Source organism: Polyodon spathula, chromosome 4 (genome assembly GCF_017654505.1).
Source record: "Polyodon spathula isolate WHYD16114869_AA chromosome 4, ASM1765450v1, whole genome shotgun sequence".
Taxonomy (NCBI): Eukaryota; Metazoa; Chordata; class Actinopteri; order Acipenseriformes; family Polyodontidae; genus Polyodon; species Polyodon spathula.
In genome coordinates, this window is record NC_054537.1 from 24,565,404 (window position 1) to 24,709,582 (window position 144,179).

Consider the following 144,179-nt stretch of genomic DNA (forward strand, 5'->3'; position numbering starts at 1 on the left):
TTCCACACAGACAGCTGTCTGCAAGCCCTGCCGTACCTGCACAGCTGAAAAGATGGTGTGCCTAGACATGCAGGCATTAATCTCTGCCCCCAATCAGGTCTGGATTATCACCTGGAAAGAAAGCATTTGTGGCGGCTGATATCGTGGAGGGGAGGAAGGAAGTGAAAACAGATTATCTGTCTGTCGCTTTGTTAAAAAGAAAGAAAAAAAAAGTCAAGATGTCTTTTTAAACCAGTAATGAACCAACAATGTTATTTCGCTCCAGTTCAGCCCCTCCTCCTGACTTATATACATGTCCAGTGTTTGGAGATTGATTCAGTTGCAAAGTTGGATTCCTGAGTTGTTTCAGTTTTCAGACTGTAAGGTATTTTCCCCTCCAACTGTCAGACAGTGAACAATGAGTGCTAATTAGGGGACTTAAAATAGAAAAAAGCTTAGTTCCAGAGAGTAGTTCACTGCTGGGATAAAGGAACAAGGCAAGGATGGTTCTCTCTCTTCATACATATTCAAGCATATCCTGAGAAAGAAGGTTGGCTGTGTGTCAGGGGAGCACTACAAAAGATTGGTGCTTGAAGAGAGGGCTGAATTTCAAGCCAGCCAAGATAGTTACAAAGTGGATTGAAGAGGCCCGGCCATGTTTGCCAAGATCTGAAACTTGTTTCAAAAGCAGTGTTTGCATTTTAGTCACTGCAGCAGCTGAAAGGTACATAGAAACTTTTTTTTTCTCTCTCTCTCCCTCAAATTGAATCTGACATTTGTTTCAGAAATGTGTAACAGAAGAAATGTAGTTAATTGGATTATTCACAGCTTTGTCAAACCGGTTTCTAAGTAGAATTTCCATGCAAAGTTAAACAAGGTTCCTCGCTCTTGTTTTGTCAACTAGAATCGAGTTGGACTGTCAGAGAATGTCATAAAATGGTTAATTTATATTCAGAAGCTGTAATATTGTTTGTCTGGCTCAGTAGTTTGAGAATAGCCCCTTTCTTTGAGGGATTAAAGGTTAATATACATTTTAGTGTAATATCTGCATATAGGCTATTATGCCTAGAGATTTTAGAGTTTAATTGTATTTTGAAAGAATATCTAACACAATCTGCAAACCAGAAAAGTACTATAAATAGATATTTTTGTTTGTCTTATACTAACCTATTTCCTTTATTTTAAAAAAAGTTACTGCCATAAATAAGTGTAACATAAAAGATGGCATATGATACATATGGATATGGATTTTCACAATGCTACTTTTTGAATGTACAGTTTAATATTCAATATCTAAACATATATATATATATATATATATATATATATATATATATATATATATATATATATATATATATATATATAAGCTGTTGGAGAGTTTTTTATTCTTTTGCAATAGTGTTCTCTATTGAACATTGAAAACTGTTCAGTTATACATGTAAAATACACATGTGCTATTGTTTTTTTTTTTTTAAATATGTAATTTATATAGATAAGCTACTGTAATGAATCCCTTATTTTCAGAGATGAACTGCTGAGAGCAAAAGCAACAGTTTGAAGATATTAAAGATTACAAATCATACATTTGATATGCTAGTGTAGTTTCTAATCACTGTATTTGTCATTCACAGTACTAGAAACTTGTGCTATTGAAATTATCACTGGAATTTGCACCTGTTAAGGAAGCTGCAGAGCACACATCTTGCAATCTCTGTAGCGCTTTGCAAACTTTTGATTCATGGAAAACCCTTACTGTTCTGTACATAGATGCTGTTGGAAACAATAAATTATAATGCAATCCAAGATCTTTAGGCGTGCTCATGATTTGGGGGACGGAGGTGGATTGACAAAACAATGAAAACCGTTTAGCAATTGATGATTTAATAGGTCTGATTTACTCAGTTTGTGATAAATTGTGCACACATAAATACTTCTGATCTTGTGTAGTTTCAGGGATTTAGGTGAACAAAGTACTGTAGCCTTTAAGCTATCATAACTTAAGTGTGGTGCAAAATTTTGTAGGCTGTTGAAAAAAAGAATTGGATCGTTCCCTTTTGTCATTTTATAGGATGTCTCTATGAATAAGGGACTGCAGCGAACCGGCGACTTTGCAATTCCTTTGTAAAACCGGTGACAGTTGCAATGGTTTTGTTACTGGTTTATGGAAAATACTGCAGGCATTTAATGCAAGACATTCAGCAGCTATATTCTGACAAGGAAAATAAACTGTATATTATTATTTTAGCAATATAACAGTTTAAACATTTTACTTTTTTTTTTTTTAAAAGCCCACATTTGTTACAGAGTAGGGTAGTGAAAGATTGATGAAAAAAAATGTTGAAAAGAGCGGGGGGTTTGGTCTTAAACAAATGATTGTGCTGATTCATGTGAAGAATGAATGTTAGAAGGATATTGTAACTGATAGATATATTTATTGGAATTAATTTACTCTTTAATGAAAAGTAATTAGACGGTAAGCTACAATGCTGGCTATTTTCTGCTAACAGTAAATGCTTTATTGAATCGACTTGATTGTAACCTTCCTTTGCTAAAAATGATCAACAGTACACAGTAAAAACAGATGTTCTATACATTTTTTTTTCTTCTCTTTTCCCCTCAAGGAACTGCTGCTGGGTGTTGTCAAATACATTAAATGTAATTCTGTTATTTAAAATCACCATCTTAAATAGCTATTGTTGTTTACATAATAAAATGACTACAAATGCATTTGTAATAAGGTAGGTATAACACATGATTAACATACCAGCACACCAAACTAAGTGCACTCCATCTTACTGATAAGCAGGTCATTGCATTTACTGCAAACGCACTAGTTGTTGACTTTGAAAACAGATTGATTTAAATGTTAGTTTTAAGATATCTTCTTTGAATCTATATTGTTCATGGGCTATATGGGTGCTTAGGAGTTGGGATAAAGGTATTACAATATGGAATCTGATATGGAAACCATACAAACTTAAACTTCCCAAAGTGGAATGCAAAAAGCTCTCCCCTGTAAGAAGAACCCCTCAAATGTATGTATAAAAAGAAAAATATGTAACAACAGAAGGGGGCCTGCCATTTTTAGATTAGCAGCTGCAGCAATTGAGCCAACCACTGGCAGGCCAAAGTGGGGTTGCATCCTATTATGGACGTGTCATAATGTCTTCTTTCAGCTGCTCTGTTAGTAAACTGCCAGGTGCAACGGAAGTGCTGTGAAAGGAGGGGGGTGTTTCTGGAGACTAAATAGGGCCTCCCCTCCCCCTCCCCATCATAATTTCTGTAAATATGAATTACTTCTTTCAGTGTTTTTGGGGTTTTTCTATTATTATTATTATTATTATTACTTGATCATACATCAGATGCATTTATCCAAAGCGACTTAGAGACTTGGGGTGAACTATGAATCACAACTGCTGCTGCAGAGTCACTTAAGGCAAATAATATGAACTATAATGTGTTAAACAGTATTATTTGATGCATTGTTGTGGTACAGTAGTTCACTTTTGAATAATAAACATTGCTGATAAGGCTTTTTTTTTTTTTTTTTTTTTTTTTTAATTAATCCTCTAAAAACACACAAAAAAACACTTGATGTTCATCATATAGTTTTGGTATAAATTAGGATTCTGGTATGTGATCCTGTTGGCTGTATTTTAATTCCAGGGATGCTGCCATAATCATGTTTGTCGCCTGTTGACATGTTTAAGTTAAGCTTTTTATCAAATTGAAATTCTGGGAATTAAAATAACAGGCAACCGTTTGACTATGTAGCCTAAATAGCCATTTCGGGAACACACGATGTCTGCCTGTCTGTAGTTTTTTGTTTGTTTGTTTTTAAACATAGTTTTCTTTTTCCAATAATGTGTGATTTTTAATGTAAGGATGTATAAGCAGGCAGCATAAGTGATACAGCAATCTTGCTCAGTTAACATGACTGCACGTTTAAAGTCGCTGAGGAAACCATGAGGATTTATATTATAGGTCAAATACATACAAGCTACCTGTCAAGCTGTAGCAACTACCATGGAGTCTGTAGAGTTTTACATACTTTTAATTACTTTTAGCTGCACTATATTAAATGTACATAATATTCCAGTACAAGTCATTATATGATCATGTTTTAAAAGTTATTTGCAGCTCATAAAACATAATAAGACTCTCCAGTATCCAATGAAGTAACATGTTTAACCTAATAATTAAAAAACATGTTTAACCCACATAATTGCTGCACTACTGTCACCTATTATAACATTAGCACTATAACTGCAGGCTGCAGGCTTTTACAAGCTGAGGTCTTATAATATTATTAGTAAACTTGAATTCAGCATTAAAGTATACAGTACAGAGGCAAGGGCAGTGTGTACACAGTGCCTTCACTTTCACTGGTATTGGATGTGCCTAGGCCACATTAGTATGCCTTTGCATTACCACAGCTTTTAAGGTACTTTACATTTGTAAAATAATCCTATGAATAAAGTAGGTTTTCAAATTGAAATAACTCTGAAAGTAATGCGTTTGTCCGTTTATAACATGTCCGTTTTCTAAATACATGTATTAAATGCCCTGCCACGTTTGAAAGGCAGGATCATGGAAATAAGGACATCATCTCTACTGTGCCTGGCAGCCATCAATTCCTTTGTTTTGTACAAGGAATGCACCAGGGAAAATATCAGTGGGAGAGATTTTATCTTGAAGCCAGCCACAACGCTTCGGCAGAAACATTATGATCAGAAAACTGCAAAGCCACATTTTTCCATATATATCTGAGCATCTTCGTCCAAAAAGACTGTGGAACCAGTAACTGATATATAACTTGCCCCGTGCCTGACGCTCGGGATACCCGATACAGTAACTGATTCCTTAGAGAGTAATACGAATACGTGATTAGGGTCTAAATGTCTTCCATCTTTTCTTCCACTGAACGGACCTGTTCGATCAACACCTGTATAGTGTATTCCCACCCCTTTTCCCCACCGTTTGCTCACCTGGGGAGGTCTTGACTCTGTCCCTGCTTCCACCCTGCTACTGGTCCCCTCCAAATGTTCCCTTCATATGCACCCCTCCCCCAACCCTGGAGGTCCCCAAACAATGGCCAATCTCGCTACAAAATCACAGGATAGGGCAACCTTATGGCTATGCGTGCAGCTTGATTAGGCAGTCTTAGCATTATTTTGGTGGTGGGGAATGTGCTGGTATGAATATGGATGAAGGTATAATCCTGCACCTCTGCACTATCCAGCACTCCATAGGCAGTCTGAGTCTCCCCTTGAGACACTAGGTGAGCTTAATGGCCCAATCTGCCTAAGGCCATCATTCAGCTGTCTCTGCTGCCATCTGCTTAAATGTAATTAAATATTTTTCTGGATCGCCCTCTGGAGTCAGCTTTAGGAGTTTAGGCTGTACTGCCATCATCCTGTGGATGGTGGCTTCAGGCTTAGCAGTTGCCGTGACTGACAGTTTCTTAGCTAACTGCTTGAACAACCCATTGTGCCTGGCACTGGGCCTCTTGCGCATCTTGGCAGCGCTCCTGCTCCTGTAAAAACTCAAGGAAATGTGAAGGATTCATCCATCCCTTTACCAAAGTTTCCAGTCCCACTTCTCACAACTGACACCAAATGTGAAGGGGTGGGTTGCGTGATGGAAACAATAACAACATAAGTCCAAAGTTTTAGTGTATTTGGGTTTTTTTTTGGATACTGCTGAATCACACACACGCACACTATTTACAATTAATTACAGTTTGTGCTCAGATCCAACAATTACTGCTCTGCATCGATTCAGTCCCCAGTCTGGTCAGGCTGTTTCCTTCAGGTCGCCAACTCGCTCACCAGTTATGCGGACCCAGAAAAGTATATGCTCTTGCCGTGGGTTCCCACTCTCCACCACTCCACCACTCATTCATTTGACTCTAGTGTTTAGTCCAAAGGAAAAACAACCATTACTGTGAAAGCTGATTTGTTGTTAGTCTCCGTGCTGCATTCATGCGGTATCTGCCCAGACCTCCGCCTCCAGCGGAGGATCACTCGCTACTCTACACAATCCCCTTATGTACCCAATGCCACGCCTTTATCAATCCATCACAGCCAACAACTGCTTGGTTATGCCTGTGACCTAACTTGGCTTTGATATCAGTGCAACCTGAAACACCTGTGTTTTCGCCCTCCCAAGATGTCCACTGCAACTGGGCCCTATGCTTAAGGCGTGCTCCATCTTGGTGAGAACATGTGAGCCACTCCCTCTAGTACCACCAACTGTCTGGAGGCCAGATTTCACTCATTTTATCCACCTTCACCCTGTCACATATGTTTTAAAAAATAAACAATCAAAAACCAACATCAATAACAGCAAAAACTATGTATAGTCCTGTCCAAACATTTGCTTGCACTGTGCGTTATATACACTAGTTACATTTCACAAGTAGTTTCATATGCTTGTTTATTCAAACAGGAATTATGTTAAATCTTTATCTGTTGTCAGCTATTATGTCTAACTCATCTTTGTAGTAAACCACTCTGATGTAACATTCACACTTCAGACCCTAAAAACATATGTTTTGATACTGGGTTAAGGAGGCTTTGTTTTCACTTTGTACCTCTTTCAGCTTATGCTTTGCACATTTAAATAGAGCTGTTATTTTCACTCCACTGCTAATTCCCATGTTTTTTTCTTCCTCCTCTATTTTTATTCACATAACCTGCCCCAGCTTATAAAGACATTCACAAGAATAGCCCTTGAAGAGGAAAAAAAAGAGAAAGGCTTAGATAATAAAATTAGCCACCCTCTGGGTTCCATGTTCTTATCTTGTGTCTTGTTCTAAAGCTTGGAGCAGCAGGGGAACACATAGACCTTGAAATTGCTCTAAAATGAAATGTTTCCACAGCATTCAAACACATTTGCATTAGGTTTGAGATTGAGCAAAGCTATTATAAACCCCCTCCTTTTGCTAAAGGGATTAAAAGGGAGATGAACTGCTTTCGTGTGGATGGAACGGCATTTTCTCTGCGGTATACTGCTGCCTCTGGGAAACTTCAGCTTGAATAAAAACTTCAATTGAATAAAAAGGAACAAAAGAAAGACGACAAATAAATACCCGTAGCATTGCACAGCTTCCATCTTAATATGTTCATTAAATAGATAACTAGGATAAGCCTGGCTGCAACCATTATGGCTGCAAGAAAACAAATTATAAATTGGGGAGGGTGGTTGGTGGTTTGGGTTTAGGTAATGCTGGTACTGGGTTAGTTGAAGGGGCACTTATATTGACATGAGGTGCTATGTGATGGGGTTACAAACAGAGTGAGTGAGATAATGGCCACATTGCCATTTTCCCTGCTACACTAAATCTCTATGGGTTGCATTTAGGCCAAAATAAATCACAGGGCAAAAGGTCATTGAGTCTGGAGCAGTCCAAGATGGAAAGGAGGACAGTTATTACAATGATGGGGAAATGCAAGCCACCAGTTTGAATGTGCATTAATGACGTGTAACATTTACTAGTTAAAATATTATTGCCATTCAGGACTGAGACGCTGTAGATGTGTATTGCAGTGGGACTTCACCTTAACGCAATACACATTTCAGTTTTAGCCATGAATACGGGTTGAGATTGTGATCACTGTTTTCAGTTCTGTTCTTTGGCATGACTGCCTAATTTTGAATCACTGGTAACAAGCAAATTGTACTGTATACTTACAGTAAGTGCCATTAAGCTTTCTAACCCATATGAAAAACAAATATTTATCAAATCTAACACAATTCAGTATTTATGATGTTTACTGATGCTTATATTGTAAGTCGTCTTAAGGTGATTCTTATAAATTTGAGTCCCCAGTCTGGTCAGGCTGTTTCCTTCAGGTCGCCAACTCGCTCACCAGTTATGCGGACCCAGAATTAGAATTTGTTTTGTTTCCCTTGCTAACTTCTTTTGGAGTAAAAAGCTTTGACAATGTTGGGTTTAATCTTTAGTGAAGGGACTGATGCAATTAAGATTAAACATGCTATTAGACAAATATTGTCCTGCTAATTGTTCAACTTTATGTAATAGAAATTGTTAAATAATGGAACACAACTTCCCTATGTTTGGCAAACATTTTTTGTGGGAACAAAAATAGTGCTGATAACAATTCAGTGTAAAGGCTTTGAGAATCTAACCTAAAGTGATCTAGTCTCAAGCTCTGTTACAGACTCTGTCCATTCCAACACCAGTGCTTTTTCATGGACAGGATTAAGAGCAGAGGCATACATAGGTCAAGAAGGCTGTGGTATAGAGGGTCATCTTGGCATAGTAAATTTTGCACAAGTTTTAACCAGGACTATCAGATATTCCCACATGTTGGCTGGCAGCATTGTTTAGTGACCTGCTTCATAGCAGGAGTATTGGTTTGGATTTTTAAATGCATACTAATATGATGATGGTATAGAAAGGCTGTTTTTGTGGTTACTTGATTTGCAGATCATCTTCCTTTGTAATTAAAACAGGTTGTATTTGTAAGTCTGGGAAGCTTCCACAATGGACAATGGAGTCCCCTTCTCAGATTATATTTCTTGTTGTGGTTACAAATTGAAATTTCTCAATGATTCATCTTTCCAAGATTAGAAAATATATGGGGAGGCACAATGTAGTCTGCTTAGCACAAAGTAAAGGTTGTGTAATACAGCGCCATATAATAATAGTTTTATATGACGTTTCAGGGAGGAAACAGAAAAAGAAAGAATTAGAATTACACAAAGAATTAGAATTAGAATCTTCTATGGCGGTGGATAGAAACAAATCTAGACGCACACCCAGATATAAAAATAAAAAAAATCAGTATAAACTAAAAATGTAAACAAGTTTTAATATATTGTACTTTGCTGTGTATATACATTTTTCAAATAAATACAAATATTAAAAATCAGTAGATGCTACCCTTCTCAAACTGGAAGGCGATGCATGTGAGACATGCATGGGTTCAAATAATAACACACATTAGGTACAGCATGTTTTCTTAAAAAAAAAAAAAAAAAAAAAAAAAAAAACAATTATACAGGAGCTTTATGAGCACCATTTACTTATGTTCCAAAGCCAGGTATATGCAGTATGGAAAATATGCTTTTGCTTTATACACACGTGAAGTGTTTTGGTTTTTGGGAGATGTTGTATAACTCTTACTTGGGCAAGAAATACTGTCACGATGAGTGTGGGTGGTGTTGGCAATAGAAGCAGAGACCCACAGGCCACAGTTTAGATGATTGATCTGAAGTCCTGTCTAGGCCAAGAGACTGGGAGTGTTTCATTTCTACTTGCTTATTATAAAGGTGTATAAAGTAAAGACTTTTTTTCTGCATTCTTTGTTCGTTTTTCACAGCTCACATTGTATTGAAATTAGCCATGTGCTTAGAAGGAGTATCTGTTATACAATGATGAGAGTAATTTTAAGTTGTACCTCCTGTATATATGTTAAAATTAATTAAAATACATGTTTGACTTTGTTGGGGTTGGGTGACTGCTAATTTCAGGGGCCAGACTGCAATATATGAAAGGATTGTTTCAATGTCTTTTTCCTTAATTTTTATTAGAAATAATATGGTGGTCTAGTTACATTCCATAAATAAGGGAGACTTCAAAGCTGGACCTGTTGAATTCTTGACTGATTAGAATACCATATTTGGGGGTAAGTCAGCCTACACAGGTGTGTTCCAAACACCTTCACAGACATTTCCTATTTGGAGTAGCTGTACTCTTGCAGACCTTAAGTTTTATCAGAAGACATAGTGAATACTCAAAAAAATGAGAGATTATGTTTCTATTGCAAAAGCACAGTATCAGCTGGTGTGTGCAGCTGCCAACCATCTGCTGCTGGGTGAGAATGAACATATCTTTCTTCTTTTCCATCAGGATTAGACGTGTTTTGAAAAACAAACTTGCTGGTCACTGTTAGCTACAGGTTGTGCCTTCAATATAATTCCTCCTCCCATCTTCTCCTTGGTCTAATCCTGTTTCTGATATACATCTTTTATTAGTATATAAACTGCCACAATCTTTCCATTCCAAAGCTATTGCAGGATGCTGGTCACTTTGTCATTGTACTAGAAAGACTTCTCCTTCCTTATAAGAAGCATACAGTACGTGTTGTACACTGCTCAATAATTATATAGATATTTGCTGTATGAGACTGCACATAGCAGGAAGTTGTGTGAGACTTTTTTGCATGCAACCTGTACAGCTGAGCAAACAAAACCTGTAATCTTAAAAGTAGGGCATAACATGCTGAATAATGATTGTAGTAATTATATAAAACACTTTTCTGCTGAACAAGGATTGAAATGTTGCCTTCAGGACTATGCAAGCAGAGCACCTTGATTCTGAAACCTTGTTCAATGTCATGGCCACTCAAAAGCAAAGAAAAAATGAGACTTGCAGAGTTACTTCCAGATCCACAAGGCCAGCACAGTCAGCTGTCTCTGTACAAAGAGGCAGAGAGGAAAAGAAACCTTCAGAATGCTAAACTGGTGCTACAGCATGGACAGTTAGGGGCCAGTATATATTACTGTGGCAGAAGAACGGCTCCACTGAACCCTGCTTTTCACTTCCTGAACCTTGGGAACACTTCATTCTCAACTGTGCTCTCAAACAATTTGAACTGAACTTGAAATACCATTGTTCTAACTTTCTTCTGAAAAAAATCCATATATGTACGAATTTTTAGAGGAGAGTGAAATATTATTGGAAGAATTATTTAAGATTCATGCATTGTTTTATCGCCTAAACACAATAAAGAGGTCCCACTATTTCCCTTTGTACAGCCAGCTCTTAAATTCTGTGCACTGCTCCAGCAGTCATAAAGTAAAACCTTTATTGCTGTTTTCAATTAAAGTACTGAGTTTCATTGTTTTTATTTTACATTGTTAAATGTATTTTTGTTTTGTTGACATCATATTGTGGGATCTTGTTTTGCACTTGAATTTGATTGTTTTTTTTATTTGGTTATAAGAAGTTCGTGTTTGTGGTTGATATTGCTTTCCCTTCACTTCAAATGGGCACATCATGTAGTGCCACTGATGACCAAGTGTTGTAACTGTAGTTCATTTGATTTGTTTGGAAGTGAACTTGGCACATATTTTACCATTGCTTTATCCTGTGTTATAGGAAGCATTGAAGTGGATACACGCACAGGATGTGGTGACATTCCCCAGCTATGAACCAGGGTGCATGAATAAAAATATTAAAACAATTGTGATTATGTTAAAAACTATATCTGCAATACCATCACACAGAATGATGGATACAGCAAAGGTAAATCAATATTTTGTTTGTTAGCTCAACAGGGTGGTCTATAACCCTTTCTAAATTAAATACATATCATCACTTTATGTGCACACATTTGTGGCCCTAACAGGAGTAAATAATTTAAAAGGGTTACTGTAGCAAATGCAAATGAACAATAATGTAATTTCTCCTTCCGAGCAGTCATAGTTCCTTCTTTATAGTTTTATAACTTTACAATGGGGTTGCTCTTCTTTTAAAATGTTCTCTTGGAGTGTTTTTAGAACAACCTTGATTAATTATATTTTGGTATAATCAGTTGTTAAGTTACAAAATAGTTAATATAATATATATTAAATTGTTATTTGGATTTTAAGATTAACCATGTGGATTTTTCATAAAGTGGTTATCGACTTTGCATTGAACATGTTGGTATGTAGACATTAAAAATCTCCTGTTTTGCATAGCCTAATGTTAGTTTGTTCAATTCTTAGTAATTCTTACAATTATTAACCGTTTTGAGTGGCTGCAATTATTTTTGGCATGCCCTTGGCTGTACTTGCTTCATATTCACTGACTTTTTATTTACGTCATTTTTGGACAGAGAATACAGAAAATAGAAGGCTCTTGTTTTCACTTGTGTGTCACTTATCATTGACCTCCCACTGGGTGATGCCTGCTCTGTTTTCACTTTGAGAATGCCCTCATTTGTGACTTAGGAACTTGAAGTTAAAAACTAAAAAGTCACATTCTTCACTGTTACTATTACACAGCAAGTACAATATACACACGGAGTCTGTGGTTCTCAACTTTTTCACTGTACCAAGCAGCATATGTGAGACCCCAAAATATATTATATACTGTATATACTGTACAGTAAAAGTACTCGAATGAATGTACATTGTTATAATGTTCACAATATACTATTAATTAGAAGCAGAATACAGTTTTAGACAAAATATTTGACTAGCAGTTTTGTTACTTGATCTTCAAGTTTACCATTAATAAAATACTGAGCAATTGTTATTGCTATCAAACTAAGCTGGCAATTAAAGACGCAGAATGCACAGAATAATGCAACAATCAATCAAATGATATACCATCAATGTCCAGGCTCTATTTGAACAAACTGCCGTTATTGTGTGCATTAGAAAATTGTTATGGTAGTCTACATTTTTAAACTGCATTGTGATTCATATTTTTTTGTATACATATGTATATATTTATTCTATATTTAAAATAATAACTTAAGCATTTCTAGCTTCAAAAGTCTTCATGACTCTGTGAAATATTTGTAAGCTTTTTATATAGCATTTATCATGCTATACTGCATTTGTTTTAAATTTGTAGTCATTTAAGTTTGTTTAAAATTCTATTTTAATAAACTACTTATATTTTTTAAGGATGGTTGCATTTCATACTCAGTGGAATACAGCTTCTGTGCTATACGTGTGTTCTGCATTCTATTTTTAATTATTTTATGGTAAAATAAATTTAAAAAGTTCAGTTTGTATCCATGTTAAATAGATACTGACCCTATTTCATGTAGAATACAAAACATTAGCTATTTTGTGTGCCATCAGCCTAGCGCAGTGGTCCTTAAAGTGGTGCCCTTGGGCAAATTCGTGTCTGCGAAGACAGGCTATCGTGCCCGTGGCAGCTGTTCTTAAATTATGGATTGTGAACACATTTCTGGCGGGTCGTAGCGTGGGAAAATAAAGAAAGCTTCAGACACATTTTCCAAAAAAGCACCACAGCAGTCTCTTGTACGTACTCTACATATTTTTATTTACCTGAAGGGCCTCTGCGACAATCAACCAGTTGAATATCTGCATTTTCTCTGTGGTAGCCCAATCATAAGTTAGCTGGGTGGGACATAAACTGTGTGTTTCAGGTGCAGGTACTGACAGTAAGTTTAATCAATAGGAGAGTCAAATATCTGCCAAGTTTTGCTTAGCTGTCCAATCATAAGCAAGCAGAGGTTCACTGGTTCAAATCCAGCTGTCCAACCTCTGCTGTTATTGAGAAAAATAATACACTGACGGTTACGAATCATAATTGTACTGGAGATGAGCGATCAAATCCCAGTAGTGTTGACAAATTTGCCAAATTGAAACAAACGAGACCTTGTTAGTCCATTCATGGTTATCTGTGTAAACATGTTATTTCAAAATATTTGCTTTGCAATTGTTATGTGACTAAAAATAAGCACAGCACGCACAATTACTACCTGACCTTGGCCTTATAGAGTGAGCCAAGAATAACCCCACTAAAATATACATATATATTTCGCGAGAAGGCAGTATGTAAGATAGAAGTCAGCGTGCCTGCAAACAGCCGAGTAAGATCAATTTATGCCAGTGCTAAAATTACTTTGAGGACCACTGGCCTAGCGCAATTGTCAAAGGGCTTTATGGTTACTTTGGCCAGCCATGTTGGAGGGGGGGGGGGGGGGTGACCTAACCTCAGTAAAATGTAACACTTAATTCGTGTTAAATTTGACTAAGGAACGTTTATATATGGGTTCTTCCGTCACACCAGGTAGTGGTTAGTCCAGCGCTTGTAAGCAAAAGGTCACTGGTTCAAATCCCACCTCTGCAACTGACGGTTATCAGCTCAAATCCCACCTCTGCCACTAAGCAAGTCACTTAACCTCCTTGTGCTCCATCCTGCAGATGAGATGTTAAACCAATGTCCTATTGTGAGACGTATGTTAATTAGTTTCAAGTGTCGGAAGCCTACCTGAGACCATTTCTCGAAAATACAACCAGGTGAAACTTGCATATATATTTTTCTATTTTGTATTATTATTATTATTATTATTATTACATTTCAGTGTTAAAAATGACTGTCACATATTTATCATTTGAATGACTGTTTTTTCAGGGGTTCTGATGTTATTAAATAAATCTCAGTTCTTACATGTCACAGCTGAATTAAGAGGTGTCAGCAGCTCTGCATTTTTAGCATTTAAGCTACCATTTACATAGAAATGCCTACAGTCAGCTTTGATCACAAAACAGTTATAGAACTGCACCAAACTGGATTTTGTGGATTCAACTTGTGACCACTTTGAAATGGTGTCATTTGTGATTTTTCTTCTGCCAGTCTGGTGGAGTGGGGGATGAGTGAGTCAGTGTTCCTGTAAAAACATTCATGAGCTGTAAAGCTGTGTTGTAAAGTCATGTTTTGCAATCTGGTGGCCCTTATCAGAGTTCCTGTCTTGACCTCTCTAAGCAGAGTGAAGGCATGTTCAATAAATAAACCCTCAAGGATGTTAAACCTCCTCCTTATTATAGTAATGACTTATTTGGATTGTTTAGATCACCACTAAAGGATGAATGGAGGATAATATTTTTTTTAAAAATTAAAAAAACATTTAGCTGTAATTGCAAGTGAACAAATTACCTGTTGGTATCCAGGGATATACATACTGTAGGTTTTAAAAGCATGTCTTTTAACATATGCTTTTTTCCCCCTGCCATGCCACTTACCATTGCTGATAGTCTGTCTGTTCAACTTGTTTATTTGTCTTGAACAGATTAATGAATGCTGTTTCAAAGAGTTATCAGCATCTACTTAAGCCGTTCCAGCCTAGTACACTGAAAGAGATACTGTGCAAGTGGGAAGTGTTGAGAGACTGTAAATGGGGCTCTTGTTGGTTTTTGTTTTCTTTTTCGCTTTGCTGATTTAACTGTGAATCTTGTTAGACCAAAAGAATACATGTCTTGACCTCCTTCAGCTCTTGGCATTATTGTAATGTAAGCTTCAGCATTTAGCATTATTGTAATGTAAGCTTCACATTTGTCCTGACAATCTGATGGAAATATTGTGTTTTGCAATACTAACAATATAAGCACAAAGTACTTTTGTAAATAGATATTTTAAGATTTTCTTTCTGTGGAGTGTCTAGCACTCTATAAACATTCAAATGGAGTTGGGTGTCTCATTATCCTTTAGTTCCTGGAAGTAATGTTTCATAATAATATATTACCAATGCTATATTGTAAACTGATCCAAATAAAAAAAATAAAAAAAAACTGCTCAACCCAGAAAAAAAAAAAAAAAGTTTAGTATAAATGTAATCCTCTATCGTATAGCTTGTATGTAATTGTGTGTCTTGGTGATTATCCTGATTGCATAGAGTACATTGTGGAGAAGGGCTTTCTACAATTACATATCATTGGTAAACAGCTGTGTGCATTCTGAAATACTCCCTTTGCAGATAAGTGAGGCTATGATTTAATATAGCACAGCCAATAATTCAGTACAACAGTGAATGTGTTCTATTACTCAGCCACATTGAAACAATGTGACCCATAAGCAGTACATAACCTACTTCACAAAAGCAAAGAGTGAGGGTGATGTTTTCACATCGGAGGAATGTGGGAAAGGCAGTTCTTAAGATTTATAGATTTATAATAGGGAGGTGGGAGCAGTTGTGCTCTTTCTGCCGTTGCAGATGTAACAGCTCAGTGCAATCTGCAGACCACTGCCGTGGCAACACATTTATTAGTTAATTTCAAACAGCTCTGTCACCTACTTTGGAGCAGTGTAACTTTTGACAGAGGATGGGGGGGATGGGAGAGTATTGCTCCCCGTGGAAGGGTTAAAGCAGAATTGAAGTGTTTCTGTTCTGCTTCTGTGTGTCTCAGAGAGGGTCCCGGGGGTCCTGTGGGATTACAGGGAGTTGTGAGAAGTAACATAACTGGTCAGCACGCATAATCCACTCCCTCCCCACTCTCCTCGGCACCTCCTCCCTTTCTTCTTTTTATAGCAGTTATTTCTCTCTCTCTCCAAATCTCAGGTTACCATGCTAAGAGTTCCCAAACCTATAGTATTTTTTTTGTCCTTGTCCCTGCCTCCTGCTTCTTAAGAGCTACCCAGCAGCCTCCCTGATTGGATTGGGTAGTTTGTCTTGACACACCACTGTGCTGAGTGCTTGAGGAGACGTGTTTCAACAGATGGTTGGGGTTAGTGTGTGTCATCACATTCGAGAAGGGATTAGAGAAGGAAGGTTGTCTTCAAGGAGCTGTGTGGTCCTCAAGTGTGAACCCTCACAAGACAGGGCAAAGGAGACAAGGGGGAATCCTGTTTAAACCAGAGGAACACTTTCGTTTCATGTAAGGTAAAAGAGAAAAAAAACTTTTTGGTGCTGTTTTTTATTTCAGTTCTTTGCAGCAGTCCTGAAAAACAGTTGCCAGCTTCTTATCATAGTTCTGTAGACTTGACAGATAACCATAGAGTTTGGTTTGATGCTTGTAAGAAAGTAATCTGATGCTTAATTCTATTTATTTATTTATTTAAATCAAAGTTTGCACTGGAGCAAAAAGTTAAAATAAATAAATCAATCAATCAGCCAGTACATTTTCACTGGTAGGACAAAAAATGTAAAGTTTGTATAAAATGTGAACAAGACAGATACATAGTGTTGTTATATCAGGTGTCAATAAGTGCAATTCAAAATGTGTTATTTTTCATTTCTGTAGTAATTTCTGTAAATGTCTTTAAAAGGACACAACATAAAACTGTTTCTAAAAACAGAAGCCAAAACAATGTGTTTGTTTGCAGCTGTCAGTGTGCTTGGGTGTAGCACTGCTTTGTAGAAAAACAGGTGTTAAAAGACATGCTTTTAAAACCTATAATACTTTTAAAAGCGTTTTTGCCATGTTACAAACTTGATCATAGAGAAACCATGAGCATTAAGTACACTTTACTTCAATAAGGCATTGTACTGTACATGTAATAATTATAAACCTACACTCTCCAGAATTAATCTATCAATAAAACTATTGCTTGTTACAGCTTTACTTGCGCTACAGGTATACATGATGTTTAATCACAGTGGTATATCCAGCTGATAATACAATCAGAGGAGAGACGCCGATCACATCCGCACAGTGTGAAAGGTAGTGTCGCAGTGAAAGTGCCGTTTTATCACCAGACAAATCACATCGCGTTCGGTGTGTGGAGACCTTAATTCTCAGTTTATGGCTTAAAAACCTTTCTGCAGCAAGCAAGTAAAATATACGGTATGTCCCCAAAACACTGCAGCTCAACTTCAAATGTTGCAAATTACCTTATGGAAAGGCCAATATTTACACTTCAATTTAAGTATTTAACTTCACTTAAAACTTCTTGGCAACAATTTAAAATATATGCTATGTATCATTTTAGATATCGCTGAAGGTAGTGAACAATGCATGAGCTGATTGCAAAAAATTGTGTGCCTGCGCCTAAAAGGAAGTGTACTCGGATTTACTGTTCTCTCCACTGATGAACGTTTAGCCATAAAAATGTGGTCCAAAAATTATTACACAACTATACAAAATAAGTCAGACAGGAAAAAAATATTAAAAACAGTCTGTACTGCAATTTTCAAAAAACTATTGTGTAAAACAAATGTATAAATTGTTTTCTAGTTGTACTGTTTAGAACTATACAAACTAATACTATTTCAAAGCTTTTTACTCCACTGTGTAAATTACTCATTTTTTTCAAAAGCTTAAACATTTTAAAACACCCTTTGAAGGTACAAAATTATATATAAACTAACAAACTTCAAAAGCTTGAACTGCTTAAATGACTGTTGTTTTTATTTCTATTTTTGTAACTGCAGCAATTTACTCTTTGGAGTAATAGGCTTTGAAAATCAGCTCCAATAAGTGTGCTATTATTTATTGAGCACTTTGCTGCAATTTCTATTGTGAAAGGTGCTACATTAAAAATAAAGATTATTATTATTATTATTATTATTATTATTATTATTATTATTATTATTTTATTTATTTATTCTTCACATTTATAATTCGTTCATGATTTCAAATTCAGATGTTTTAAACAACAGTTCGAAGCTTTAGTGAAAAGCGCTGAGAAGTATTTGTAGCGAAGTCAGTGTCAGTGATTCACATTCAAGTCCAATGAACTTCCATATTCCCTGATTCAAGAGCCAGACACTCAAAATGTGCTTAATAAGGAAACACTGACAAGCTTTTAGATTACTGTATATTAATTCACACTGCCAAAAAATGTTGGTTTATAATCATTGATTGGTACTTTTTATTGGTAATAATGTGTAGATTACAAATAATGGGAAAAGCAAATGATGTTTTAACTTTCACCAGATTGCATTGGTATTTTTGTTTTCTACTAACACAACATTTTCATGATATAGAGATAGTGGTATTTGGAAGCATATCAGAGTGTTCATTTGTTTAAATTCTTATTACTTTTACAGTTTCCTCTTTTTCAATTCTTTTAATAAAATAGTTGTTCCTTAGAAATATCAGCTGCTTGCATCTAGAAAAGACAGATGATTTGAAGTGTGCTCAGCAGTAAGTTTTGTGCTACATGGGTTGTGGCCTGCGGTGTCAAAAAAGATCGGGTCTTAGGAATAACTGAAAATCCTTACTTTTTAAACTTTTGCTTAACGGAAATAAAAACTTTGTTTGCACTTAATCAGCTCCCTAATGCAAGACCTGGCAATATTTTTATTGAGTCAAACTTCCAACATTACAAAGAATCGGATTGCTTTCTTTGCAATATATCCGGGTGCCCAATTATACTAAAAAGAAGCCCTTCTGACCTACATTTTTAATAGCAAGCTTATGCTGCGGTCTTAGCTGCAGAAGTCGTCTCTTAGAATGAACCTGGTGGGCCAGACAACATGAGCTTCAAATATATGTGCAGGTCTCAAATTACACTGGAACGACACATGTGTACTCTGGCTCATGTATTGTCAAGTGCATTTAGGAACAAAATATACACAGACATACAACACTATAAGTAAACAATAGCAACAACTGTAACTTTTTTTTTTTTTTTTTTTTCAGTTCTGCTGCCAACAAAAATATTATTACAGTAGCTATTTTGTAGTCATTAGTTTTCTACTTGAGACCAGTTTCACTGAGAGTCTGAGCCAACCGTGGCTCTTGTTAATAAAGAGGAAATATTATTCATGCGAGAGGAGCACAATGTGTTTTGGGTTGCCAGTGCAGTAATCCATCAAACGAGATTGGTAATCAGTACACATCAGTGCAGCTGGATGGAAATGCATTCTAGCACAGTGCCACCATCCAAGCTGCTCAAGAGGTTGTTGCAGGTACATCACTGGCTCAATCAGAGACAGTCATGTAGCACACAAGCTTACCTGTGAAACTGTCAGCACGTTTTTTTTTTTATTTCTTAATTGATACCTTAACATGTTCAGTTGTTATGAATATAATGAATTGTGGAAGCAGACTAACATTTGTATCTAACTCAGTAGTGTTTATTAAAGCATATTTTAGAGGATTATGAATGCGGATATGCAGTATGTGACAGTTAAAAATATTATTTGTGGATAAGTCCTTGTGAATGCAGAATAATGACACTTTCAAGTAAAGTGCTTCCTAAAACAGTTTAATTTTAAGTTTGAGAAGGATTCAAAGAAAGTTTTTAAACTGCCCAAACATACTGAATCCATAATTTCTGTTTTGTAAGACTTTTGATTTATTCAAATGTAGAGAAGTTTTAGAATCTTAAGAGAGCATTGATGAGCATTTTATGAGAAAACAATGACATTTACCATTCAGGATATCCAAACATATTCCTTTGAAATGTATAAATATAGGTTGATACCCTTTTTAAATTAAATAACTAACTGCATTGGGACAATGCTGTTACATGGATTAAAGCTTGTATCCTGTGGGAACGTTTAGCAGCTAATGGGGTAAGGAGGGATATGCACATTCTTAAAATTTCTATGTGTTTGTTTGTTTTGGCTGCTTTTGTTTTGTTGACCTCAAAGCCAGTTCAAAACCAGACAGGATAGGGTCCCACGATCTGATAAGAGAACAATTAACATTTGATTCTTGTGTTACATTCAAAAGACAGAGGTGTGTTTCTGTCAGTGAGAGTATATCTCTGGGAAGTCTCTTGGGAGTTTTACCTCCTCAAGAAAAGTGAGAGTTAAGTACCGGAAAAGAATTTGAGGAAAAAAAAGATTACTTTAAAACAAAATTTGAACATAATTACCAAATTGTTAATAATATCCTTACAACTTAAATGGGCAAAATGAACAATGTCTACTCTACTTTACAGTGACATTTTGCATTTACTGTTATAAATCTCAGTGGGACCTATTTTGAAACAAGATAATAGCAATTGCCAATAACAACAGTGCATTTCTTCACTGATATGACCCATAAGATGACCCATCAAGGATAGAATAGTCTGGCTTTTAGGGGTCAAAGGACACTGCTGATGTCACGATAGCTTATGAACACACCAGCCTGGTCATTGAGCTGTATCATAAAAGACATAATAACTTGACAATTAGAACAAAAAATAAATTTCAATAACAATCTAAGAATTGTTATGATGCCAAAGAATGAGAAAGGATGCAGAATTTATAACAGGTGCACAAAGAACAGCATTTCCTGTGCTTGCAGTTTTATTGTTTCTTTAATTTGAAAGGTAGTTTAACATACTGGCAACTATGTGGCACTTTATTATAATGCTTATCAGTTATTTTTTAGTGCTTAGTGATCTAGGAGTTTAAGGGATAATTGCAGCAATAAAAAGTAACATACTGTAAACAGTCTATATATTTTCATTAACCTTCCCTTAAGTCTTTTTTTTTAATTAAATTGTGAGTTTAAATAGGTTTACAATTCAGCTAAAGAGAAAGGTGATTGAAGAAGAAATATGGCCCCCAAATGTCTCCAGGAAATGTGAATAGATGTTCCCGTTAGTCAGTATTGTGCAGAGTGTCTCCTGTCTTGTTTCTGGTGAATGGAGGTCAGGGAACTGCCTGCCATCAGGCAGGGTCCCCCTCAGCTGTCCTGGAACCCGCAATGTCCTTGCCCTGTCAGCTCTGTTGTATTATAATCTACTCCCTGGAGGGAAGCAAACTGCTTTATATTTAATGAATAGCCTGCCTATATCACATACAGTTAAATTCCAGTGCGAGTGCATCTGAATGAAACTTGGATTAAAATGTTGAAACACTGGGGGTAGAAGCTTTCATCTGGGGCCAAAGTTGGCAAAAATGATGTCTTAGTTATTTTGGAGAACAACATCAAGCTTGTGGACACTTTGCTTTACTTTTTTGTATTAAACAAATAACACATTTTTTGTTGCTGTAGGTTTTTACATAAAAATGATGATTAGCAACCAGAAGACACTGTTCTGCTGCTCGCCGAAACCATGGCAGCTCCAAGAAGTAATTTCCAAATAGGATGTGTTCATTTTCCGTTTACTCACTGTGATATAATCACTGTAAACCTTAAAAAAAACATTATTTTTCAATTGATATTGTGTTTCAAACACTCATCAGTGGTCAGTTCCAAGGAATAATTATAAATTCTTCTAGGTTACATAAAGGTTGCATATTTTCATGTTTTTTCCCCAGCTTTCAGATGGTAGATTTATGAATGTCTGACTTATTGCATGCAGCGAAGAACACTTGTAATAGGATAAAAGAAAAAGCAGTTTATAATTTTATAATTATGCAACAATTACCCAGGTCATTGCATGTCTTAAATCTTTAAAAGTTTTTTTTTAATTTTTTTTCATAAATAGTGCCTCATTTGCTCTGAGACGTGAGGTTGAGATATACAGCTCAAGTAAAAAAATAAAATTAAAAGAACCCTGCCTGTAGATTTACTTTAGAGTTAAGTTTTGCACTAAAAGTCTTCTAATGCACCTTTAGGCTGAAAAGGTAGTTTCATGTATAACAAAGGTCAGATATTTTTTCAAAAGACAAGTCATAACAAGCTGCTTTCATTGAGAGGAGCACTGTACTTACTTAAGAAACCTTCAACCGTTACTTGACAAAGACAGTTAAAAGATTTACTGACCTGCTAGTTTTATCTTTTATGAAAACTTCAGAAAATGACGCCGCTCTTTAATGCATTTCCTTACAACCAGGCACAAGGTATTTAGCTTTATTACAGCAGCTTAGATTTACTCGTGTACCAGTTCTCTGCACACGGAAACCACATATTCACTAGTAATCTTCAAAAACAGCATGAGTACTTTACGCATAGCAAATTTACATATCAACTCCCACCTTACCCATTCATCTGCATGACATCAAGTGAAAAGCCTGGTTTACTCGAGTAAAATAAACTGAGCGAATGGCAACCCAAAAACGCATTTTACACAAGACAATTTTCTCGAACAAATGTCTCGAGCTAAAAATAAACACGCATGGAAACTATACCATTAACTGACATTCACAAGACAAGGTCACAACTAACCACCTAATTCTAGTATGACTGCTTTCTCCTAAGGAAAGACACAGCATTAAATACTGTTACATGCATTACACGTTTCTTCTCATGTATACATATTTGTTTAACCTGCATGAATACTGTCTTTGCTTACAAACACGATCGTCAAACTATTCTAATGTTTACTCATTATTATAATTGTTACTATTATTCTTTAGTCCCTAAACATTACCAGTGAAGACACTGTGCTCAACAACATGCACGATACATAACAAACCACTGCTCTATTGCCAGAAGAACAACATTAACACTAATAATCACAGTAATAGGCTTTGAAATATTACAGTGTGGGTCTCACCCTCACATGATGCATCAACGATCTTAGTATTTGTGGATGAGAATATTTGTGTGTGTGTGTAAAAGCAAGCAGCTAAGAAATTATCTGCATTTTAATGTAAAGACGCACACTTCTGTAGCTGTGTATATTGTTGTGGGAAAAATAAACAACGGTAGCTGATTATGTCAAGTCGCTGCATTATAGAGATCCACAATCCTTAGTTCGCTTAGTTACTAAATAATAAGAAGGGCAATTGTGACAAATTAAGCATAATTATGAATGCACTGCAGTATATTATGTGAAAGAAACAACATGAACGTTAACCTACTATATTTTTTAAAATGTAATATTTTTATAAGTAAAGTTGTATGGTGTAGAAATACCGTAAAAACTGCTGTATAAGTTCGTCGTCGTCCGTCTGCCCCCCCCCCCCCCCCCCCCCCCCGAGACAATTTCAGGAAAAAGCCCATAGATCACACCGGTGCATAAGTCGCTCCCCCCTTTTTAGGACCCCCTAAAAATACCTAGTAAATACACTTATACAAAGGTTTTTACAGTAATTACCATTCAATACCGACTTGGCTAACAAAGCACTCAGCTTTGAGAGTATGGGAGTGCCTACTGAGCTAGTAACCACATGGTCATGTGATATGAAAAGGCCGGCCCTAGTCTGCTTTGCATTCATACATATGTAAAGGCTGGATTGCAGGCTTCTTTTTTGGAGCGTTCACATGTGAGAAAAGGCGGCCCTGAGTCAGACTTAAATCACAAGTGTGAACGGGGTCTTATTTAACTTAAGTGACGGACACCCTCTGACCACTGTTCAGTAGAGTAAATACATGCAATGGTGTGGATAGGCAATAATGGTTTGGATTCTCAGGGATGGTTTGGAAGAGGGTGTTTTATGTCTCTGATCTGAAGAATATAAAATATATTAAACTATTTTAACTGGGATGTTTGGACTACTTGAGTGTCCTAATATAGCATGCAAAACCTCAACAACAGAGTTTCAACTTAAGCCTTTCAACATGTTATTTTGTTAAACAAAAAATCCGACTTGCATATTGTATACATTTGCCTACTCTGCCATACTTTTCAATAAGATTCACACAACAAACAATTAAAGAGGATCAAATGCTATTTTGCTTGCTTTTTTGTTTAATTTTGTTTACACTTGACTTGGGGGCCTAACTCAGAAAAGGTTGAGTTATTATGTAAAATAAACTAGATCACTGTTATCCAATAATCTAACCTGCTGAAAAATAATTATCGTACAACACTAGTCCCATACGTGATTATATTGGTTGGATTGTGGCTTCACAGGATCATTTAAAAGGAGATAGCTGAGCTTTCACAAGATACGGCATTCATTATTTGCAAGAAAAACATGAGATTAAAATATGTCTCCCATTTTACATTCCACCAGATCTAAAGGTAACTGCCTCCATATTTGTTTGTATTCCAATTTGTATTATACCCAGAAATACTTCTCATATTTGTGACGCATTAAAGCAAAGGAATACTACTACTGTTGTTCACTCATCAGGATCTCTGGTCTTCTTCCTGAGGAATGCATACTAAATAAATGTGAAAACACAACCAGTAGTTAGGTTTGCCAATAACCCTGTTTGTTTTGAATTGGCTGTGTAAGTACATGTTTTCATGTTCAGATACAGAAGTTAGTTTCCACACTTTTGCACAGAAACGTAAAAGAACAAATAACCAAATTGAAGAACCTTTAAAATATATGAAAAATCACTGACCAGCCGTTTATCTGAGTTCTGTTGTTAACAGTCTGCACAAGGAACGACTAACAATAGAAGTGGAAATCCTTTGAAGTAGAAATCTCTCTGAAGCAAGACCCCCCCACACCCCTCAGCCCCTCAGTTCTGTAATCGGGCATCAACACCTTAACCATACACTGAATTCACTTTTTGATTAATGAGTCTTCAAAGATGTGTGAGCTGTGTTGTTAAATCAACCATTCCTCCTTTTCAGGCAGATTTTTTTTTACCCTGTTCCCAGTGAGAAAAGTCACACCTCTTGTCACCTTTCTGAGTCATTCTAACTTCCTTTGGGAGCTCTTTCTAATTAGGGTTGCAGTGAGTCCAGGGTGTGTAAATCCACAACTTCAGCTATTGTAACGCATTAGTTCCACATGAGCAACCTAAATAATGTTAATGACTATGTGACTTTTTAGGTTGGAAAACAATTCTTTCTTACTGTTTTGTACATAAAACATTTTACTACTTTAAACACCAAGTTTCCACTAGGAGCCATGCATCTGGAGAGCATTGTTTTCTCAATCCACAGAAGTCAAATACCAGTCCTTACTAGGCCTCTTCACCCATAGTACATTTTTTTTCTAAACTGTATATGTTATTCTGGTTTCTTGCAAACCCTACTTCTGCAGTGCCTAAGCGTTAGTACATTACAAATAGTTTCTATGCGATCAGTTAAAATGATTATCCCTGTCATAGCGGTGCCTAAAATCTTAAACACTAGTATTTTCCTGCATCAAAAAAATAGATATATGCACTGTGTATATGTTTTTGTTATTACAGGAGTTGCCTTCAGAAGACCACATTTGTATAAATGTAAAAAATCTATAGAACCTGTAACACCTCGTTAAAGGAACATTATGTGAGATAAAGGTGAGTTTCATTTTGAGGATTGTTTTCCAGTAATCTTTGCATCCTGGAAAGAACAGGTTGTGAAGGAGATTCTTTGTGCATGTCACTGCAAGTATCCAGGGAAGGCTGCAGATTGATTAAATGTAGCAATGATTCAAACAATCCTGAATCATTTAAAATAACAGAATAAAATGAGGTAAAAGTTTTAGAACATGGGCAATTTCAATTTGTATCTTGAAACTCTTGCCATGCAATGCTAGACTACACACCAGACTGCAAAATGACACATTGAATGTTTTATTAATATTTACTCATGTTTCGAGTCGCAAGTCACAGTTTCGATTAACTAGTGCTAACTAAAGATTTTATGTCTGAAGCCCCTTTCTGTTACTCGCTTCTTTCGCTCTGTATGCCAGCAGTGATGATGTGGCCAGTTTAACACTCGCTGAACTGAGACGTTCTTGATTATTACAGCATTCACAGCAGGCTTGTCTGGCAGCAAGCTTCCAGAAGGTAGCTGGGCCAGGGTTTTAATTCATGACCTTTCACACTGCAGGCGCACACTCTAAACCTCTCAGCTACTGTAGAGCCCCAGCAGGGAATACTTGCTAGAATGTATAGAAGATCCCTCCTGAGTGAAAGCCTGCTTATGTGTTTTAATCATTTCCCTCTTAACATTCTAAAACTCCCTTCAGCTTTCCCATTGGACCACCTTGTGACATGAAGAAATATCTTTTGAAGTCTCCTGAGCGAGATAGATTTAATTATATATTTACATGCATTCATAATTAAGGACTGCGCTCTGCTAGGTTAGAGACTACAAAGGTTTCCTTTCTATGTATCTGGCTCCATTTTAATTTAATCAAATTTTAAGTTATTTGCACTAAAAAAGCATGGCCATTGCTCTGAAAATATAGAAAAGATGTGTAATCAACCAAGTTGTCTGGCATCTGCAGCAACCTGCTTATCTACTGTTTCATTTAACTTTGCTGTTATATATTTAAACAGACCTATACTTTTTGTCTAATGCAATTTGTTTAAGATGTACCAGATGGCCAACAAATGTGGTTTTATTGCACTTAATACACAACAAAGAACAACTCTATGGCTTTGATCATCATCACCAGGATGTAGCAGTTGTAGCCAATTTACGGAAAAGCCCTTTAGTAATAAGTTCTTTTGTGTGAGATAATTTAATAAGCTGCTAACTGTTTTTTAAAGGAGCAAGGATCTCTTGTCCTGTACTGACCATAGGCTCAGGCAATTTGTTAATGCAGTTCCAAGATTCTGAATTTCACAGCCAATATTTTACAGATGAAAGACTAGCTGAGATGGAATACTTGGCATGGTTGATTACTTCCAAAATATCTACTGCAAAGTGTTTCATGAGTCAGGAACAGTAGTCAAAATTTAGAAATATTATTGTCCACAAATAATTTTAAACATGTAAGGTCTTTTAATAAATATTTATAGCCACAGGTTCCAGACTTCTGAAATATTGGCTAAAGAGAAAAATATATGTGAGTTAATGTACTAAATGGCTGAGGGGCATAGATCATATTCTTGGGTAGTAATACAAACCAACCAGAATAGGCATGTAAATATAGCTCTGCTTCAAGGCTGAAGGTCTTGCTGGTAAATGACTGTTTTTTTCTTGGTCACTACTACAGTTAAGACTGGTTTCCTATAATGTTGAAAGCTTAATTTACTGGTCTTACATTTTTACTTGTTTGGAGTGTCAGGTGGTAGAACGCTTTTCAGCAAAACATGTGGGCTGTTGAACCTCTTACGACATGTTCCAGTTTACCATTGAGGCTGAGCTGTTTTACGTCAGTGTAAAATCCCAAGCGTGTTTTTTCTTTCAGATGTTACAAAGAAATTGTTATTTTACTTTGTCTACGAGTTAAATAAAACCCACATTTAGTTTAATTAAAAAGACTACTACAATATCTGAATTATGAAAAAATAGGTCAGGTGTTTTTATATCTTCTGAACACAGACAGAAAAAGCTGTTCCGATTAAAACAAGTCATCCAACTGTGTGAAGGAAGGTGCCGTTGTAGCATGAGAAAGTGCATCCCATGCAATTGTGCACACCTTCTTACAGTATATTAATACAGGTTGTCTATGAGAAAGTACACACCGGATTATTCTGTATCTGCTTCACGAAAACATACGCTGTCAATTTATGGAAAATTAAGTAAGCTCCTAATTCAAGGAGCATATGTCAGTTAAACCTCCTGGTTTGTAAATTTCAATTTGAAGAGCAATACTTAAATAACAAATCCTCCGAAATTAAGGGGGTTTATATGTTTATACCCCAAATATAGGTTTAATGTCACTTTGAATATGTCCTTACTTCCTTTTTACTAGTGAAATACTGTTTTTAAAGTTATATATGCTGTTAAGGTACCATTTTGCTTTTCTATAATACTTTTCTTTGACTAACTTTGTCTTGATTGGTACCGTGGAATTAATGCTTGATGAGTGATCTACACGAAATACTACTTCCAATGTTTCAGTGTTTAAACATTTCCATGGCTATAACTCAGGTTTACGGTTTCGCATTTTCTTTGTTTTGTGTGTGCTATGAAGATGGAAAATGTACTCCCGTCTCCGTTAAATTTAAAATTCAAGATTCTTAAACGTACTGAGAAAAATAGCCATGAGATAGTGCACCCCCTTAGAAAAGGTGTGTTTTTTTTTTATAGCTTTGATAGTGCACCGCCTGAGAAAATGTGTTTCAACAGCCAGGACATAGTGCACCCTCTCAGAAAAGGTGTTCTGATTCACAGTCCCACTGAAGGTCTGTGCTTAAAGCTTCTGGTGGAATATTACAGCATTCCTGATGGTGCCATTTCTTGCATGTATTGCACTGCACCATCACATCTCCCTGAAATTAAGGTTGCCTGCAAAGACAGTATAAACTAAAAGAAAAATTAATCCCCAAGTACCTATTAATCAACTCCTCCCCCCCTCCTTCAAGCAAGCACCTATACATTCCCTGATCTTCTCGTGGTGAAATCTGCAGGAAGACGGGTTGCTGCCAAAGCACAGTGCAATCGCAAACGCTATTGCAAAAACACCATAAAAATGAAAAGGAAGCCTGGAGACTATTAATGCAAACTGCAAAGCAATATAAGTCGCTAACTCTTTTTATCCAGTGACCCACCTTGGATGATGGGTTTATACCATCATTGAGACATGCGTTTGGTTCACTGCCACTGAAGTTAATGTTGAGACTGATGACACTGATGCTACAACTGGAACTGGTAAGACTAGTGCTGCTACTGCTGGAACTGGTGCTGACACTAGTGCTGCTACTGCTGGGATGGCAAGACTGGTGCTGACACTGCTGGGACTGGTAAGATTGCTGATACTAGTGCTAAGACTGATCGGAATGCTGAAACTATATGATGCCATGATTAAAAACACTGATTTAGAAGGCTTTAATTTAAATAGTTTGCCAATCCTCCTATGGCCTGATCAATCGAAACGCTGTAACACTTGGAAGGACGCACTTAGTTAAACTCTTTCTCGTCATGAACAGAGACTCTAGGAATCCATTTGCTGTGGAAAACACGGATTGTCTCTGTGCTATAGGATATTTTTTTGTTTTACACTTGGGGCAGTGCAGAAAACATGCAAGGCTTTTTTTGTTTGTTTGTTTGATAACCAAATCAATGCACTTATAATCATTTAAACTGCTTCTGGTGTACAGAGGTCAAGCTTGAAAGAGGAGCGCTGTGACATTCATGGAACGTAGCTGTAGTTTACTTCAGTATCCAGTAACATTGTTACCACGGAACAAGCTGTTTAAAGATGCCCAAAACAATTTTTTTTTTTTAAACTTCCTTGGATTTTTTTCTCTAATGTAAACATCAAATACAATACATGAAAAGTACTACAGCTATGAATTGTTATATATTTTCTGTTTTATATTTGTAATTAATTTAGAATAATTTGTAGATTTTATTTTTCACTTTGACATTATGGACTTTTTTGTGTTGATCAGTGGCAAAAACTCCTAATTAAATCAATTTTGATTCCATGTTGTAACACAATAAAATGTGGAAAAGTCCAAGGGGGGTGAATACTTTTGAGAGCCACTGTACAGTACCGAACCATCTACTAAATAATACACGGCACTACCCGCTGCTCCAGAGGCTGGTTGCACTAACAAGAATAAAAAATGGCATTGGATCTGAATTCACTGGAGTCAGATCATAAACAGATGTTGTATCCAATTCTGGAGCTACACACGGCATAACTAGGGAAACTGACCAATGAGAAAGAGAAGCGAACATGTCTGTTTGGCGCGAAGTTTCAATACACCCGGCTCTCAAATTTATATACAGCCTAAGATGTAATGTAAGTGGGCAGGCACAGTTAAAAAAAAAAAAAACAACATATGTTTAGATATGTTTTTGGACAGTATATGACCCACACACATACAACGAACTTACATTATAGCCACTCGAACGAAAAATATATGATAATATATATTATATTATCTATAGATATATATATATATACTAATATATATTATATCACACACACACACACACACACACACACATATATATATATATATATATATATATATATATATATATATATATTACCAATAGTATTTGTGTCAATGTCCAATGTTACATTGTTTCGTGCACGACTGCTTTGTCAATGACAGAAGAAACAGTTTAAAGTTTAACCCTTTGCCAGCTGAAAAACAATGTTGTACACTGAAGGCAGAAAGGGGTGCAGAGGCACACGTAACCTAATGTTGAATTTTCATATAAAAATACAAACCAAAACAAATACTGAAAATATTGTTTACTGATGAAACAGAAATCCAAACTTCAAACTCTACGTCTGCAGAATATAATCATAACATTGTAATTGCATATAACAGCCTAACATGTATCAAATAATTACAAAAAATGAAGCAAACAGCACTCAAACTTGTTGTTTTGTGGTAAATGTAGAACGAGGGGAAATACGCATTACTTTCCACCTCTTTCCATTGAGGAAGGTGGTGCATTATTTCATACTGTTGTTCAATGACGCGTTTGGTCACATGAAAGTACCGTACTCACTCATGGGTACACTTTCTCATGCTACACCATTACCATGCCGTTCACATTATTGACATTTTTAAAGATACTTTCTCAAAAGCTCAAGTAAAAATGTTGCTTGGTATAACACAACACAGTGTGTGTGTGTGTGTATATATATATATATATATATATATATATATATATATATATATATATACACACACACACACACACACACACACAGACACACACACATTAAATTGTTGATCAGTTTATTTATTTGAATTCCCCGAATATTTCCCAAACAGTTCAATGTTGCCGCTATTATAAGAAACACTGAGAAAATGAAGTCTGCTTTGTTCTTATATGACCTTATGTTAGTACTTTTGTTGGAAATGCTTCATTATTGAATTAAAAGTCAGCTACTGTAGTATATTGCACAGAATGCTAACTATGCCATAACACTTTAATAACCCCTCCTGTTCATTGTTCTTGTGTACCTAAGACTGCATGGAAATTAAATAGAGAGAAGGGATTTAGACTGCTTTGAAATATGCATTGTATGAAATGGTCTCTGGTGACCAGCCTATGAATGCTGATTTGATTTTGGCCCATGTCATCTGTTTTAATTGTGCCAGTCTCCTTTGAATGACAAGTCTACTTCTTGTGTGGTGAAACAGAGTCTAAAAAACACATTTAAAAATTGAATTGAGTGGTGAGGAATTGAATATCGAAAGTTGTGACTTGAGAGTCATTTTCTTTTTTGTTTTGCTTTTTATTTTTTCTTCAGATTGGACAGTACTTTTCAGGTATATACAGGTGCTCATTAAATAGTTCAATATCATTTTTCAAAAAAAAAAAAAAAAAAAAAACACAGTACTGTAATACAAACCAGGTTTTGAGAGATGCTGCAAGTTCCTGTAAACTGATTCACATTCTGCAAACTGTGGATTTGAGAAACAATCTATAAAGGCTACAACATAACTTTGTAAAACACCTAGGAGGCCTACTTGTGTTACGGAAATATAATTAACTTCCATTTTTCCTTATGCATTCTGTGTGTTTTTTGGATTTCTCATTAAGTTAATAAGTTGCCCATTGCATGTGTGTTTAGAGCAGGGCTTCTCCAACTCTATCCTGGGGACCCCCCTGTGGCTGCTGGTTTTTATTCCAACCCAGCTCTCAATTACTTAACAAGACCCTTAATTGAACTGATAATGTGCTTAATTGGACATGTTTACTTATTCTCTTCAGCTCTTAAACAGCTGCAGTTCAAATTACTTATCAAATGTTACAGTTAACTTGAAATATGCAACTGTTCAAGAGCTGAAAACACCTAAAAAGGTCTAATTAAGCAAATGATCAGTTCAATTAAGGTTTTAGTTAAATAATTGAGAGCTTGGTTGGAAAGAATACCAGCAGCCACAGGGGGTCCCAAGGACAGAATTTGAGAAGTCGTGGTTTAAAAAGTAATAATAAAAAACGTACAGGATCTCAAAATGTGGAGGTTTCCAAATAAAACACGGACATAAAAACGAAACAAATGGCGTTCAACATGAAAGTGAAGACAAAAAGACAGGCTTGCCCTTGGAGTTTGGGATGGCAGCCCAGCTTTCTTCCAAAACTGAGTAACTCAGAAAAATGGGGCTGTCTTCTATAGAGATCTCACCGCTATGGATACCCAAAATGCATAACATCTCCCAACAGGGTGCTTTCCAACTCAGCAGGTACATTGCCTCTTAATCGTTCAGTTGCTTCTCTCCAGACATCCGCGAGTCTGAAGCACAAAGCAGGACGCGGAATCTTTTCCCGGCCAGATTTTAAAAGAAAGAATAAAGGAAGTTACGACAACGACACACATTGCTAAAATCACCCAATCAGAGGACTACAACACAGTCCGGTGAACAGGCTTTTTCCACAACACGCCCACTGCTGATTCATCTTAAAAGGAAATGTAATTTCAGTAAATACGCAGGGGGAGGAAGGACATATACACAAAAATAAAATGCTAAATTCTAAATCATAAAACGTGAATGAACAAATAAACTAAAGTGAACATTTATATAAATATTTATAAGTGAATTCAAATCAAACGTGCTAACAAATGCAAATAAATAAATAAATAAATAAATAAATAATCAAACATGTAAATCCTCCCTGTTACAGATACTCTGTCATGTTGGGGTGATTTCCATCACTTAACATTTAAAGATTAAAGGCTAGACCCGTTTAATATGAATGTTACACATTTGTGTATTATATAGTGGCATTTTTTTTTAGTGTGTTAGTGTTCTTTCTTTCCAAGTCCCTTTTTTTACTGACAGATATACAAAGTACAGTAAATATTATTAAAATGGGTTTTGCTAAAATGCTTAAACATTATTTGCGGATAAATAAGCAATGTGTTATCACTCGGATATCCGTTTCCCAGATACATGGCAGTCACGTTTTACCGCCCTTGTATTAAGAATAAAATAAATCAATCAATCTCTCTCTCTCTCTCTCTCTCTCTCTATATCTCTATATATATATATATATATATATATATATATATATATATATAGGTGTGTGTGTTTGTGTTTGTGTTTGTGTAACAAATTAATTCACTTACCCGTCACACGAAATTTCCGACTCCGTCACCAGTTTTCTGATACAAAGCCCATCTCTTCCGTGTTAGAATTTATTTGAATATCCGTCATAGCCCGCGTTTTCTTCTTTGCATGACAAATCAACCTGTTTATTGTGCAGTTACACAGAGCGCTTCCTCCAGTTTCATCTGACGAAAATTCAGCCAAAACAAAGCGAAGAGACAAGCTACGGTAATGTAACAATTAATAATTAAAGTTTCAGTTACTGTGATGTATTGTTTTAAATCTGTCATCTTTAATTGTTTTTGAGCATTTTCATTTGCAAGTAAACTGACATTAGAGCCTTATCGAGCATTATATTATGCAATTTTGATTACCTGGGTACTGTTTTAATTCTGGAAACTTGTTGTTGTGGTTTATTTTTATGTTTTGTCTTTTACTAAATTGCACTGCCTTTTCCATTTTGATTTAATTTTGCTGTTGGGTCGTAGCAAGGTGTTCAGTAGAATCAGTGCCCCGTGGAAATTAGTTTCTCTACTTACATTGTATTTGTACTTCATGCAATCCGGTGGTCCGGTGATTTGTCTTCCGCACTTTTGCCAGTGTTTGTTTTGGCCAAATCCCAAAGTGAACACATTTTCTAAGGTTAAGTTTAGGTTAAGGGTCAAGGTTAGTCAATATTCGCCGATTAAGCGACTTTCTTTTTTCCCCAGACGAAACACGGTAAATTACTGGGGAGGAGGGAAAACTGATTTCTGTGGGGGAACAGAATTCTTCGTAACACTGGTACTCCACGTCGTCTCTTTTGGCAAGTGATATTTTCAGAATCATAAGGTTTTTAATTAAAATACTTATTTTGTTGAAAATATAGTACTGTACCATCAAAACCAATACAGTACAACTAAATGGAAGCCTGTGTAGTTTAAAACACAGCCCTTTCAGATTTGTATTTTTGATATTGTATCTTTTTTGTGTTTCCTGAAAAACGGACAAGGTTTGCAAAGGGCCAAAATGAAACAGTCAGATTGTGTGTGTGTGTGTGTGTGTGTTCATTTGGTATGAGAGCTTGGCATTGATGGACAACACAGGGTTATAGGAATTGCTTGTGTGGGGGTCCAGACTCAGCTGAGTACGGTATGTCTGGAACCTGCCATTTCACTGCAGGGGTTTATTCTAACAGTGCCAGTGTTTGTTTAGCCCACTCAAGTTGACTGAACAGCCTGGTCAGGCGTTGTTTGACTAAAAAGTTTTTAGTCCACAAAAACTTAATGTTCATACAGGAGAAATTTTGAAACCAGACATCTTGCAACGGAACTGTAATTGCTGTTGATTTCCATACCTTATTTCTGTATTTGATCATTCTTTTTTAAAACAAAATCCAGCGGCATACTGCAACAAGAGTTAATGCTTTAGTCAATTTGAGCGCCCTTCCTTGTGTTAAGGACACCAGCATCAGTAGGATGTCTATCAAGGTTAGATTGACTGTCAGGTCAGTAAGAATACAGCAGTAATCGGCATACTGAAGAGGCAGCTTTGTCCTGCAAAAGACTCCACGGCTGTGCAGTGAATCAGATCTTGGCATTGCTGGGTTTATGCAGTAATATAGCGAGACGCAGTGTTGTTTAAGTTAAGTATCGTTTCTTTCATATGCATTCTAGTTGCTGATTTTTTTTTTCTCCCGATGGCGAGCTTCGTATATTCCAATTAGTTATGCTCGCTTATCTGATACTCGGTATCTAATGGCCATATAGAAGAAAGTCTCAGGTGTGGGAGGCCAGTCTTTTTGGCGAATCTCATTAAATTATAACAAAGATAGGATGCAATCCCCATTCTCGTTTACCATAATTAGTGATGCAAGGATAATGACGAATTGATTATACATCCTTTATTTAAAATATTTTAATGTAAGTGGATGTTACCATATGCATTTAATTCTAATTAAAAGGCGAGTTATATTGCTAGCTGTGTGTGTGTTGTTTGTTTTTTTTTTTTTTTTTTTTTTTTTTTTTTTCTGTGTGCCTGTGGTTGGAATATTGCTGAAAAGGTCAAGGAATTCAGGTTAAGTTAAAGTTTCATGACAAATCCATCATTAGCAATTACAGGGTTGAATTTAAATACCAGCATAAATAATACCCCCCCCCCCCCCCCCCCCCCCCCCCCCCCCCACCCCCACCTTGTGATGTTTCTACCAGGATTCATGGCCATAATAAGGCAGTTTGACTGACAGTCTCATAGAGTGTTCCAATAGGCATTCTGTGGAGTCTGGGGAGAGCAGAACAGCTAGGGGTTCTCTGCATTACACTGGCTGATATTTACTGGGCTGTTGACAGACAAGGCACAGTAAAGAGCTTTTGCTAATCTTTTAGAGTTTGTCAGACTCACGTTAAAGTGAGCTCTGAGGGATATTTGAGGGAGAGACTATCTGATATATCCCAGTTGGTGAGTGACTGACCCTCAGGACTTCATGTCTTAATGTCTCAGCCTGAAAAAGTTTGTGTTTTTTGATTAAGGTGTTGATGGCATTGTGTTGCAGCTGTCTGTTTTTTAAGTTGGAACTTGAAAATATACGATACCGTTTTCAAATGAGATCTGTGTAAAGGCAAAGTTTCAATAGCAATTCATATTTTAAAGCACTATCTGATAAAAAGACAGTTTTAAGTAAATATATTTAGACTTGTAACATTCTTTAGACAGCAGATGTAACATTTTATGGAAGTGTTGTTTAATAAGTTTCATCAGGAGCCTATGTTTTTGTCCACTTGTATTGAAAATAAGGGACCAACTGTTACTCTGTACATTTACCTCTGCATACTAACTGTATCCAGAAAATTAAAATGGAAATGCTTTTGTTATAGTTGTATATATTGGCTGCTTTGTTACATCAAAATTGGATATCTTCTTTTTTTTCCTCAGTTTTTGTTTTTCTTTCTCTCTCCAGACTACTGAATAATCGAGGGATAGTTGAGTGGCATCAGACTGTCACAATGAAGTACTTCTGTTTCACATTGTTTCTGGTTCTGTTCATTATTGAACTGCAAAGATGTGACGGATCAGCAACAAGAGGACAGGGGCTGAAGGGGCGCATGCAGCGGGACAGACGCAACATCAGACCCAACATTATCCTGATCCTCACTGATGACCAGGATGTTGAGCTTGGTAAGCAAACTTGTTATTGCCTTATTTTTTCTTTAAGTCAGGCTAATAGTTTTGGCTAACTCCTCCATCAGTGTGCTTTTTTTTCTTGTTTATTCACAAAAGTTATTTCTTGGAAAAGTACATTGTGTTGTAGCAGTAGAAGAGCTGACTGTCTTAAAAATCTAGATTAAACACTGAGCTATTTAACTGTGAGAGTTAAAAACCATGTGAAAGTTGCAAACTCTTTGCAAGAAGATTAAAGTAAAATGTATAGTTTGTAAAATGTCAGGTTTTAAATAAATACACTTGTTTTTAACAAAAAATAAACTTCAACAGGGCATCAAACACGTAAACTTGCAACTTATAATATGCAAACAGTAGCAAGAGGCAGTCCCATGTAACGAAACATGGGATGCAGTGTGGCAGGCTGGCGAGTGGATAGAGGCCCAGAGACAGACTGCAGTTCAAAAAATCCTAATTTTATTATAAATAAACACAAAAATAAAGTGCACAAGGGCAAAATAATCTTTAAACACAAAAGGAAAGACAACAAAACAAAACTTACAAAATTAAGGTTTCCAGGCTGGGCAATACCTTCACTGGATTCACAAATCACAAAAACCACAAACACCAACCTGCTCCCTCCTCCCAAATGAGAAGCAGAGGCCTCCTTTTATGTCAGGTGGCTGGGCGCTGATTGATCGTTAATTAACCTAATCAACTAATCAACCCTAGCCACCTGAACATAATAAACCCAGGCAGGTAGGGGAAATTAACCCCATCCCTGCCAATTTAAAAAGGGCAGAGCTTTGCTCTGCCACATGCAGTATATTACAAATAGCATGAATATCCATGAGAGAGGTTTGTATGCTGTACAGTGTAGAATTTCACATATGGAAGAGAGAATGGCCATGCATTTTTCTGTTTTATTAAAGGCAAACGTCTGCTTAATTTTATGCGTCTCAGCAGTTTATTGTTAAGGACATAGATTAAAGAAGGAGACAAAACATTAAAGAGATTAGAGTTATGGTTGGCAGCTCTGGTCATTGTCAGTGAGAATTTTTTTTTTCCAGTAAAGTGCAGGTGGGAATGTGTTTTTTTGTTTGTTTTTTTAAATAGCCAGATGATTATTAATATCTGGACCGAATTTGGCCTGGATATATATATATATATAATATAATATATATTATAATATAATATATAATAAGATATATATATATATATATATATATAAATATAAAACAACCCAACCAAAAGACTGATGTACATGCCACATAGCTAAGGAGGAGACAGTCAACATTTGGGGGAATGTATACTGTTTTGAATAGTTTTAATGTTAAATATATATAATCTCAGTGGAGCAAATTAAAAACACATGACTATACAAAATACATATTTGCAGGTAAGCCCAAGTTTTACAGTTGTTTTTCAATGTTGCCACGTGTGTTCATGTCTGAAAATGTAGTTCTCATTGCCGGCCTTTCCTTTGAAGGCTTACCATCTCTGCCTGCAGCCAAATGAGTGTGACATCAGATTTGTTGTAAATGTTACAGCCTTACACCTAATTGCAGAAATGTGTACATGTCAGATGTTTATATAAATATATAATGGGTTATGTTATATGGTCATTTCAATGTATTGTTCTTGTGACAATATGCAGAATGACAGTCGGCATGTGGCAGAGCAAAGCTTTTTTTTTTTTTTATTATGTTCAGGTGGCTGGGGTTGATTAGGTTAATTAACGATCAATCAGCGCCCAGCCACCTGACATAAAAGGGGGCCTCTGCTTCCCACAAACACCAACCTGCTTCCTCAGCTCCCTCCTCCCCAAATGAGAAGCAGAGGCCTCCTTTTATGTCGGGTGGCTGGGTGCTGATTGGTCGTTAATTAACCTAATCAACTAATCAGCCCCAGCCACCTGAACATAATAAACCCAGGCAGGTAGGGGAAATTAACCCCATCCCTGTCAATTTAAAAAGGGCAGAGCTTTGCTGTGCCACATGGCACTTTATATTTCTTTTATCCTTCTTGAATGAACACGCTGCTTTTGTAGTCTGTGGATGCATTACAGACTTTTGACAATGTTGCCATGTCGGGCTTCGTTCGTGTTTCAGTTCCACCAGTGTTTTGGGGAATAACAGAAGATCAAGCTTAAAGCATCAATTACTGTGAGTCATACAGTGTATTACGGAAGATTAAATAAAATTTACTTCAAATAGACATCTTTCTTTAACAGCCTTCAGCTTTTTTTTTTCTTTTTTTACGGCGAATAAAATAAATTTGTTTATTTTGTTTGGGCTGTCTTATATTGTTTTAAACAACAAATGCTTACCGATATTGCCTTTTCGTTTTGTACAACAGATGTTTAATCAAATTTGTCATACTCCATTCCATACTGTAATACTTCATTCATTCAGGGTTATATTTTACATTTTGTTTGTGAAAGTACTGTATAATCTTTGTGCAAACACCTTGGGGTGTACCATTGTAGAAACTAAATGTTGTCTAACTGATTTTTACAGTACAATAAAAAAAAAAAAGTGCCTATAAATAAATGGAACAGTCTACAGTGCATGTGATTCATGGGCTCATTTGTTTTCAATCATAGCCTCCATTGTTTTCACTCGAATGAGTGTGTCAAATATACTGGCTAATATAAAACCACAGAATTGTGCTGGAATTTGCTAGGCATCACTGGGGTTAAGTCATTTTCTAGAATTGGCCACTGTATTTGGTTTATTATTTATAATACAGATTTGAAATTCTTTGTGGGGTTATGCTCTGTGAGAAATATCCGTACTGAAAGGTCTACAGTGATCTTCAAAGGGCCATTTCCCTTTGAAAAACGCTGAAGACCTAATAATGGTGTAACCTTCATTATGAGATTAGCATAGATTTTCCCATGTTTAATGGGGGCTTTCTCATTGTAAAAAAAAAAAAAAAAAAAAAAAAAGCTTTTGGGGGATGTCTATTGGCACAGAAAAATATGTTTTATTAAGTAAAGTGCCTGTCATCTGCAAACTCACAAAGATTTACCCAAAATGACAACTGTTGAAAAAAAAACATAATAGCACGTATTTCTTGTCTTGGATACTTTTAATATCATCGAAACACAGCCCAGAGTGCATTGTAAAGCCCAGAAGACCTTAAGCTTTCATAGGGCTGAATGTATATGAATTACTATAATCATGACAGACTCTTGTTTCTTACTACAGCCTTTTAAACTTTAAGGCTTCTATGCATGTTTCTGTAAAGCTAACATACGATTCAATATAAAATGACTTATACTTAGTTGCTGCATCTGAGATTTGAAAATCCAGAGATCCAGCAGAGATCCTATGAGATTGCTTATTCGCATTTCCCAGGCCACAACGGGGAAGAAAGCCATATAGAAAACAAATTGCTGCTTATTAAGCTCTTGCACAAACATCTAAACAGTATTTCTATGAAATCTTTTCATGTAGGCTCTATGCAGGTGATGAACAAAACTCGGAAGATAATGGAACAGGGAGGTGCTTCCTTCACAAATGCCTTTGTAAGCACACCAATGTGTTGTCCTTCACGGTCCTCCATGCTGACAGGGAAGTACGTCCACAATCACAACACGTACACCAACAACGAGAACTGCTCTTCTCCTTCGTGGCAGGCCCAGCACGAGCCCCGGTCCTTTGCTGTGTACCTCAACAACACAGGCTACAGAACAGGTGAGCATTGATAACACCTTGTCGGGTTCTGACGAGGATCTTTTTTTTATTTTTTTGTAATTTACACATGGGGGGTGGAGATTATTCCCTCTACTGAGGCGAGCAGGTATTTTCATTTTTGCTATTGCATGATAATACATTTCACATCCTACCTCTGTAAAGCGCTTTGTGACAATGGTCCACTATGAAAGGCCCTATATAAAATTAAGATGTAAAGATAATACACTTGGAAACATTAACAAGCTTACTTGTAATGAATTGCGTGTTACTGATGGTAGGATTATGTTGTGGACTTCATTGTATTATAAGTGTACAGTTAATGAATAACAGTTTAAAGATATAGCGTCTGGGCCTCGACTTAATTAATTACATAACCAGTTAAAGTAGCTTTCCCCTTTTACTCTTAAGTGGCCCACAGAGTAACCAGTACCCTAGATGTTTCTAATAAAATACCCATTTCTTTGCAATTATACTTTATGAAGAAAGATGTTCCCATTCTCCTGGCCTTCTGCCAAGCTGATCAACCAATCTCCCTTGTGAGTGATGTTTTGGTTTCATTGGATTTGGAGCTTGTGGGTTTGAACCCTGTCTTTGGTTTTGTAGCTGATATCTAAGTCTACAATTAGTTACAATTAGTTCTCAGGGGTAGGTTGGCAGCCAGCCCATGTGGTGGGAAACATGAACAAATATAATTGGCATAGGGTCCTGAGGTTTCTGCGTTTTAGAGAGGGTAAAGGAGCTGCATGGCTTGAAATTAACGTTTTCATGCATTAGTCACCATGGCTAGTGGATGGGAAAAATCCACCGGCCACACAGACATTTTACCAGCCAACATCGTTCCCAGGGGCAACGACGACGACAAAAGAAAATGCAGGAACAAGCAACATTGTCTCAACAGTGTTGATGAGTTACGAGTGATGATATAGCTTTTGAGATGTTGGGCATCTGCCCTCTCCACAGACTGCATGCGCACAAACTGTTCAGTCACCAGCCCTTTCTGGCAGAATCGTACAGGTACTAGCTCCTCTTCTATGACAGTGCTGTCGGTTGAACCATCTGACATCACTGACAGGAACTTTGCACCTTTTATTTTCTCTTGCAGCTGCCTTCTTTCTACCTCAGCAACTTTTGCTTGTTTGTCATTCCTAGTTTTAGTCTTTTCTGTTCATCAATCCTATATTAGAAATAATAAAAAAAGCTATTTTGCATTGTCAAACTGACCCAAATTGATCTTAAATACCACATAAGAGTATACTTTATTTAACGTAGTTGCATTATAGTTTGCTAGCAATCATTTGAAACCTTTTTTTCAGAGTTTGTAGCATGCAAAATGTTATTATATTATTACAAAAAATATTGGATGTGCTATGCTAGATTTAAAAAAAAATAAATAAAAAAAAAAAAAATCTTGTAGCAAAGTAATAACAACAACAACATGTTGGACCTGGGGTACTTCGTAATATACAAAGTGTTTAAAACAGCAGTCGCTGTATTAAAATTAAAACCTCACCGATTACACTTTCAGTGAAGTTAAAATACTCACAAGTTGATTGCATTTGTTCAGCAATTGATACCCATGTGTTCTCCTTTTATATCTGATCTTTATAATCAGCTGTATCGACTGCATATACGCAGGGATAAACATTGAGCAGCTTCGACAAACAACCGCTCATCCATTTTAGCATTGTAATAACCATAGCGACAAGGTCAAAGTTCAGTTGATTTGAACTGTCAGTGACTGCAGATTGAGCGACACAACAGTGATGTTCGCAGTTCAGCGACTGTCGAGCGATGGAATATAAACCGGCCTTAACACTTTGAATACCACAGTGTTTTCCAGTAGAATGTTGTCTTTCACCAACATTCCACATGATTGAGTAAGTGGTTTTATATATCCTTGAATATCTAAAAGAAAAAATCATACAACAAAAGTACAAAAGGTTAATATGTTCCCTACTTTGCAGGCTATAAAATGGTTCATTGTAAAGGTGTGCATTTTATTATTTGATAGGAAAATTGGGTAAAAATCTGTGCAATATAGGTAAATGTGAAATAATTTCCTAATAAATTATTTTATACAGTACTTTATACACTGTATGTCTTCAAGAGAGGATAGTCTTTGAAAACTATATATTGTACTAGGTATTTTTTTTTTAATTAATCTTTGTTTTTTTTTTTAAATTCACAAAACATTTAGAAACAAAATATCAACAATAACAATAAATATTTCAAAAATGCAAGTTGTTGAAATTAATATATAGGCAGACCATATATGCATATTTAAAAGTAAAAAAAAAAAATACATGTATAATTTAATTTATTATATACAATACATTAAATACAATAATGTTTTCACTGTAAAACATAAAAGTAAAATGTAGAGACCCCTATTATAATATAATTCATACCTAATTTAGTACAAATTAATTAATTAATACAATTACTAGTTTATCTAACATTGACACATTTGAGTCATTAATTGGCCTTAAATTTACAGTCTGGGCAGTGAGTTGTAAGTAGCCTAATATTTATTCACAAGTCCGATAATTATTTTCTGCAGTTACCCAAAAAAATGTACCACATGGGAACAATGATTCAAATGCTTGCTATTTTTTTTTAATAAACTATAATAAAATGGAACAAGTGTAAATTGCAGATTGGAAAGGTTCTAACAGAAAGTGTGGCCATAAAGACTAATAATACTGTACCTAAAAAGATATGTAAATAGGTTTGTGTAAGCCATGCAAATACAATGCAACAATACAAGAAAACCCTGGAGTTTATGCCTTTATTTGGTAGATCTGTAGAACAAATATGATTACACTTGTATACAATGCAGTTTTTTTTTTTTCTCTCCCTCTCCTACCTTGCCTCTTCCTGTCTCGCTAGCTAAACTGTCCTGAGGATCACAACTTTCAAGCTCGCTGTCTTGATCGGCAAATACAAGACCAACATCCTTCAGTGCAGTATATTTTTCTGTCAAGACATAAATAGACAGCACTGTCAGGATGATTTTAGCATTTTCACCAACTTTTTCTGAACTGTTTTTGCTGTTCTATGGTATAATTTTTATTTGTAAAAAGTAATCTTGGAGAGAAAGGCAGTGCATCCCAAGACGTCTTTGTGGGGTTTGTGTTGAACCTGTGCAAGTTTCCTGCGGCACTCAATCTGACAAGCTGCCTGGTATGCCCTTTACAGAGACACTAAAAACTTAATTTATTTTCTTGGTCGGTTATCCAGCAAAATATTTTCCAAACATATTTAAATAATATTTGACTTTGTTGTAAATCAATCAGAAAAACACACGTAAACATAACTTCAACTAATTTATCAGTAAGCTCTTTTTTTTTTTTTTTTTTTAGCAGTAAACATTTACAAGTTCTCACAACAATATTTTAAGTAAATATCAGAAACTAACCTCAATTCTTGAGAGAGGGAGAGGGAGAGGGAGACTGAGACTGAGGGACTGTACGGAAAACTAGTCCTATCACTTCACAGCGCAAACTACGGTGACATCATTTTTTCAAGCTTCTTGTTGTTTTAGCCAACAGCTTCTATTTATTGAAGGTACAGCGGTCTGACACAAATTCGCACCACTGACACAGAGCCGCTGGCATTCAGTGTTATGTGTAAAAAAACGTATCCGCCACTGTGGCGTATAAGTATGTGAAATTTACCCGCCACAGACCAAATTAACCTCTGTTTGGCGGGTGTTAATTTCGATCACTGGCCTGGATCTGCTTGTAATAAGCCTGCTGCAAGGCAGGCTGGGAGCAAGAAACAAAGCAGGATGTCATTGGAAAAATATAAACAGGGTTTGTCGGATCTAGAAAACAGGATAAGGAGAAAACATTTTTGGCCCAGCTGTGTATCTAACATGAGGTATATTGGGTACTATATTTGAATACAGTCTTTTACCTCCACCTTGTTTTTTTTCAGCTTTCTTTGGGAAATACCTCAATGAATATAATGGTAGCTACATACCACCAGGGTGGCGAGAATGGGTTGGGCTGATCAAAAATTCCCGCTTTTACAATTACACCGTCTGTCGGAACGGTTACAAGGAAAAGCATGGAGCAGATTATGCCAAGGTAATTGTGTTTTTAAAATATGTACAGTGTATACTGTGTTTGATTTATGAACGTGACAGCTGCAATTAATGTGTGTGTTTATACAGTAGCTAACATTCAATTAAATCACATGCTTTATTTCAGTATTTTTCCATTTTTAGGAATGTTTTTGGTGTGCTGTGGATTACAGAATTTGACGGAAAGCAGCTTTAGGAAATTGCTTTTATCTTTTTTTTTTCCTGTTCATTGTTTAAGATGCCTAGTCTCCCTTCTGACAGCATTGTAAATTGAGCTTGAAGAAACACATCCACGTGGGGCAGATTTCCATGCGACAGTGTCAGTGTTACTGACTCTTTCCTTGTACATGTAGGGTTCTGGGAGTACTGTTCTCCATTAAACTGTGGAAAACATGTTTTGAACTGTTTTGTCAAACTTGGGATCTGAGGCTGGTGAGAGATCTGTGTTATAGAAATGTTTAATAGCAGCACGCCATGCTCACTCTCTTGTTCCGCTGATAGTTTGGGATGCCTGCCAAGGTGACCTGCTTCACCACAGCTCTAATTCGCAGAGTTACTTGCAATACTGCTGCAAGTGTCTGAGTACAGGGGATTGGAACTTTAGGGTAATAGACTTATATATACATACAGTGCCTTGCAAAAGTATTCAGACCCCTGACCAATTCTCTCATATTGCTGAATTACAAATGGTACATTGAAATTTCGTTCTGTTCGATATTTTATTTTAAAACACTGAAACTCAAAATCAGTTATTGCAAGGTGACATTGGTTTTATGTTGGGAAATATTTTTAAGAAAAATAAAAAACTGAAATATCTTGCTTGCATAAGTATTCAACCCCCACACGTTAATATTTGGTAGAGCCACCTTTCGCTGCAATAACAGCTTTAAGTCTTTTGGGGCGAGTATGTACTAGCTTTGCACACAGTGTCGGAGTGATTTTGGCCCTTTCTTCTTGGCAGATTTGCTCCAGGTTGTTCAGGTTGGTTGGACGACGCTTGTGCACTGCAATTTTCAAATAGTGCCACAGATTCTCAATGGGATTGAGATCAGGACTTTGACTGGGCCACTGTAGGACATTCACCTTTTTGTTCTTGAGCCACTCCAATGTTGATTTGACCTTGTGCTTGGGGTCATTGTCCTGCTGAAAGGTGAATTTCCTCCCAAGCTTCAGTTTTTTAGCAGACTGAAACAGATTCTCTTGCAGTATTTTTCTGTATTTTGCTCCATCCATTCTTCCTTTAATTGTAACAAGATGCCCAGTCCCTGCTGATGAGAAGTATCCCCACAGCATGATGCTGCCACGACCATACTTCACTGTAGGGATGGTGTGTCTTGAGGCATGGGCAGTGTTAGGTTTGCGCCACACACAGTGCTTTGAGTTTTGGCCAAAAAGCTCTATCTTGGTCTCATCTGACCACAAAACCTTTTCCCACATCGCAGCTGGGTCACTCTCATGCTTTCTGGCAAACTCCAGACGTGCTTTCAGATGGTACTTTTTGAGTAACGGCTTCTTTCTTGCCACCCTCCCATACAGGCCAGTGTTATGCAGAGCTCTTGATATGGTTGACTGGTGCACCATTACTCCACTCCCAGTCACTGAACTCTGTAGCTCCTTCAAAGTGATTGTTGGCCTCTCTGTGGCTTCTCTCACAAGTCTCCTTCTTGTTTGAGCGCTGAGTTTTGAGGGACGGCCTTTTCTTGGCAGTGCCTGGGTAGTGTGATGCAGCTTCCACTTCCTGATTATTGATCCAACTGTGCTCACTGGGATATCCAAACACTTGGATATTATTTTGTACCCTTTCCCTAATCTATGCATTTGTATTACTTTATCTCTAACTTCTGTAGAAAGCTCTTTCGTCTTCATTTTCCTTCAGATTCACAGCCTTACCAATGATCCTTCAACAGTGGGGTTTTTATCCAGAAAATGTGACAGCAACTTTAATGGTTCACAGGTGGAGGCCAATGGTAAGGTAATTGTGTCCTCGTTAGGGCAATTTCTTTCATCGGTGCAAACTGGGAGCTTCCACAGCACAGGGGTTGAATACTTATGCAAGCAAGATATTTCAGTTTTTTATTTTTCTTAAATATTTCCCAACATAAAACCAATGTCACCTTACAATAATTGATTCTGAGTTTCAGTGTTTAAAAATAAAATATCAAACAGAAAGAAATTTCAATGTACCATTTGTAATTCGGTAATATGAGAGAATTGGTCAGGGGTCTGAATACTTTTGCAAGCCACTGTGTGTGTGTGTGTGTGTGTGGGTGTGTGTGTTTATATATATATATATATATATATATATAATATATATATATATATATATATATATATATATATATATATATATATATATATATATATATATATATATATATATAGAGCACCCTCTTTTCTACACACTTGCTATATTCTGTTTTTAATAGCATTGATAAAAACCCACCTGAAACTATAACTTGCTACAACCTACTAGATAACGAATGTCAAGCTCCACTTTAACTCGCTTCAGCAGGAGACAACGCTAAAATAAAAAAAATAACTAGTGGTGCAATCGGCACCCTTATTTCGTATTCGATTATCGTATAAACATTTATCAATGATAATCGATGCAGTGATGTTTTATTTTTCAAAGTAAAGAGCAAACATTTGTGTTTAACAGAAGATCCTATAACTAAAAACACTGCTGTGCTTAGTAGTTGAACAAAAAGGCTCAACTTCTATTCAAATTAGAACACTGCCGATTATAAAAAAAAGAAAACAAAGGACTTGTGTTTTTACAACTGAAAAGAATATGCGTATGTCCAATCAGATGTTCCTTTAACATTTTAATAGTAATAAAAATAACTGTATTTTAACAGAAATAATTTCTATCTGAACTATTGTTGTTCATTACTGTTAACATTTTATATCCTAAAGCAAAACATTTGAATTAATCTCACAAATCCTGACTAATTTAACTATCATACTAAATTCAGCTTATTTTTTATATAATATTGCCTTATAATCCAAACACAACATGCTTTGAAACAAAAGGTAAAGAGGTAACACATGAGAAATAGTGTTGCTGTATATTGTGGCAGCAGAAAAAAACCCCCAAAAAAACAGCATTTCACTTTTTTATATAAATGTTATTATTATTATTATTATTATTATTATTATTATTATTATTATTATTATTAGGGTTACAACATTGTAAACACTTGCTTTGATTAGTTTATGTGTTGCCTAGACGTTATCTTTTATATTTTATTTTGCATATATTTAGGCTTTTATTCTCCGCTGTGGTCAGGACCACAGGTCTTGAAAACACACCTCCTTAAATAATTTGCATGTGTAAAGAACAAAAAAACAAAACAAAAACATGATTTTAAAAAAGTATTACAAAATGATAACCCAATTGTCCTTCTCCTCCACCGTGGCAGTGTTTGAATGACTGGTTAATTTTATTGCAGTGAGCAGATAAATCTTGATTACTTCAGTGTTTTGAAAACAAGTCATTGTTATTTTTAAGTAAAAGTTTGATGGCTGGAATTTTATTTCTGGGATTTAAAATCGAAAATGTGCGAAGGATTTGTTGTAAAACACAGTAAGGAAATGTTTTCAGGTAAAATTTGTTTATTTTTGAAAAGAATGCATTTACAGCACTATGAAGTTTAAAGTATAAAACTGGATCATTAAATGTTCCAGAAAGTTTGAATATGACATGTGAGTTGAATTTTAATATTTCATGTTTCAGGAACAATGAGATGCTAATCCATAATTTACTAGCTATCACAACGCAACAATTCTGATGCTTTTACAACCGGTATTTATTTGGAGCTGGTTTACTGTATTGGTAAGAAAAGTGCAATAATTTCTTCTAAACAATAGTTTTTGTATTTGCGGAAACAACTGCCAAACATGTTGGTTTCTGTAATTTTGTCGGCAGAGGTTGCTTGGAAATCCTTATAGGATGTTTCCAGTTATTACCTCAAGTTAAAAAAAATTCGGCCAACCAGCTGAAGAAGAGTTGAAGTAATTGCTTTAGGCCCTTAAAGAAATTCCAGCCAAGCTTTTAAGATTTAGATACAGATGTACACACATCTGTACTGTTTGTACAGGATCTACAACGTTTGTATGTAAACAGGAGGTCAGCCTACACCTGGAATTTGATTTGTTTTTGAACACTTATAATACCAAATGTAACAGCAGACTTTCAGTTAGAGCAAAACATATCTAAAGCAAAATATTGTAAAGATAAATAAACCTGTAAATCACAGATTTAAAATTTTATTTTTGCTTAAAAAGAAAAAAGGTCTAGTCAAAAGATCTGCATTTTACCATTTTTTTTTCCCCCCACAGTTACTGTATACTTGGTGATCCACATTTTCGAGTTTTTATCTTTAAAAAAAAAAAAAAAAAAAATAGTAATTCCGGGAATTTTCCGCAGTTTATTTTTACACGATTATATTAGTTTAAATTAAATTATTGGTTACTTTGGTAGTTAAACAGTAATGACCTGGAGGCTGTGTGGTCCAGTGATTAAAGAAACAGGCTTGTAACCAGGAGTTCCCCGCTTCAAATCCCAGCTCCCTGACTCATTGTGTAACCCTGAGTAAGTCATTTAACCTCTTTGTGCTCCGTCTTTCGGGTGAGACGTTGTTGTAAGTGACTCTGCAGCTGATGCATAGTTCACATACCTTAGTCTTGTATCTTGTAAAGCAGTTTGTGATGGTGGTCCACTAGGAAAGGTGCTATATAAAAATTAAAGATTATTCAGATGCTTTATTTCATAAAACCATGAGTTTTTTATTTATTATAAGTGTGCAACAATTAATCGATTATTGATCATTTGTCCTTAAATTTCCCGCGCTTTGGTTACATGCACTTCTTTAGTGCTGGTATGGTAGATTAGCGCATTGCTAGGTTACACACTTTAAGCCACTACATTCACGTTGGTCAAGCCAAATCAGAAGTAGGCCTACTGTATTCACGTTTTCTTGATTTAAAAATTAAGGCAATACGTTTTTGTTTTTTTAAATCTGTTAAATCTACTGATGTACCTTCTTTTGTTTCAAAGCATGTTGTGTTTGGATTATATGGCAGTGTTTCATAAAAAGAAACTGAATTTAGTACGATAGTTAAATTAGTCAGGATTTGTGAGATTAATTAAAATGTTTTTGTTAACAGTAATGAACAACAATAGTTCAGATAAAGTACATCTGTTAAAATATTGTATATATTGTAAATAAAATATTGTACGCCTGTTCTTTTCAGTTGTTAAAAACTCAAGCCCTTTGTATTTCTTTTTTTTACAATCGGAAGTGTTCTTGTGCAAGTTGTGCCTTTTTGTTTAACTATTATGCACAGCAGTGTTTTTAGTTGATGGCTCTTCTGTTAAAAAAAAAAAAAAAAAAAAAAAAAAAAAGTTTCTTATTTTGAAAAATAAAACATCAGTGCATCAATTTATCATTGATAAATTTCTATACGATAATCGAATACGAAGTTAGGGTGCCAATTGCACCACTAATTTTATTATTATTTTAATTCACATTTTCTCCTTGTGTTTACAACTGATAAAAGCTTACCTTTAGCTCTAGTGATTCAGCACTTGAGGAACTAAACATTTTTAGAAAGTGATGACCCGGGCTGCCAAGGTCATTACCAATCATATAAACAATTGCCCAGGCACCTAATTATAGTATTAATTTCTGAGAGATATGTGCCTGCTGGGGTAGCGCTTACAGAAAGAGAAAGGCCACATCTGGTTCACTTGTACTAACACTGACATGCGACATGAGTGTGGGCCTCCAGTGTTGCCTTTGCAGCTGTGCTGGAGCACTGGATCCTCAACATGTGATTAGTCATGCCAGTGTGCCTGAAACTGCTTACACTGCCTATGCACTTGCTTACATGCTGGCTCACTAATACCCTTTTAAAACCCTTGGGGAGATAACAAGGAATCGCAGATGTTTCTGTTTGAATTCTTGCCCAAGTTTCCTTTTCTGTTGTCGTTCTTTTTTTTCAACTTTTGCTGGCTTTGAGGACTGAATCATGAACTAGCTCTTAAGTGATGCATCATCAATGTGGATTTTTTTTGTTTGTTTGTTTGTTTGTTCATGATTTTGCCAAACTGAGATGTATTATTCAGTTTAAACCTGTTTGGGACAAGGACAGGAAGATAAAGGCTGTGGATTAATGCATTGCCTCCCCGGACAACCTCCCACACCCTAGCTCTAACCACAGCTGCTAGACTGCCTTCAACTGTAATACAGTAAAACATGTTCTCAAAATATGTAGCACGTACATTCTGGAATAAAAGTATACTTGCTATTTTCTAAGCAACTCTATTTTCACATCAGGAACCATTATTACAGTGGTCTGTCACTGGTTAGTTAATCCTTGAACGGTCATTCGTTTATTTTCTAGAACTTGCATTTAATTCATCATAAGTCTTAAGTATGCACTGATTGTTTTTTAAACATTGCCTTCATGCACCTATTTGTATATATGGTAGTCATCTAGCAGCTGGATGGGACAGCAGTAGTTCATTCATTGTTTTATTAAAGGGGGTGTTTGATTCCTTTTTTTTTTTTTTTTCCCCCAATATAGGATTATTTCACAGATTTAATTACCAACGACAGTATTAATTACTTCAGAATCTCCAAACGGATGTACCCCCACAGACCGGTAATGATGGTCATCAGCCATGCCGCCCCACACGGACCAGAGGACTCGGCCCCACAGTTCTCAGAGCACTTCCCCAATGCCTCCCAGCACATGTGAGTACAAAACAGCACTCTCCTTTCAGAGCTCCGTAGCACTAACTGTTCCAGGCAAGAAGGTGGGTGGATTGCCTTCTCTGGAAGCCCCACTTCATTTCCTCTTTCTCATGCTGCCAGGGAAGTTGAAAATACATGAAAGGATACAGGAAGTATACAAGAATACAAAGAATAATGGTCAACCAGGGAAAACAGTATAACAACAGTTATAAAGCCATCAAAATGTGTTTTTTTTAATGCTTTTTGGAATAAATACAGGTTAAATTATTAAGTCACTCACACATCACTTTAAGAGAAAGTGCAAGACAACCCCAACAATTCATGCCATTTAATTGTTCCTAAATCTTTAATGAACACTGCTCCATCTGCTCCATCCCCAGCTGCATCTCTCTTTCATATCCCAACTTTTTCATGAAAAGTGTTTGAGAGTGCTGGCAGTGTGACTTGTTGCTTAACGTCAGGAGAGGTATTTAACATTCCTGGCAGTCTCTCCACTGAAACTGGGGTATAAAAAGTACCAATAGACCTGTTCGTTATATATCTTTGTATAAAAGTTCTAATAGACATGTTTAAGTCTTTTAAAATATCTCTTAAAGAAAAACACAAACAAAAAACAAAAAAAAACATTTTATTTTTGACTTCTGCACCTTCAAGCTTGTTTTCATAGCTCAGCACATAATGGAAGCAAATATTTTAGCACAACTGAAAAGCTCTTCCTTGAGAGTGAGGGTACAAGTGAACAGGATTAGATTAGGCCAACAGGTTGTGCTAAACCGTTTGTTCAGCAAGGCTTTTGAAGGTGCCAGGTGTGACTGGTCCGTGTTTGTTTCTATGGCCCTAAATCCCTGGGGATTTTGTTGTAAAACTGTCTCTGGCTGCCAAAATATAGCCTGGCAGGTTTCTTTTGTGACTCTTATTAGACTGCGTGACTGGTTAGGTTAAAAGTTCATAAAGCAGACAAAGAGAACAAGATGAATTGCAGGCAAAAGCCAGCTACTTTTCACATACGCTGAATAGCTGGTTTCTATAGCGAAATTCATTAATGAATTGGGATTAGGAGGTATAGGGGGATGACATGAATTAAATAAACTATTTGGAGCTCCATGTGAACAGTGCTGTGATCAGATTTCCTGCCCCCCACATGGGTGGATGTAATTGCAGATTGTTTCAACATTTGGCTCCTTAAGTTCTCCACATTGGTGGTCATAAATAGAAGCCACCCCCACTGGTCTCTTAACACAAGACCCAATTTATCAAGCTTTAGTTCAGAGCAATTAGTTTAGTGCAAGGGCAATTAGTGGTTTGCCTCTTATTTAGTTTTTTTTTTTTTTAAGGAATTGGCTCAAAGGCCTGCCATTCCATTTGTCACGGCAAAGACTATATGAATAGCAAACAGCAGTTTGCAGTTCCATTGACCTTTTCTGATGTATTGGTGTGCAAATGATCTCTTAGTCAATGGGATTTAACTTAACTGGTTTGTGATGTTGTTTTTAGCTTGATTTTGCAAGCGTTACATACATAATGATCTCTTTATTTGTGTGTGAAAAAGGTTAAGTTGATGTAAACTATAATACATAAAACATAATCAAATGCTTTTTATTTCCATATTTATTAAAACAATTTAATAAAATCAACCAGATTTTTCTGACCACCAGTGCATTATGGTTACAACACTCAATTGATTCCAGTTTCTTTGTATGCTGTTTGCAGCAGTGAGTAATAGAATGTCCAGTGCATTCTAACAACAAAGGCCACATCACTATATTAAAACCAACTTCATGCCAACATATTGCCATATTGAAAGTTGAACACAGTCATAAGACAGCATGTAGCACCTTTTATTGTTTAATAATCACTTTATTTGAAGTATTCATTAGATTTACATTAATTCAGAGGGTACACATCGTTGAATAGTTCAGCTTGTGTCCAAGAATCAAGCAAATATTATTACCTAATAAAATGTTTATAAAACACATGTTTTCAGAAATCCATTGCATTTTTGTGGGATCTGCAATCTTAATAGGACACTATTGTAACAGCATTGTTCTTCTTTTGCTCTAGTACACCCAGTTACAATTATGCACCCAACATGGATAAGCATTGGATTATGCAATACACTGGCCCAATGAGGCCCATAAACATGGAGTTTACCAATTTTCTGCATCGGAAAAGATTGCAGACGCTACTCTCTGTGGATGATTCTGTTGAAAAGGCAAGTGGGTAATAGTCTTGGGTCTTTCATATACTTTAAAACTATTCCAAAAAATGTCTCTTTTTTTTTTTTTTTTTACTTTCTCGATTGGAATAGTTTATGGAAGCAACAACTGTTTTTATTGTAGTGTAATTTCTAACATTGAAAACGTGTAACAAATTTATAAGATATGTTTTTGGGGGATTAGACTTAATTCTAAAATGTTAAACTTCTCCTAACACAATACCATTTGTTCATTGCTTTTATTCGTCTATTAATTCACTTCCTTCCTCAACTTCCGCTTCCTACCCCACAGATAGGACATATTTGAATTTCAAAGTGAATTGCGTTTGAATGTCTGGGGAAAGTGCACCACCTATAATGTTTTTTACTTTATTTTGTAGGACTGAAAGTTGGGGATGTGGAACAAAATTGTGACATTTCCATGTGATTATTAAACTGAACCTTGTTTAGTGACAATACGCCTTTTCACCTACGTTTTTGTTGTCTAGTAATCCCCAGTTTCTTCAACTTTGAAATATTGTTTTGAACTGTTTTTCTATTAGGATGAGAGCACACACACACCCACACACACACATACATACATATAATTGCTGTATTTGCTTCTCTAGGTATATGAAATGCTTGTGGAGACTGGAGAGCTGGACAACACCTACGTCATATACACAGCTGATCATGGCTACCATATCGGACAGTTTGGTCTAGTGAAAGGAAAATCCATGCCTTATGATTTTGACATCAGAGTCCCATTCTTTGTCCGTGGTCCCAACATTGAACCAGGATCAATGTAAGACATGTCTGTCTGCTGTATCGTGGTATGGGTAGTAGCCCAGACTGAAAGACTTGCATTCACTTTTTAACTAGACAGCATCTGCTTTATAGATAGAGTGAATTTCTTAATCATGGGTCAAAATGTTTCCCTTCCACTTTCAGGCAAAATGTCACTACAGACCGTTATTAGGCAAGTTTGTACATGGTGGGTGGCACACAGCCACAGACTCCTATCCTCCAGGTCGGAGTTTGGAGCTTTATGATTCCAGAATTCTGAAGGCTGCAGTTGTTTTGTTTTTTTTTTCCACTAAAACTAAGTTATTTGAAACCGGTTTAATAAATTCAGAAGCTTAGCCTTTCATGTCATTTACTATAAAAGCAGACCTTTTGTATAAGGCCAGTTTTTGGAGGTTATGAACAGTGGGAAAACCTATTTATTATTTGGATAATATTTTAATATTAAGAAAGCAATGTGTTTGCATCAACATGCCATTTTGTTCTACAGCAATCGTCATATGGTTTTAAATATTGACCTTGCTCCAACAATTCTGGACATCGCAGGACTCGATACACCTCCAGATATGGATGGAAAATCTATCTTAAAACTATTGGAACCAGAAAAACCAGGAAACAGGTTAGTTAATTGTCAGTTTTAGGTTAGTATGGTCATTCCAAAGGTGTGCAATAGGCTGCTACTCGCACGTTTCAGCTCCTGAGGCCTGGATTTTAACCCAGCGGAGGTCACCAGTGAAATGAGTATTCCGTTTCTTCCTGACTGTATAACAGTCCACGGCACAGTAACGCATTGCAACTGAGTACCAGTTGGTACAACTGAGACTTGCAGGGGGAATTAATCCAGGTCAGGATTGAGGTGCATTGGCTGTTTTTTCTTTTTTTTGTTTTTGTATAAAGCCTACATACACTGTCTGCATACACTTGCTTTTTATAAACAATAGTGCATGTTCAGTTCAGTGCATTTTGTTAGTCTAATTCAGGGGTTCTCAAACTCGGTCCTGGGGACCCTTTGTGTCTGCTGGTTTTCATTCTAACCGAGCTCTCAATTTCTTAACTAGACCCTTAATTGAACTGATAATTTGCTTAATTAGAGCTTTTTACTTGTTTTCAGCTCTTAAACAGTTGCAGTTCAAGTTACTTATCAAATGTTATAGCTAACTTGAAATATGCAAAAATGATTTGATACACAGACGCAGAAGATTTGGGATATTTCTCTAAGTGTGCTTCAAACCTCTTTCCATACAGTAATGTGTTATGTGTTTTTGTATTTCAGGTTCAAATCAAATCGAAAACCTAAAGTCTGGCGGGATACAATCCTTGTGGAGAGAGGGTAAAATGCTATATATTCATTCGTCATGTTGTCGTGTTTTATTTTTTAAATGTTGTATTAATTGTATTAACAATGTCCCTCGTTTGTCAGATATGTTTTTCTGAGCTGGCGTTTAACTGTTCTTGTCGGGAGACACACACATGACTTGTTTTTATTATTTCGCATGTGTTACCTTACCCCTTTAGGACTGTGTAAAACAATGTCCTCCTTGGAGCTAAGTGTTCGAGTAATCCCATCAGTCTTTGTTGAAAGCAGAGCTCCCTGGAAGGCAGCTTGAACAGTGAAGTTGACATTCTTTGTGTCTGTTGGTTTGTCACTGCATGAAATTGCATACTGTGTAACAGGGAGGTTTATTTTGTCGGCTTCCTTCTGAGCCAATTTTATATTGGTGGCTGTTGGAGAGAGTAACAACCTTTAGATGTTAGCAGTGATTTCCAGGGACAAAGCCAGCAATGAAGATAACTGTAAAAGGAACTCTAAATGGATAACCTCAATGTGGGAAGTTATCAGTAGCAATGTATTCTCATCAATATATTTATTTTAAAGGGAAACATTTGTCAATAGGAATATATCTTTTAAGACATGCTGGTCTGGGAAGAACACATTGTTAATTAGTTTAGTCCAGTAGAATAAATTGATTTTGTACATTAATACTGCAAGTGTGTGGTTTTACATAGGTGTAAATCGTGTGCATTGTGAACATGTGCAATTCTGTAATACATACAACATTGTATTTCCAATGGGTTCCATTGCTGCAGAGGTGATGCTCTAGCAGATCAAGTGGCCATAATAAACCTGATTCTGTGGCTTGGGATTGGAGCCCTGGTCTCCTGGCTCCTAGAGCATTACTCTTAACCACTCAACCACATAGGCCTTAATACCGTGGACAGATTCCAGCAGCAAGTAACTAAACCAACTCCATTATGTTTCAGAAAGTTTCTTCGTAAGAAGGAGGAGAGCGGCAACAATAATATGCAGCAGTCTAACAACCTGCCCAAGTACGAGAGGGTGAAGGAGCTATGCCAGCAAGCAAAATACCAGAGCGCCTGTGAGCAGCCCGGACAGGTAAGAACCACAATGGTTACTTGCTGTTTATAACTTTAACATAGAAAGGCTAGAATGGTTGTATTCCACATATGATAAACACGGGACCATATTCATATAACTCACAGTACTATGTGCAGTTACAGTTTGCTACTCTGGAGCAGTTACATAGTAAAAGTACCATTTGTATTTTTATTAAAGTTATGCTTAAACAATTTCTGGCAGTGTGTGTGCATTGCCATTATTCACAAAACCACTGTTCAAAAAAAAACAAAAGGTCACAAAAATGGACTTGGATCATCACTCCTCTTCTTGACTAGTCAATTACATTACATATGAACTACTGGCTTTATTGTGTATTTCATTTAGTTACAAGTCCTATTACAAGACATATTCATCAAGCATACCCTGTGAATGCCTTGTTGTGGAGCAATGGTGCATATTATATTTCACAATACAGTAGCATTTGGGTGTTTCTTTACACAATTCCTGATGTGTGAGGGAACAGCACTTCCATTCCCATTAGTGTTTCAAGTACTTTTATTTTAACTAAAGTGCCACCTTCATCCTCAGTTTGTCGTTATGTGCTTGAGTTTGTGGCAATGCCATGGTCTTTAAAAACAGGGTTGTCCATCTGTTTTGTTCAGGTCAGTGTACATTTTATGATACCAAAACTGGTTGGAGACTTAAAAATACAAAATTCTGTATGAGTTTCTAACAGTAAAACCCATCTTTATAAGTGTGTTTGGTGATTCTCTCTCTAATGCAGCCCCCAGAACATATTATATTATCTTTTTGTCCTCCTTCTAAACCTGATGCATTTTAGTTTATTGCAGTTAAGTAGAACACAATGAGGACATTTATTAAAGAAGACCAAACTAGTCTGCTTTACAGCACCAGAAGGCACAAGCCCCCTTTGTGTGTCTGGATTGCATTATGATATTGGGATTCATTAGATCATTGCCTGTTGACCCAAACAGATTTCACTTGACTTCATTGTGCATCACAAAGAGATAACACAGAGGGTTGTTATAATAAAAAATAAATAAAAAATAGGGGCAAATGTATGAATCCAATTTTTTTTTTAATGTTAAATGTGAAAAAGAAGCAACATGGAATCTAAAAATCTTTTACACTTTATAATGGGAGCCTGAAATTGCAGTTTTGTAATGCAAGATCGATGTAAAGTGTTTTTGTTGTCTATAATTGTCAGTTTAAATAATTTAATAAAATTACAGGGCTGCTATGAAAGGTGTTTAAGGACCATAAACTAACATTTCAAAAGGTTGGGCTTAAAAATAAGCTGTCTACACTACGCTACAGACCTGCTGTAAACTGAGAACAGTGGCCATGTGGCCATCTCAGAGGGTCAGCAAGCTCAAAGCTGGCTATAGCACTTTTATCAGGAATTCAATTTCATATTCTGTGATTATTAAAAAAAAAAAAAAAAAAAAAATTAAAAAAATTAAAAATGACTTCATTATTTGCCTGAACATATTAAGTTTAGCAGATGCACTGTAATGATTTCTTCAGTAGTTTATATACATTAAACCACTTTTAAAGTATGGTATTTATAAATGGTACATGCCTAGACTCATTTGGGGTTTAACAGATCCAATAACTTGTTTAGGCTACAGGATTAGAATGAAGGTCTATCCTTAAAACTAAATGGGAAGAGTAGCACAGCAGTACAGCACCAAATGACACATTGTAAATAATGCTGCATGAATGAAATTTTGTAACCCAGCTCTGCTCTGCTTAACACGAGCCACTTAGTTCTGCCGTGCAAACAGACAGCCCAGCTGCCAGTCACCACTGTCTCTGTCTGTGTCTCTGATTCTGAATGCAAGTATAACATTACTGTCAGACACAGAATCTGGCTGTCAAGATGTAATTGCTTCGCAGGAAATTCAATCAGTGCAGCATGGAGAGGGCTTGGACACAGTTCCCCACAGTTCTGAGCAAATGTCTGAACTATGGTCAAATAAAAGCCTCTCCCCACAAATGTTGTGTCAAATTAAGAGATTAAGGACAAATGAACTTTCATGTTTTTGTTGTGGCTGTGTGTTAACAGCAGCAGCAGCTATTTTTTTTTTTGTTTCCGTAAATGGTAACTAGACTGGTGTCTGTATTTACTTAGCTTAACCACACACACACACACGCACACACACAAAAAAACCCACTTGTCAGACTTTTAAACCTTTTGTGTTATTTATCTCTCTGAACAAAATAAACAGGATTCCAGGTTTCAGATTACAGGGATCTCCGGAAACTTAGTATGATGTCTGTGAGGTATACAGAAATTTTGATACTACTCATGGTGCTGGAGGTTATAACTACTTTGATCTCATTTCCTAGATTGACCTGTGGCTTTTGGTCATCAATGGTGCGAGAAATAATTTTGTTTGGAGATACAGTACATAACATTTACAAAGTGCTTGGACCCTAAATGGCTAATTAGCCACTCTACCTCTTTTAGGTGCATGGAGGGTTTTTCTCTTTGCCTGGTTTGTCTTGTAAATACAATATAATAGTGTATGTAAAAAGCTAGTACTGTTTTCGCAGGCGTAACAGACCAGGTAAATTATGCCTCTAGGTTTTTTTTTTTTAATCTTAATTTTCGTTTAACAGAAATGGCAGTGTATTGAGGACACAACAGGAAAGCTGCGAATTCATAAATGCAAAGGGTCTCTGAAAGTTTCAGCAAAAAGAAAGCGGACAAGGAGCCTGCGATCCAGAGGGTACAGTTCCAAGGAGAAGGAGTGTGACTGCGGGAAACCTGACTACAAGCCGGCCAGAGGGGAAAGACGGAATCAAAGACAGCTTTCTCAGACTAACCAAAGTAAGTTGGCACAAAAGGCAGAGTCAGGGCCACTTGCTTTTAAAAGTTTAGGTGGAGAGCTGTTCATTTGGCAAAACCAGTAATAAACAATTTCTGTGATCTCAAGAGTTTGTATGTTGGAGTTTTACTTTTCCTTCCAACGAATAGCACACATTTTCCACTTGATCAAAAGCTTTGAAATTTAAGGCCTTTTTGTTGAGTTTGTTGGAGTTGAACTGTTGTTGGAAAAGGACAGACAAGTAGATTTACAACCTCTCAGTTCCCAGCAAAAATGTCATTAACCGAACATTGCTAATAAGCGATGAATATTTAATAAAAAATGCCCCACAACGATATATAGGCCTACTGTAGTTGTACAAATATGGCACTAAAATACATGTGTTTTAAATGTTAGTGTTAAAAAATTAACATGAGAAGCATGAAATACCCAAACAGAGTTTACTTCACGTGTGTGTAAAACAAAAAAAGGGAGCAGGCTTCAATAGTTCTACACAACAATGTGCTACAACTGCCCTTACCTTGAGTAAAGCAAACATAAAAAATGTGTTGTGCTTACAATCTAAAGAACACACTTTTAATATGACAACTTGTCCAACGTTGTCTGCTTTTTACAATGTACCACCTCCCTCCTTAAATCATCTCAATTTTGCGTGCGTCTTTGTAGCCTGTTTCAAAGCAATGATTCTGCCTCAGTCTGCCAGAAATACACAGTTGCGAAGTCAGTGTGTTATAAAAGCTGCATGAAGTATGTGCATAAGTCACGCGAGTGAGCTCAGTAACACTGGCAACTAGTAATTAAGTTGTCAATAAGCGGCGTGCAGTTGCTAATATCAGAATTCCATTCCCATTAAAGTCTATGGGACAGGATTGGTTCCTGGGAAAATGTTGTTAATAACCAAAGTCTTTATCAGGTGTTGCTAATAACCATCATCAACTGTATATATGAAAATGTATCTAAAAAGAAAATACTTAAAAAAATAAATAATAAGATTGAGTTAGAATGTACCCCACTGTAGATCATACACCAAGTATTTGGTCTTCAGTGGTTAAAAGTTTAAAAACATGTGTAAATTACTGCTTTCAATAAATGACATTACATGTATCTATCTTCCGTAATGTCCATGTTTAAAAAAATTGAGAAATGCGCTGGTGCCCTCTAGTGGACATTTGGCTAAACAGACACCAATTCCGTATCGGCAAGTCTCTGCAACAGGCTTAACAAAAGAGTCTGTCCAATGTAACACACAAACATAGTCTTAACATCAAGTTCAGAGAAGTAAGTTTACTCCAACAAACTGTACATCCTGGAGTTCTGTGTAACAAGAGGTGCCTTTTAAGAACAAAGCTGACTTTTCTTTATGCTAAATAAAAAATAAATACATGAATATACATTTTGCAGGGTACAAGCCACGCTTTGTTCACACACGGCCAACCAGGTCCCTGTCAGTAGAATTTGAGGGGCAAGTTTACGATATTGACCTTGAGGAAGAGGCACAGCCGGCTGATGAGCCGCGGAACATCAGCAAGCGCCATTATGACCTAGAAGTGGAGGATGACTTGGAAGAAATGCTGGCTGATGACAATGCAGTGAGACAGCCCAGCTCTGTAAAAGTCACTCACAAGTAAGCTCAGTGCCACAGGCCCCTTGATGCTGTCTGTCACCATAGCAAACAGATACAGTCCTGAGATTCTTTTTTAAATAGATGGTGAGCAGGCAGGTCTATGAAAATGTAATAAATTGGATTAGTAATAAAAAGGATTAAATTGGAACATGACCGTATTTATTAGACTTTTGTGAGTTTCTTCATAATGTTTCCTTATTTGTTTGATTAGTCACTATCTACCTAAAATTGATTACTAGCAGCTGCGTACATAAATCATTAACTAGGGGATTTAATCCCCCAAGTTGTCTTGAATCAATTGAAACTTTTGTTAATAAAATAATCATATCTTAATTTTAACATACTAAACACTTAATAGAAGTCGGCACTTTTAAGAAATACCCTACATCAGTTTAAAAATTATGAATGCATTGATTAAAACAGGTTTCACCCAAATCATTGGAGGTGGAGGCTGTACTGTATGTACAGATGAGAACAACACAGCTCAACACTAAAACAAAGATTCTTTAGTTTTGTTCGCTCTGTTGACTACCTCACTCTTGTTGCTTACCTTGTAGATGTTACATTCTGGTCAATGACACAGTGCATTGCGAGAGAGAAATCTACCAGTCATCCAGGGCCTGGAGGAACCATAAGAGCTACATCGCCCAAGAGGTTTGGATACATGTGGTTATTCCATCGTGTTTTAAATTGCTGCTTTGTGAGACACAGACATTGAATTTTACCCCTAAATTTCAAATGTAGATTGAAGCTCTTCAAGACAAAATTAAGAATTTGAGAGAAGTGAGGGGACATCTAAAGCGAAGACGACCAGATGAATGTGACTGTAGTAAGAGGTTTGTTATGCTGCGTTTAAAGTCTAGTAGGACCTGGGCCACTCCATGAAAACATAGTGTTTATTATAAAATGAGATTAGTCATGATGCCAGCCTGGGACATCTGTATCAGACGAATGGCAAAATAAATGTGTGTGTGTGTGTGTGTGTGTGTGTGTGTGTGTGTGTCTATATCTATACACACACGTGTGTGTGTGTGTGTGTGTATATATATATATATATATATATATATATATATATATATATATATATATATATATATTATATATATATATATATATATATAAAACTTCCTCAAAAACTTAATTGAACACCCTAGCGCAATTAAAATACTGGCAGCCCAACTCGCCAACGCAACTTAGAAGAATCAGTTGTAACATGTACATAGCACCCTGAGTTTTAATTTGAATAATTACTTGGGCTTTTTTTTTTTTTTTTTTTTTTTTTTACATACAAACAGTTACTTTAACAAAGAAAAGGCACCAAGAAACAAAGAAAAAAAGAAAAGTAACCATCGTCTCCATCCCTTTAAGTGAGTACAATGTCTTCCTATTGGACTGATTTCATTACTGTGTGGTAACCATTTTCAAAGCTGATGCATTTGTTCTACTGTATGTTCTCCATCAGTACCTTTTTAACTTATCATATTAAAATACTACCCTGCTGGCATACAGATGTATTCCATTAACATCTGTATCCCTAAACAAAAACTGTACAGGGTGTGGCAGAAACAGAAACACCATCAGCTAATCATTGCCGCCTTATATTATCATGCAACTAATTGCATGTAGTGAGCTGACTTCATAGCAGACAGGTAGCTCTGATTACAGTATGTACATTAGGCTGTCACTGACAATTAAAGAAGCGTAACCAAAACTATCATTTTTGTTTTTTTAGGGAAGCAGTACAGGAGGTTGATGGTAAAGAGCAGAATTTTAATGAGAGTCGGCGAAAAAAAAAGGAGAGAAAGCAAAAGAAACGCTTGAAGAAAGGGGATGACTGCAGTCTGCCAGGCCTCACCTGCTTTACACACGACAACGACCACTGGCAGACCGCACCCTTCTGGAACTGTAAGTGAAGTCCGGTAATCCTCATCTGTGCACTGCAGTGGCCAATATTTTTGCTGATTATTTGTTCTTTGCTAAAATATACGGCAAAAAATTTGAGTTTGTTGAAAATGGCTACAAGTAAAGGGCATGGGTATAGAGGCTTCATAGTATCTCACTAAAATGAATGTACAGCTGTTGTTAGGACAACAGGAAAAAAAACAAAAAACAGATCTCAGTGGAATGCCATTTCTCCCCCTTCAACTAATTGCCAATACCTACCTACATGCATGCTAGTGGAAAATAAGACTTGCAATGCAGTTTTTTTGTTCTAAATGGTGATTGGTCTAATGATGTTTGGTCTTTTTTTTTTCTGTCAGAACTTCATAAGCTGTTTAATCATTTGTCATATGACAATAAATTCACTGCCTCTTTTCAAACTCTAATTACAGTGGGGTCGTTCTGTGCATGTACCAGTGCCAATAACAACACTTACTGGTGTTTACGAACAATTAACGACACACACAATATCCTCTTCTGTGAGTTTGCTACTGGCTTCTTGGAATATTTTGACATGAACAGTGATCCTTATCAGGTAAGAAGCATTGTACTGAAGAGGGTAGTGGGGATTAAATAAGGGAATCCAGGCTTAAGTAGTTTACACAAACATTAAACAACACATTGAATGCAATAGTTTGCAATGCAAGGCTAATTGAGCAAGTAGTATAGATTTCATGAGCAAACTGCAATCAAGGGGTCAACCTGCAGAATATATTATATATAATATATTAATATATGAGGAGTGTCTGTCGTTTGTGGGGGGGTAGGCTATAAGAATTTTGACGTGCATCTGACGACTTTTTTTGTGGAGGAAAGCGTGCATTTCCTGTAAAAGCTATGTATTATAGATGTAGAAATGCAATATGTTGTGTCATATCTTATGAGTTGCATCGTAATGTTTATTTGGGTTTGATGATCCTTAAACTTTGATTTGGTTGAATATCTTACTTCTGGTAAACAAAATGGTTAACCCTGGATGAAAATTACTTATTTAATATAATTAATTTATATCTTATGATTAAAATTATTTCTAACCACATTTAAAAACAGCACATTATAGAATAGTATACAACATTTAAATTACATACTCAACCTTAACTTGACAAATACACATACTTGCTGATAAAATGTATATAATAATAATAAAAGTCTCAATGATCTATTGGGTTAAAGTTAAGTGTGATGCAATCAAAAACGCTGATGTACATTTAAAAATAAATTAATATCCCAACTTAATCCTGAAAGACTTGATATTTAGATTTTTCTATAGAAACACATGAACAAAGTTTGTACTTAATAGTTACCAAACACATTGCTTAGTATGTGAGTAGGCGATTTGGTTAATTAAGTTAAATCTGATATCCCAGGAACTCTAGCTGACATACTGCTTTGTCTTTAAACTCAAACAAGTGCTGTACTAGTTAGTAGTAAATACACATAATTGATTTTCAACTGAATCTGTGTATAGATCTAAAATATTTTCAAGTCTGTCAGACAGAGATTAGTTTTTCATAAGTATCGTATCGTGACCTTGGTGTATTGTCTCACCCCTAACATTATATAAACACAACTAACCTATAGTACATGCAACATAAAACAAATCTAACCAAAGAAAAGAGAATGTCAACTTTTGTTTCTTCAGCAGCGGGTTTAAGGGGATCTACTGTACTGTTTGCTGCAAAAAAATTTGCATTGCTCCAACTTGTATTACAAGTTTTCATTTTTCTGATTTATCCAGCTGACAAATGCAGTGCACACTGTTGACAGGGAAGTCCTGAATGAGCTTCATCTACAGTTAATGGAGCTGAGAAGCTGTCGGGGTCATAGACAGTGTAACCCTAGGCCTAGGGGACTTGAAACAGGTAAATAACTGATACTTTCTGTTAAAGATACATTGTTACTGCAGTAGGCACTGTAAATATATTGATGGAAACCAGTGAAGGTCATAATAAAAAAACAAAATATTCTAATCTGATTAGAATGCAAAAAAAAGCAGATTGTATGGTGGTCTCAGATTGGCCCACCCGGTAAAGACACAGCCACATGGTGTGCAGGTGAGTCACATAGTCAGGGGAGTGCAGGTTTGTGTCCTGGCTGGTAAAATCTGCAGGGACTGTTTCTCATCATTTTGTTACAGCGTACCCTACTGGTCAGGCACCTGGTGAGCTCAAGTGGACACATGCAGGACTGGCCCTTGTCCTCTAGAGGCTGCTAGTTTGCCGACATCTGCTTTTGCGCACTGAGGTGTAAAGAGGCTGTTGGCTTGCTTATGGGTTAGGATGACACCTTTTGGCTTTCCTGTGCTGTTGTGGGAATTGCTGCAGTGAGGGAGCGTAATTGGACATTGTAAATTGTGTTTGTTTGTCAACTTTTCAGCATTCTGATAGCAAGCCCAAGACAGAAACCTGTAAATGTCTGTAGTTCAGTCTTCTGGGATCTTGCATGTACATGTGAATGGTATGGTGCTGGGAAGCATTTTCCCCAGGTAACACTAAGTCTGTGGTAGTACTGGGATTTGAAACTTGGATCTCCTGGCTTCGAGTCCTCGGCTCACTGCAACGCTACACAGCCTAGCCGTTATACATAGTATAACAGTCAGCACTCTCTCATACTTATTTATATGTCTTCAAAGACAGCACACTACACATTCCCTTTATCCTCACTATTAATGCCATTAACAGCTACAATTTATAGCACAACTTGGTGCCAAATCTGTAATATTTTACTCTAACTTACCTGGTGTTTAGTTAATATAAGCATTATGTTTGATCGTAACGTTTTTGTTTAAACTCCTTAAAATTCTTGATGGGACTGTGTCCTGTCCCTTCCCACCCCTCCCCCCAAAAACATTTATATTTTAACGAAAGCCCTTTCTCTTTAGGAACTAGAAGCTGTGCATGAAGAACTACATTGTGAATGTTTGTATTTACTGTTCTAAGCATTAACAAAACATTACTCTTATTCCCTAATCAGGAAATAAAGATGGAGGAAGCTATGATCTGCACAGGTATCCGTACTTTTTGATTTCTTCAGTGGCTTCTTTCCAGTAACTGCATGAGCCAGTCCATTCCGACTAATATTTCATGATGCATTCAGCTAAACCCTTGGTGCATGCCAGTTTGTCCTAGCAATTATTTAACCATCAATTGCAGAACTTTTTTTAAACTGGCACAGATGAACTTCACTGATTTTAATAGTTTTTTTGTTTTTGTTTTTCCCATAATACATAACTTTATTCACCAGGCCATTTAGACAAAAAGTATTTCATAAAGAGGATAGACTTCATAATTCATACTACTGTAGTAAGACAGATCATTTTCACGATGCCTGTAGTCCTGCTGTAGTAGATTTAAAGTGTGTTAAAAACGAATTAAAGTTGCAGTAAAAAAAACTTTCTGCAACCAATATCAATGTACATTAAAATACAATACAAAAACTGCAGTTATACTGCTCAGTAAATATAAGACACCGTATCATTTTAATCTGTATAATACAAGAGAGAGAGAAAAAATCAATTAAGAACTTAAAAAAAAAAAAAAAAAAAAAAAAAAATATGAAGTAAAATATGGAGAATAAAAGATTTTCAAAAGCCAGTGTCAGGTGTGTCAGTGATGCTTCAGTTAGAAAACTGTTTTATGAGCTGAGTGTGAGTAGGTAGCCACTTGGACGATGTGCTCTAAGAGCCCTACAACTGTTTCTCTGTAGTTACAACATTTAGCTACTCGACAAACTTTTATAATTTCAGTCACCAATAATTCGGACATTGCTGTAGACAGGACGTGGACTTTTATTTTAAAACATCATGTGAGACAGATGAAAAACGTCTATTTACTGGTCAGTGTATAACATTTTGCCTTTGCCTGGCACTTTTAGTATTATGTAATTAATAACAACATTTAAAGCCATGTAGATTTTTTTTCATGTGCACAATATAGCAATTAAAAAAAAAAAAAAAAAAAAACATTTAGCTTCTAACTGTTTTAAACTGTACACATTTTTAGGAGAAATGATGTACGAAGGAAACTTATTTTACAAAAAACGTCAAAACACCCAGTGCATTTTGATGTAAAGCTTAGAAGTTGAGTGGCTTTCAAATTCAGCTGAAAGTTCGGCATACGTTGTTTCTTATTACTTAACCAAGAGCATCAAACGAAGAGGACGTTTAGTTTCAGGTTTCTGGTTTCAGGCTGCTTATCTTTTTGTCTTGTTTGACCTTTTCTATGTTTGACACCTGCTTACCAGGCTGCAGCATCGTCCAAAGTGGTCAAAGTTCACCCCCGTGAGTTGCCCAGCCAACATACATTGCCCCCCCCCAATAAGAGCATCTCAGTTTTTTTTTTTTCTAATACATTTCAGTTTGATTTTCATTTTTCGTAATTTGTGTATTGCTTTTAATAGTGTACATGGCTCATTCATTCTGTTTGGTTTTGTGGATTAATTTTTAATTTGTATGAACATTTATGACCAATTTCTTTACAAACTTTAGGAAGATGAAATCATTACACAGACATATTCAGCGGTAACCAACAGTAGCTACTAACTGAACAAGCTCACATAATACTTGCATCCTTTAAATCAGTTTAAGATGGTTCTAAACATATAGAACACATTAAACAGAAGCAATATTTATAAATGCAAATGATTTTAGCCTTTTATTGCTCTTTCTCTCATATTTTGGTTTTACAGTAACTTGTATTCGTTCTTAACAGGAGTGACTGATTTTCTTTATTTTTTTTATTATTTATTATTATTATACCAAATGTCCACAAACACAAACTCCACCCAACTTCTAATATACAGACTGTGACAGAATGCTCCAGTTTTTAAATGGATTAATAATTCTTACAAGTCTTGGAGAAATACATTATATTTGTAAGTCTATCTAACAATGTAAAATCCTGTAACCAATTCAAACGGTTATAATTACATTATAAATAATAACTAAGTGGAACTTTTCTTACTGTTGCAGATGAAAAGGAGTCATGGTAAAATGTACAGCTGTTCCATTCAACACCATTGCAGTGTTTTTGTTTTGTGGGTCATTTGGTATAGCTAGTTCTAAATGGTGAAAAGCACTAACCATTGCCAACAGTAAAGGTGTCCTTGTATTCAAAGTAATGCCTCAGTGTTGTTTGGTGCAGGTCTGCTTTTATGATATGGTAGTGGCTGGGCTTCAACTCATTATCACTTGGTCTTTGATTGCTCTTGGAGACTGTCGCATTCAGAATATCCGTATACATTATGTGTATACACAGTATATATTTTTTTCATTTCCACAGTGTGTTACATCTTCAAATAACAAATGTTTATCTATCTATCTATCTATCTATCTATCTATCTATCTATCTATCTATCTATCTATCTATCTATCTATCTATCTATCTATCTATCTATCTATCTATCTATCTCTATCTATCTATATATATAATTTACCAGTTATGAAGCAGTAACTGCAGTCTAGCTTTGTATTTTTATTTATAATATTTTATGCTAACTACTTATTATTGTGTTTTGTAGCTTACGTAATAGTATATTATTATCTTTCTGGTCAACAGCCACCCTTCCTTACAGTATTTGAAGCAGAAACTGGCTTGTTGACAGTCCTTTTAATTCCCTGTTTCTTCATCTACAAATTCTTTTTTCATGTAACACCACCCTAGCTGCACAGTTCATCTAATTTAATTTTGCTTTTCAGATATGCATTGTCTTGCTTGTTCATTTCCTTTTTAAACATCATACATTTTCAAATATCCCATCTGACTAGAAATCTATTTGCAGTGATTAGATTTTGTAAGGCATATTGTAGATGTGGTAGTTTATTGAGAAAACAGAAATGTTAATGATTTTAGACTGTTTAAGCCTTAGAACATATTACGATAAATTAATCTTATTTTGGGTCTGTGGTTCTGATGCCTAACAGATTGTGCTGCACTGGGATGTGGGAAGTCTAATCAAGCCTTGAAAGGGGAGCATATGCATGATTGCATGTTGTGTGATGAAAGCCCAAAGTGTATTTCTAGGTATACTTACACCCACTTTAATTTTGTGTTTTATCTACAGAGGAGAGCAACTATGGAATGGATGGGAAGGCTAAACTGCCAAACTTTACTGAGGACGTCAACTGGCAAGGACTGGAAGATTTGTACGGTGTGAACGAGATGACGTTTGAGAACAGATACAATTATAGTCTTAGCCTGGATGACTGGACTAATTATTGGAAGGACGTAGATAGTATGTTTGCACTGCTAAGCATTTTTTATGAACAAAATGAAATAAATAAGTCTGATGCCCTTAATGAGGATGGGGCTTCATCTGACTTCTCCACAGGGTCCGGACTGGGGGAAATTCCCCCAATGGAAGACAAATCAAGCGGTACAATGATGACCGTGGATAACATGCAGCCTACTGTGCCCGCGGCAGACTCTGAAACTGTAAGATTCAGTTCAGATTTTAAAACTCTTGAAAATAAACGTGAATCCCATAATGACATACCTGGGAGAATCATTCCAGACTTGGAATACTGGAGGAGCGGTCAAAAGGAAACGTGGGCCAAACAGGTGGAAGAGCACTTGGACAATGACGGGTTCGTTTTCAGTGGAAATGGTTTGACCGAGGTGGAGACCAGACATAGCTTTGTTCTACAGTCAGTCTCCCATCAGCAGGACTTTGTCCGAAATGACGTTGAGGAGGAGGACATATTTGAAGGCCAAGGTTACCTTCCAGTAGATACAGACAGCCCCTTCCTTCACCAAACTGCAAATCTTACAACACAGATGGGCACTACTGCTCCTCTTAAACAAGCAACCACACATAACAGCAGCAAAAACAATCCAACCGAACAACGAACCTCTGAAAACTTCAGAACAGAAGGCAGTGGCTTGTCCTCCCATCCCTTCAATTGAATACAAGTTTTAAAGTAGCACATTAAGATGACAGACTCCAGAAGGCATAAAGAGACAATGGGACATATTTCATTGCCAAATGGGTCAAGATATCTTGGTTTCAAAAGTAGAGATTTCCAGGTTTAGAAATGCTGCATTCTATTTGTATTTGTACTATTTTTTTTTTTACAACAGGTTCTTAAAATAATTAGACAACAATGTGTTACACTATATATATCATATATATATATATATATATATATATATATATATATATATATATATATATATATATATATATATATGGTCAAATCCAAGTGTAGCTTTTCTAATTAATAATTATTTAAAAATCATGCCAGGCTGATATTGGATTTTATTAATTATTTGCAACCACAGGTCTAATAAATCTATCATTAACGTCTGAGTTAACAGAAGTCTTTGTCTGGTAGACAAACTTTTCTACAAGGGTTTTTTTCAATGCCTGTGAAATGCACTTACTGAAATGTTTTCCAATCAGCTTTCTTTAAGAAGTTTCTTTAGTTGTATTACTCAGTGTTTTAAGTTATGGATGTATTATTAACGTCCTTGCACCCAGTGTTTGTGAGTGTGTTATTAATACCTCCAACGTAAAAACATTTTAGTGCACTCTTCTAAAGTAACAACCACTGACAATTCCTAACCAAGCAGGTGTGTTTGTATAACTCTATTGCACTTTTGTTTGTTTGCCTTATTTCACTGTTATGACTGCTGCCTTGTTCATCTGGTCTGTACATTTACATCTGCCATTTAAGCTTCCAGGTTGTGTCATTCTAACACAAAGAAATTGGGGAGAAAAATAACAATCTGTTGTGTTCAAAAGATTGAATAAAAATTGAAAAGAAAAAAGAATGATTTATTTGGCACCAATTTGGTTACTTTCATTTAACTTCAAGTGGTAATGTATTCATCTGTAGACACCTGACATTGCAGTTAAAAATGGTGGTGCATGCTAAAAAAAACTATTGTTTTAGTAAATGCACTCACAGTTCTGTGGAATGGTATGTTTAGTTATTGTGACATATCATAGTCTGTATTCTAAATCTGTTTGTGTGTTTATTTTTTTATTAAATCATAAGTAGGAGCACCTCGTTGTAGATTGCTAACCCTAACCCTTTTTTAATGAATAACTGTGGCCTTTATTGCGGTCTGTAAAAAAAAAAAAAAAAAAAAAAAAAAAAAAAACACGCACGTAGTTTGCTATTTTGTATTTTACAATGCCAAATAACGTGGTACGTTTCTTTTTTTATAATAATAATTCAGAATAATAATTTAATTAATTTTACACTCAATGTTTTCCTACAACAGTATTATGAGCTATTATTTGCTCGTGGTGCTGTAGTTTGTTAAAACATTTTAACGTATAAAATTAAACAAATAAACAAATCAATAAATAAATGCTTTGTTTAGCTGATGGCAAATAGAATTGGGAAATGAACGGTCTTTTGCTTCAAACAAAACATGTACCACAGGTTATTATTTAAGAGCAGAGATGAGTCGTTTTATTTTTTCAACAGGATAAGTAAAATATGTATAGCAACAAAAAAAGTATTTTAATACTAAAACGTGTTATTGGATTTACATTTACGACATTGCACAAGTAAGCTTCCAATGATTATTACATATGTGGAGTTTGAAAAAAAAAGAAAAATTATTCACTTACCTAAGACAATTGGAATACTGTTACAACTAGTTTAAACAAAACTACCTTGATAATATGTAGGCTATCCTGCTGCAGTCGCGGGTCTGCGCTAGTTTTGTTTGAGACATTGGTCGTGTTCTTATAGCGCAGATTTCCGCAGTTCTGCAAAGTGCTGCACAGAATCTCGGAGATGCGCTGTAGACGTCAGTCAACACCCACAGAAATATATGCAGATTCCGCATAGCCCAGCGTAGCTTTGAAATGTTACTGCGGGAGGCTGGCTGTGGCTGTTAACCAAAGGGACGATGTGAAGATCACGAGTGACCTGCTAATCGTAATGCAAATAACCACTAAAACTACTGCTGCCACCTTTTTAGCGGAGACGAATGACATTTTATCATTATACAATGAAGCCATGAACAGTCTTGTCAACGCTATATTAAACAAATAAATAAATAATAATAAAAAAAAATTACTAAATCCGTGATAAGTGATGTATACTTTAACAATAAAATTAATATTAATCTATTAGATTAAACTGACTTGATAATCCAGACAAATATAATTATAGGACGTTGAAATGTATGCTGTGCTACAAGGTTTGAAGAAGGCGTTTTCTAATAGCTGCGTGTGGCATCAGAAAGACAGCAGCCATGAACAGCCGACGCAGCAAGCTCTGGGTAACAGAATGCAGCACTGAAACGTATTCTGTGTCGTTGCCCATTTCCTTCAAAACCATTATCAAAATACAGTATCAGTTCACAAAAAGATCCTCCTCAGACAGTTTGCTAAGGCTGCAAGTACTATCACTTGATTTAGAAAAAGTGTGTTTGCAGTTGAAAAAATGCGTTAATCGGTGTAATCGGGGAAAAAAGTTTTTTTATTGAGAAAATATTTGCAGAGGGCAGCAGGTTTTCCTCAAGGACTTGTCGGTACTTTGCGCCATTTGTTTCCCCTTCTATCCTGACAAGTGCCCCAGTCCCTGCCGATGAGAAACATCCCCATAACATGATGCTGCCACGATCATGCTTCACAGTAGGGATGGTGTTCCTTGGGTCATGCACTATGTTGGGTTTGCGCCAAACGTAACACTTTGCATTTAGGCCAAAAATTTCCATTTTAGCTTCGTCAGACCACAAAACTTTTTGCCACATGGCTACAGAATCTCCTGTGTGTTGTGTTTTTTTTTTTTGCATACTTCAAACAGGATTCAAGGTGGGCTTTCTTGAATAATGGCTTTGTTCTTGCCACCCTACCATACAGGCCAGATTTGTGGAGTGCTTGGGATATTGTTGTCACATGCACTCTTTGACCAGTCTTAAAAGCATAAAAGCCTGTAGCTCTTGCAAAGTTGCCATTGGCCTCTTGGTAGCCTCTGATAATTCTCCTTGCTCAGTCATCCAGTTTGGAGGGACAGCCTGATCTAGGCAGGGTCTTGGTGGTGCCATACACCTTCCACTTCTTAATAACACTGTGTAACACAATTTTTGTTCCTGGGTAGTAAGTGTTATTTCCTAATTGCTTATGCCTCAAAAGTATAGAAAATGGCTATTATTCCCCACAAACTTTGCTTTTGTGACCAGGACAGGTACATTTCAAAATATCACATAAAGTTTATACTAAAGTAATACAAAGATGACTACAAAAGATTTAGAAATGAGTTGTTTTTTGAGATTTACGATTATACTGTAAATTTACAGTATAATCGTAAATCTCGAAAAACTACTCGCTTCTAAATCTTTTGTAGTCATTTTTGTATTACTTTAGTATAAATACATGTTAATTTGGATTCATATGTTGTTTTTTTCTGACTTTATGTGAATGAAAAGACACAAAAGCTCCTGTTTTCTCATTGGAAATAGTGATATTTTGAAATTTACCTGTCCTGGTCACAAAAGAAAATGGGAATAATAGCCATTTTCTATACTTTTGAGGCATAAGCAATTAGGAAATAACACTTACTACCCAGGAACAAAAAAAAAAAAAAAAAATTGTTACACAGTGTAATCGTCTTGACCATGTTCCAAGGGATATTTTTTTTTTATACCCATCCTCTGATCTGTGCCTTTCAACAACTTTGTCCCATAGTTCTTTTGAAAGTGCCTTGGTGCTCATGGTTGAGTCTTTGCATTGAAATGCACTCCCCGGCAGAGGGAACCTACAGGAACTGCTGAATTTATCCTGAAATCATATGAATCACTACAATTTAACACAGGTGGAGGCCACTTGGTGTGTGGTTTTGAAGGTGATTGGTTACACCTGAGATAATTTAGGATTGTTATTACAAGGGGGGTGGACACTTATCCAACCAAGCTATTTCAGTTTTTATTTTTAATTAATCTTCTACAAATCTCTAGAATATTTTTTTCACTTGGAAGTTGTGGGGTTGGATGTGTAGGTAAATGAAAAAAAAAAACTATTTTAATGCATTTTAATTCCAGGTTGTAAGGCAACAAAAGTTGAACATTTTGAAAGGGGGTGTAGACTTTCTATAGGCACTGTATACTGCTTGAAAAGACATTTTTAGAAAGGTTAATTATTGATGTACTTCAAGGTGATCTGTGTAAATATGTATACAAATAGGTATTGAGTTGTTACCCTCTTAAATGTTGTAGACTTTTGTGGACTTGTTATGATGATAAAAGTCATGCAACAATTCTGGCTTCAGGTAAGTCAAGAAGCATTGTTTCCTTTCAAGTGTGAAATGTAACCATTACTGAATGGGTATTTACCTCCTAAAGACCCGAATCCGAATATTTTATGCCAAAGCTGCTCATTGAGCCTGTGAGTCAGTCATGGCCTTGCCCCAGAGGGACCAAAAGGACTTTGCTCACAGATCTCAGCGTAGTTTTCCTTTTAAAACTGACCTGACAGAGCGCCTTGTTCAGATAAATACAGTCGTTGCTTATATCCGTATATATTTAAAATAAATTCCCACGCTGCCACCCCAAATCATGTATGAACACCTAGGTTAACTATAATAGGAAATAAAAATAAATTTAAAAAAATGCCTGTGCCACGTTAGTGTGAACAGTCAACAGAGGTCATTGCCTCTTCAAATGACCTACCTATTGTTCAATTGAGGTAACCCATTTGGAGGGGAGGTGCTATTTTTCAGATTAGTCTGTTAATCTTTGTTACCGGTCGCCCATTTTGAGGGTTTCAGAACACCGACACAGCAGAATTATCACATTTAAATGGGGTAGTTTTACACCGTGCCTCATAAATTTTGGGCCAGTTAATCCATTCTTGATGGGTAAAATTTGTGCCGCGGCAGAGTGCTACTTTACGCTCTGTCAGTTTAGCATTGCATCGGTCGTTCTTGATACATGACCCCTATTGTGTTAAGGATGTTATTGGAGTCTGCAACAAGGTTTGTTACATTTTGAGTTAATATTCCAATAAAATATATATATATTTTTTTGTTTTGTTTTTTTTAAGTACACGTCATATGTGCACGACACTATACGTCATGTTGCTATTCAGCTGTGCGAAATGAAGGTGCAATTGTTAACCAGCTTTTACCAGGTACCACCTCAATAAATTGATATTTAAGGAATGACTATATGGTGTGTTTCTGGGATTTAAAAACTTTAAGGGACTTGATTTAAAGAACCAGTATATAGATTGTTCAGCAACAGACCTCAGTAAACAATATGTTTTTTTGTTTAAGATAGGAGGTTAAATTCATACTCATTTGGTATATCCCAAGAGCTAGGTTAAATTCTACTCATTTGGTATTAGGAGATCGATCGACCTGCGCTCTCTCTCTCTCTCTCTCTCTCTCTCCTCTCTCTCTCTCTCTCTCTCTCTCTCTATCTCTATATATATATATATATATATATATATATATATATATATATATATATATATATATATATATATATATTATATACAGTGCCTATGAAAAAGTATTTGCCCTGTCTGATTTTCTACATTTATGCATATTTTTGATACTGAATGTTACCAGATCTTCAACCAAAATCTAATATTAGATAAAAGGGACCCTGAGTGAACAAATAACACAAAATTTTGATACATATTTCATTTATTTATTAAAGAAAGTTATGCAACACCCAATGCCCCTGTGTGAAAAAGTAATCGCCCCCTTTGACTCAATAACTGGTTACACCACCTTTAGCAGCAATAACTGCAACCAAATGCTTCCTGTAGTTATTGACCAGTCTCTCACAGCACAGTGGAGGAATTTTGGCCCACTTCTTCCACTCAGTGACATTTGTGGGTGTGAGCATAAACTGCTTGTTTCAGGTCCTGCCACAACATCTCAATGGGGTTTAGGTCTGGACTTTGACTAGGCCATTCGAAAACTTTACATTTTTTGTTCTTCAACTATTCAAATGTAGATTTGCTTCTGTGTTTCGAATCATTGTCTTGCTGCATGACTCCGTTGCGCTTCAGCTTCAGCTCAAGGATGGATGACCTGACAGTCCCCTATAGAATTCTCTGATACAGAGCAGAATTCATGGTTTCTTCAATGAAGGCAAGTCGTCCAGGTCCTGATGCAGCAAACCATCCCCAAATCATGACACTACCACCACCATGCTTGACCGTTGGTATGAGGTTCATACTGTGGAATGCAGTGTTTGATTTTTGCCAGACATAACAGGGCCAACCATGTTGGTCAGAAAGTTCCACTTTTGACTCATCTGTCCATAGAACATTGTTCCAGAACTGTTGGGGATCATCCAGGTGTTTTTGGCAAACTTGAGACGAGCATTCATGTTCTTCTTAGTGAGCAGTGGTTTCCGCCTTGCTACTCTGCCATGAATCTTATTTTTGCCCAGTGTCTTTCTGATGGTGGAGTCATGAACACTGACCTTAGCCAACGTGATACAGGCCTGCAGATCCCTGGATGTTAGGGTTCTTTGTGACTTCCTGGACGATTTTACACCTTGCTCTTGGAGAGATTTTGGCAGGTCGGCCACTCCTGGGAAGATTTGTGACTGCCCCAAACTTTCTCCATTTGGACAATATAGCTCTGACTGTGGTTTGGTGGAGCCACAGAGCCCTAGAAATGACTTTGTAACCCTTTCCAGACTGATAGGCATCAACAACTTTTCTTCAGGAATTTCTTTTGATCGTGATATGATGTGCATCTACAAACTGTGTGCTGACAACTTCACCCTGATGGTAAGGGCCAAAGTTAGTCAAATTTATATTGGGCAGGGCTGGCCCATATAAGGCCTGGTTGATAACCAAAGTATTCAAACAGCTGACCCTAACTATCCCTTTAATTGGGTTGAGTTAACTAGGGTGGCAATAACCTTTTCACACTTGAAGATTGCATGTTTGATTACCTTGCACACCAACCAAATGAAAGAAGCACCAAACTTTGGTGTCATTTTTTTTCTCAGACTATCTCTACATACTACTACAACCTACAAAAACATTGACCAAATTCAATGTGAAAAATGTGCAAAAGTGCAGAAAATCAGACGGGCAAAAACTTTTTCACTGTACAACAAATATTTGACTGTATAGAAAATGTGTTTGCTTTTCAGTAAACTTTTTTGATTGTGTATCACTTTTTCGACAAACTATTTTGGTTTAATGTGTTGGGGTGCTGGGTGAATGAAATATTCCTAAGGAACTTTACAATGTATTATATAGTTTTTTGTTGGTTTTTTGCAATAAGAAAATACAACATAGCCAATGATTAATTAGCTTTCCCATTTTTGTTTTATTGACAAATATCAAGTGTTCAAAGTATTTGTACACAGTTCACAAAAAAAACCCCAAAACTTTATTACTGTTGAGCAAAAAATTCAACAGCCTTTAAAAGTTAAAATACTGGTTTCTTAAAAAATACAATATTGATAAAAACGGAATAATTAAACCAGACTACTTGAAAGAATTACCATTAAAACATCCAGGCAATTTCTCTTTCTTTTGCATCACAAATACACCACATACACATACAGTTCTAAAAATGAAATCACTATTGGAGAGATAGGGACACTTGCAGGTTTTTGCTACTCACTGCTTGCCCTGGGAAGGAGTTGCTTTCACTTACATGATAGAGGTATGTAGTTGTTTAACAATGCCCAATATATATATATATATATTATATATATATATATATATATATATATATATATATATATTATATATATTTATATAGAGTTATTTGAGTGGTTATTTAATGGACATTCGTATAATTACATAAGCAGGTTTAGGGGTGTATTCATGTACCGATAGTTACAAAAAATTCAAATCAAAAAGAAGTGAAGTGACTGTAAAGCTAATTTTACTCCCCAGCCGGACGATTTAAACGATGGAAAATACGAGTTTGATAATAAATGCTCAAACGACAAATTAAACTAGCTGTTTAAAAAATTTGATCACAGACACCCCCCCCCCCCCCCCCCCCCCCCATACTGAATTATTGTCTATATTACTTTTTTGAATAGTTCATCTGTTTAACTTGACCCCCCCACCCCCCCCCATACTGAGTTAACTCGCAGAATTATTTTGCAGTCTTTTTAGATGAACTTGAATGCTAATAGATCAGTAGTTACTGCATATGCACAGTGATGGACATACTATATAATAGTAGCAATTTATTGGCTTGATTGAAAAAAAGATTGGTGTAATTTGATAACTTTTAGTGTAATAATCTGAAAATCTAAAAAGACCCTGCTAAATAGTCTATTACTATTAACTACTCGTGCTCTGTATTTTGTAGACTACTATGTTGACCATATGCCGGAGCGGCTGCTGCTTATAGTTTTAACTACTGTTAAAAAGAAATACTGCTCTAAGATAATAGTGTGAAAACAATATACAAGAGCAATCTTAAAACATACATTACTGATGCTTTATTTGTTTTGGAGCAGTTAGGGCTTCACAACGAACTTTGAAGAGATCATCTGTGTTGGCAGAACCTAGTCATGTAGGCAACCCTGGTCCTGTAGTGCTCAGACACTTCTGTTTTTTTGTTTTACCCAAGCCCTAATTGATTAACTGGTCAGAATTACCACGTGTTCCTGGTATTTAGCAACTGATGATTAAGAGATACCTACAAAACCTCCCGGATTGCAGCACTCTAGGTCCAGGGTTGCCTACCCCTGATTACTGTTAGCAGCAATTTATAAAGGCTTGCATTCCTAATGATTTACTCTCATATCACTGCAGACACTGTACTCCACAGCATTACCATATGGTTCTCTTATGCATGAGTGTACAGTGAAGAAACAGATAAGGAGGAAAGAAAATGGGTGCATGCTATATTTACCTTTCTTCTTTGTTTTGGAACAAGCAACTTCAACTTTGCCGTTGGTGGTTTATCGCACCAACATCCTATGTTTTCTGGATACCGAATACAGTACTGTACATTTCCTGACTGAGTTGGATACCAAGGCAGTATACTTTTAAGATCTCTCGCCCAACAATTGTATCTCTGACTGGTGTTCTATTTCCTGCACTATAGAGGTTGAGGCAGTAGGTGCGTTCAGTAAGTGAGCCTCTCAGAAAGAGAATGCTCAGAAAGTAGACTGAGCTCATTTAAATGACAACGCTTTGCTCCACGAGACCTCTGAGCAACATTTAAAAATGGAGAATAATTCTCTGCTTGTGTGTGTTTCTCAGGTGACAGTAGATGAAATGGCCCTGTGTGAAGTTACTGTCCCCTGCTGTACCTCACTGAATTCAGCGCTCTGTTTGGACTGAAGCTCGTATCTGGCTGTTTTTAATACCGACAATACAGACGTTAATAATGAAAATTATGAATAACATTAAATACTACAAGCCTAATAATAATACATCAATAAACATAAAATAGTTCTACATTTTTAAAAAATGAAATTAAATGATACAAATTCGAAAACAACAATTTTTACCATCTTCTTTAGCAAATTAATACACAACTTCATAAGCTGAAACCAGTTCATCGTTCTTCACAAACATATTTGTCAATCCTGCCTGTCATCTCCACTTGTTTCCTGCAGGTGGCCATGCCGTCCGCTCACTGTGACCACTGATGAGAAGCTCAGCAGTGGCGGAACTGAGCAGGTTGTTAAGTTGATTCTTTTACTGAGCTGCTCTGAGCCGCTCACTTACTTAACGCACCCTGTGGTACAGGGCTCAAATTTGCGAGCTGTGGGTTGCCAGGGGAGACCGAATTTTTTCTCTCTCACTCTCTCTCTCATATATATAAACTCAGTCTGATCTAAACTCAAAGCTCAATCGTAATCTACTCTGGGAATGTAGTTTATTGGTGTCCACTGCCCACTGTTTATCACGCATTAAAAACTACAAGTCCCACACCGCCATACTGCCGTAACAGGCAAGTAGCACATTCTCAGGATGAGGCTACCAGGCAGTTAAAAACCATTTAAGTTGGAAAAAAAGTTATTATAATTATGTTGATGTAAAAGTATTGAGCAGTGCAAGTGTTATATGAAAATGAAGGAAAATAAAGATTTAAACAAGCCAGGTAGGTGCCCGAGTAATATGCGTGTAATCACCGGGCTGAGTGTAAAGAGTTAAATAAATATTTGCATGAGTACAATATAACGGGTCAGTATGTAAATTCTTTAAATGCGTTATACTTTTCAGAGATGGAAAGAGGACTCTTATTGCATCGCAGTTTGATCATTCTTGGTTTTACTATGAGTTTAATATGATTCACCTGCGCTTGTTACCTATACAGTGTGGCGAATCAAGCTCATAGTAAAATCGGGAAAGGGAGAGACTGCTATGCAGTGAGAGTCTTATTTGCATCTTTGCTTTTGTTGTTACACTAGTGCAACTCCCATATCTTTGGGCTGTTGTAGTCGGTCAAAACTCTTCTTTGCTTTCTGTGTAAGAGGGATGTTCAACTTTCAATATGCTGTTTTGTTTTTGCAGTCTACCACGAAAGCTGGATTATTATTATTATTTTTTTATCATAGATAAAAAATGTCTGGTTGTTAAATAGTTAATATATTTTCGATTAGTATGTTGATTGTATACATGTATGTCTTAATATCAGTAGAACAATCCACTACAAAATAGCTGGAATTATAGAACAAAGAATATTTCAGTTGGCCCCTACATTTTTAGTTGGCTACCAAATTTTGAAGTCTAGGAGCCAGATGCCCCTATGGATTTTGGCAAACTTTGAGCCCTGTGTTACATAATGAATGCCCACACCGAGTAAACAGGTATGGTTTAGTCCCATGAATGAAAGCATCAGTCTTACTGAAACACTCCCAGATGTGAATGGATGTTGCACTGGCAAAATGTTTTTAAAATATATAAATAAACTAAAATATTGATTAGAAATAATAATTAAATAAAAAAAAAAACCACCACCAGTTGATGTGGTACGTTTAAAATGTGTGTACGTTACAGATACAAGCTTTTTCTATTATCATTCTTAATGAGCCATACTACTATGCTGCTACTGTTTTCTGCTTGTGTTGATACTAGATGTTTTCTGAAAACGCAAGTGCTTGCAAAGCACATTATTCCATTTGTGCTTGTTAAAGCAGATTTTTATTCCTCAATCATCATAGCCCAATGTACTGGATAACTTCTGAATGCACTATAACTATGGCAGAATAAATAAATAAAAATCTGTAATCTGTATTATTTCACCCGTGCAGCACCACATGTTGTTAACACTAAATATGTTTAAATTAAAAATGTATTCGACTATAGGTGTTTATTGAGATGCACAACATACTTAGATTAGCTTTTCTAAGTTTTTTTTTTTTTCTTACATAAACCTAATTTTCATTCAAAAAAAAAAAAAAAAAAAAAAGCTACAAATCCTCTGGTTGTCACTTTGAGGTAACCAGCCCTCAATCTGTGTTGAGTATCAGTGTGTGGCTTCTTAAAAAAAGACCAGCACACAACTCGTCTAAATGAAATAAGAAAAAAGGAAGGCACAGGATTTCTAACTGGAAATATTTTGTGGAAGCCATAGTAAACTTAAACACAAAAACTTAAAGCCACAACAGCTGGTGAAGCAAAAGAGATTTGCATTAGATCTCAGCAGTGTCTTCTTCCAGTGTATATTCAGGGGTGCTTATTGCTTCCAGTGAATGGTCAAGGCATCTCTTGCTGCCACCCCCTCTGTTTAGTGTCATTTCTTCAGTATGTTCAGCCCTGCTGAAGGCAGGGCAGGATCGAGTCCGTGCAGAGCTTTGCTGGGCCCCTGCATTTCCGACCATCTCGCTGACTGTGCTAATTGGCGAGGCTCTCTGTATCCATCTCTGGAGTCTGTCTTCTTTGTATTTAATGGAGTACCACGTCAAGAAGATGAAGATGAAGGCCACAAACTTGAGGCTGGCTGCCAGCCCGAAGTAGACAAATCGCAAGGAAGTGATGTCATATTCCCAGCAGGAACCTTGTACGCCGCAGTTGTGTTGCCAGAGCATGCAGGTCGTGTCAATGACCGTGCCGAAATAGATCGGGGTAGGAATGTAGGCTGCACAAAATGAACAGGTCCATGTTTCAGATTTAAGATTACAAAAAAAAACATTTATAATAAGATTTTCAAATTAAGCTAAGAGTTCAGTCATAATATTATATATATTATATATATGTATATATATATATATATATATATATATATATTATATTTTTTATAATAATATTATAATGATAAATTATATTATATATATATTTAATTTAAATTTGTTAATTTAACCCACCAGGAGAAAATAAGACTTCCCATTGCGTAGCAGTTTGATCCATTCTTGGTTTCACAATGTGTTTAATGAGACACTCTGGAGCTTGATACCTTTGCACTGGGGCTAAACAAGACTGTATTAAAACCTGGAAAATATGTGAAACTGTTCTGCAATAGCAGTCTTATTTCCCTAACTGCACACATTTTAATGTACTAACTATAACCATCATCCCAGTCTGTTCAGTTGACTGTGTAATACAACAGCCAATCACTAGATGGAGTAAGTTCATAATAAAAGATTGCTGCTATAAAATTACTGTATGTGATAAGGATGTGTATACCGTAACATATTTCCTATTGAGGGTTATTTTAAACTTACCTAGAGTTCGCAGAAGAACAAACTGCATTCCTAGAGCAAAAGGTCTCTCTCGTTCATCTACTGACCTGCACAGGAAAAAGGAAAGAAATTGCTGTTTAGTAATGTCTCCTCATGCAGCCTAAAAGCATCACGTTTTAAGCCAAAATATAAAGAATGCTATTTTTTTTTTTTGCTCCTCTATTTTAGACAAAACTTTTTGTGTATTACTGAATCCTGAAAATGGCAATGTGAGAAGTAATGGATGCTCCAGAGGCAATTCATTTTCTTTTATCAAAAAGAACAGTATTCAATTTTATCATCTCCTTTACTGACACATCTGACTGAATAAGCAAGCCACACCCATACTAACGTCTAAAATATTAACAATGCCAGCAACATGCTGCTTTTTTTAATTTGGAGAAAGAGTTTTAGTTTATACAACAGGTGCAGTATTTTCCAGCTAAGGGTAAACATATGCAAAACAGTACTTCTGCTGGAATTAGGAATGATTTTAAGTAATCAGAACCATTGACGGACATGTTCCTAATTGTAATTCCTACATGGAAACTTTGCTTTTTGTTGCTATTTCTTGTTGGTGAAAATAGAAAATAATGGCATGACTCTGCTTAAATGATGTGCACGTGACTGTATAAGCACCTTTAAAAGCCTGCAATATCTAAAGCAGCAGTTGGAGACATACCTCAGTGTTACAATAATTGCTGACGGCTGTGCACAGGCAGTAATGAGGGTGACGATGAACAGAAATATGAGGAAAGGTATCAAGGTACTGCAGGTGCGGTCGCACTTGCCAGATGCAGCATAGCCATTCTCGTTCAGATAGGTTTTCACTATAACTAATTGGAGCTGGCTCCTCTGCCCACCTGTAGGTGGTGTGATCACCTGCCTACTCTGCACACAAGCACAGTCTGTGTAGTTCCTTATCTGGAAAACAAGAGACAAAAAACTACGTTAGGAGTGGTGTACTGGAACATGGTAATATTTAAAAACTACCCCCATGGGTCATTTTTCCATAGGCTGCTTCTACATCATACTTTTTTTTTTTTTAAGGTAGCTTTTTTATTGCATATCAAATGTATTACATATGCATTGTGATGATCGCCGGGAGGGTGGGGGTTCCTCAGGGGTTAACTTGTGAGTAGTTGAGGGGTAGGGGAAATGTGGTTGGGGCTGACTGACTGCAAGTGCACGCTATTGCAGATAATTCTTAATCAAACAAAGACAGTTTACTGTGGATTTATATTCCCTCTTTTAACCATTCTACTTGAGTGATTTAGTAGGCTACTTGTATCTGTTTATTTTCACCCTGTCTTTGGTATCAGTCCAGCAGCTGTTTTTTATTCAGTGTGTCTCTTTCAATCATGCAAGCCAGTGACCTAGTGTCACAATTAATTGGATATTATTGGGGGGCATATGTTTATTTTATTTATATATTTATTGCATTTATATAGTGCGTTTTATACAAAAGTATCGCAAAGCACTGTACAGTACATAGCAGAAAAAAAGAACAAACCACAATACATTTGTATAGCATGTCAGATACACACAACTGCCACAGTCAGACCATTTAAATAACATATTTAAATAACAGTATACACAATACAAAAGCAGCAATTTTAAAGTTACACTAAAATCCACTAAGTAACACAGCCATTTTATGTTGTGTCTGGCATATCTGAATGTACGGCATAAGAGTGCCTGTATTAACGAGGGACTGCTGTAATCATAAGTTAGGTATTTGCATTCATAATCTGTTTAGAACTGCTATATCAAGTACACAATGTAAGGATTAGGATAGCTGTAGTTCACCATGCACTGTCCACTTTTCACAGTCCTTTGTTTCAACTCCAAGCACACTATCAGTGTCAGAAATGGGCTGGCTGTCAGAACGCTCCCACAGTCCAGAACAGCGTTGTATAAGGAAGCAGCAAGCTAATCTATTATTGACGTTTTAACAGTAGAAATTGCTACTCAGTTACAATCTTTTATGAGGCAGAGCACCAACAATGTCCTCACAACAGAAATGCAATCCTGTAGGACACAAGCCTGATTCGGTTTCACTACCTCAGCATATGAAAGCAAAAAATAACTGAGCACTGAGGTCACCTTCTCAAATTGGAATTGATATCAGACAATCATTTTACACCAGCATTTTTGGGTTTGTGCAGTTTCATTTTTAAAATAAAGTGAATAACCACTACTTAAACAGAGTTAAATGGATTCTTCATTCCACCTACATTTCATAATATTTGATTTCTTACCTTGCAGCTATGGCAACTGTGTCCTTGTAAATGGAAAATATCCATACCAAATTAACAGCTGCAGAGAGGCAGAAATTACAACTACACACACAAAGTGGCCAATTTTCAAACCACCTCACTTCAGAAATGCATTAGTCCTATAAAAAAAATGTAAAAAAAAAATGCAATCCTATAAAAAAAAAAAAAGTAAAAAATTCTCATTGAATTATGAATTTCTGACCAAATGTACATGTTTGAAAATGGGGAGTTAATCTGTTCAGGGCTACCAAAACACTGTGAATAAGGGCTCTGAATGTGTTAAAATGGGCAATATATTCTCCAACTCCCAGCACTCTGTGTCTTCCTAGACATTCCTCTCAGGAGCTTCAAGGAATACCTTTTAGACAATATTCATGTTCAACACAAATACATGGCTAATACTCACTCCTGTGCTATCGTTCCCCACACTGGTGCAGCCAGCCAGACAAGGGTTGAAGTAAGTGATGCCGTCTGAGCCACAGACAGGCGCATACTCGTGGATTTTACATCCGCAGTTCACATTACAGCTGCCCGTCAAATTCCTGTGTGCCATGGTGAGAGTGGGACTGGAAACAAACACAAAGGGGCTAAATAAACAGCCTCTCTGTTTCTGTGGGAAATTATGATAAAAATTAGGCAGTTTTTAAACAAACACTAAATTAACTGCTTGAACTGGTAGCAGTCACACTTCTCAGTTTGTTTCTAAAGTTGAATAGAAATTTACATGAGTCAAAAAGACAGTAGGGCAGCCTGTCACAACTAGAACAATGGTTGCATTCCTCTTTTTTCTGTTAAATATATAACTAGGACTACCTAAAAGTCACACTTTGCTGCTGTATGATAGTAAAATGGCCTCCACATACATATTAAAATACAGAGCCTCTTTATTGTGAAACATGCATGGAAATGTACATTCCATGCAGGCCAAACTTCACACAAATAGCATTCATGAGCCCAGTACCCACATGCCCTAGTGAGGAACGTCTGTACCAAACTGTATCAACTGAATTAGCAGTTCAAGATAAAGATCAAAATTGGTTAACGTGACAAATGAGTTCAATTGGGAGAAAGGATTATAAAATACATTTAAAAGTTTAAAAGTATGTCTACGTAGATAACCATTGCAAATCGCCTGGGAAGCAGTGTCACTTTATATGCATCTTTGAAAGTCAGACAAGATCAGGCTGTACACGTTACACAATGAAATCAAAATCTAGATCCCTATCTGCTTTGCTATTAAATCAGATTATTTTAAATAAAGGCAAACCTTGAGTACCTACTTTCATTCCTCTTTGAAATATGTCAGATCTGCTGTCAAGCCCATAGACATTACCGAATACATTCAAAAGGAATTTAATTTGCTTAACAAATGAATTAATTATGTGAGTGACAGCCTATAATTTACACATATGCGTGTGCCACATATCACAGGTGATCTTTCTGTCCACCACCTGAATAAATCATAGGCTGTCTCTGAGCCTAGAGAGTAATACTTTTTTTTTGGTCCCTGTGAAAAGTACAAACATCCTAGCATCTAAAGATAGGCGAGAGATTTAAAAAAGCCATCTTAAATTGAATTCTGAATGATGTGAGAAGTACTGAGGAGACAGAAGCATTACCCTGTGGTATACGGTATATTGATGCCTCCGAGGTTAATGCTTTCACAACCAACGATGAAGAGTGTGGAAAAACACAGCAAAGACACGCCACTGCAGATCATGGCCATCTTAGCAGACTCTCTAGCACCCAGTTTCAGCTTTTTGATAATGTAGCCTCCAAGGACAATGCCTATTCCAGCACTGGGCACTATAACCAGCCCTATAAAACACAATAAATACAGTAAGACTCAATTTGATTTTATTTAGTGTAACAGATATCATCATTATTTACCAAAACATCATGATATAGACAATCAGCAATTTTACAAAACCATGACATTGGTTTGATTATCTAGCAGCCACTGAGAAAAATCTTGATGCATTTAAATGGGATTATTTGTTTCCTTTGATTTACATAACCTACTCAACTCTTAAGAGGTAAGAGAATTTTTATTGTGAAACAGTTAATGAAAAAAAAAAAGTCTTGCTTAGATAAGCATTCATGCAGTAATTACAGCTGTGCGTCTTTTGGGATAAGTCTCTACCAGGTTTACACATCTGGATCGTGCAATATTCGGCCATTCCTCTTGGCAAAATTGTTCAAGCTCTGTCAAGTTGGATGGGGATCGTTGGTGGACAACAATCTTCAAGTCTTGCCACAGATTCTCAATCGGATTCAAGTCCGGGCTTTGACTGGGCCACTCTAGGACATTCACGTTCTTGTTTTTGAGCCCCTCCAGTGTCACTTTGGCTGTGTGCTTGGGGTCATTGTCCTGCTGAAAGGTGACTCTCCGTCCCAGTCTTAGGTCTTTTGCAGACTGAAGCAGGTTTTCCTCAAGGATTTACCTGTATTTAGCTCCATCCATTTTGCCTTCTACCCTGACAAGCTTCCCAGTCCCTGCCGATGAAAAGCATTACCATAGCATGATGCTGCCACCACCATACTTCATAGTAGGGATGGTGTTACCTGGGTGATGGGCTGTGTTGGGTTTATGCCAGACATAACGCTTTGCATTTAGGCCAAATAGTTCGGTTTTGTTTCATCGGACCACAGAATCATTTGCCATATCTTTTCAGAGTCTCCCACATGCCTTTTTGCAAATTCCAAGCAGGATTTTACATGGGCTTTTTTCAGAAATGGCTTCCTTCTTGCCACTCTTCCATACAGGCCAGATTTGTGGAGTACCTGAGCTACTGTTGACACATGGATAGTTTCTCCCATCTCAGCCATGGAACACTGTAGGTCTTTCACAGTTGTCATTGGCCTCTTGGTGGCCCTTCTTACCCGGAACCTCAGTTTGGGAGGACAGCCTGCTCTAAGCAGATTCTGGGTGGTGCTGTATACCTTCCACTTCTTAATGATCGACTTGACTGTGCTCCAAGGGATATTCAATGCCTCTGAAATCTTTTTATACCCCTTCCCTGATCTGTGCCTTTCCACATGGTAGTATCTTTGCTTTGAATGCACTACCCAACTGTGGGACCTTACAGAGACAATTGTATTTAATCTGAAATCATGTGAACCACTTTTATTGCACACAGATGGACTCCATTTAACTTACCGTGTGAATTCTGAAGGCAATTGGTTTCACCTGTGTTTATTTAGGAGTGTCATAGCAAAGTGGATGAATATTTATCTAATGAAGACTTTTCAAGTTTTTATCTTTAATTGATTTCTCCCCCCCCCCCCCCCCCCCCCATTTTTTCACACATTGAAAGTGTTGAGTAGGTTGTGTAAATCAAAAGGAAAAAAAAATCACATTTAAATGCATCAAGATTTCAGGTTGTAACACAACAAACTGAAAACATTCAAGCAGGGGGTGAATATTTACTATAGGCACTGTATTGGCCTCCCTTTTAAGTGTTAATGGTTACCTCTGTCCCCAATAATAAAACACAGAACAAACCTATTGAAACATGCATCTTCTAGTAAGCCCTATGACTAGAATGTACAATAGTTTTTAGTCAATAATAAACTCTAATCTACATTATGTTAGAATTTATGAGCTGTGTTATTTATTACTTTATTAGAAGAAATACATATATAGAACATGAGGGAAAAAAAATGAACTAATATTGAGTCTGTATATAGCATACTAAGACAATTTCATGTGTGTGCCTGTAGGAAAGTACTGCCAATTGGCACAATTTGAAAGTCAAGCTTACTACTGGCAATGTTAGGTCACTGTGTAAATATGTACCCTGCGGATAGGAGACCAGAGCACATGTCTTCCCTTAAGAGCAGCATGTAAAACATGAAAACAAAATTGTATGTCAATAAATGTCATTTGCTACTATGTCCAATAGGGAGGAAAAGGAAATGAGACATCAATGCTTATTAATCCTTGATTTACACCCAAGTACAGTAACACAGAATTTTCTGAAGCCAGGACTGACAGAATACAGTAACTAAGACTAATTCTACATGGCTAGAATTAAGAATGCTTCTGAAGGCATTATTTTTATACATAATTTTAGCATTTGGAAAAATTTGGGCAACATTCTTTATGCATTATGCCAAAAGCAGTTGTATTATATTAGATTTGTCAACCTACGTATTGGGGCTAATCCGTATGAAAAAGTCACTCATATTGTCAGTGGCACTTATTTTTCATAATCATAGTTATTTTGCGTTTAGAGTAAGCAAATCAAAACGCAATGTATGTATTACATATTATGTTAAAAAATAAACAATGCCATTTCTAATGCAAATATTATTTTAATAACTTTCTTCACTACGATTAACAAAAGTATGTAGTTAGTGCGAATACAATATATAGGCCTATGTGTTTATGTTATACAGAAGATGCTGTCATGTACAGGTACCTGTAATATCCAAGATCTGTCAGTTTTCATTTCCAGCTTTGATCATGAACAAACACAGACACTTTCGGCATTTAAGTACAGTATGATAATTCCTCAGGAAAAGGGCAATTACAGGCACTCCCTCCATTTAAGTATGCAAATAGCTCATTACTATTAAGCTCAAACATTCAAGCGATTCTCATAAAAACTTAACAGGTGCTGTTATTTACCTAAAAAGTTTTTGAACTCGTTCTATAAATATATATTTTTAACATACTCAATTAGTATGACGTTTGCAAATATTTCAACCTTAAATGCTGTTTTCCTGCCTTAGACATCTGTAACATAGGCTAGATTAGGGTCTTAATAGAAATGACAGCCAGAGTGATCCGTTACTTTGGATCAAGTTTATTTTTTGTATTGCTGGCAACACACAGCTGTTCACTAGAAGATGTTGGTGCTTAGTAATATCAATATGCTTTGGCTTATGTAGTACATGTCTTGGGCAGGCAACTAGAACAGAAGAGCATCTCCTAAACTTATAACATAGACTTACCAGTATTTTTTTTTTTTTTTTTTAAATATCGACCTATCGAGACCAGCAATTGTTTCTTTTGCACAATTTCAAAGGGAGTGGAGTGGAAAGTACTTAACTATAATTTGTTTTGTGGTCTGGACCGGCACGCCTTGTCCACCTGGTAGAGTTAACAGTGCCATGGAAGGATGCTTTGGATGAGGCGTATGAAAGGAAGAAACTTCGGTACACTCAACTAGCTGCTGAAGCGCAACAGCGAGGACGGAGAGTCCAGGTTTATACGCCACAACCCGGTTTCTCTGAGACACCGGATTCAGTGCTCAAGAGTTGCGACGCATAGTGACAAACTTATCTGATGCAGCAGACAGGAGCAGCAGCTGGCTCTGGATGAGACGAAAAGATTCTGGTTGGGGACCTCAAGCACAGTACAAATTTAAGAAAACCGTTAATATAAAGGAAGGTAAGTAAGCTGGGCTTAGCTGAGTGGGGAACGGAGTGGAATGATGCAGGGAAGCAAGAAAAATACCCCTAGTGTCTGCGAGTGCAGAACATGACTCAAGGTTTGACAACATGGTTAACGACTTAGGAAAGGAAACGGACATGAGAACAGAGAGTACTTTGCAAAGGACTAGCTCAAGATCTGCAGTTAGCAAAGACATGGAGTTCCAGGTTTGTGTCTGTGGCTGGAGCAAAGTGATAATGGTTAGGGGTTTGAAGATTCATCAAGAGAGAATGAAATGCTTGAGGCAGAAGGGACAAGGGCCTCGTATTGATCTGTACTTTATACTAAGTCAGTCAAATGAAATCCAGCAACAGGGAGCAAACCACAGTTTGCAGGATATACCCCTGTCATAGATGAGAAGAGAACTTGCATAAACAACTAGTGATGAACGCAATGATCCTTGTGAACCCGGTCAGACGAACCAGCGTAAAAGGGAAAATAACCTCAACGGGCATAAGCGCTTCTGAGAAAACAGCGTGGGACACAGTAAACGCAGATCTCTGTTTTACGTTGGAAAGGTTAGGTGGAACAGTTGAAAAGAAGCTGTATAAATTTGGGGATACCATCTATGCATATGGAAGCGAGAGTTTTGGAGTTAAAAAAAAGAATGGAGAAAGTGCAAACTATTCCTGTACAGTCTAAAATGGCAGCAGGAGATTGAGCGCTTAGTTAGAGAAATGAGACAGCAGAACAAAGTCACTCAATCTATTACACAGGGTCATAAAAGACAAGCTTGCAACATTGCGCAGAGTTGAGCGCCTATGGAAACGCTGCAAAAAGAAGGAACGTGCGAGAACTAACTTTTATAAAGAACCATTCAAATTTGAAAAGAAGTTATTCGCTAGGGAGAAAAATGGCACACAAAGCAACTAAGTCTGAGGTGGAGCGATATCTCGAGGAAACGCACACAGATTCAAAAAGTCAGGAGTCTATGTCGATTCCTTCAGACATCCCACCTATCAATCCACCAGAATACCAAATGGAGGACTGTGCACCTAAGTGGAAAGAAGTAGAGCAAGCTGTGAGTTTGCTCTACTTCAGTTTCACCCTATTTCCCTGTTAAACATGTAAGGCAACATTTTCTTCAGCATTGTTGCTCAGAGACTGTCAGCTTACCTATTGAAGCACTTCTTCATTGAAACTTCAGTACAGAAAGCCGGTATTCCAGGTTTCCCAGGATGCTTAGCACATATCAGTGTGATGCAATTCAAACAGCTAAAAAGGAGAGGAAAGAGCTCCATGTGACATTCCTGGATTTGGCTAATGCATATGGTTCAGTACCACGTGAACTTCTTTGGGCAGCATTTGAGTTTTTCAGTGTACCGAGGACAATAACAAACTTAGCGAAAGCCTACTTCGGAGATTTGCAATTTTCAACAATACATGGCAATGTCTAGAAACTGGAGTAATGGCAGGATGCACCATTTCTCCACTGGCTTTTACCAAGGCAATGGAAGCAATTATTAGGGCGTCAAAATGGGTCGTGGGAGAAGAGCGCCTGGCTTCTGGAATGCGACTACCACCAATTCGAGCATACATGGATGACATGATAATCACAATTACAACAGTAGCCTGCATTAATCGGTTATTGGGAAAACTACTCAATAACACTGAATGGGCACAAATGCAATTCAAGTCCACTAAATCAAAAAGCATCTCTATAATTAAAGGTAAAGTAGTGGATAAGAGGTTCTACATTAACAGTGAGGCAATAAATAAATACCAACATTGTCTGAGAAGCCTGTGAAAAGTCCTGGGAGATGGTATGATGGGGACCTAAAGGACACAGTTCTTGTGGAAGAAGTGAGACAACAAGCAGTGCAAGGGTTGAAGAGCATAGACAGCAGTGCTTTACCAGGCAACCAAACTCTGGAGCTTTCAGTTTGGTCTACTGCCAAGACTTCTGTGGCCACTCACTGTGTATGAGGTTTCCTTGACAACAGTAGAGCAGTTGGAAGTGTTAATCAGTTCCACGCTGCCTCAGTAGAGTGGGACTGTATGGTAAAGGGATACTGCAGCTGCCAGTCTCAGCTCTAACCGAGGAGTTTAAGTGCACCAAGGTTAGATTGGAAATGACATTGGTAGAGCCACATGACCAATGAGTGAGGTAGGCAGCACCTGTGTTGAAAACTGGAAGAAACTGGGCAGCAAAGGAAGAGGTGGAAGATGCAAAAGCTGCCCATCATAGTGATATCATGGGGCAAGTACAGCATGGAAGAGGAGGCCTTGGTTTTAGTTCAGCTCCTCCTACATGGCACAAAGCAGCCCTATCTCAATGGAGGGAGCTGGTAGTCAACGAGATGCAAAAGCAGGAGGAGAGGATGAGGTGCATAAAGGCAGTTTCCCAAGCCAAGCAGGGAAACTGGAAAAGATGGGAGAGTGTGGAATAACGCAAGATCTGCTGGCGAGATCTATGGACAATGGAACAGAGCAGGATCAGTTTCCTCATCAGGTCAACCAATGATGTTCTCCCATCGCCACAGATCCTTAAATCTATGGTTAGGAGAGGATCCGTGGTGTCTTCTGTGTTCATTGGCAGCTACATTAAGACACATTTTGCCAGGGTGTAAGGTGGGTCTTAGCCAAGGATGGTTTACTTGGAGTCATGACCAGGTGCTGCGATGTTTGGCCTAGGCATTGGAAGACAAGCGCAGCATGACCAACAGGTTGCCACCAATTCCAGCAATATATGGCACATGAAGAACAACATTCCTCCGTCATGGAAAGCAACCACCAAGAAAAGTATTAAAACCAAAACTCGACTGGAAGTTGCTAGAGACTGGAAAATGCTGGCAGATGTTTTACGGATGGAGGGGGATGATGTTGGGACATCAGAATCATTGTCGAGCCCTCTTAAGGTGTCATGGGCTAGTCAACGAAACACCAAGGATGGAAGGTGCCCACTTGAACACCCCAGAGAAGTACCCTACACAGCTCAGTCCAGATGGTTGCCATGCTGATGCGCTGGGGAGGCCGCACTGTGGTTGATCCCTGGAGCCAGTATTACACTTCAGCCATCAACAACAGGCAGAAGGATATCTACATCATCAGATGGAAGGAAACGCAGATGGATCACATTAGTTTACAGTAAAAGTAGTTGGTGCTTATCTTGGTGAGAGAGGAGTCCAGTATCAGCATGAAGTTTTAACACCTACTCATGTAATGGAAATCATAATGTTGCTGCATAAATAAGACATTGTACTGATAAAAACAACTTTCAGTAATTTTACAATGTATTAATCATATAATAAATAATTCAAGTCAAGCATGTTTGAAACAGGAGGCCGCGTTTAGCAATGGAATCCCTTAAACGACTTCAATAACCTAAGAAAGCCTAACTATTTGGTGTAAAGCTCTTCCCTCTAGGTTAGAAACAGAGAATGCAAGAAACAAGTACCAGCTGTACCTGTGACTGCTTATAATAGGAATTCAGTCACTCTAAATACAAGCACCTCTTCATTGTGCATTACTATAAATACTACAGTTATTGAATATGACACAAATAAAACAATGTTTAACTGTTAACGTATTCCTTAGCAATTCTTTTTTAAATCCCTTATCTGCTAGATAAATGAATTGCTGAAGTGTAATTCCTAAAGGAAATTGGTCCATATTTACTCCAGAGTATAAATCGGTTTTACTAACAGATTTACTTTTTTTTTTTTTTTTTAAAGCTTCAAAAATCCCAAACCATGCATTTTGTATTTTAGGTATTATACAGCTCCAACAGTTTCTGGTACTTTACCAGCTCCTGCATGCCCCTTTATTTTAAGCACAAAGTTTGCATTATTTAATACTACTGCACTTAATAATATCAACCTTTCTTTTGCTTCATACTATATACATTTCATATTGCCCTTCTGTTCTGGTTGTAAACATCATATTCAGAAGTACATCCAAAGGTATGTAAGAAACATGAACAATATTTAATGTCTGTTGCTGTTTAAATCTCCCAGATTTCAAAAATAAAAAAAAAAAAAAAAAAAAAAACACTTTAGGACTTCTGCTTCCTGGTAACCACAACCAGCAGCAGATTTGTCAGGTGTAAAGGTCAGCACTTCAACACAGAATTTGATTAAGGAGAATCAGGAGCACCTTTGTTTAAACTTACTGGGTGCAGTATTCATATGCAATGGTACTCCTTTCCAACAACAAAAAATGATTCAATCTGCTATAAAAATAAAATCTGACATTTTAATTAACATAGTTTTGATCTTTGAAAAGGGGAACATGGCACGGATGGGGGCTACAAAACCAAAACCTGGTATTTATACATTAGGGTTTTTTTTGTTTTTTTTTAAATTTATGTAGCGCTTTTGTTTGTTTGTTTGTTTGTTCTGGGGGGGGGGGGGGGGGGGGTTGTTGCAAAGGTGAGGTCTTACCCGTGTATATGCTTGCATTGGATGCTGGGATGTCAAACTGTGACTCGATGAACTTGGGGATAAAGGTAATAAAGGCAGTGACGATGGCACTCTCAGCTGTGTATGACAAGCTCACAAACAGGAATGTCACATTGCTTAAGATCCTGACAGCTGCTCTGGGTATGTCTACAAAATGAGAAGAAAAAATCAACAGCAACAATGAGCATGTGCCTAGCAGGTACAGAATAATACAAATACAATACATTTTTGCACTTGCTTTTGGTATTTACACAGATTTGCAAACTTAAGTACAAAGAAAATGCTGAGTTTTGGTTATCACTGTGGTGCAAAATAAACTTGCTGTTCCCTTTGACACAAAGGGATTAAACCCTAATTGGGGCACTAATTACAGGATCTGCCGTCTACTTAATCTGTCCACATATTACATTATTTTGGGTCGTCAATGGTTTAATCTTACTTTTTAGTGACACTTGGAAGGTGTAAATAAACAGGTCACATACTGCTATGTGCAATGTAAGCTCATTACAGCGTTTTGCCTATTTTAATGAACTTTAGCTTTCCATCAATTAATGTGCTAACCTATTTCTGGAGTAACAAAGTCCAACCTATATGACCTGTTGGCTAAGAGGATGTGCACCTAATTGCTTTACCGTTAGTATTTGGCGAATAATCTTATTTATTTATTTATTTTTTTAATAGAATAATACATAACTACTAGTGTGCCCTGCTGAGACCTCAGTTCTTCCTCTCCCAGTAGGCATTAGTAGCTGCTGTAAGGAGAATGGCGTTTAAGGGACGTCAAATATGAATACAGTAGAGGTTGCTTATAAAGACTGCAAAAGGGGGTTGTCCTTCAAATATGTAGAAATACTGAGAGATATTTATCAATGCCTCCAAGTATACTGCAAAAATAAACAATTGCTTCCAAATTGTCATAGCAGCATCCAAGTATCCTTTCTTTTGTTTAAAAAAAGCACCTATAGTCCCATTTTATTGAAGAACATTACAGCATTATTGTACAAAATGTACAAAACAGTCCTTTTATATCTTCCCTTAAATTATTGTCCACATTCAGCACAGTGCACCATTTGGTTGATATAGACTAGTATAGGTACAAAATATAGACCTGTATACAGTATGTTGGTGAATCACCAGAGTTAATATCACAAGTAGTCATCAACCATCCCCATCTCTATAATGCTACAAACTTGACCTTTTTTTAGACTTTTTCAAAACTTAAAAGATCAAATGAGAGGAAGATGTTGTTCACTGAAATATGTAAATTACTTCTTATAAAAAGGGGAACTAGTATCTGATAGCTTTTATACATATACATACACATAAAATGATACAAATCATAATTTCTGAATAACTAAGTGTTTTAAATACAGCTTTTTGGTTAATTTCTTGGCAGAGGATTGTGAACTCCTTTTACAGGGATGCTCAACATTTTATTGCTACCCTTTTAAACTTTTTTTTTATTAATTAGTCTGAGAATTAAAAAATTTGTGTTTTTTTTGTTTTTTTGTTTTTCCCCCGTAAGGGATAAACAACAACAAACATTACATTTAAATGTTGAAATGATTGTTCCGACTGTGATTTCGTTGACAAATCAAGAGCTTCCTGTGGATTCATAGCACAAAATGTGGATTCATTAAATCAACAATATATCTACCACACACTTCCCTTCCTCTTCAAAGCCATGCAACCACTTTTATTTAGAAGATTCATATAATTATCAAAAAAATCAATCAAAAGATGAAAGGGTAACATCACAGAAATGTTTTAAATTCAGGAAAAAAAATAGCTAATGACAATTTGAAAATCTAGCATGCACATGGTACAACATGCTCTCTTTGGGTCAAACAGAAAGTAAAAAATACAAGTAAAATATATATTTCTGAATTGCTTAAAAGTATGTTACCCTGTATTTTAATTAAATCTAAATATAAAGATTCCTATGCAGGTAGTCTCGGGAGAGTTCATTAGGAGTTGTATGGTGCTACAGAAGTCAACAAGGTCTTATTTGAAATGTGTGCAGAACCAACAAACCATTTGATTTGTGTTGTTTAAATAAGGCCCTTTAAACCATATTAGTTTCCTCTAAACATTTAAAAGTGCTAAATACGGTTTGCGTCCACACTACGTAGCGTCCTATGTCAGACCAAGTCCGATGTTAATTTTTCCTTTCCGGTCCGATATCGTCAAAAAGGCGATAATCACAGGTTCCTAGTTGGTTTTTCTCCAGAAAAAGGTGGATCTGAGCAATGTGTATACAATGGCCTTCAATGTCCAGTTTTGCTTCTTTTTCTTTTAATGTACAGCACATGTATGAATATTATATTTCATGGCAGCATTTCTTGCTTGCAAAGTGTTCTCGTTTCAAAACAGTCCCTTCACCGCAGACAGAACATGGACATAGACAAACAAGATCGCTCCTTCTGCATCCAGCACTCAAAGAAAATTGCGGACATTTGCCAAGCTTTTTGAGATGTTATAGTATAAAATGATGACTTGGATAGCACTATTGAGGAGTTTGGTGATAAATAGAGTGATCAAGAGACGATTTATCAGTATGCATGACTATGAAAAAATATGTGATAAATACAACCAACAAGGGGTGGGGCAGGGCTGGAGATGCAATACTGACTTGATATGCAGTGCCTTTTAAACCTGTTTTACTGTGAAAAAAATTACTTTTAAACAGCGTGTGTAAAATAAATAGCTTGTGTGAAAATAATTTAGCCATGAAGTGCCTGATATGTGTTGAATAAATGGACTGCAAAGCCAGGTCCAATTTGTCACACGCTGTTTATTTTTTATTTTTTTTTCAGAGTAAAAACAGGTTTAAAAGGCATTGAATCGCAAAAGGACACTCAGTACTGTATCTCCAGCCATGCCCCCTTGTTCGCTCTAGTTTCCACATACCTCTTTAGACATGCATACTGATAAATCCTCTCCTGATCACTCTTTTTATCACCAAACTCCTCAATAATGCAATCCAAGTCATTATTTTATAACTACAACATCTCAAAAAGCTCTGCAAATGTCTGTGATTCTCTTTGAGTGCTGGATGCAGAAGCAGCTATCTCCTTTGAAATATCGGTGTTATCTCTGTAGTACATGGGGCTGTGAGATACGCATTTTTTTATTTTTATTTTTTTCGGTCTCACTCGGACATTGAAAGATTTTTTTCTGCTTTTTCCGGAAAAAAACAACTAGGAGGCTTGTGCTTTACGTCTTTTTGATGATGTCGGTCATCCCAAAATGCTTTACGGTATGGTTTGGCGAAATACTCAGAAACAAGGCACCTGAAGGACTTGCTATCAGTGTACAGTCCGCACTGGGTATTCATTTTTATGCTTAAAAAAAATCTGTCAGGACATCCCTGTTAAACTAGTGGGAAAGATAACAAAAGCACAACATTAAAATTAAGCAACTGCAAAAATGAAATGCAAGTTAAAAGTAGGATCGGGAATGAACAATCTACATCGTTCATCAGCTCTGTCTGAAATCAAATTAAGGGCACCATGGTTAGGTTCTGATATGAAGGTAAAAACAACTTTTTAAATATTTTTAATGTTTTGTAATAATTAAAGTTTGTTAATCAGCTCAATTTCTTTAAAGGGACTTCACCCGTTTAAAAATAAAACCCGAAAGCCTCAAGCCCTACTTGTGTGTGTTAGCATTTACTTTTTCTAAGATACTTGCTTTATTTCTTTTTAGCAATATGCACCTCTGTTAATATGGGGCATAACACATTATTTTAATCTAAAATAAAGTGCACAGTTGGATACTATCATATTGATTTCCAGTGTTCATTGCGCTGCTAGGAACTGTAACCAAACTATTCTAATAGTGTGTGGACGCATTAAGCCTGACTAAACATGAAACGGTGCTTCAGTGTGGACGCTTTGAGCTGGATTAATTGAAACGATTTTGAGTATGGTTCTCGAGATCAGTTATGTTGTGTGGACAGGGCCTAAGGCTGCAGCTGTGCTGGCAAACTAATCAAATGATAACCTCTTGAAATTAAATGAGATAATTATTTGTGGAAAGTACCTTTAATGTCGTTTCCCAATCCCAAGGAAGAGGAGACCGATTGCCTCTTGTTGGATTTCTCTGTCACGGTGTCCTGGTTTTTCTTGTTTTGACGGGGTGGGAGCTTCTTGGGAAATGTAAACATGGGGAATATCACCAGCAGCATGGCGATAGAACAAAGGAGAAAGCCACTCCACCTATAGATAAAGAAAGAGGACCACCCCCACCCCCCCATATTAAACAGGACTGCTTCATCATGACAGTTGTGAGAAAGAAGAAAAAAAAAAAAAGGCAAACTATGGACCAGGGTTTTTAACATCTACTATATCGGCTTCAAACTCTGACTGTCTACCATACTGAGCTCCAGTTTACACTGTAATAGGATTCCTATATATAATATGGAGTGTTAACTCAACACACTCCAAAGTAAAAAAGTTATATCAAAAGCTAGACTGGTATTGCCAGTTTAACAATAGAAGACACTTTGAAGCTCTGACCGTGATTTAGAAAAGCATTGTATATATTAGATTTAGTTACATTTCTTTACAAAAACAAAACAAAAAAAAACTAAATAAACAAAACACAATGCTTTTTTGTGGAAAAACTGAATTTAAGTGCTGCATTAGAAATTTATTCACAGTAACATTTAGAGGGCCACAGTGACATAGAAGTGTTTTTTTTTTTTTTTTTTTTTTCAGCACTTTTTGGATCACTGCTGCAAATTCACTAATAAAAATAATGAATGTGTGGGTGGCACTGGAAAGAACAAAACTGAGGGGCAGTGTGTGGGTATATATGTGTGAATTTTTCTTATATAATAAATCATCACAGAAATTCAGTGGGGCTTTTTTTAACTGCTTCATAAATCAAGCAGTAATGGACTGCCAGCTGCTGTTCAAACATACTGTATGCAAATTATTTTTTACCAGCAAACCATCTTACAAGGGCAGTGACACACCACTTGAAAGGATGGTGGTGGTCCATTAGTCCCCATTTGACCCCAATCAGCTACTAATTTGATTTATTTTATCTGATTCATCCAGGTGTTCACTGGTAACTCTGAAGTCTGGTTCATATTTCAAGTGCAAGAACGTTGATCAGTTTCAAGTCTCACTAGAAGTGCGACTGTCTCTCGATCCAAGGGAGTTGTAGTGATCACCAGAGTCTCCCACTAGTCTGAAGACGGAAGTAAAAACCAGCCTTTAGTAATACTAAAAGAAACATATACAATTCTATGACAAACATTTTGTCTAGAAGTGTTTCTGAATGTCTTCACTTTATGCCAAGTAAAATTTTTGTATAAAACCTTACCAGTTGCCAACAAAGCGGGGATCACTCTGGTCAATGCTCACACTGGTTTTGGGATCAACGTAGAACCCGATCAAAACCCCACCGACCAGGTAACCCACAGCAGGACCCAGAGCCCCCATCACATACATGATGGCTGCAAAACAAGCAGACAGCATTGAAAACACTGTGAAGTATTCAAACACAAACACACAACACAAAACAGCCAGGGAATTAAGTATAAATCAGTTAACGTATTTACAGTAATTCAGAAAGCTACCATAATAATTTGCGCCCAAGAGATGTTTTTACCTTCCTTTAAATTAATAATAATATATCTTTTGTTGCTAAAATAACACATTCACACTGAAAAGTACTACCGAAATACACTTTTCAATACACACACATATACTTTGACTTTGACATAGAAAATATCGAATTAGAATTTAGGATTTATTTTGTTTGGGTCACCAGACCTCCACAAAGACATAAAATTATTGAGTTATTATGTTATTCCATGCCCTTGACTTCACCTCTTTGGCCTGATTTACTACTAGCTTGGTCATTACATTAACACAGTGTTTCAGATGTTATGGCTGTGTTGATAAACGGGCCTTGTCTCCACTGGGCAAACTTATTAAACCAATTCGGCTAATGTGTTTTGAAATCTAACATATAGGGCCTACAAGTGTGCCTATACAGCAGCTGAACTTGTGTGTTCAACAGCACCATGATCATTTTATTACTTCAATAAGGCTTAAATTCTAAAAGTACCATACTGTAACACCCTGCAACTGCCCCAGCATTTTCACTTACTGTACAATTCTATTCAACTATACCCCCAAGTGTATCAGAAAATGAATGGCTATATCCTCTCCAGCTAGCTTAAATGAAATAGCACTCAGTAACTACCTTTGTTACTCTGAAACCTGAAAGTACAGTATTCTAGATTGTAGTGCAACTTGTAATTTACACTTGAAACATGGTATTTTTTTCTTTTAAACAATGCAAAAAGGCAGTACAACTCAAAAGAAAATGTCAGATTACACAAAGTTATTACTTGCAATATATATATATATATATATATATATAAGCTGTTCCTTAAAAGAGCCAACTTCCCAATGTTTCGGTACGTTTTCATACCTTTGTCAAGGGAAAGTGTGTTTGAAAACAAACAGTGGAGGTATTTATAAGCTTTGGTTGTCACGGCAACATACACTCAGTTATTTCTATTTAAATCTATTAATATGATTGTGATGTCATTCACTACATGCTGTAGTTGATGATGTAATGATCTACTGTTCCTTTCTATTTAAATCTTCAAGCATCCTGGCACTGAGTTTATTTATCCATTTATTTTCTTTTAAAACTAAAAAGAATAATAAAACAAAACATGCATCAGTCATATTTATATTTTGCAAAAGATGACTGGGTCCAATAAACACAACAATCAATGCAGGGGTGTGCAATTCATATCAGCTGATGCCCGGGTCAACAAGATTTGTGCGATGGACAACAAGTTTTGCCGTCATACTTTGTTCACCGTTATGATTTCGAAGCAAATGTGCCCGTGACCACAGGGATTTCATTATGGAAGGCAGCAAAGGAAAGAAGGTACAACTTAATAGTTCAAGTACTGTCAAGTTAGTACTATACATATTTTGACAGAAAAAAAAACAAAACGCTCAAGCATTTTGGAAAGTAACTGAAAAAACTAATTTCATACAGTATATAAAAAACGAAAGCCTCAAAGACCTGATTTGCAAAAAACTGCCCCCCCCCCACCACCACTTTGAATATGGGGGGGTCAAACATAAGAACATAAGAAAGCTTACAAACGAGAGGAAGCCATTCGGCCCATCTTGCTCGTTTTGTTTGTTGGTAGGTTAGAATCTCATCAAGCAGCTTCTTGAACGATCCCAGGGTGTCAGCTTCAACAACATTACTGGGGAGTTGATTCCAGACCCTCACAATTCTCTGTGTAAAAAAGTGCCTCCTATTTTCTGTTCTGAATGCCCCTTTGTCTAATCTCCATTTGTGACCCCTGGTCCTTGTTTCTTTTTTCAGGTCAAAAAAGTCCCTTGGGTCGACACTGTCAATACCTTTTAGAATTTTGAATGCTTGAATTAGGTCGCCGCGTAGTCGTCTTTGTTCAAGACTGAACAGATTCAATTCTTTTAGCCTGTCTGTATATGACATGCCTTTTAAGCTCGGAATAATTCTGGTCACTCTTTGCACTCTTTCTAGAGCAGCAATATCTTTTTTATAGCGAGGTGACCAGAACTGAACACAATATTCAAGATGAGGTCTTACTAGTGCATTGTACAGTTTTAACATTACTTCCCTTGATTTAAATTCAACACTTTTCACAATGTATCCGAGCATCTTATTAGCCTTTTTTATGGCTTCCCCACATTGTCTAGATGAAGACATTTCTGAGTCAACAAAAACTCCTAGGTCTTTTTCATAGATTCCTTCTCCAATTTCAGTATCTCCCATATGATATTTATAATGTTTTTTTTAATGTTTTTATAATTTTTTATTTCCTGCGTGCAGTACCTTACACTTTTCTCTATTAAATGTCATTTGCCATGTGTCTGCCCAGTTTTGAATCTTGTCTAGATCATTTTGAATGACCTTTGCTGCTGCAACAGTGTTTGCCACTCCTCCTATTTTTGTGTCGTCTGCAAATTTAACAAGTTTGCTTACTATACCAGAATCTAAATCATTAATGTAGGATTAGGAATAGCAGAGGACCTAATACTGATCCTTGTGGTACACCACTGGTTACCACACTCCATTCTGAGGTTTTTCCTCTAATCAGTACTTTCTGTTTTCTACATGTTAACCACTCCCTAATCCATGTACATGCGTTTCCTTGAATCCCAACTGCGTTCAGTTTGAGAATTAATCTTTTGTGCGGGACTTTGTCAAAAGCTTTCTGGAACTCTAAATAAACCATGTCATATGCTTTGCAATTATCCATTATCTATTACCAAATATAGCCCCCCCAACACACTTTTTTTGTTCATTACTTATAGTATATATATATATATATATATATATATATATATATATATATATATATATATATATATATATATATATATTGTGTATTATACCTTGTTGTGTTTGGCATTGGTTTGCTTTAAAATCTTTAAAATAATATAAAAATGGAACTTATTCAGAGGATGGGCCACATTTATAAACAAATCACAATACATTCTCCCTACACGCACGAACACATTAGTTTGACCCAGTCAGCACCATGGTTACAGTTAGCTAACAGTAAGAAAAAACGTTAAGTGAATGTGAACTTGGCAAGCGGTCAGGAGAGATGACTGCATGAAATATTAATACTTAAATATAGGCATATATTTTTTATTTATTACTTGCAAAAATATCTGAAGGAAGAGAGGGTATAAGACCATTATTAAAATGAAAAAGGTAAGGAAGAAAGAGTAAATCAGACCATTATTAAAAATCAAATAATGTTGGGTTTTAGAATTTAAAATAGGGTAATGTTGCCGTGGGGCCATGAACAAGTTCAATTCCCACCAAAATCTTTTATTTTTTAACTTAGATTAGAAGTAGTAAATATCATCAAAAAGTGGCATTTCACAAAAGCTTGATTTTACTTTAGTGAAAACTTTGGCTACAATTGCTTTTTCATTAAAAACATGTAACTTGTTCTTTGCTGATGCGAATGTTCAGCTTTCAAACGAAACGTGTGTACTTACTAATCATTTAAACTCACATGTGTTTAATAATAAACAAATAGGTATGCTATGTCCCTGAATGATTACAAAAAAAAATGCTGATTGATAAAAAGGTCATTGATAAAAGGTAGCTCATGATCACTAGCGCAGTTACACTGTACATCAGGATGTCATGCACATTATGAATAATTTATCTATTTATTTACTTCTGCCAGGGGTCGTGAGATTTTTGGGGGGAGAGGGGTTGGGATAGCAGTGATCCCACTGGCTGGATATCCCCATCTCAGATAGGGAAACCATACACTGTAAAATACAGTTGCTTAAAAATAGTTCCACCCGCTTGCCTATTAAGTGACTGCTAATCTGATTGGCTGGATGTACGTGGGATATACTCCATAAATTACACAGTACAGTACAGTATGGATGAGGTTAAATGTGCATATTTAGAATAGTTTTTATGTGATCCAGTGCCAAAAGATCGCCTCATTCGAGAGCATTGTAAACATGGACCCATTCAGAAAGTTGACAAGGAAAGCAATACTGGTGAGCGTGGCTTCCAGAGTTCCTATAACTTATTTTAAGATAACTCAGAATTACTGCACATCGCAAGGAAAGATGAACTGGTCCTGTTATCAGCGTTCCTTTGCCAGAAGTGCCGTTTACTGGATGGCTGATACCGTGGTTGTCTTTTTCATGTCTAGTCTTTGGGCTGCATATTTTTAGATCATTATTGAAATGTAATTAAAAACTAAATTCCATGCTAGCTTCTTGTTATCCAGTGCCTACAGGTTTGCCTGCAACTGTAATACAACTAAATGCATTTTTTTTCTTTTTTTTAAATGTACATTTTGGAAATAACAGGGTAGGATGGGGCAAGTTTTTTTTTTTTTTTTTTTTGTTCAATCACTACTGCCTGTACATGCACAGGTGGCAGTAGTTTAAAAATATATTTAATTCCTTTGGAAATTGCATGCATTATCGACGTTTTTAACATGGACGTTTTGCTCAATATAACTCGTGAAACTTTGTTCTTGTAACTTGTAAAGTGTGAATAGTTAACAAATAGTACTACTGGACATTGCCATGTTCTAATAAATAAAACGGTTAAGCTTTATTTAAACCAATGATTATGGGTTTTCAATGTGGAGGTTTTCAGGGAAAAACTTAAAGAATACACCTTGGTTAATGAATATGATTCTATGTTCATGTCAGACATGAAAACATATTTTAATGTAGCTATTTAATAAGCATGCATTTTGGTTATATTTTATGAACGTTTAAGCATTGACATACAGCTATGGCCAACAGTTTTGTATCGCCCTAAAGAATTAACACATTTTGCTTTGAATGAAACCTGCTGAATAATGTTATGTTAACACACTGAATTAAACGCCACTTTGTAGTTTTCCGTATATGGACACAAATTAAAAAATGTGACATTTAGAAATCGAACATGAAATACTGTACTGCTATTATGTAATCAGGTAGACTTTTGCAATATCATTTTGCACTTTCTTTGATTACATGATAAATAAAATATATAAATTATGTTCATATATATATATATATATATATATATATATATATATATATATATATATATATATATATATATATATATATATACACACACACACACACACACACACACACACACACACACACACACACACATTAATTAATGTCTCAATTCTAAAATTCTAGGTGGCAAAACTTTTGACCATAGTTGTACTTAAAACTGAATCAGAACAGGAACGTTTGGCAAAAATTGAAAGTTTCTAAGAGATATCTATATTTTTGACCCAGTAGCAAAAATGTTCTGGCTTCATCAGAGCTCATGATATAGGTCTACGGAAATCTGTTAGATTTCAGTATATCAGACTCCATTGGTCTGGGGCAGGTAAATTTCACATACTTGGCGCATCAATTTTATTTATATTTATTTATTTATTTTGGTGCCTATGGGTGCAGGAAGTGGAAGTGCTGTTGCTGCGGCCGAACCCAACAGTACTCTTGTTAACGTTTGAGCAGTGTATGGTTGATCTGCACTGCATGTAATATTGTCGTGAATCAGCTGTGCGAGGAATTAGCACTAAGCATTGCAATATGAGTGCGGGTGCTTATTTCAACCTATCAGCACCAAGCATTTTCTTGCCATAGTATTTACTTTCTGAAAGTCTTGTAGCAGCTGGTTTGGCTGTGAAAATTAAGCTCAGCATTGTCTGATGAAAAAAAACGTGAAAACCATTCTCCAGCATCTAGCACTACATTTAAAACAAAGCCGAGCAAGGAATATTTTAACTGTTAACATATATATGTCAATATATCCGTCAATAAACAAGCCATATTACAACATGCTGTCCATGTTACTGTTTGTGTTTAGCACTTCCCTTTAATAAGCTGTGTGTTGTAATTATAGGTTCTGTACAGCACTGTACAGATATGCCACTGGAACTGGTTCTGCCATGTGGTGCTACTTGTGTTTGTACTTAATAAATGCTCAGTTAGTAAACATTCTATCCTTGGCAGTTCTTCACCTTTGTTTAATAAAACTCCAAAATCAAAATGTTCTTCTGAAGCAAGATGACTTTGAAATGACCACTAGGGGTGTGCAACCCTTGCAGAGGGGGCAGAAATCACTTTAAATGCCCAGCGACTGTGTGTTCCACATGCAGTTCAGAATCATGACAGAATCTCGAACACCAAACAGTTACAGTAAAGCACAGCCCAGTGACACTATTAGTCTTGCAACTAACAGTGCACAATAAAAGCACTGTGCAAATGCAAATGATCAGGATTGCCATCAGCTCAACATGTAATTAAAGAATGTACAAAAAAAAAAAAAAAACACTTTGGATTGTACTTACTTTTTATCCCCTGTTGGACACAGGTGGTCAGTAAATAACATAATGAGCTAAAATAAGGTCCCAGCTTTGAGATCAAATAAGAATGTAACTTCAACTGTAAGCCTCCTGTACAGTGTACATCCTTTCCGTGTACTTACTCAATTAACATATCAAATAGACAGTAGTAGTGTTTTCATCTTCTTTTGTGTTACTGAAGTGTTATTGGCACAAAAACAAATATGTTACTGTAAAATGGTGAGTGGTGTATTATATGAATTTTTTGCACTCCTCAAAAATAAACTGTGAAAATAAAGAGCCCTACACATGACTAAGTATAGACTGAACAGAATACTTGCAAAACTGCTGTAAACTAGTGAAGGATGAAGTGAGCCCATGGGACATGCACTGTTAAAAGTTCTACAACAGCATCACAGAGTTAGTGCCAGAAGATGCAGAACAAGTCACGATCAATACACTGCCACTCACTGACACCCGGTGAGTACAGCAAGACATTTTGACAGTGGATATTGAAAATGATCAGCAAAGATAATATGAAGAACAAACACCAACTGTGACTAAATTCCGACTGCTTATTTGATTGGACGAACTCAAGGGTATTTAATTTGCAGTGAATCAGAACGGTTGGTAAATGGGTATATTAACTCCCAATGGATCTGTGCTAAAGAGAATGACAAGAAAGGCTTTGCAATCTATTAAACTTGTATTAGTGCAGCAGTAATAGCAGCAGTAGTACATGTGCTGACTTTATTTTTGCAGCAGTATATATATATATATATATAGTAAGGTAGCAGGGAGGGGGTTAAAATCCTTCCTATATACACTTTATACATATTCACTTACTGTTAACCAATATCAACAATACTCCCAAGGTACAATACTGATGAAGAACTAGCAGTTAAAACTTGATAGATACATTGTTTATAGAAAGTCTACACCCCCTTGAACCTTTTTGACATATTGTTGTGTCAGTGCCCCCCCCCCCCCCCCCCCCCCCCCCCCCGACCCCCCCCTACATTTAAAATGGCATCTCTAAACAAAAGGAAGAAAATGTGTTCAACATGTACATAGTTATATCACCAGCAACTTTAATTACAAACATAAAACATTTCAATATATACTTTGACATGTAGGTGTTTTGATATTTTTCTTTTTTACTTTGTAGTTAAGTCTTTGCGATGTTAAAATGTTATTTGCTTATAAAATGCTAACCAGGGCTGCCAGTATCACAATGTAATATAAATAGTGTGTGTGTGGATGTAGATATGGGTTAAATGCTGACATTGCAAAGGAGTTTAAAGATTTGTAAAAATTCCCAAAAGCACATCCATATTTGCAAGCCTGGGATGGTCTAATTATACCTGCTAGAGAAGCTCAAGGACACAGCTCGTTATGAAAGCAGCTGTGGACAGCTTTCCAATTAAAAGATTCTCTACATGTACAAGAAACTATAGAATTCTATATATTGAAAAAAAAAAAAAATCTATGATGATGTTCATATGCTGGCGAGAGTTAGGCACAAGCGATCAGGCAGAAAGGCAGAAAATCAGGCAGCCGTTGAAAAAAGTGGTGCTATTGAGGTCTTTTATTTAACCAAATAAAACTAAACAATTGATTTTTACACAAACAAAAACACACAGACTTTTGGATGCTTTTTGGCAGCAACCCACTGGAGCTCCTTCTTTAGCCCCAGCCTTAAAGAGACTGGACAGGCTAGTTGCAGCCTTTTATACACCTAATTCATTTAAAACAAATGTAATTGGAGCACAAAATCAAGGTCTACACTTTCTTCAGTTCCAGCGACATTCACTCATGGAAATGAAGTATTATAAACCAAGCTCAAACTTAATCCTTTCCTGGATCCAGGTCATATAACACACTTAACTATAAAACTACTGAACATCTCTAAAATAAACATTTAAAATATGGCAATAAAGATAATGCTGTTATTGATGTTGTTGTTGGAAAAATTATGCACCTTCATACTGTAGAAAGTGAAAATAAGTACCGGTACAAAATAAAATATTAACAGGAGATTGTGCATGTTGCAATCTTAATTGAAAATATGTCAGCACTTTCTTCCCTGTAGTATTTCCTCTGGCAAATCCTTGTCACTTAAATCAATAAAGGGAAATCATTCAAAGACTATGGGCAGACAGTAAGCAAACAAATGAATAATTAAAAGCTGCATATCAAAAAAAAGTACAGTAACGCATCAGATTTGATAATGCAATATTTACTCTGGGGGATTCAATTAAAAAAATAACATTATGCTGTACAGATGTCATTTCATCAAGATCTCCCTGATGCTCTATAAACTGAAGCGCCAAAAAACTCTAACTAGAGGTATTAAGTACACTAACTAATTACTGTACCACATAGGTACTGGTATAAAAGCAGCTGCAGTTCATGATATTGCAGTGGATACAGTGCTTTTACCTGGTACTACTATTGCCTTTTTACTGTATGTTCGTTGTCCTGCTTTGTTTCTTATGATTATTTCAGGTGACACGCAAAACGATATTTGGTATTTGGGTGAAACACTAGAAAAAAGTCATATTTTATTGTCTTTTATTTATTTATTTAGAATTGTCCACTTTCCAGACCTTAAAATATACTGTACAGTATAATCAGGTTTTTTGGCATGGAATTACTAATAATCCGAAAAAATCTATAGTTTAAAGAGGTGAAAACTTAATATTTACTATGGGTATAGAACCTTACTTTGAAATACAGTACAGTGCAGCAGGAAAAAATCTATACAGTATATTCAGAAATGAACACCTCATATTTGGGAAATGCAGAAAAAAACAGTACCAATACATTCTTAAGGCATTGAACATGATACTGTACTGACAAACCTCATACTTCAATGGCTAAGGTACCCTGTGCTTGTCAAGGGTGACAAATGATATTTGTCTGCTCTGTGCACAGTACTTTATATTATGAAAACCCAGCAACAAGATCAATTCAGCCATCTGACCTTGTGGGAGAGAGACAGAGAGAGGATGTGGAATGGTTATATCATCATGGGAACTTACTGACACAGGAGTGTCTTCTTACAAGTTGTACCATTACAGCTCTTCCACAGACCATCACAACCTTTTCATAATGTTTCAGGGTAAATGCAAGCATAGAGAACCGACGACAGAGTATAAATGACACTTGGATTTTCCTCTTACAACTAATGAAATCTACGGAATCAAATTAGTCACCCAGTTTCCCCAACTTCAAAGCTTTACTGTACTTTTCAGAATAGTATTTCCACTAGTTAACAGTACAATATTTTCAGTTATTTTAAAAACGTCTGATACCAAGCAGTTAGCAAACTACAACAGCTGTCATAAATGTTGCTAAATGATCATCGAAATACTGTGAAGTGCCTTAACCACTCCCAAGCGAGAGGCTTGTCTAATAATTATTATTTTTTGTTTCTTTTAGGCCATAGACAATTTGGGACTAGTGATTCACTGTAAGACAAGGTTTCTCAGTGACACAGCCAACATTTTAGACAGCTCCTAGAAACTGAAAATAGTAGCCTTCGTCTGCCAATTTTGGAAACCAGTCTTCATCTTTTTTTTGTTCTCAAATGTATTATCACACATTACGTTTTTTAAAATGGTTTTCAGGAACACAGTAACCATGTTCTTGTAAAGCATGTGGCCACTTTATTAACTTTACGAAGAAAGAAATGATATGCAAAGGACATGAACCATGTAATGTGTTGAGACCTGGCAGGCCAGTTACAGTAGCGGTTAGTTAAATTGGTACCAGCCAAGATTAAAAGTATGATAGCAGGTGTCTGGTCAGTCAGAGGATGTGTACCACAGACTGCACCTGCAAATAAGTAATAAACAGCTGCTGTGTCAAAAGTTTAAGGAAAGTCTGACCATCCTACTGTTTGTATTGTTAAACTTGACTCGAGACAAGAGGATGGTTGCAGATATGTAAGCAAGCTATATCAACCAGAGAAGAGGGAGTAAGACAGGATGCATTAAGACAGACAAGAGGCAGTCCAGTAATTATAAAAGTTCGCTACAAGAAACTTGTGCTACTGTCTTATGTATGGAGGTACTGTACTATACCATATAACCAAATCTGTTTAAAAAAAAAAAAAAAGAATCTTTTTTAAAGAAATATAGTAGGAGGTAAGCCTACTTACTAAATAACTTGACAAAGGATGTGCAAGCAGAAATAAAGCTCTGTACAGTAATTGTTTTGGACATTAACTCAGCTGCTCGTATCTGTAACTTTGTAATGATGATTGTGAAAAAGAAAGAAAAGAAAAAGTATCATCGCCACCAAGTTGCCTGTGGTATGGCATTCAGTCACTGCAATCAATCTTCATGTCCGAGCCAGGTTTCACTCTTCACATCCTGTTTGAGATCAATCACCCTCACACACAGCTGCCGTCTGAAACCATATAATTAAGGAGACTGCCTCTTCAGAAAAGAGCTAGGTTTTCATTTGTTCTTGTAGCAGGTCTTTCACAGTCCTCACTATACAAACAGATTGTTGCTTTGACACTGGTCGTATACAATCATACACAACTGTTTGTTGGGTCCCTGTTCTAGAAGCTTACATTATTTTTTGTCTTTCACTACCTGCATTGATACCGACATGGGTGTTATTTCAGTACCCACTGAACGACCTGAGAAACTACAGAGTATACTCTTGAACCTAAAGGAATAAAAGGACACACATATAATGCTTTCCTCACTGGACACCTTCAATATTGTATATAGTAACATGAATGACATTTTTTAAATATAAAAAAAATCATAAAACAAATGGAGATTTATCCAGGATCGCCACCTATTTTCTGAGAGCCATTCATGTTTGCCTTTACATGATTCTTAGTCAGGTTTTTCAAAAAGACAGCTAAATGGATGTAAATAATGAAAGATAAAATGTCACTGTTTGAGCATTCAGCAATTTCCATTTATTTCCACATGAAAGTTCTGAGCTGGGAAATGGGTTACCTCCCAGACACTTCAGATATTCATTTTAATGCCTTTACATTTTATTTTGTTAATATAAAAACAAAAAATGTTGATCCCAGCGAAGGCGTTGGATTGGCAGTGTTGGGGACCGTTTTTTATCCACTATGGAGGGTGATTTTTGTCATTCCTCTCATTGCCCACTCCTTTTCCTGTGGCATGTCGATGACTAAAAGCAGCTATGCGCTTTCTCTTGTTTTAATTCAAACAGGCGCACTGGCTGATTTAGCTTACTTCCATTATGTATTTGCTCAAAAAGGACCGTTGTCTTGTTTGGAGCTGGTTTGGACTGAGATAGGGCTGCAAACAGCTGAGGTGGAAAACCTAGTGTAAAGTTATATGGCACTCGGTGGATGGAATGGTACTAGCAACAATTACCAAGTAACCCACATCAAGAATAGAACACATTATTACTGTTTGTTTTTTTTTCCTGGGATATCCATCCACCAGGAGCTAGCGGACCAGAATGAACTTTGCATACAGTAGGTGCCCCATGCTGGAACGGAACAATTTATGGCAATAGTAGTTCTCGTGGTTGCCCCTATAGTATCAGCAGCTTTACAAGTCACCAACAAGGGAAATAATTATTGCAGCTAAAATTAAACTCTTCCTATCATAGTCTCTTTTTCTTTTCTTTTCTTTGCAGGTACACAGAGGCATCTGGAGAACGTTTTCCTCCAGGTTGGCCTGTTTTGCTCTCCTTTTTATCTCCATTGTCAGAGTGATTTGTGGCATTTCAAAAGTAGACTCCAGCACAGGAGACCCCAGGATGCTTTTCATTAGACTCCCACAGCTGTCAACTGTCACAAGGAATCTACATTGTTTTATCAGCTCTGCTCTGCGGGCATGATTCAAGTTTTACATTCGGTTGCGACAGGGTCTAACATACAAGGCTTCACAGAGCTTTTGACAGCCAGAATGCTTGCCCGTGGAACAGAGTCTCATTAATTCTTCTGATCCCCCCCCCCCCCCCCATTGCTCTTTCTTCCTCGGCTACAAGTCTATGACTAATAGAAGCAATACTTTTTTCTCTTGCAGCTTTCACTGTAGTAAAGTTCTATTCGAACAACTAAAATGGTATCACAGGAAATAATGTGGACAACATCTCTGGTGGAATAGTGTGTAAACGCCAAGTAAAACAGATTTATGAAAAAAAGTATTATTGATATAGAAATAGATAAAACAATGTGGAAGTACATATTTTAATGTTTAGGTTACTGAACATGTTTGAGAAAATCAAATAATTCAAGCTGTGTACCAAGACAGGCATTGACTCAAAAAGAGTTTTGTCTCTATCACAGGTCTTTTTTTAACAAGAGAAGTGCACAGGAGTTACAGTAAGCACCCCTCCTACCGCCCCACCTGCAATTTGACAAGCTAGAAATACATGAAGGTTATGCATGGGCAGAGTATAGCATTCAATATAAAGTAGTATTATTCTTTTTGGTAATGGTAAATTATTTTTCTCCCACTCGTGTGCATTCCAGTGAAGGATCTTATAAAGCAAATCTTTCTTGCTAAGCACAAGGCACAGAAGGCAGATAGTTGCAGAGCCCTGTGGCAATCTCTATTTCTAAATACTAAACTGGGCAACACATAGCACATCTCTGTTCTCTCTTGAACCTTAGTGCATGTAACTAGCTTTGAAAACGTCCAATATCCAAATAGAAATGTACATCTTTTGAGCACTCAACCATTACAGACAAGGACATAAAAATAAGACCTACTCTATAAGAGTAGTCATGTATTGTAAAATGTTGACATAAGAGAATCTAAGATAACATAATGAAGCGTACTGGTCAAAATGCAAGCATGGGTACACTTACAAAAGATGCCTTTATCACAAATCTGTGGTAAAAGAACATGCAAGCGGATTCTGCACAGTGTTTTGTGAGGGAGACAGCTGCATAAAAACACTGAACTACTGAAATCTCAGTAAATCCACAGCTGTAGTTGCCAGGCGCCTATCAATATGCTCATTTCAACTGCAGTAAATTAACTGTTTTCTAATTCACAGCTGATCTGGTGACAAGTCATATGTTTCAGCTCCTTACAGAAATTCTATACAGCCTACAGTAGTTCCTAATAAAGTGGAAACATCCGGAATATTTTTTCACCTTTCTATTTTTCCTGCCACCACTTTTTTTTCACTACAACTTCTTTGAAAATCTCATCTATTCACTACCCATCGTGCTTGAGGTAAGTTACTGCCTCGTTAAGCTTTCAGTGACCTGGACAAGGGAAATACCCAGAAGAAATATACAACCAAAGCACGACAGAGTCATACTGGCCCATATTCTTCATTTAAAATGCATTCTTATGCAAATTAGTGGCCCGATAAATATAAATATGGCTAATTGTTCACGAAAACAAATAAATTAGAATCAAACTGCTGTGAAAGGACATTAAATTGCCAAAAAAAAGTGACCACAACATTTATTGCTACAGATTAACAGAACCAAGTGTGCTGCACATAACAGTGGTGTTATACAGCTCAGGTTCTTGACACAGGATGGGTAGCACCATAGTGCACCGGCTCTAGACATACAAGCACTGGAACACTGAAGCTGACTGAAGTTATTCTGCAACCCTGCTGTAATCATGTTTATGCTCAGTGAAATTATTACAGGAAACATTTACTCAACTTATGATTTGTTTTAAAGAAACGCTATTACAGAGCAATGACCTAAAGAGTCTGTAGTTTTCTCCTTAAGGGCAGCCTATTTAGTCAAGTAAGGGTGTGGCGGAGTGTCCCGACCCTTTGTTTATTATTGTTTTGATTTATGTGTTAATGCGACAGCGAAAGCCGTCCGATATTATTTGTATTATTCTTATTATGTATTGTTTGGCCGGGAGAGCGAAATGCCGTCCGCCAGGTTATTGTTTTTATTTTTAAAAACCTTGTGAGGATGCGTGACTGATCAGCTACTCGCGCAGACTATGGCCGAGGGGAAATAAGGTAATTTAATTAATAGCTAGTTAACCTCTCAGCCAGAATATAAAAGCCTGCAGCTGTCTGCGCTCGAGGTTGAAGTGTAAGAGGAGAGACGCAAGTCTGGAAAAGAAAGAAAGAAAGAAAAAGAAAGAAATAAACAAAACAAACAAACAAACAAACAAACAAACAATTGCTACGTATACTGGTTATATGTGTATTATTTAATAAAACGCTGGATGCCTTAGCGTCTCGGTTTGCACCACCATTCCTCACTGTTTGGAGTCTGCCAAGCGTCAGACCAGCAATACTTTTGGGGGGGGGGGGTTGTTTATTTTTTGTTTGGGAAAAAATAATTGTGTGGATTACAAAATTAAAAATAAATAAAATAAAAAAATGGGAAGCAGTGGCAGGAGAAAGCAGCAACAGCAGCGTGGGGCCAGTCGCTGGTCCTGTCGCATCTCTACCATGCCGGATATTTGCCTCAAGGCCGACAAATTCCATCTCTTCTGAGGGAATCTGGGGATGGCTGGTGGAGCCTAGGAGGAATGCTGAAGAGGCCCTCCCTGATATGATCAACCTCCTGTGGGCCAGAGATGGAGAGCGATGGGAAGCCTGGGAAAAGCAACACCGCCCAGTGTCCCTCCCAGACATTGCAGACATGGTAAGCGGCTACCTGGCTGAAGATTTGCCAGAGCTCCCAGCTATCTCTTGCTCCATCTGGAAAAGCCCCGTTGCTGCCATCTCCAGCGCCAGAGGGAGAGGAGCCATCGCTGCCGTCTCCAGTGCAAGAGGGGGAAGCCCCGCTACCTCCTGTGCCAAAGGGAGAGGAGCCATCGCTGCCAGGATTGGCTTGGCCAGAGGAGCCGGCCTGTGTACAGTCGGCCTGGCTGCTACAGCTGTTGGGGTGGGAGGAGGACCTCCCACCATGGCCCGTTGCTGCCCCTGTTCCTGGGCCGGGACTATAAACCGGGACTTTGGGGACTAAGAGGGGGAGGTGTGCTGCGCACAAGGGGGTGCATGTGTGGCGGAGTGTCTGTTAATGTGACGATAAAAGCCATCCGATATTATTTGTATTATTACTATTATGTTTTGTTTGGCCGGACGAGCAAGACACCATCCACCAGGCTATTGTTTTTATTTTTAATAAACCTTGTGAGGATGCATGACTAATCAGCTACTGATTATTTAACTAGCTGACAGTCACGCATCCTTATTTAATCTCGTGCAGACTATGGCTGAGGGGTAATACGGTAATTTAATTAATAGCTAGTTAACCCCACGGCCAGAATATAAAAGCCCGCAGCTGTCTGCGCTCGAGGTTGAAGTGTAAGAGGAGAGACAAAAGTCTGGAAAATAAAGAAAGAAAGAAACAAAGAAACAATTGCTATGTATGCTGGTTTCGCAACCAGCATACTACTTGTTTACTATTTGTTTGTTTGGCCCTTGTGCCCTTTTGTTTTGTGTTTGTTTAAATCTTTTTGTGTAAGAATTATTTAATAAAATGCTGGACACCTTAGCATCTCAGTTTGCACCGCCATTCTTCACTGCTTGGAGTCTGTGTTTCTGGTTTGACGTCACCACTGCAAGCCACCCTTTCACAAAGGGTAATTTATGTTTAGCGTGTTCACTCTAAAAACGTCTGTATTATTAATATCACCTGACCTAATTAACCTGGTAACGGTCGTATGATCATTTCAGCCAATGACTGCCACAACAAATACTGCACGTAATACGTGAAAATGCGCGACAAATGTTCTCAGATTGGCACTTCAGTTGCGGTGCCAGAGTGTCAAAACTCGCTTCAAAGTGGTGAGTATGATGAGACCCAGACAACATCAACAGAGACTGAGACTCAATCACAGCTGCGAAAGTCTGATCGATACGATATTGGCAGATATCAAAAGGCCAAATCAAGCATTCCTGATGCTGCCTGATGCTACAAGCTTATTTATCTTTGTTGGGTGCCATCAGAATCGTATGATTTGCCTCCTGTACAACAAGGGAAACAAACACGTCATTTTCAGTTTAGCTGGTTAAAAACATACAATTGGTTAGCTTACAAATTGAGGGTGCCCTTTGTAAGACGTGTGCCTTGTTTGCAAATACCGAAGTACAGCATGGAAAGCATCAATGCAGGAAAACTGGTTACAGAACCGCTAAATAAAAGGAAAGATGCTTTCACCGAGTTTAAATCCCACGCAGTCTCCAAGTACCACCAACATAGTGTGACTGCAGCAGCTGATTTTTCAGGATCTTATGAGGGGGAAAAAAACAGATGTTCTACATATGATGGATTTTTGTGCAAAGAAAACCCCCAAAAAACACAAGAACACCAAAAAAAGGATTGGTTCCAATAATAGAAACAGTGCTTTTCTGTGCCACTGCAGGGTCACCGTGACAGTGGTAAACTTACTATTGAAGAACCAGGCGATAATGATGGAAATTTTCGTGCAGCTCTGAGATTACGTTTGCAAGCAGGTGATGAAGTTCTGAAGCAACATTTGAAAACGTGTGGAAGCAATGCAACTTATGCAAGCTGGAAAATGCAGAATGAAATCATCACAGCAAGCTGGTGCAACAAGCACTTGTACAGCATGTAAACAATTAGGGTTTTTTCGCAGTTCTTGCCGACTACAACTGATAGTTACAGTGGAACAATTGTGAATTATAATTCGATTCTTCAAAAACAATAAGCACATCGCAATATGCGCAATGCTATTAAGAGCCTAAGGCAGAACCCTGAAGAGGAATTTGACTACATTTTTCAAAAAGCAGAGGAACTTGAAGGCGTTCCTCTTGAAATGCCTCATCTAGCAGGAAGGAAAACAAAACGGGCGACAGCTGATCCAAAAATTACTAAAGACTTTCTATTTTCCTTCCCTTTGTCGATAGCCTCTTGAATGAAGTAGCTGAGAGATTCAGTGAATGTGTCTGAATGGTCTGCATGTGCGTGGGTTCCAGGAGTTAAATACTACCATACAAATGTATGATGACATTCCTGGTACACCAGAGGACCTAACGAACGAGTACGATAGGTGGCCAGCACAATGGAACAGGTGCCCCATGGATGAAAGACTGAACAGTGTGATGAAAGCACTTACAACAGCTGACCCAATGTTCTATCCAAACATCCACTGTCTATTAAAAGATATTTGCAACAATACCAGTCACAACAGCATCAGCCAAAATAACTTTTAGCTGTTTACGCAAGTCCTATTTGAGGTCAACAACGGGACAGGATCGACTTTCAGGCCTTGCAAGAAGAAACTGTCCACAAGTTGAAGACATCACAGATGAAATAGCAAAGAAGAACCACCATCTAGATTTCAAATATATTATTATTATTGTATATTATTATTATGTGCATATTATTGTGTATTATTATCATCACAATAATGATAAAGATAATACTAGTAAAAACAATCTCATATTTTTGTTGTTATTTTTTATTATACAGTAGTGCTCATTATTATCATTATCATGATATTAATGAGAATGATATTATTATTATTTTCTTCTGTAATTTCGTATAACATGCATGTCTATAAAACAGTACCTGTACTTATTTTATTTCTACAATCCGGTCGGACTTTTCCAGCTCCCCTCCCAACATTTCTTGCTAGTTTGTTCCACTGGCACCTGACATGTCCCCTGCATGGGACTGCCTGATCAAAGCACTACACTGCTCATTAGCTGTCTTAGGGAAATAACTAGTTTTAAAAGTATAGCCTGTGATCAAACCTGATAATCCCTTTCTGTACTCACAAAAATAAAAATCTTAATTATACCTTCTAGGATCTGGATCCTGCTGTTGTCTTATATTTATCTTTTATAGTAAGTCATTCTACTACTGTACCATTCCCTGTTGCAACCCTCAATATCTGCCCTTGAGTTATTGTCTTGGGTATGGGCATAAATTTGCTTGGGGTAAATCCACATACGCTGTGGCTTGCTGACACAGAGTGCTAAATTGTAGCACAGACAGATCAAGTCACGGGGAACACACATACACAAAAATAACACATTCTAGATCACATGGTTAATTAATTACATGTTATTATATAAACTGTTATATACAAAGACAAGCTTTCAAGACCCCCACAGGCAGGTGCTAATGAAAAGCAACAGAGGTGATTGTGGTTTATAGAGTTACAGTTTATATTTGTGTGTCAGTTAACCAACCATGTGAAATGCTGCTACAGCGCCCCCTATGACCATATTATAATGATATCATTGTATTGCAGATGGCGTGTTCTATGCCAGTACCATTCAGTATCATATGGGTACTAGATAAGCCTATACCACAAGCCAAATGACTTCACAGTATGCCAGCTGTAGTAACTGTATTAGATAACTCGCTGCTAATTTAAATAAGCTGTCTTGTAGATGAAAAATGCAACATGGTATTACGGTAAGTAACTACTGTATAGATGCACTATAGTTTTTGTACTCTACTATCTGAGGCCAGTTTACTGTTTTGCCCTGTTAATTGGAGTTAAGATGTGCACTACGTGACACAGGTGCACAATACTGTTTGCAAAGACAGTTAGGGACTCAAAGTTAGAAAGTGTAGAGGGAAGTAGCGCAAGGGCTAAGCCCTTCATCATGGTCTCGGGTGTGCTTGCTGCGAGTGCAGAATTCCTTACATTCTTAGGGTAATCTCATTTTAATTGCATCCCTGTAAATGGCAACTACACCTCTGAAGGTATTACAGTACATACAGCACTTTCCTGCCAGCCTCAAGTTCTACATTGCAATGCCATAAATGCCATTTCTGTCATTTACCATTCTATAGCGTTTTTAAACACAGTTCAGCAGGATCCTTTCAGAAGATAGGGTGGCTTTGAAACAGTATGCATGTGCACATTTCAGCGCTTGATTCTAGAATACATTTTCAAAGCATTTTGCATGTCATAAAGAGTGCACAGAATTAAATTCTGTACTTAAGACGAAATAAAAAAAACAACAAAAAAAAACACATACGGTAGTGTAGGTCATATTGCCTTCATTACCAATGCAGACACCAATTAATCCAAGCAATTAAATTAAAACTACAACTTCAGGGACTGACCAGTCTCCTGACCAAAAGGTTTTTCTTCATCAAGGTAATTTATCCAGGAACCAGATGAAGCCAACACTCTGTAGCTGGATAAGCCTTTAGCACCTTCCCTTCAAAAGGAAGTGTGAAAGTTGATACAGGCTACCCAATCAGAATGAAAGGTCAGAACTTTGTTAGTGTAAGAAAAATCATATACGAGATAAGTTACAATAGCAATTGTGTCTTTAAAAACTGCTGCAAAGCATGTTCTTATAGCACCATGTCTTAGAAATAGTGACAAGCTATTTAATTGCACCATGTCTTCAAGCTGTAAGCACCAAGAAGCACCCAGGCAAACATCACATACAGATAAGGTAAGGTATAAGGAGAGGTAAGCCATGATATAGTGTAAATCCATGCTTGTATGTGATAAGATAACAAGTGTCTTACTGTATGAATGTGAAAGGTACTTCTTTAATCTGATTGTATTTAGTACAATTTACTTTGTCCTTGGGAAAACTTATGGTATTCTATTATCATGACCATGTAATTCTGTGAGAGTGACAGACGATCGCACTACTAGCAAAGCAGCAAGATTTAGCAGCATGGGGATGCCTGAATCAGAAAGGATCCCTCAGCCGTGTCTTCTGTACTAATCTTCACAAATACACATCATACACCGTAGCTGAGGGGACAGTCAGCTGAATGCGCCTGTGCTGTTTTTAATTCTGGAGAATCACATCTGCAGTTTTTCCATTTCTCACAATGAAACAGTCAGCCTGGCACAGCTGCAATAAAGAACACAATTAACAATCTGGCCTGCCTTGCTATGAAAGCCAACTACTTACTACAAAAATCAGTATTGAATATGAGGCTTATGCTGTATTTACCTTTAAAAAATCTGCTTTAATTGCAGATTAAATTCAAATACAATAGATGTAGTCTGTATATTCCCTTATGGCCTTATTACTGCAAAAATACTGCAACAGATTAAAGATACCAGATTTAATGCATGGATTACAACAATTTTCCTTTGAAATTATTGATGTCATCTTGGCATAATTAATAAATACATATTCCCCTATGGTAACCACAGGCAGGAGAGGATGAGCAAGACACTGGGGACCTGGCTGCTCAGTACTCCCAAAGTATAGCCTAAATGCCTTGTACACAGAAATAGGAGAGGAGGAAACACATTGTGCATATGGTAGAGTCTAGTAGAGTACATTCCCTTTATCCAGTGTATGGATAAAGTTTCCAGTAGCAGTTGTTTCAATTAAATCTGCAAAGCTGATTTTTATTTTGGTGATTAGCAGTTAGGCCTATAGTAGTATGCATGTAATACAGTTTTTTTTCTTAAATAAAATAAATACAAATACTAATTCCAATATACTGCAATACTTAATTACCGTAAATCAGGAATGACTTGCAGTGTGGTGCGTGATACTGTAGGGTTGTTTAGGACTGCCTACAACCATACAGGCTTTTCCTAAACTGCATGGACATTGTATATGATTACAATACAGGGCTCTGTAACCACTAGACACAGAACCAGGCTACTTAGAAATCCACCCATTGATTTATAATGCTGCCGATTATCATGAAAATTCTAGTCCAGGAAAAACAATCCAGGAAGCTCCAAATGCTCGTCCTGGAAAACAGCCAGAAAGGAGAGCAAGCAAGTGGTTTGCCAAGAAGCACTGGCATTTCAAAAACCTTATATAACATTCGTCTAGGACTTTGCTTGGTAGCACATTGTTACAGTAGTTCATGATTGTTACACATATCCAAGTGAGCATACAGTAAAGGGATATGGAGTGGAACCAAATTAATATTCCTGCTTGTATGGTAAGAATGGTAAGTAAAAATACAAATAGATTATTTTTTTATTTTAAACTCATTCTTGTGGCCAGATGAAGCAACGATTCTCCTGATGTGTTCCGTTTTGTGGTCCCAGTCCAACCGGGGTGCAGGAGGAGGAGTCAAGGAGGTCTTTGATATTTTTTTTTTTTTTTTGATGGACACAACCTCCAACTGCTTTGAAAGGTTATTTCCTGAGCAGGCGGATCTTTGACTTTTGGTACAGAAGCAAGCTATTTGAGCTTTCTACTGTACAGTACTATGGCTCCACCATCCACTGTACTTTACCATTTACAGAATGGGATATCGCAGTAGAGAAATTACTAAGCGCACTGTACGGTAAAACCCACATTTATAAGAGTTATTTTCTCAGGATATCTCATGGGGTTCCATTTTGTACCCAGTAGTATAACACCGTAGGGGCTGACGCCTAGCATTATGTGCAGTAAGAATTTAAAACTAAACCAAAACACGATTCAGTGGCTGAGCTGGGTTACAAGATGAGGTGTTGGTTACTATCTTGCTTTTTCTGAAGTCTTCAGATCTGAACTATAAAGACCCCCATGTTCTGTCATTAAAATATTCAGATAACTTGTTTTGTTGGGGGTTTTTTTGGATTAAATTACAAAACGCAACACCAAGTACAGTATTCAATTGTTCCTGCAATTGATTTCACAGTCTACAGTTGATAAAACCTTGTCTATATTAATAACTAATGTATTATTAAATGTGACCCTTATATGCAAGTTAAAAAAAAAAAAAGAAAACATAAGAGTTTGATGAAATGAAATAGTGTAGGCATTGTAATCAGCTTTAAACTGAACACATTCAGTGAAAGAGCACCATGTGATTGTTCCACACAAACAACAAATAAAGCGTTCTACCAAACTTTACAGTATTTATACAAATCTTGTGCATGGTCTTTACAAAAAAAAATACAAAATACAGTGGAATTACTCATTTAAAATGTACTTACAATAAAACAAACTGCTATTACAAAGTGAAAATCATTACACAATTCTAAACCCTGGCACTGATGAATTAGTGCAATTGAGTTATCCTAGAATCTACTGTACAGTAGTGAAAATGAATGTTCTTTGGTATCAAGTGAACAAGTTAAAACGACAATATATTAGCTTTAACATTGCAGTACACTAGAATGATCTAATTAATACTGTACAGCAGTGTATTGCTATGCCACTGAGAGCTGTATAAGCTGTGTGGTACAGATACACTCCTACATACAGTACTAGTACACTGTGTACAGCTCATTTCTGCAGATTACAGCACTCCACATTAACAGATAGTACTTAAAACAAATGAGATAATGTAGGGAGAAGACTTTACCTGTTAATCTCAATCACAAACAAACCAAATATTTCCATATCGTCAATGGAGATGAACAACACTTGAGTTAACTATTAATGAATACCGACAACACTATTGAACTTTTTTGCTATTTAACTAATTTTTGGCCACGTTTGTAATGTGTGAAAGCTACAACATATTTTATCATATTGAACCAGAAAGGTTTAACCTACCAAAAATGTTAACAAATAAAAGGCTGAACTAAATAAGGGTGTGTGAAATGGGTCCCGAGCAAGTTTAGGAGTTGGAGATCTTTTAACTGTACTGTACTGCAGTTTTATTATTAGCTTTAGTTCCATTTTTAAACCCTTTCTGATCACTGGACTTTAAGTTTTATTTTTATACTAATTTAAAAGACTGATTTAGGTCACTGGTTCTCCTCTTGCACATGTTATTCAAGTGAAAGAGCAGCTAAGAGAGCATAATAAAGGCCCTATCCTGCTTCATCAGCACAAGCAAAAGGAAGGTTAAGCTACAGAGACATAAAAGCCTGAACTACACAGTGATCAGATGAGGAATGAAGACAAAGAACTGTATAGTATGCCATTATAGCAACATGAAAAACAAACTTCCCCAACACACACACAGTCAAAACTGACACTTGATGTTATCACACTTGATTATAATCTACTGTACAGTTAGGGTTGCCACCTGTCCAGGTTTGATCTGGACAGTCCAGGAATTGGCATCTGTGTCAGGGTGGCAGGAATTAACAAACCCAGACGCCCTAATGTCCGGTTTTAAGTGAATCACATAAGAAACGCCAACCTTCTTTTAATATTTTCTTTGACATACCGTATGTCGGGACATTTTGGAGTGGAATTTATTTTGGCTTTATTGGCAGTTTGGATTGGAGCACCAATAATACTTCCACCAATCACAGTGAGGCATACAGTGTGCGATCCCACCCTCTGAGACTGGTGGTATGCAGCACAGGTTAAGAAGTGCACACTGGACAAGGGAAACAATGTGTCAGATGCCAAAGTGAACATGAGAATGGCAGTGAGTGATGAACCAATTTGCTTAAAAAATATAATTAGAAGCAGACCAGACATTTACATCAATGGATTTAGGAAATCTGGAATTTATGATGCAATCAGAATCTCTGAGGGTGTGTAAACTGCACCTGCTACTGTGGTACCTGTAGAACTGTTCTTTTGTAGGGTTAAGCAGTTTTGTGTTTTTTTTTTTATTATTATTTTATATTTTTACAAGGGGTTAATTAAGTAGCAGCCAAAATTACTTATGCCAGACTTCTTAGAAAATCTGTAACAATGGTTCAAATTTGCTTTGGACTGTTATTGTCGATCTGTATAGATACTACTATATAAAAAAAAAACTGATTTTGCCAGTGCTTGCTAGTCTGTTAACCAGTTTTAAATTGAAAGCGTTTTAGTTTCAGCTTTACTGTTAGTTTTCACACGAGCAAAACTGTCCTACAATTACTACACGATGCTGTGAACATGCTACTGTGTTATGTTAATGAACCGCAGCTAAGTTTTGAAACAGAGTTCGCAAATGCCTATCGTTAAAGTGTACTGCAGTTAGTAATCCTTTCCAATTACAGAGATCTTAAAATTGAAGGGCCATATAAGAACGACAAATATTGTAACTCGTTTTTAAAAGGCCTTCTTTGTTCTACAAGTTGCTGCAGTGACATTGCAGATGCTATAACTAGTTATTTTAAAAGAGATACTTTTCATTAAGTAATCATGTATTTTAATGTTTTTTAAAACATTTTTAATGTCTGTTAATAACATTTGATAATATTCCTTATGCGATCTGCCACAACACAATGGCTGTAAACTAATTCTGACCATAACAAACAGCTTTTCAGACTCAGAAATTATTTGTAAAAAAAAAGAAAAAAGCACGTAGACAGGATCGTCGCTTCAGAAATTGCATTGATTTGCCACGGCGTTACTCATCACCATAGCTACTTGTCTCATGTAAGATTAGCCTCTAACCTAACAAGGCATAGCTGCTATTTTTGTGGCTTGCAAGTTCGACCGCTAGAAATACCAAGAGCACAATACTGTGTATACTGCATGATTATTGATTGTACCAAGATCTGGTGGCATTGTGTTAAACTGTATTACAGTCTACTGCAGTTTTGATAGAGCTAAGCTGACAGCTTGCCACCTTTTCCACAGACCGGGTTTGGTCTGTGGAAAAGGTGGCAACCCTATGTACAGTACATCAATTAACCTCTTCAACGTTGATCACAACTGTGTTGTGTATTACATACTGGCAACTAAGCTTGCAGAGGGTCACAAACAAAGGCAGTTCTCTAAGGATAACTTCAGTAAAAACCATTTTAAAAAATGCAGACAAGCAGGAATCAGATCCACCTGGTGCCTGGCAGATGAAACACTATACCTAAAGGCCAGATGTTAGCTGCATCAGGTAGATCAGTCAGTTTGTTCTACTATAGAAGCAGTCAAAAGAATTTCACACACACACACACACACACACACACACACACACATATATTTTTTTTTAACATGAACATGAACATTTTAGCCCAAATTACTGTGGAAGTCTGGGTTATCGACCGCCTGTATACAGGGTGAAAATGGGTTTCTAACAGCTGCTTTACTATAATTACCAGCAGGAAACCGAAATGACTTCCCTCACACAGCTGTGTGTGCAATGCCATGGTTGTTTGCAGTGTTGGCAAGGATTGCTCTACATTACACTGAAATATATGGCTTATCTGCCTAGCTACTTTAATTACAGCATTTATCTGATTTATTGCTTGGTTGGTTTACATCTTATTGTATACTATGCATGGGCCATGTCTTGCAATCTGAAACTGCATGTCTTTGAACGTTGATAGTGTAAAAGCACTGAATTTCATTGCCTGCTTTTCATTTCAGACAAATTAAGGGTAGACTGGAAGTTAGCACAGATGCTAGAACATATTGTAAAAAGACATGCAGAATTTTAGTCGTTATCATTCGATATGCTTTTGAGACATTAGTGAAAGCAAGAATATCACAAGTTAAATTAATTGTAGCTAACAAAAGAGCTCCATAAAATGTCTCCACCATGCACATTCATTTTAGAATGGCAGTTTTGAGAGAAAAAAATAAGTATTTTCATCTCAAAACATATCTGGTTCTACACTAGGGTAATGAAAACTGCTTGCTTTTTGACTGTCTTGTACTTCCTGGATCATTCACCTGGAGTGTGGCATTCTCCCCACCCCTTCACTAGCTTGATTGACTAACTTGCTTTCTGAGCTACTCACATTTCTTTGACCCAGAAGACACTGCTGAGGCGAAATGACCCAGGGAGTACAAGTGCTGATAACCTAAGAAAAAGGGATATAATTTCCTTAAACTAAAGTAGTACCAGATACCAGGTTTAACAATGGGAATACATGTGTGCTGCTACAACACATTTTAAATCTGCACATAAAAAAATAACAAACATATACTGTATATAGCTAATGGGAGTGTAAAATGGTCAAGTCAATTCATCATCCACCTCATCCAGTTATCTTACCAAAAGACTCTCCATTTGTATTTTGATATTTCAGAGACAACCCTGGACCTCCTGTCTCCCAGTGCAGTCGCCAGTTTTATCCACTACTGTGTGCCACACTGCCTCCCAGAAAGAGGCAAGTAGTGGCTGATGAACTGACTGCATTGCTAGTTACACCTTACTCAAAAAGATATTAACATGACAAACCCCACTGGAATCCCCCATCACATGTGATTTATGTATCGCTGACCATAATGGAGAACATAAGAAAGTTTACAAACAAGAAGAGGCCATTTGCATCTCTTTGAGAAATCAGCCCACTGTTGAAGCAGCAGTACTGTTTTGTATGAACAGGGCACATTTTGGTTTTTGTGCTCTGTTTTCTGGTCCTGTAAAATATTTTTTGGAACACTACAGGTACAGGGTTTGATCAGAGCTGTTCTTAATATCTGTTATATTCTTCATATATCCCTAGCATTTGGATCTCTCCGTCCCCACAAGCAAGGAAGGTTTGCAGTGCCAAAGAAGACATTATACAGTATCTGCAAATGAGCCGCATCCACACACAATACAGCGTTTCATAATAAAAAAGGGAAAATGGGAATTCCTATTAATTCAAACATATTGTTATTTCCAGTTGTTTGCACCCCCCCCCCATATAACACTTTAGTTTCATATAACAATTCAGCGAAGCTCATGTGATATTTCTTTATTAATGTCCCCCTCCACATCATACAACCAAAAATGTACTCCTCAGGGCTTGACAGATTTGTCTGTTTATAGCACCAGAGGACACACTGTAAGCTTTGTCAGTTTTAAACAAATCTTTTTTCAGTCTGTTTTTATTTTTAATCTTTCACTATTTCTGGATAATGAGCTAAACAATCAGTATTAAACAGCATAAAAATGCAAACTAAAATACGTTACTGTTTAACTATAGTGTTAGACCAATTATTTAATTAGATTTATTTTAAAAAATGCCAGAAATGAATCAGGGTTTATTGCAAACTAAATATAAAACAGGTAAAATGTATTTCAGAGAGCACTGTACTAAAACTACTTCATTAGTTACAGAAAATAATGTAGTACTTTCTGCTGAATTAGTAATAGATTTCCTGGAATAAGAAATATTAGTTAATTAGTACAGTGCCTTAATTTTCTTCAATATCGTACTCCCCTCTCCCCAAACAAAAAATGTGCAATATTTGACAAATTCTTCCATCGCCTTGTTTCAATAAATGGTGGTACATAATGTCTATCTCTCTTTTATTACTTCAAATCTACAGTGAACGGCCATAACACCTCAGAAAATCTCAAGGCTGCAGTAGATCCCTTTATGTAAATAAATGATTTGAAGAGTAAATATTTAGACAATTAGGTATACAATACATTGGTAAAATACCTACAGAATTTTACACTTAAATGTGTAATTGGAGCAAATGGGAAAAATTGTGAAATTACTTTGATGGACTTAGCCCTACCTATATTTCATATGCAACCTTCATTATCACACCAATTACTTGTCCCTGAAAATCCCTGAATGACAAGCCTCTGAAACTGACTTTCAACTAATTAGATATGACCATAGCAAGGGTCAACCTCTAAACTTTGTTGGAGAAAACAGCCACCACATTAAGATGTTTACAGTTCCTGAGAACAACCCTTCATAGCTATCTGTCTGTCTGTCTGTCTGAGGTCACAGCGGATCCTGCACATGCACGTGTCACATTTGTAAGGCATTCCATCACATCTCTGGCATGCATTGCCCTTTGTTACCGTGCTGGACCAATGTAAATGGCTCCTTTCTAAGGAGCTGGATCATACACTTTATTTATGTTATTATATATATATATATATATATATATATATTATATATATATATATATATATATATATATATATATATATACACACACACACACACACATACACATATATATATATATATATATATATATATATATATATATATATATATATATATATATATATATATATATATATATATATATATATATATATATATATATATATATAAACAACACAGTGTAGCTATTAATCTTGCTCTTACCTAAATACAACGATGCATTTTCTTTCTTGACATTATCATCAAGGTAGGTTGGGCCAAGGGTGTAGATGGGGGTTGATCCCATTCCGATAAGGATCTGGGCACAGATGAAGACAGCCACATACAGAGAGTGGTCATTTCCAGCCTGCACTCTGGGGCACGCTGACGTCTCCATTGGGTCTTTGCCAGTCCCATTAAAGTTCATGCACAAGCCCTCGTTGTTATTAGAGGAGTTCATCTCCTGGATTTGATAGGGTGGGGAGATGAAATGAGGCAAGGAGAACATGGCAGCTCCAATGGCAATAAACACTCCCCCCACAGCCAGCCAGCGTGGCCTTCGTCCTTGGCCTCCAAAATAACTGATGAAGACTACCACCACCAGACTGCCAATGTCAAAGCAGCTTACCAACAGCCCCGATTCGGAGCTCCTTAAACTGTACCTCTTCTCGATGGTGGTAATCACACTGCTTAGGTAGCCAGACACCATCAGGGACTGGATAAAGGTCAGAAAGGACATACAAATCAAGAAACAACGGCAATCTGAAATAATCACACCGATATACTTTTTACCTGGAAAACTGATCATCTGCAAAGGTGAAAACCCAGTCCTTTTGCCTTTCACATTATTACAGTCTGTCCTTTCAGCATTGCTTGCCCCTGAAATACTGGATTCAGCTTTCCCATGACTTACACTGAACAAACTGCTCTGGTCTAGGTTTAGGGATGTCCTTGTAGTGTTTATTAATTTTGGTATTGATTCCTCACTGTCTTGCCTATAAAATCCGTTTAGAACAGGCAAACTTTTAGACCTGAAGTTACTAGAATGTTTTTTGAGGTTCTGTTCCTCCAAGTTATAATCATGAGGATCTTTTGGTAAGTCAATGCTAGGGTCTTCGATTTCTACTGAAGCCATTATGAAGAATTCATAGAAATTGTATAACAGAAATAAAGAAATAGTTTGTTTTATGAAATCAGTGTGGGGAAAAAAATCACCAAATTAAGGGATTGTTTAAAAGGATTTAAAATGACTCGATCCCGTCAATTCTCCACAAAAATGTGAAACTCGGTGTTGACATGCTTTTGCTGCATTTCTGTTTGCAGGTGAATTCCCAAGTGTACTTTTCAAACATGTATTGTTTTCAATTAGCGTCTTCTGTTCTTATTTTAATTGGATTTGGCAGTTGTACAGAACTGTGCCTCTTACAGAAAAGTAAAGGGATTTGATCACGTCCTCTTTCTTCTCACGGGTCGATAATATTTAACAATTTGTTCCATGATGTCCCTCCAAACCTTGAACTGGTTCCGCAGAAAATAAAAGATATTAGTTCACTGCCAAATAAAACGTTCGTTAGCACAGTAGTTAAACTGGCTAACTCCGTGGGAAGAATGAATAAGCATGTCATGTCTTTTTAGCTTATCGGGCCAATTGACAGCTCTCTGTTACTTGCCAGCGCACGTCCTTTGAATGATTATTGCTTCTCTTCTGCTTATGTCCCTGACGCCGGATCCCTGAAGCAAAAACATAAAGCAACCCACATACATATTCAAATTACTTTTATTTTTTTTTAATCGGACAGGATCTTTTTTTTTTTTTTTTTTTTTTTTTTAATATATAGTAGTGTCTTAAAATAAAAGTGCGGTGCATTCTGCATGGCAGTCTACTTTAATGTTAAAAAGATAATGTATTCTAAAATTAATGCCATAGGTGTGGTCACCTGATTTCGCAAAACACACAAACCCAGCAGTACTGAACATCAGTCAACCATGACAGTCAAATGAATACACATTAAACTTACAGAAAGTAAAGGAACCTACCTGACAGTCGTTAAGATGACCAGTCACTCTGTTGTGGGTCATAAAATAACTTAGAAGCATTTTAATCTTGACAGCCGATATAAAAAATAAATGTTCAAGTTTTTTCCCCAATTACGAAAAATAAATAAATAAATAAAAAGATAAAAAGCCAAACTTAATTTACTATCAAACATCAATACTCACGCAGCATACAAGCCAGCCCGCTGCCTGTCTTCCCCGGACCGGCAATTCAGTCAATGAAACTGCAGATAGCAAATGATAGAGTGGGTAGAAATACTGGTGCATTATGGGGTTTGTAGTGCAGAGGTGCGCCATCAATTTTCAACAATCTCCGCTGCGTTCTCCGAGATGCAAAAATAAATAAATAAAAAATAACTCATCAATCAACATATATGTTAAATAATATACTGTCTCATCAATGTATATTTATATTGATAAAATAGACGATATACGCAACATATCATTATTCGATTTATTTGTTAAGAAGCTACGTTCTTTCCCAATTACACTACAACTTCCAAGAGGCTTTCTCTGCTGCATATGTTCGCCCCTCTCCCCCCTCTCCCTGTCACGTGTAGATAAATAGCTGAGACCCTCGCTGACCCGCGATGTGATTGACTGTACGAACTGGCCATTTAGAAAGATGATGCTGAGGAAGGTTCTGTACAATGTGTAATTCGGAAAAATTAAACGTGGTTGAAATGGTAGTATTTCTATTCATGTTTTTAAAAATTAATGATGATTAAACATGTTCTATATCTGAGGCAAAACCCCAGTAACATCAAATATTTGGTGTCCTTGTAGGACAGCATAATGATACATCTTTAGAGCTGTCTTGTTTTTTGTTTTTTGTTTTTTGTTTTATCCCTGTTTAATAATTGTTCCTGGGGAATGATTCTAAGGAATAAACGGTATTAGAAAAAAAAAAAATACTAATACTAATTGTAATATCTGTTAAACTATCTATCTAGCTAGCTAGCTAGCTGTCTAGCTATTATATAGTTTATAAAGCCTGGGCGATAGTGTGATATCAAGGTTTTGTTTTTTTTTTTTTTTTTTTGTTTTTTTAATGGCTGTACCCTAAAAATAAATGCAAAAAAGAAGGCTATCCATTTTCCAGTATTTCCTGCTTTTTTTTCAAAAGGAAAGCTTTTTTACATCAAACCTGTGTGGTGTGACTGTAGGTAGGGAAATAGCTGGAGCACTTGTACCCTTGTTTGAAAGGAAAAAAAAAGAAGCTTTTTTTAAATGTTATAAATATAATGACACACTTGTTGTGCACACCTTTGAGCTATTATTGACTAGTTTTCCTTTTATATAAAAATTGTCAAATTTCACTTCAGAGTGAAACGTTTCATATGTCAGGTATGTTCCATTGTGAAGTTCCTAAACAGTGCCATTCGACTTGATAAACATTGTAAGAAATTTGCTAGGAAGATTTTGTAACAAACATGACTTTTTTAGTGTTGTTGTTTTTTATATGCATATTGAAAGCAATTTGATTATTATTATTATTATTATTATTATTATTATTATTATTATTATTATTATTATTATTATTATTTCTCTTCCTGAATATACACTGCCTGGAGCTGAAAATTGAATAAACGATTACATTATTAATTAGCCACTAGTGTGATCACTGGTGTTAGTTTAGAATAGTGAGGATGAAGGTGCGGTGTGGTGCGGGTAATTGTAAATAAATGCATGTGAGGGGCTTGAACTGCAGCATTTTAGTATCTGAGTCTCCTTACGCCATCACGGTGGTCGTGCCCCATGCTGTTGTCTCAATAAAACATTTTCCCCCCTTAACAGTGTTGAGTATGTTGTGTATATAAGTGGGAAAAAAAAATCCTCATTTAAATGCATGAAACTCTGAGGCACTGACAAACAAAATGTGAAAAAAGTTCAAGGGGTGTAGACTTTCTATAGGCACTGTGTGTGTGTGTGTGTGTGTGTGTGTGTGTGTGTGTATATATATATATATATATATATATATATATATATATATATATATATATATATATATATATATATATATATATATATAACACACACACAGGTCTTTTTAGACAGCAAAAAGTAAACAAACCAGATTATGTGCTTGCAAGCATAGTGATCTTTATGGGTCAAAAAAGCGTTTTAGAGCGAGTCAGAATCGTATGGGGCAGAAAAGAGGCACGCACGCGATTCTGAAATGCCTTGCTTAAACAGTGCTCAACTTGTTGGAAATGTTGTGTAGTGACTCTTATATAGATATTATATATTTTTTGTTGCGACTTTCTGTTATGTGGAATGTAATAATTGAGAACCAAAACGGTGAGTTCTCTTCCCTTCATTTTACAAAGCCATTTCCACGTTTGTTTTATTTGAAGTGTTTAAAGTTAAATTTCAGTTTTCGTTTGCTTGTTCAGCTACAAAAAGGCACAAGTAAACCTCGTGTCTATGGCCACTGTGAAGAAACGACAATGGCAAGGAATGAAAAAAAAAAGTAAATATATAAATAAAATGTCAACATTATGTACTATTTATTCTACACAACCTACACAACGTATTCTTTACTCCTGGGAAATATTTATATTTTAACGTGTTACATATTGTAAGGTCTTGCTGTAAAGTAAAGGCACACACACACACACACACACAGGGGCCACGGACACGCCCCCTGCCCCTGCTGCTATACCGTCTCTGCCTGCGTTCAGAGAAATATAATGGCTTTTATTACTTTTTTTGTGGATGAGGAAATAAAGTTACAAGAAATAGTGTACAATTGTTTATTTCAGCAATTTCTTTTGCAAAACTCCAAAAATGCTAATTCAAAAGTATTCATATCCTGACAAGGAAAGTGGGGTGATACACAATATGAACTTCTACAGAATATGAGTCTTATGATTGAAGCTGCAAAATGTTTTTAGAAATCTTTGCATCATTATTGTGACAGTTTAAAAAATGCTCACATGTAAGGATTTATGTTTCAATTTGTGTTTTTAACCAATACGTCATGATTTATTTTAAACAGTTAGCCTGGTGGGCTTCTGTCCACCTACACATGATTTCAGATATATTAGGATGCCACCACTTCAGACAGAGTTTCTTTCTCTTTTAAATATTTTTTACCAATTACTGATAATATTTAATGAAAATGACAGGTCTCTGCAGTTTACAATGCTATTGATATTTAGTGTACCAGGAATTTACAGTACTCTCCTTTATTCCATTCCATCTTTATGGATAAAGAATGGGATGCAGTCTCATTAAAGTTTCCACCAGAGTCCCATCATGATATATAACATTACAAAAATTTGACATGCATACCTCTCAGTGCCCCACATCACCATAATGAGCCATTTGCATTTAGGGATTTGAAGAACATTTGATAAAATGGTGAATAAAATGACACGTGAGGGAAGTTCCACAGTGAACGTTGATTATACTGGTAGCAATGAAGTGCCCATGAAGTATGTACAGTGAGTCTGAGGAGATTGAGATCTAGTAAAGAAATGTGTTGGGGGAGGGGGGGGGGGGCTTCAACTGACAGCAGGAGGATTGAGATAAACTACACACGCATACTTGGGTTACAAAAAAGTATTATTACCTTTGTACAGTACCTTGTGTCATCAGTGTGTAACCTGTAGTGGATCAAGCCATTATCATCATTTCCATTATCATCATTTTGCTTGTTAACCCTTGACTTGTGAACATAAAATTCATTTTATAGCCAGATTACTCTATGTTAGTTTGTATTGAGGGATGACACTTACTGAACATACTGTTCACATTTTTGTGATAAATTTGTCATGAAAGGTGCTAGTATTAGCCACAGATCATAGACAGCATATTCAGTTGTATCGTGAATTACTTACCCTCTTTGTATAAGTGAGGGAGCAGGTCAGTTTTTTAATGTCCACTAAGGACAAAGATAAGACACCCAAACTAATGTAATTTGTAACTGAACCTGGGCCTCCAGATGTGAAAGGCTATTGAATTAAATTACTGTGTCACAGCTTACATTTATTTATTAACCCATGTATAGGCTATAATCTCTATTTGGCACAGGTTGTGTAATTAAGTAAGAAAACATTTTGCTAAACATGTTTTTTTTTTTGTTTGTTTGTTTTTTTAATTAAGAGAATAATTGCAGAATTGAAAGGTATAATAACCAGGTAAATGAAACATAACATAATAAATGGGAATGTCATTTTTTTTTGTATTATTTAAAAAGAGGCCTGTAACTGCCAACATTTTTCATTTTTGAATTTATTTTGTATTTTAATGTCATAACCTATAGTGCAGTTGGACTCATCTAAAGTAATGACAGAGCAGTTCCTTCTTTGCATACACAAGCTCAGAAATCTGGTTCCACTGTGACTATCTCATGGGCTGATGTGTTTAGCACCATGCAGGCTGGTTAGTTAAGGTATGATTGGCATTTGCCACATAAAAAGCACTTTGTGAACTCTAGTTTAACCCTTCCTTTAATCCTCCACAGAACTCTCCATTCCATCTTTTGGTTCAATAGCTTTTGAGACACAGCAGGGTTATTTGGCAATGCGCCCCATGGTATAAAAATAAAAAAAAAATTAAACCACTGGATAGCCTGGGAGCATATACCTGTGTCTGTTCAAATGATACAAACAGCGGTTGGTGTAAATACTGGCACTCTATATTATTCAAATTGTGTGTCAAGGTTATGAAAAACAAACATTTAGCTTTAGCTGTGTAATTATCTTTAAGAAAAAATAAATAAAAAATATCAAGGAAGACCTTTTATACAAATTGTATACACCCCACCATATTTGTTTGCAAAATCAATTGTTTTCTTGCGCTGAACCATGTCTGAAGACATGTGCACACACAGAAGAGGTTAATTGTCCCCCACGTGGGTTATAGTGGAGGCAATCGGTCATACGTACTGTACATTCATGGTATTGGGTTTGGTCTACAAAAATGTATTGGGTTATGTTGGATGCAGATTATTTATTGCTTGGTATTACATGTTTTAAGGGATTGTTGAAGTACTGTGTTTCTGTATTGCAAATATTATAGAAAGTGTCAAGGTTTGCTGAGTGTAGGAAATTGTACTGGGAAGTGTTCTGGCACTTGTACTCGATACTATGGTATTTGGAAAATATCCTATTTACTCTGGCTGCCTTACAAATTGCAGTTCCTGGTATGAATGTTCAGTGTGTCATATCCCAAAGATACTCAGAACGATACAATAATATGTGTTGTTTGTTCTATGGCCTAATAATTCTAGGAATCTGTTTGTCTGTTCAACTTTATTACCTATGTATTCCACATTTAATCTCTTATCCATTTGTCATAAACCCTGGTATTAAGTTATTGACAGTATCAGATTCTAGGGTTGTATGGAGAAGTCTATCTGTCTGTTCACCCATCCTTTTTTTGCATATATCTGAACAATCGCTTATGAAATTGTGATGAAACGTTTCATTGGTGTTTATTATTTTGGCTGTATTTTGGAATGTACATCCTTGCATGGGAAGCCAGTTCCTGAGGTGCTTGTTTCCTTCTGGCCTTGTTTAGTTGAAGCTTAGTGCTGTCAAGAGAGCATAGCATAGCATACACATACCACACACGTTTTCTTTACTACACTTTACTGTATTACTGCCATTATTAGCCTTTATAAGAGATAGTTCGATATGTGCTTTATACTGTAAATGTTACTCTGCAGATGAATTTATCAAAACATTTACCTAAACAACTTTTCGAAAGCAGTGATTCCCAAATGCATTATCCATATACAGACATTTTGACAAATGTTTGCTGCTTATAAAGAGGTTTCCTTTTTGACATTGACGCATTACTTCACAATTTGGAATTGTTGCATCGGTGACAAAATAAACAGAAAAGCAGTATTTAGCTCCACCTAGTGGTTTAAATCATGAATATGTGCACGTTCTGCTTTTACAGTTTTGAATGACTGAATGGCAGAGGCTTTTTTTTGTTTGTTTTTGTAAACTAATCGTTTACTTAGTGTACTGCATTCTGTAAAGGTTCAGGCATGGTTATAATGACATTAATAACATAATAAGGTAAGTTACATTTTTAACAGATAAATTGTATAAAAATTGATTTATCAAAATAATTGAAATGCACAAAGAAAAACACCCAATGTGAATATTTGTTTGCACAATTGATATCCAACATGCAATGATGGGGAAATTTGTTGTCACATGCGCCATTTCACCAGTCTTGGTCATCAAAGCCTGTAATTCTTGCAAAGTTGCCATTGGCCTCTTGGTAGCCTCTCTGATCAGTCTCCTTCTTGCTCGGGCGTCCAGTTTGGAGGGATGGCCTGATCTACGCAGGGTCTTGGTGGTGCCATACACCTTCCACTTCTTAATAATCATCTTGACCATGCTCCAAGGGATATTCAAGGCCTTTGATATTTTTTTATACCCATCCCCTGATCTGTGGCTTTCAACAACTGTGTCTCAGAGTTCTTTTGAAAGCGCCTTTGTGCTCATGGTTGAGTCTTTGCTTTGAAATGCACTACCCAGCAGAGGGAACCTACAAGAACTGCTGAATTTATCCTGAAATCATTTGAATCATTTGAATTTAACACAGGTGGAGGCCACTTAACTTGGTGTGTGATTTTGAAGGAGATTGGTTACACCTGAGCTAATTTAGGATTGCTATTACAAGGGGGGTGGGCACTTATTTATTTCAATTTTTATTTTTAATTAATGTTGTACAAATTTCTAGAATATTTTTTTCATTTGGAAGTTGTGAGGTAGGATGTGTAGAGAAATGAAAAAAAAAAACAACAATATTTTAAGCATTTTAATTCCAGGCTATAAGGCAACAAAAGGTGAAAATTTTGAAAGGGGGTGTAGACTTTGTATCGGCATTGTATATATATGTTATGGTTAATGTGTAAAATCAGTAAATGTGTATATTTTCCAGCGCAGCTGTCAATGTATAAAATATCTAAGGAGATGGTAGTTAATGCTACAGCATTTGAGGTGAATTCAGAAATAAGGTATTGTCAGGGAACTTAATGGAGAATAAAAAAAATGATTTCTGTAATATCTGTTACGTACTTATTTTCACCCTTAAACTCCAGCCTTTCTAAACTTGACTGCATCCCTTATTACATTATTATTATTATTATTATTATTATTTATTATTATTATTATTATTATTATTATTATTAGTAGTAGTAGTTGTAGTAGTAGTAATTTGTTTTTAGCAGAGACCATGTGTTAATATGTTGTCCTATATACAGACATGATTACAGACAGATTTATGGTTTAATTTCTTTTTTTTTCTCATTTTCTCCCCATCTTGGAAAGCCCAATTATTTTTTATTTCAACCCGGTTCACCACTGCCACCCCTGCGTTGACTCACGAGAGACACAGGTGTTCTTCGAAATGTGTGCTGTCAGCTTCTTTTCACTCTGCAGGTCCTCCATGCAGCCACAGAGCTATAGTGTCAGAGGACCAAGCAGCTCTGGGCAACTTACATGCAGGCCTGCAGGTGCTCTGCCAGCTTACAGGGGTTGCTGGTGTGCACAGAGCCAAGGACGCCCTAGCCGACGCTCAGGTAATTGTGCACCGCCCGTATTAAAAATAATGAAGTCAATCTATAGCTTTACAAACCTACTGCCAACCACCTGATTAGAACCCACTGATGAGTATGATTCTGCCCCCCAATATGTACGAGACTTAGCAGGGAGATTAAGTTTCGTACATATCGCTGTGCAAAAGAATCAAGAGACAGCTTCAGGGAGACAGAAGGTTTTTTTGACTTGCAAGTAAATGCTTAATCTTATAGGAAAGGCAATAAAGTTTGGGTATAGAGTACTGGTAGGAAGAGGGGCAAGTGTGCAAAATTCCAGATGCACACTGGGCCCATACACAATTCAAGCAAGACTATCATACGAGTTGTATCAACTAATGGGGGCAGATGGACAAGTGCGGGTCTTGCATTATAATCATGTCAGTAACTTTTTTGTTGCCTTTCAAGGATCCTGTACTGACAGGGTTCAGTATTCCCCTAATCGGAGAGACAGATGGAGGAACCAGTGCGGCATCAACCTGGACAGAGACAATCTGACTGTCGTGGGTGACCGGCGAGGGGAGAATGAGAGAGTGTACCCAGTACTTGGTGGGTTTACAGACGAGGGAGAACGGCATCTGCAACGCACCCTAGCCCCGCTGAACCTGTTATCATGCATCCTAGCCCTGCTGAACTTAAGGCAACCCCTCCACCTCTTGCCTAGCCAGATCTCACTGGCAGAATGTGGTGGCAGTGGCTTACGCTACACTGTAATAAGAGGAGAGAACTCCAGTACGACTTCCTCTTAGTATAAGAGTGGTTGCTACAGATGCTTACAAACTTCTTCCATTAAAAACTCTTTAATTGTTTTTTGTGCAGACAGTAACATGCTAAATAAAATGTAATAGTAAATTCATACAAACATTTTGACGTGTTTTTCTTTTATTGCATTTCTTATTATGCTAAGCAGTAAGTTTTTTATGGCTTAATTGCTATGACATTAAATGCCAAGGTTAGATAATAAAAATAGTCATCTTTCCAAACTCCAACTTAAATTAAAATGTCTTTGCTTTTGGATTTGACTGCTTAAATGGAAGGGGAAAGTTCATAAATGAATAGGATTTGGCAGGACTTGAATTATTTACCACTTCTTAAACGATGTGCCATCAGAGTCAGCTAAAATGTTTAATTTGGTCTCCCCACGCTCTGCATTGACAGTTTTCATGACGGCGTCCGTGTTGTTTTGGTGAATCTCACCAGTTTTCTAGCCCGGCGAGTCTGGTGGCTCATCGGTGAGCTTAACGACAGTTCGGTGGCCACAGAGTGTCAACGGGTGAGCAAACGGTGAATAAAACAATGCACACAAACTGCTACAACTTGTTGTTTCATGCTTACCCACTAATCATTTCGAAACCTAGCAATTTCCTTTAAGTTTCAGAGTTTGTACGGGTGTTGGAAACTGAATAAACTGGCTCAGTTTTCTTTTAGCGATAATGATATGCGGTGGACAATCCTGTTTGCTGATGATTTGTGAATCACTGCAAAGTCAACCACTACATAAAAAAAAAACTCCCAGTGGCATAAAACCAAACTTCCACACAAACCTGAATTATTGCAAGGATGCTGTGGCTTACTATATTCGTCACAGGCTCCATCATATTTTAACATTTGCACCAATGTTAGTATATCTCCTCTGACAATCGTATGTGCCGCCATCTTGGCTTCATTAGATCTGGTGAGGGAGGCTTACAAAATTGACTTAAATTAAGACCAGGCTCCAATTAAGACTTATGCAAAAGGCCTTATTTATTTGGGGCTTTAATAGTAAGACTAAGACCAAAAACATTCTTTAAAGCAATTTTGTTTCAAAGAATTTCTACAGGAGTTTGGCAGCTATGCAGAAAATACATTTGATGGTGACAGCATTTGCCTATTAGTTGCTAAGGTTAAACCATCTTGAATAGCAATAATAGTTTATGGGTTTTTTTTTGGTTTCAGGTGGACAGACATGACAACAAAGAACAAAAAGAGAACAAGTATGAAGAAAAAATGTATTCAGATGCAAGGACTGCAGAAACTGAGTGTATTTTCGTTTATGTGCTTTGCACTACAGACACAAATTAAGTAAAACAGCATTGAATGATCTTATGTAAATTCATTTACATTGCCCTTTTGATAAAAATGCAGTCCCTGGGTCCTCATACCCTGGAGGTACATGTAATGGACGTAGGGGGTATGCAAGAAATACAAACATTAAAATTAATGTTTTATTTTAAACAGTATAACACCTTATTGCTAAAAAAATTGTCCCTATGACAATACGTCCTCCTGACAATATGTCCCTGTGACAATTTGGCCCCCGACAATACAGTTCAAATAGCTGCTGTAGCCTCTACTTGCCATACATGTTGTAGGAGTTGTTAAATCCCACAAGGGGGCACTCATGCATAGCAAAAAATAAATTAAAAAAATAATAATAATAATAATAAAAGAACCAATGGAGGGGGAGGTGCATTAATTAATACACCACCTTTGCCTTGTATATTTTAACACAGAACATTTGAATTAAATCGAATAACGCTCACATTTTATATTTCAATTGATTTTACCCCACTTTGTATCATTTGGAGAAATAAAGCATAGGATTAGAATGTTTACCCATAAGAAAGCTCCAACATATACAAGTAAAGTATAATAGAGAAAATATTGCCTACAGAACAGCTTATAGAATCTTTCCCTCATGTTTTTTTTTATTATATAATGCACAGTATAGTAGATTACACATTTAACATATTTTCTAATGATGAACACTTTTAATCAATGCAATACATAATAAAATAAACAAAGTAAAAAAAAAAAAAAATGCACATTTCTTGTTATTGAATTCAGACAGTGGAGAGTCGTTAGACTTTTGGAAAAAACATTATAATTTTATTTTAACTTAATTAAATTATATACTGTAGTTATACTGGGAAGTGATGTATCTGGGAAGTATAGTGGAAATCTAAAATGTGTGCTGTAAAGCAAATCCAGAAAGCTTCTTGTTTGTATCCCACGTTTATATAAAACAAAAATGTATTCATTGTGCACAATGTGGCTTTCACAGTGGTTCTGTGTTAAAAACATCACGCCTTTGTTTGTTCTGTTTATCACAGTTAAGAAGATATCAATCGATAACCAAGGTGATGTTTTTGCATATGTACATGACAGAACATCTGCTTGTTTTTAACAACCACTTGGTACTTTATTTTGAGGAATGCTCCAGTGAACACACACCCTGCACTGTATATATTATATTATGAAATATTATGCTGACAACACATTTGACAGAGAAATAATACCAATATGGAGAGATATTATATCAGAATCCCTTTCCAGGACCTCATTGTGCCTTGTAAACTGTAGCCTCTACCTGCTTTTCTAGTATTCAGGAGTCTGCTAATTGTTCACAATTCTGTGTCTGCTTTGAGATGGTGAGTCACAGTTTAAAATAAGCATGTTGCATCACTATTCTGCATTTAGGTAACCTATGATTAATTTATAAATTACTTCACATATCAAAAATGTTAGCTTATCAACATTTTAAGTACTATCCAGTCTTTATATTACACAGATAACAGCTGACTCTGCCAAGTTTACGAGGCTGTAAAGTGCTTACAGATATACTTAAGCACTTGGTCATTATTAGCACAATCAACAGAGTGGAATATTGTTGACAAACCTTAGGTTTTTGTTTCACATGTAAGCCTTCTGTTAAAATTAAATCTGTATTTAAGGCAGGAATGTGTCCAACCTCTGCCTTGTCACATAGTCACATCATTTTTTTAATCCATAAAACATGAAACAATATAGTTGTATGCTGTATAATACATTCAATCTTTCAGTTTTGTTTAAGTATTTATTGATTGTTTAATGTATCAATTCTGTATTTATGGACACAGGTACATTACTGTAACTACATTGTAGCTAGCCTGATATGATTGGGGAAATCCATTATTAAATCCATGTTTATATGGAGTGACATGCTAAGTGCATGTAGTATTAGAAAATGGTAACTACAATAATGATAATTACACTTCCCTGTATTTAAATTGAATCAATATTATTGTTTGCATGTATTTATTTATTTAAAAATGTTGTCCATCCAGTGCTTAAGAAAGGGGACAATGGCACTATCTACAGTTTCAGTGCATTTCAAGACTGTACCTGAACATACCCTAATATTCCCTAGACTATCAAAAGTATTCAATTGCACGGTGCTTTTGTGATGCAGACTCATTACTACTGGGAGCTAAGTTGAGACCACCAATACACATCGCTCTTGACACTTGAGGCAAGTTGCGGTCTCCACTGGTGACAGGCACGACAGAGTAGTGAACCATACTCTATTTCTAAGAAGGAACCTAATTTAAGCTGATTGCAGCTGCTACATTTTAAATCTAGTTTTTACCAATCATTACAGTTATATACCTCGTCACTGAAGGCTCCAGATGGGCTGTTCCTCTTGTTATCCTCAGAGCAGGTGCAGTATGGGCAGCAGCAGGACAAGCTTCCCCACAAACTGACCCACCAGAGCTATGGAGGGACCACCCTATGTGGGACAGAGTGGTCCGTAAACTCTCCATACCCTCCAGTACCTGGCTTACCAGCAAGACTGCCTGCAAAGGTGCCAATTAGCGTGAGTTGTGATGGTGGTTTGGGGAAGTGATAGCTGTCCATTACAAACTTGACTGAGGCAACCAGCAGACCCTTGAGGACAGTAGATTGAAAATGATGACAAAAGAGCCATTTTAAAACAAATATCATACAGATGTAATACAAAATCAAACTAAAATATTTCTGTACCAATACATTTAATATAGTACAGAACTAACCAATTATTTGTTTACCTTTGTTCATTTAATTTACTTTTGAAATAAAATAAGTATATTTAGTAATATATTCAAGAAATATATTCCACATTTTTTTATTATGAGAGAGGCGTGTGATATTTTTTAAACTTTATTTTGTCATGTATTGGAACTCAAACCTGCGATCAATAGGCCAGACAGCACTACCAGACAGCTAAGCCCCTGCACTATTCATAGGTTATTTATTTCTTAACTATTAAATATGCCACTGAAACTGAAACCAGAATGATGAGTCCTAAGTAGGTGTACCACTGAAGACCATATCTACACACTCAATGTCCTTGGCTAGTCAGGAGGACTCAAAGAAATAGTACACATACCTCAGAGGAGTCGTTGTTACTGTTAAACAAATCAAAACCTATTGCTATTACAGGAACCAGTCATAAAACTTTGTCTGGGTTGAACTGTCTGTGAAGTGTCTGTTGATTGAACTTTTAAGGGAAATCAAAAGAGTGCTTACAAAGCTTATGAACGTAATGCAATTTGTCAGGAAAACAGGTTTGAGATATATATATATATATATATATATATACTATATATATATATATATCTATATATATATAATACAGTTATGTCAATGGATATATATATATAATAATATATATATATATTATATCTACCTATATATATATAAACTGTTGCCATAAACCGAATGCACACAAAAGCTGAATTTTCGACTCCAGACTGGTAGGTGCCAAACATGAATTATAACACGCTTATATACCATATGTTTATTTTCAGATAAGTAAGATTCTTTTTTTTGTTACTTTATTCCCCGAACCGAACTATAACAAAGGGGGAGACCGTAAGTTCACTGAACTGCTCTTTTTTTTTTTTTGCCGAACCCATGCATCAGTGACACAAGGTTGGAACTGTAATTTAATTGACTGAGATTTGAGTTTGTTACAAAAATAGTATTATTATTATTCTGAAACTAGAAACACATACCATGTTCGATCCAGTTAAATCAGATGTATTTGATTAAGCCAGTTAATTTGCAAAACATCCTATACATCTGCCTGATTCTACAAAGTAATGATGCCTGTCAAAACCTATTGTATTTCAAAAAGTTTTATTTCCAAAAGTGTTTAATTAGTAAATGGATTTACGACCATACTGATGTGCACCACATACATATCAATAGCGGTGTCAATTCCATGCAGGTTATATTGCTTCTAAATAATGACACATTATAGCACGGATGACAGATGGGATACAGCTTGTACTGAAAAACACATTTACAAAATGAATGCCTGTTTCCTAGATATCTTTTTAAACAGTTGTTAAGGCTAGAAGATAATCTTAAAAAACAACAAAAGAAAAAGCTTTGAAGGTAAATAAAAAAGGTTCCATTTATATGTTCATTTTTGGGGAATATAAAGGCTTTCCCATTTTTTGTTGCTATTTTTTTCATTAGTAACTTGCTTGAGAGCTAACATCTTATATTTAGCACATCCTACAGATTTCTACACTCAGTTAGCAATAACTTGATGGAGGGGATATTTGGAAAATGGAATGGTGGCTCTGGTAAGCATCTGGTTATAATTACATGGTTTCTAATATATTAACATTTACTCCAATCTGTAATTTGACTTTTTTTTCACCTTTAAGAGTCCTTAATTACATTCATTGTTATTTGATATTAGATGTGGGGTTTTTTGTACTGTTTTGGTGTTAATTAGCTCTATGAAGTATACTCAAACATGTAAGAAAGGTTGTATAGTTACCAATATACCTAATCCTGGCACAATTAACTGAACATGAAAAATGTCCAAGCTAAGTCTCCATGTCAGATGGATACTGTGATCATCTATGACAACAAATCCACTGTATTCTATTTTAACAAAGTGTTAGCTCTGAGTTTAAAACAACCTGGAAAGTAAACTACATTCTTTGTTTTGTTAATCATCTATTTACTGTAACCTCTAAACACCTCTGATCCTGATTTTTTTAAAAGGGTTGTGGAGCTGTTCAGCAGGAATGCTCCACTAACTCAGCAGCACAATAGCTCAGTGGGTTCAAGGCTTTACAGTGCAGTTACAGTACTTTGTTGAAAAGATC

The 144,179-nt window shown here is 36.6% G+C and overlaps 2 protein-coding genes across 6 annotated transcripts; one reads left to right on the top strand and one right to left on the bottom strand.

Annotated features, from left to right (window-relative positions):
- Window positions 1-380: 380 nt before the first annotated feature.
- LOC121314345 (extracellular sulfatase Sulf-1-like) lies at window positions 381-69,621 on the top strand. 5 transcript variants are annotated; one of them, XM_041247494.1, is made up of 20 exons: window positions 16,053-16,358; window positions 35,999-36,216; window positions 39,660-39,899; window positions 43,839-43,990; window positions 50,578-50,747; window positions 52,809-52,959; window positions 53,571-53,746; window positions 54,236-54,364; window positions 55,019-55,075; window positions 56,008-56,140; window positions 58,751-58,961; window positions 60,361-60,583; window positions 61,141-61,237; window positions 61,328-61,419; window positions 61,879-61,950; window positions 62,316-62,488; window positions 62,917-63,059; window positions 64,263-64,386; window positions 65,498-65,531; window positions 68,585-68,702. In XM_041247494.1, the coding sequence occupies exons 2-20, from the start codon at window positions 36,045-36,047 to the stop codon at window positions 68,616-68,618; spliced, it is 2,583 nt and encodes an 860-aa protein (XP_041103428.1). In that variant the 5' UTR covers window positions 16,053-16,358; window positions 35,999-36,044; the 3' UTR covers window positions 68,619-68,702. The 5 variants fall into 5 exon arrangements, with proteins under 5 accessions (XP_041103427.1, XP_041103428.1, XP_041103423.1 ...); XM_041247493.1 differs by lacking the exons at window positions 16,053-16,358; window positions 65,498-65,531 and adding an exon at window positions 381-703 and having other exon boundaries at window positions 68,585-69,621; XM_041247489.1 differs by lacking the exon at window positions 65,498-65,531 and having other exon boundaries at window positions 16,057-16,358; window positions 68,585-69,621.
- A 7,938-nt stretch (window positions 69,622-77,559) lies between these two features.
- Window positions 77,560-129,895, bottom strand: LOC121314346 (solute carrier organic anion transporter family member 5A1-like). The gene is made up of 10 exons (XM_041247495.1): window positions 129,684-129,895; window positions 127,872-129,377; window positions 99,552-99,684; window positions 98,262-98,437; window positions 94,200-94,364; window positions 85,997-86,195; window positions 84,784-84,943; window positions 82,781-83,022; window positions 82,102-82,166; window positions 77,560-81,518 (listed from the first exon to the last, which is right to left on the bottom strand). Exons 2-10 carry the CDS (start codon window positions 128,779-128,781, stop codon window positions 81,073-81,075), a joined length of 2,496 nt encoding a protein of 831 aa, XP_041103429.1. The 5' UTR covers window positions 128,782-129,377; window positions 129,684-129,895; the 3' UTR covers window positions 77,560-81,072.
- Window positions 129,896-144,179: the final 14,284 nt, after the last annotated feature.

Coding starts and splice junctions, on each gene's coding strand:
- LOC121314345 (XM_041247493.1), top strand. CDS start 36,045: ATGAAGTACTTCTGTTTCACATTGTTTCTGGTTCTGTTCATTATTGAA. Junction 36,217..39,659: donor TGACCAGGATGTTGAGCTTG/GTAAGCAAACTT, acceptor CTTTTCATGTAG/GCTCTATGCAGGTGATGAAC. Junction 39,900..43,838: donor CAACACAGGCTACAGAACAG/GTGAGCATTGAT, acceptor GTTTTTTTTCAG/CTTTCTTTGGGAAATACCTC.
- LOC121314346 (XM_041247495.1), bottom strand. CDS start 128,781: ATGGCTTCAGTAGAAATCGAAGACCCTAGCATTGACTTACCAAAAGAT. Junction 98,438..99,551: donor CCCCGCTTTGTTGGCAACTG/GTAAGGTTTTAT, acceptor CTTTATCTATAG/GTGGAGTGGCTTTCTCCTTT. Junction 81,519..82,101: donor TGTTCTTCTGCGAACTCTAG/GTAAGTTTAAAA, acceptor CATTTTGTGCAG/CCTACATTCCTACCCCGATC.